Source organism: Rattus norvegicus, chromosome 3 (genome assembly GCF_036323735.1).
Source record: "Rattus norvegicus strain BN/NHsdMcwi chromosome 3, GRCr8, whole genome shotgun sequence".
Classification (NCBI taxonomy): Eukaryota; Metazoa; Chordata; class Mammalia; order Rodentia; family Muridae; genus Rattus; species Rattus norvegicus.
The window spans coordinates 164,809,940-164,927,976 of NC_086021.1; the positions used below are offsets into that span (position 1 = coordinate 164,809,940).

At 46.8% G+C, this 118,037-nt stretch overlaps 2 protein-coding genes and 1 long non-coding RNA gene across 6 annotated transcripts; 1 reads left to right on the forward strand and 2 right to left on the reverse strand.

The window, feature by feature from the left end:
* Positions 1-3,458: 3,458 nt before the first annotated feature.
* Uqcc1 (ubiquinol-cytochrome c reductase complex assembly factor 1) lies at positions 3,459-95,953 on the reverse strand. 4 transcript variants are annotated; one of them, XM_039105862.1, is made up of 10 exons: positions 95,768-95,850; positions 87,030-87,132; positions 77,154-77,249; positions 75,889-75,996; positions 70,226-70,298; positions 61,382-61,439; positions 45,906-46,014; positions 15,538-15,615; positions 7,971-8,084; positions 3,459-5,078 (listed from the first exon to the last, which is right to left on the reverse strand). In XM_039105862.1, exons 1-10 carry the CDS (start codon positions 95,848-95,850, stop codon positions 4,944-4,946), a joined length of 957 nt encoding a protein of 318 aa, XP_038961790.1. In that variant the 3' UTR covers positions 3,459-4,943. The 4 variants fall into 4 exon arrangements, with proteins under 4 accessions (XP_038961790.1, XP_038961789.1, NP_001102916.1 ...); NM_001109446.2 differs by having other exon boundaries at positions 4,484-5,078; positions 87,030-87,134; positions 95,811-95,839; XM_039105861.2 differs by lacking the exon at positions 95,768-95,850 and having other exon boundaries at positions 75,889-75,999; positions 87,030-87,074.
* Positions 22,818-24,890, forward strand: LOC134486190 (uncharacterized). The gene is made up of 2 exons (XR_010065003.1): positions 22,818-24,299; positions 24,352-24,890. It is a non-coding gene; the product is annotated as an uncharacterized LOC134486190 (long non-coding RNA).
* An 8,508-nt stretch (positions 95,954-104,461) lies between the features above and the next one.
* On the reverse strand, positions 104,462-108,654 carry Gdf5 (growth differentiation factor 5). The gene is made up of 2 exons (NM_001398661.1): positions 107,804-108,654; positions 104,462-105,855 (listed from the first exon to the last, which is right to left on the reverse strand). Exons 1-2 carry the CDS (start codon positions 108,414-108,416, stop codon positions 104,981-104,983), a joined length of 1,488 nt encoding a protein of 495 aa, NP_001385590.1. The 5' UTR covers positions 108,417-108,654; the 3' UTR covers positions 104,462-104,980.
* Positions 108,655-118,037: the final 9,383 nt, after the last annotated feature.

Consider the following 118,037-nt stretch of genomic DNA (forward strand, 5'->3'; position numbering starts at 1 on the left):
AGTGGTAGAGCGCTTACCTAGGAAGCGCAAGGCCCTGGGTTCGGTCCCCAGCTCCGAAAAAAAGAACCAAAAAAAAAAAAAATAAGTAAACAACCAAAACCCAGCCAATCAAAACCATGTGAGTGTTGGTGATTAGCAGGTTAGGCTAGTCTCTTTTGGTGGGAAATGTCCCAAATAGGGTTTCTTTTTAAAATTGGATTTCACATACATCTATAGTGTTTTGGCTCTCTCTCTCTCTCTCTCTCTCTCTCTCTCTCTCTCTCTCTCAAGTCCCCTTCTGTTTTCACGTCTTTGGTGTTTTGAGACCCAGTGAGTTGGATTAGTTAGTTGCATGAGCCTGGGTGTGGGCTTATTTACTGGGACATGGACAAGCAGTGTCTACCCTGCTGTCAGAAATGCTTCTCTTTTCCCCACAAACCAGTCTCTCAGGAAGGGACTGGGCCTGAAGAGCCCTATCTCCATCCATGATGGGGTCTTGCTGGGCCCCATCTTGTTCCGGTCGGTAGCATCGGATGCTGGGAGTCCCTGAGTGCAATGGCCAGGTCGTGTCGGCAGACAGCATTTCCTAGCATCCCAGCTCTTCTATTTCCTCTGCTCCCCTTCCGTGATACTCCCCAAGCCTTGGGAAAGAGAGTTGAAATAGCTGTCCTATTAAAAATTTTAATTTTATGTGCATGTGTGTTTTGCCTACATCTGAGTACTACGTACAAGCCTGGTGTCTGCAGAGGCCGGAGAGGAACTGGATCCCCTGGGAGTGGATTACTGATGGCTGTGAGCTGTCATGAGCGCTGGGAATCAAACCCAGGTCCAGTGGAAGAGCAGTCAGTGGCATCTTTCTGGCCCTTAGATGTTCCCTGAGTACTCTGTATTCTGACCACTTGTGAGCCTCGGCACTGACCTCTGCTCACTGCAGAGAGTAGCTTCCCTGACCAAGGCTGCGAGCAGTACTAATCAATGGGTGTAAACTAGGTATTCAGAGGACAGTTGACACCATGGTCACTTAGCAAACCAACATCAAGGTTCACCCTCAGGCCTATGACCTCAGCCACGGGCTTTCGACCAGACACAGACTGGTTAGAACCAGGCAGACTCACTCTCATGGGTCTCAAATCCAATCAGAAAGCAGTTGATTACCCTTGTGACAGCCATGCCACCGCTGCACAAGTGGGGACACCTTGCCTGGCATTGTAGCTTACAGGGTTCACAGCTGGGTAGGAACGCTGACTTCTCTCCCGGACCAGTCCGCCCGGCGGCACCTTCCACACAACGGACGCTCGCCTCCAGGAAGGATGCTGCCAGCTCAGCTCTAACTTGCTTTCTCTATGTCCTGTAACTGAAGTGTGCGCTGGCTTTAGCAGTGAGGTCTTCTGTCCAGTTCTAAAGGACAACCAAGAGCAAGAGCAATGGCAACCATGTATGGTCTTGGGGACACTGGGTAGGATTTCAAGTGCAATCATTTTCCCTCTTTCCTTGCAACATTTGCACTTTATATTTCAAATTTTGCTTCAGAATTTCCTTTCACTCACTTATTCACATTCAGTTGTGTGTGTGTGTTGTGTGTATGTGTGTGTTATGTGTGTGTTGTGTGTATGTGTGTGTTGTGTGTGTTGTGTGTATGTGTGTGTTGTGTGTGTATGTGTGTGTTGTGTGTATGTGTGTATTGTGTATGTGTGTATATGTGTGTATTGTGTGTATGTGTGTGTTGTGTGTCTGTTGTGTGTAGTGTGTGTGTTGTGTGTATGTGTGTGTTGTGTGTATGTGTGTGTGTTGTGTGTTGTGTGTATGTGTGTGTGTTGTGTGTATGTGTGTATGTGTGTGTTGTGTGTGTGTGGTGTGTGTGTGTATGCGTGTGTATGTGTTGTGTGTGGTATGTGTGTGCTGTGTATGTGTGTGTTGTATGTGTGTGTGTATGTGTTGTGTGTGTGTTGTGTATGTGTGTATGTGTTGTGTGTGTGTTGTGTATGTGTGTGTGTTGTGTGTGTGTTGTGTATGTGTGTGTGTTGTGTGTATGTGTGTGTATGTGTTGTGTGTGTTGTGTGTGTGTTGTGTATGTGTTTTGTGTATGTGTATTGTGTGTGTTGTGTGTGTATGTGTGTGTTGTGTATGTGTGTGTTGTGTGTGTGTGTGTATGTGTTGTGTGTATGTGTGTGTGTGGTGACCTATGCCATGGAGAGCGGAGGTCAGAAGTCAGTTTGCAGGGCTCAGTTCTCTCCTACCATGTGGGGTCCCAGCAATGTAAGCAGGGTCGTTGGGTTCAGCAGTTTTTACCCACTGGGCCGCCCCATGGCCCTTTCTTTTATTGAGATAGACAGGGTTTCACGCTGTGGCTCAGGACAACCGTGCCTCAGCCATGCCTGGCTTTTTAAATAATGGTGTGTTTTAACTTATTTTATCAAAAGGACAAAAATCATTCCCAAAGAGCAGTCTTCCAGGGAAGAGCGAGTCCCCTCCCTGCACTCATCTGTCTAACCCTTTTCTTTTTTTTTTTTTTTTAATTAAAAAAGTGTTTACATGGGGCCTTTAGGTTTGGAATTGCTTGATACTGTAGCATCACTGCTAAATAAGTGCAGCTGAGGCTAGCCCAGCGGGGCCCTTTTGGTTGGGCTAGCACTGACAGCCAGTGGCTCAGCTGTCCGTTCACTCTCAGTTATGAACCAGGTGCACACAGGCACTGCACGGCAGTGCACAGTGAGTGACCTCCCAACTCAGCAGCCACTCTGTGCAGCTGCAGCCAACATCATCGATCACAGTCCGGAAGGAGGGTGAGACAAAAACCACCTCAGTGTTTTTGAGAGGTGCCAAGTTTAGAGAGGACACCATCAAGAGCAACCTGGAAAGCCTGCAGGGGTCTGGGGGAGAGGGGCAGGGAGGCGATACTCGAGAGGGTTAAGATTCCTTTAGTCAGCACAAGAGGTCCAGGTACAGGAGAGAGTGGGGTCCCTTCAGATAACCCCAAGCGACTCAGGGTGCTCAGGGGAGAGATGGATGAGACCTGTAAAAGCAGGCCGGGATGAGTGGGAGTCAACCAAACAGCCTGTGGCCTATCGAGTACCTGAGTTTTATCTTGAAGATGAGAGGGCCCAGTGTGGCAACCGACACAGGTGTTGGTGAATGAGGAGCTTTGTGGAGAGTTGCTGGATCCTAGCACTGAATGCTGTGGATATAATCTATGCGCAGGGACTCAGCTAGGCTTTGTGTGAACTCAGAACCTAAGGAAGGTGGGCAAGGGTACCGGCACGGTCGCAAATGACCTTTAAAGTTGCGAGCAAACTTTGAGGTTCCAGGACAGGAAAGCAAGCCCAGTAGCTAAGCTGGTGCTGCGGGTTGGGATCTGTGGCTAGGGAGCTGCCCTGGGCAGCAAATGGGTTAACGCTCAAATAACTTTTATATATGAATTAATGTGCAGAGTTAGGAGCCAAAATCTGTTCCATTAATTTTTCCATCCATTCCAGGAGCAGTTAGGTACACACAGTAAAGTTTATTTTGGTGCATGGCATACCTCAGTCCATTAAAAATAAATTAATCAGCAAATCCCTGCCTGGCTCGCCTCTGGTTTATGTAAATAGTGCCCAGATGTAATGAGTTACAAGGTGCTATTATCTCATACCCACAGAGGACGCCTCACTCCAGAGCCCCGCTTGCAACAAAAGCATCTTAAATAAACTGAGAAGGCGGCTTGATTTGTAATGTTTTCACAGAAGTGGCGCATACCTCACAGTATAGGGTTTCTTCATATGACTCATTTTATAGCAAGTTCAATGAAGGAAGCTGGGAGGGGGAAGGGAGGGGCGAGACGGTCCCCACCCCCATTCCTCAATTTCAGAAAACCTTCCAAGAGATGAGCCAGACTCAGAGAAGAGAGACCAGGCCCCTCGAGTGCCCAGATCCAGCTCCCATTACAGCACATGCTTTAGAAGCTGGGGAGGCTTGCGATGGTACCAACATGCCAGGAGAATGTTCTCTTTATCACACTATCTCATGTGAGGGGGGCCACGTGAGGAAAGAGTGTGTGTTCCCTCTGCACTTCACCGTGGGTGACAAAGGGACTTTTGTTCTTTCTAAATGACTTAGGATGTGACAAGCCCCTTGGTCCTCAGAGACCTCCTGGATCCCAGAGAACATGCCTGGCAGACTGTGCCTTGCCTAGACAGTGGCTCCTCTTGTGACCTGCAGACAGGAGCAGCAGGGAGCCCCTGACCTCCTCTCTTCCTCTTGCTGCCTCTAGCTGAGCTGGAGTTATCTCCTGAGCTTGGAGAATCCACAGTCTCACCTACGCCTTTCTTTTCTCTTGGTTTTTCAAGATAAGGTTCCTCTCCGTAACTCTGGCTCCCCTGACATTCACTCTGTAGACCAGGCTGGCCTAGAACGCAGAGCATCACCTGCCTCTGCCTCCCGAGTGCTTGGATTAAATACATGGGCCACTACACTGGGCTTTACCTATGTTTCTAAGAGACCTTGGAACAAAGAAAAACCATGGCAGAAATAAATCTCTCTTTTTAATGGCTACTTCAACCCCATGGCTCACAGATGGGGAACAGTATATGGTTACCTGCATTGACTTAGGGACATTACAAACTGCTCCAGGCACAGGGGGCCCTGGGTGAAGGCACCCCCTTTTTAACCTACCCATCCCTTCCTCAGCCTTCAGATAAAGCTCTCAGTCACGTGTGCTGCTGAAGGGGCGTGGGAAGTGTGCTTGGGGCTTCTCTTGAGGGAGGGAAGGTATCAGAAGAGCAAGAGGATCTCCCAGCAGCACCCCCACCAGATCAGACTCCTGGGCTCAGGAAGGAGAAACTCAGCACGAATGGACCGAGTGTTCAACAGGTGCTGTTCAAAAGTCAGTCCAGGCTGCCTTCTTCAGGGTCCTGGGGCAAACAGGCACTTCTTCCATGGAGGTTCCTCAGAGCCAGCCAACCGGCTGGCTGTCCGAAGGGACCAGTCTGTCAAAGACCTTCATCATTGTAAGTAGGAGCATGGGGCTTCAAGATGCTTTGTGGATTTTTCTCCACCAGAGGGCGCCATCTCACTTCCCCTGTCAGCAGCAGATCCTCCCCGTTCATGGAGTCCAGGTATTGCATCTGCAAGTAGAGAGGGGACAGAACAGAGGATAGGTGCTCACTCGAGGGAGACACAGCCTCCACAAGGAGAAGAGAGGGACAGGAATGATGGTGGGGGTTATCTGACTGTCCAGATCCAAGGTTACTACATAAAAAAAACTTGGAGAAATAATTACCCAGGGCGGCGGTTCTCAACCTCTGGGCCACGATCCCTTTGGGATCAAATGATCCTTTTGCAGAGGTCGCATATCAGACATCCTACATATCAGCATGTCAGATATTTACACTATGATTCTTAACAGTAGCAAAATTACAGTGATGAAGTAACAAGGAAGCAATTTTATGGTTGGGGTCACCACAACATGAGGGACTCTGGTATTAAAGGGTCACAGCATTAGGAAGGTTGAGAACTACTGGCCTAGTGACTCGCACTGTCACACATCTCCGCTCCGCCCACTCCAGATGAGGGACATTAACCACTGCTACACCCCCATCACAAAGTTCTTGCAGGCCAGGAGTTTGAGCGAATGACTGTTACTCCCTGCCCTCCACTGGTGGCACTGCACCGAGAGCAGCTGGAAATGTGTGTCTCATGGGGACCGGGGGTGGGGTGGGGTGGGGACACAGCAAGGTGTATGCAAAACACCACACGCCAGCTGGTTTTCTAGTGTCTGTGACTCCACTGTCCTTTAGTAGCCCTGTGGCTGCCCAGTGGGCTGTTTGCCTGGCCCCATTGGGCAGGCTCCCTTACAGAAGAGGACGGAAGACTGGGGGCGTCATCTTAGGTCTTGGATTGTCCCCTCTTCAAAGAGCTCACTGCTCCAGTCGCGTCTTACGATGCCTCTTGAACTTAGCCCCAGCCTCACCCGAGAGGTCCAGGTTTGCCAGGGAAGCAGCTCAACTGAAACAGAGCCCCGCCTCTTTCTGGCTCCTCTGCTCCTCCCTCCAATGCCACCATTTTGCCTTCCTCCCAGGTGGGTAGCCTCGACATAACTGCAGACATAACTGCTTATCAAACAGTAGCAGGTGTGTAGCGCCAGAGACTGCTCAAGACTCAGCGTACTGGGCTGCCATGACACTCCTCTCCTTGGTCTTCCCCAGCACCCTCCTGAACCTGGGTCACACGACAGGCTGATTGGCTGCCTGTGACCTGTCTGGGTCCTGGAGGGGAGGACTGACACAGCAGGTCCTCAAGGCATGGCCGAACTGGGTCCCCATCAATAGCTCCTTGCTTTCTTAGGGCCACTACTGCCCACTTCTAATGGTTCCAAGTGAGACTATTCACAAAGACATTAGTTATGGCAAACTCTTCCTTCTGGGCCCCTGGGAAGGTCCTAGCTGTCATGGCCTTTGGCACAAGCCCACTAGGCCAAATGGGAAAATTGGGTGGGTCTCAAAAAAAAAAAAGTATTTACTTTGCCAATTTCAATCCCTGTCCGAGAGTGAGGCTCTCCAGCCGGAAGTGCCTTCTCCCTGGCTTTGGCAGATCTCAAGAACTGTCTAACGGCAGTCTTGACTTCAGGAGTTCCCTACCATCTGTCTGTCAACAGCTTCCGCATGTCTGCCTTTCTGCAGGCAACTAGCTGGTCCTATTTGCCCTGTCTGCTCTAGAGCTGGGGTCTAGCCTTCCCTTTCCTGGCTGTTGGAGGCTAGCAAGGCCATGGGGGTGAACTCGGGAGTTACTGTGGCACGATGCCCCTCCTACCCCACAGGCTGAGTCCACAGGCGTGGCTCACGAACAGCCCGATCCGGTGAGCTGTCTGCAGCAGCTGTGGCCTCTGGTGGTTAAATGATTCACCCAGCTTGGGGTCTGAGGCCAGTCATGCAGGCTGAACCAACTGCGAGACCCCGGAAAAGCCTCCACGGGCCACCTCAGGATGAGTGAGTTCATTCATTCAGCAGGCATTAGTTTCCTACCCAAGCAGGTCTGGGGCAAGAGATCAGGAGTTAATTCACATTATTAGCCGTGCTCAAGGAGTCCTTCCGAAAGAGCTCCCTGGAAGCTTTAGAATCAGGAGCCCTGAAAAGTCAGGAGTAAGGCCCTGACCGGGGGACCCCGATCGATAGTGAAGAGCGGCCAGTGGGGAGAGCTAGAGATGTCTGTTAGGTGTTGCCTGAAGCCTGGCTCTGCTACATGTTAGGAGCGGGGAAATCTACGAGTACACAATGGGCATGGTGGGTGTCACTATGCCTCCTGCCAGCTTCCAGGACTGAGGGCGTGGTATTTAGCACAGCCCCCAGCCCCCAGCCCCCAGCCCCAGCAGTAACGAAACAGCGAATGAATAGCCATGGCTTTCTGAAAGCAGATTGAGCTTTCTTTCCTCTCTGTCCCCATCCCTAGGATCCTTGGCCCCGTCACAGCTGGACACGGACACGCTCTTTCTTTGTTTTTTTCTCCCCAAGAAAGAAACAGTCTTGAAAAGACAAGAGAGTCCTGGAACTCTCTATGTAGGCCAGGCTGACTTTGAACTTAGAGATCTGTCTGCCTCTGCCTCCCAAGAGCTGGGATTAAAGGCATTGCCACTACGACTGAGCTGAAGACGTTCATTGACAAGCTAGGCCTGGTGGCTCACAGGTAAAGGCAGGAGGATCGGGAATCAGGGCCAGCCTGGGCTACAGGAGAGAAACCTTGTCTGAAAGAAAGAGAAAGAGAGCCGGAAGGAAGGAAGGAAGGAAGGAAGGAAGGAAGGAAGGAAGGAAGGAAGGAAGGAAGGGAAAGGAAAGGAAAGGAAGAAAAGGAGGGAGGGAGGAGCCCTGTTTTCGGCAGAGCGCTTGCTGCTTATGAGATTGGGTCAGAATCCCTTAAACTAGCTCCTGGTGTGTTCCTCTTATCACCTGCCAAGGTGCTAATGGCATACACTCAGGAGGATGCAGATGCCGCCATGTTTGCACAGGGAGAGAGATGGTGCTGACCTGTTTCCTCACATACTCCACCAGCAGTTCAAGCTGCCGAGGGTCTTCACATTTTTGATTGAAGAAAGTTCTCCAGAGAGCAGCAGCCAGGCCGTGATCATCTGAAAGGATCCCCTGAAACAGAACAGGAGGTATCTTGCAGAGCCACGATACAGAACTTGGATATTTCAATGGGAGACCAGAGAATAGATTCAGAAGGAGCGAGAGGGCATTGGGAGAGCTTCTGAAAACATCCGGCCAGGCGTTTGGGGGTTTGTTGAGACAGGGTTTAACTGGGTAGCTCTGGCTCGTCTGATGGAACGCACTATGTAGACCAGGCTGGAACTCACAAAGCTGCCTGTGCCTCCCGAGTGGTGCTTCTTTGTTTAAAAGTAAATCTTATTTTTAGTTTATGTGTATGAGGGTTTGGCCTGCATGTGCACCACATTCGTGCCTGGAATGAGCAGAGACCAGAAAAGTGTGTCCGATTCCCTGCAACTGGAGCTGAGGTAGTTGTGAAGCAGCACACGGGTGCTAGGAATAAAGCCCAGGTCCTCTGGAAAAGTAGCCAGTGCTCATAACCACTGAGGTCTCCCAGCCCCTCAACCATTCTTTTCATATAGAAGAACACGGGACTCTGAGGGTCATGGCACTGGCTAAGGTAACGCAGAGCTGGTGCCTGTGTTTGGCGGACCCTTCCAGGTAAGGTTCATCCAACCCTACCTTTCTGTGCCTGGCCTAGACAATGAACGCCTGCAAAGCCCAGGAAGGCTAGCACAGCAGCCATACTTGTGCTGCTGTTAACAAAGTGCGGGCTAGCAGCACTGCTAGTCTGTTTGCCTGGGCATGGGGATGGATGTGGCTTCTCACACTTGCGTGGTCCAAGGTCACACATCTGCAAGGTAGCAAGCTAGCTCTTTGGGAAAAGGGACTGGGTACCTTGCCTTCACTGTTACCCATGAGGAGAGGAGCAGGCTGCTTAGCTGGGTGGCCATGGGTGTCAGGGGGCTGCACCTGCTCCGAGCCTGGCTGTGTGCCTGATATTGCCTCTCCTGGCTCTGGGAAGTCTATTTGGAAGCCCAGATATTCTAGAGGCCAATTAAAGACATTTTCTAGCTCGGACCTCTAGTGCAGGGAGGATGAAGGCGACAGAGGGAGAGGCCCCAGAAGTGTTTTGTGCCTTTGTGCAAGGTAGGTCATGGAACTGAAGTGCTGCCTTGGACTCAGAAAACTGGACTGAGTCTGAGTTCTGCCACAGTCAGGTTTGATGGTAACAGTTAAACCCCAGTCTCGGGCTTCTTGGGGACTCAGAGCAATGAAAACATTTGCTCTAAAACGGGTGTGGTGGTGCATACCTCTAACCCCAGACCTGGAGCAGTGGAGGTAAAAGGAAACACTTGTTCTATCGATACCATCCTCAGATTACAGAGATGAGGTAATGTGCCCCGGGGGTGTGGCTCAGTAAGCACTCGCTTAGTATCTTCAAAGCCCTGGATTCAATTCCTAGTTCCACCACACAAAAAAAAGTAACGGGTTTTAAAAATAATTCCACTTACTGATTTTGCAGGCATGCGGGTTTGGGTGTACCCACGCCACAGGGTGCACGTGACGGTCAGGGGACAACCATCAAGGGTTGGTTCTCTCCTTTCCCCATGCGGGTCCCTGGGATCCAGCTTGGCCCATAGGCTTGGTGGTAACTTTCTTAACCAAGTGAGCTCGCGCTAGCACAGCTTTTTGATTTTTGCAACAGGGTCACCCAGGGCTGCCCTTAAATTCTCTACGTAGCCAAGGGAGGCCTTGAACTCCTGACTCATTGGCTACGCTGTGCCAGGTTGCAAAGCCATTTTAAAAGTGAAATATGTTGGGCACAATACATAAGAGCACGCTTTAGTTAGCAGCCGATACGGCTGAGACAGCCAGACCACCTAAGTTCAATACCAGCTCAGTCACTTGATGTAGCAGCCTTTGAGAAGCCCTTACTTACCCTGCTGGAGCCTTGGTTTCTCAAGAGTTAGCCAAGCCTGATCATTCCTACCCCACAGAGTTGCAAGCATTAAGAGACAAGGTCCATGAAATGTCTTCATGTAATGAAGACTACGGAGACTCAGGGGCATTTAGTTCTTGTTATACAGTGGTCCAGCCTCACGGGCCTCGAGGTGTCTGAAGCTGATGCCAGGTCAGCTATCAGAAAGGTTTTTAACAAATCGGTGGGGAGACATTTTACCTGCTTCTGTTAAATGACCCCCCCCCCAGGTCCACAGCTGAAGACCATCCTGGTGTGGTGGCTGAGCTAGGGAAATTCACTTCTAGTGATGGTAACGCGGCCAAGGACAAGCTCAGGCACACCATCTTCCCGCAAGCCATTTGCAAACACAACAGGCCGCCTGCATGTGAAGTGCTCTGGGCACAGGCAGGATGCTGTTGGCTGAGACCCACTTATGTGATATTGGAAGGAGTGGGTGGGCGTGTCACAGGGGCTTGGAGGATGAGCAGAGCCCGGAAAGAGAGAAGCAGGGAGTCAAGGCTTGCTGCACTCAGGGATGCCTGGAGCAGGGGGAGATGGCTGGGACAGGCCAAATCCATACACAGGGGTCCTGAGAAGTTAGAAGAAAAGGGGGACTCAGGAGGTGTTAGCCCTGCCAGCAACCTGTTCCAGACTACCAGGCTTCTTTGCCAGCTAACGACTACCTGTGTCACACAACACGGGTGTGATTACCCCCTCTTGACAGATAAGCTCTGAGGCTCAGAGGTTATCGAGGTAGCTGGTGTTGAAAGGGGACCGTCCCTGCACTGCTGAGGCCAGGAACGGTGTCTGCCTCGTCATCACACAGTACCAGTGTGCTGGAGATGGCAGACTCCAGCACCAAACCCAGCCTGTTAATAACTCAGCGAGAAGGGAGTCTCCTCAGGTCTGCAAACCAGCAGAAGAGGAGAGAGATACGCGGGAGCCAAGCGCTAAGGTGCAGGGCAATTTCCCACACTCTAACAGGTTGCCCACTGTTTACCTCGTGGCATAAAAGGCGTTCTTTAGGAAATTAGGGTGTCTAGGTCTAGAGTAAGAGAAGTCATGGCACTGTCCTGGGAACTAGCACCACGTGCTTAGTTAGCATAATGCCAAGAGTGCAATCACAGCGGCTACACTCAGCCCTCAGGGACCTTGTAATCCAGAAGCAGAGGGTAGCACAGAGCAAAGCCCTGGGCACTGAGCAGATGCTAAGGCCCTGGGTGAGACCGAGATCCATCCACTGCTGCATCTGCCCCTCACCCTCACCCTGTACTTGAGAATGCGTCCTGGGAGAGCTCCCCCTGGCCACACCGAACCCTCCACTGTCATCGTCCATCAGTGCACTCTCTTAGTACTGGGTCTTTATCCACTCGCTCAGTAGCTACTCCAGTGCCACCTGCCTCAGTGGCTGCGGTGGGAAGGAGATCAAGCCAACTGTGATTCACCAACATGCCCCTCATCCATCGCACACGATAAACACCAAACCCTCTGTTGCATGGATGGACGGTGAAACGCAGAGCCCACCACAGGGATCCAGAGAGCTTAGGGAAGTCTGTGCAAAGAAATGGCCTTTGAAAATAAGGAGGATCAGGCTGGAGAGATGGCTCAGCGGTTAAGAGCACTGACTGCTCTTCCTAGGGGTCCTGAGTTCAAATCCCAGCAACCACATGGTGGCTCACAACCACCTGCAATGGGATCTGATGCCCTCTTCTGGTGTCTGAAGATAGCTACAGGGTACTTATGTATAATAAACAAACAAACAAACCTTTAAAACAAAACAAAAAAGATTTTTTAAAAGTTTTAGCCAGGTGTACTGTGAATGCCTTTCTTTAATCCCAGCACTTGGGTGGCAGCACTAGCTGGGTCTCTGAGTTCAAGGCCAGCCTGATCTACAGAGTGAGTTCCAGGATAGCCAGGGCTACGCAGAGAAACCCTGGCTGAAAACAACAGACCAAAAAGGAAAAGGGAGAATTAGCTGGGCGTGGTAATTCCCAAGCACTGGGAGGTGGAGAAAGGAGGATGTCTGTGAGTTTGAAGCCAGCCTGGTCTACACAGCAAGCTCTGGGACACCCAGCATGTTTAAAAACAACTAAATAAACCAGGCTGCAGAGACAACTCAGTGGTCGTGAGCCCTGGTTTGGTTCCCAGCATCCACATGGTGCCTCACAGTCGTCTGTAACTCTAGTTACGGGGCATCTGACGCCTTCTCCTGGCCTCCACTGTCGCCAGGCATGCACTCGACACACAATATACATGCAGAGAGATATAAATAAATCAATCCATCTGGGAGTACGAGGAGAGCTTCAGGACACTCTAACAAGAGAGAGCAGTGCATGAAAGAACGAGTCCTTCAAGGTAACAAGCTGACCCTCAGGTCCAGGAGAGTTGATCAGGCTCAACATTATCTTCAAGGATGGAGGCCAAAAGACTCCCATGGAGGACAGGCAATGAGGCTAAACCACAACCAGGGAGTACACGGGAAGGACCCATGACTCCAGCCGCATACATAGCAGAGGATGGCATTGTCTGGTATCAACAGGGGGAGAGGCCCTTGGTCCTATGAAGGCTCAAACCCCAGTGTAGGGGAACGCCAGGGAGGTGAGGTAGGACTGGGTGGGGGGGGGGAGCATCCTCATAGAGGGGAAGGGAAAGGGGGGAACCCAGAAAGGGGATAACATTTGAAATGTAAATACTTAAAATATCCAATAAAAAAAGGGAAATAAATAAATGAGAGAGAGAGAGAGAGAGAGAGAGAGAGAGAGAGAGAGAGAGAACAACAGGTCACAGAAGGCCTGTGACACAGTAGAGCATCAGGAAGGGCACCAATGGGGCCTCTGGCACACGGTTGTTGAGAATCAATGGGGCCAACAAGATGAGGATGTGGAGAGATTCCTTTAGTTAGTCTTGAGCAGGCCTAGAACCTTGTGATTGCAGAGTGTTCTAAAGAATGCTGAACCCACATGGCTGCCCACCTATGCCAGTTAAATCAGAACCTGTGGGTGACGGGTTCCTCATACTGAAATTTTTCGACCATTTCCCAGATGAATAGTGCATTTTTCAAGCTTTTTCTGCTTGTCACCTGTGTGCTTGCCGAAGCACCAGGTGGCTCCTACTGAATGGAAGCCTTCACTGGGGACTAGGGGTGAGATTTAAAGCATCTCCTGGGTGAAGCCTTCACTGGGAACTAGGGGTGAGATTTAAAGCACCTCCTGGGTGTAGAACATGAGACTCCCCATGCTCCAAGCAGGTGGGACTAAACCACATAGACAGCAACAAGTAAACTCACCGGGAAAACAAGACAAAAAGACAGAGCTGATAAATTTGAAAGGGAAAAGTGGGTTGGGATGGGATGGGGAATGGGGGATATGATAGGATAACAGGAGCAAGAGGAACTTGTAGGAGAGGGAATGAGAGGTGGGTTTTAATCAAAACACAGTATATACATGCATGAAATTCTCAAATAATGAAAAAAGAGGAGACTAAAAAGCCTCCAATGGACTAGAGACATAGCTAATTTGGCAGGGCACTTACCTAGCATGCATAAAGCCCTGTGTTCAATCCCTAACACATATAAATCAGTGACAGACCATTGCAGCCGAGATTATAGGCATGTGCCGCCGTGGTTCAGGGAATCAAACCCCGGGCTTTGTGAATTCTGGGCAATAATGTACCAACTGATCTGCACCCCAGCCCTGCCCTGAATGTTTCTTCCCCTCCTCACTGTGTGCCTCCTCACTGTGTCGACACCAGAGACACACGGGGCACTGTCCCTTCCCAGAGAAAACCCAGTAGACCAGGCGACAGACTATTTGTGCTAGTGTGCGCTGTAAGCATTCCGGGCAGGTGGAAGGAGCTGAGCCTGGGGACGGTTAGGGGCCCTTTCCCAGGAGGGGAGTGGGAATGCACATCATTTATTAAGAATAGAACAAGCTGTGAGGAATGCCGTGAGCATGCACACGGGGGCTCGTTATACCGACTTAACTTTTCTACATGCTTCAAGTTTCCGTTATAAAGCTGGAGGGCTGGGAAAGATACAGAGACAACAGGTGAACCTGGAGACACCCTGCTAAGTGAAATAAGCAGTAACAGAAGAGCAGACACTAAGATTCCACTCCCATGAGTTCTAGTCAAATTCAGAGAGTGACATAAAACGGAGGTTTCCAGAGGCTGAGAGGAGGAGGGAGGGAGGAGGAGAGGGAGGAGGAGGAAGTAGGGAATTAGCATTTAATGGGATAGCGTATGAGATTGTGATCTCATACACACAGCTCTGTGCAGAAAGTACTCTGAAGAAAGGCGTGTAGGTGCAACTCATTTGCATAAAGCCGAGGAACTGCTGTGAACGCACAGATAACACTTGAAGGAGATCAACGCCCTGTGACTTCACCTCGGTGCTGGATAGAGAATGGGTCTTCGAGCTTCAAGCAGGAACATGCCTAGTTCTGTGAACTTTAAAGATGAGGTGATGGAACTAGGCGTGGTGTTGTATGACACTAAGCCAGTAATCTCAGCACTTGGGAGGCAGAGGCCGAGGCAGGTGGATCTCTGAGTTCCAGCCCAGCCTGGTCTACAGAGCGAGCTCCAGGATAACAAGGCTACGCAGAGAAACCCTGTCTGGACAAAAAGAAGTAAGATAAGCACTGGGGGGTGAGGGGATGGCTCAGAGGTCCAGAGCGTTTGTCACTTTTGCAGAGGAACTAGACTCAATCCCCAGCTTCCACAGGATGGCTCAAAGTCGTCATAACTCCACTTACAGGGGATCCACTGGCCCTTCTGACCTCCACAGCACCAGGCATCATGAGGCACACATGTAGGCAAAAAGTTCACACACATCAATGAGTTATGTGCTACTTTAAAAGGAAACTTGAAACAGCATACCTTAGTCCCACATCCCACAGACCGTGTTGACACACGGGTGTCTTGCTTTCTCTGGGAGGAGCTGGGGCAGTGGCAGTATCTGATTCGCCTTTGTGCCCCATCCCGCACCCATTGGGCACTCAATGCTAACTAACTGAATGTTGACCGATCTATATAGTGCGCATTTCCCCCAGCATTGGATGAAGAAGAAAGAGATACTAAGCAATAACAGCGAGTGGAGAATATGGTCCCCAGAGCTTCCCTCACATGTCCTCAGAGGCTCCATGAGGCTGGAGAGATGGCCCAGGGGCTACAAGCACTCGCTGCTCTTAAAGAGACTCACTTAGTGACTCACAACTGTAAACTTCAGCTCCAGAGGATCCAGTAGCCTCTTCTGGCCTCTGCATACACACACACACACACACACACACACACACACACACACACACACACACGCAGCCTTTGTTGGGGCAGAGTATGGTTGTGTACCTCTTTGGTTCCTAGCACCCATGCTGTGTGGCTCACAAGTGCAGCCCCCAGGGCCTGCCCTGGCCTGATCTCCACAGGCACTGACATGCAGCCTTACACACGTGGCAGACACTCGCACAGACACACATACATAAGTTAAAATTCTTTCTATGGAAGGAAGAGGAGTGGGAGGGAGGGAGGCTGACGGGCCTTTGCTGGGGAGGCCACGCACACAGCCTGATGCTCAGCCGATGATCTTACCTCATCGTATCCCAAGACTGCTGCGTAGAAATTGTTTGTCATGAGGGCCATGTTCTTCTTTAGGATGTAGGAATTAACCTATAAAAACAAAAACAGGAAAGTAAGGAGGAGCACGGTGCCACTTAGCTGTCATAGGCTAACACGGAAGGGAACTCAGTCTAGGCTGCTCTTGGATGTCGGGATTCCCCACGATGAAACTGCTGCTTCCTTCGGATTTTGATTCAAAGCTACATAAATTTTATTTTTTTTAAAGATTTATTTATTTATTTATTTATTTATTTATTTATTTATTTAATGTGTGTGAGTACACTGTAGCTGTCTTCGACACACCATAAGAGGGCATCAGATCCCATTACAGATGGTTGTGAGCCACCATGTGGTTGCTGGGATTGGAACTCAGGACCTCTGGAAGAGCAGTCAGTGCTCCTAACCACTGAGCCATCCCTCCAGCACCCGTTACATAAATTTTAATGAGTGGACCCTCAACTGCATGTCTGGTTGTGAGTTTGTGCTGGTGATCACACAGCGTCAGCACCCGGCCTGATTACAAGAGCTTACGGCCTAGCATAGGACAGCGGGCATTAAGGACCACTCTCAGGGCAGCAGCCCACTCCAGGAGTCCATAGCACCCAGGGGTCAGAGGATCAGAAGTTCAAGGTCATAATGAGTTTACCACACGTCAAAAACAAACAGAAGGGCCATCGAGGTGGCTTGGCAGGCAATGGTGCTCAATACCCAATCTGACAACCAGAGTTTGCTCCCCAGGACCCATACCACGGAAGGAGAGAAGTGACACCCGTAAGTTATTCTCTGATTTCCACACACACACACGTGAACAAATAAGTATAATTTAAATTATTATCTTACTACCCATGTGTGTGGGTGTGCATGTGTGCATGTATGTGTGTATGCCTGTGGAGGGCAGAACCGAGCATCGGATCCCCTGGAACTGTTGTCACAGCAGGTGTGAGCCACCATTTGGGTCTTAACCACTGAGTCACCTCTCCAGCTCCGGCAATTAAAACTTTATTTTATCTTACTTTTAGACAGGGTCTCTCTATGTAACACTGGCTTGCCCGGAACTTACTTTGTAGATGAGGCTGGCCTGGACTCGCTGTGATCTGCCTGGCTCTGCCTCCCAGGTGTTGGGACTAAACATGTGGCATTCCCACACCAGGCTTGAAAGTTTTTAATGAAACAAAGCTACCACTACCCAACGGCTCAAATCACAAATGAAGGACAAATGAATTTCAGTGCAAATGGCCTCATGTTGGAGACCTGAGAAAGTCTCCATTAGGAGGACGAATTTAAGTGGCCCTGAGAGAAGGGCTGCAAGAGCTATCCTGCAGACAAGAGTGAAGACCCAAGTTCAAATCCCGGAACCCTTACAGCTACCTGCAACTCCTGTTCTAGGGATGTTGACACCTCTGACCTCTGCAGACACTGTCCTTCATGTACACAGACATACACACACACATACACAGACACACACACAGGCACAGACACACACACACACACACACACACACACGTACATACACAAACACACACACACAGGCACACACACACTCTCTCTCACACTCACGGAGTTTAAAAAGTCCTTAAGCGGACTTGGGGAAAGGAGTTTAACAGGACAGAGAGAGACTGAGAAGAGGAGGCTCTTGAGACAGGAAATGAGGGGTGCAGAGGTGAGGGATGGGATATTTGGGAGCTACCAGACAGTGAATAGTAGAAGCACTGCCCCACTATGGTAGGGAATGTCTCAAGGGCTGCTCAGAAGAGCTTATGGTGAAAGGTAAGATGAGGGGACATCTGCGAGGTGCTGAGAAAGAAGGAGCCTCGGAGGCTGCAGGAGGAGGGGACACTGAGAGCTGTTGTTACCAGGAAGGGATTGTTGTAGAAACAGAACTCCTGTGAGACTCATGAGTTCAGACACCTGCGGTCTGCGGCCGTTCACCAAATGTCAAGGCTTAAAGGTCCACTGGAGGCAGGGGCCATGTGCTGTTCCTCTTTGGGATACAGGAGAAAAGCTTATCACTACACAACTCGGGCTACAAAGTGTTACTTGGCTTGACAGGCTCAAGAACTGCCAAGCATCCTTTAGAGCCTCAGGTAGAGACTAAGCGTCCTGCTTAACGGTCCTTACCAGAACCCAGATATAGATGTGTTATGGTCACCAATGGCTGACAGCCTGGGAGACTGGGGAATGAACATGATGTGCCCTGATGCTCATGACCCTCATGACTCGTGACTCATTACCCATTCAAAGCCAGTGTCCCTTGTTACTGCACAGGCCCCGTGCTTCCAGGATAATTCACTTTGGATCATGAAATAGTCACTTTTTCATCTCTGGGATAATATACCCGAAAGAAGTCACCTAAGGGGGGAAGGATTAATGTTGGCTCATCAATGGAAGATGTGGCTTTAGGCATTCGGCAGGGGAGTCAGGTTGCTGGTTCACAGCTTGGTGAATGGCTAAGCAGAAAACCTGGACCAGCCATGAGGACCCAGTCCCCTGCAATGTACTTTCTCCACGTAGCCCCACCTCCAAAAGGTCCCACGCCTTCCTAACATTCATCACCTAGAAACCCGTGTTCAAACACATGAGCCTACAGGAGGTCACTTTACATTCAAGCCACAATATAATTATTAAGTCAAAGACCAAGTGATTTTTTTTTAAAAGATTTATTTATTTATTATATATAAGTACACTGTAGCTGTCTTCAGATACACCAGAAGAGGGCATCGGATCTCTTTACAGATGGTTGTGAGCCACCATGTGGTTGCTGGGAATTGAACTCATGACCTCTGGAAGAGCAGTCAGGTGCTCTTAACCGCTGAGCCATCTCTCCAGCCCAAGACCAAGTGATTTTTATCCTGGGGTTCATACACTGGTCTCTGGAGGTCAGAAGAGGCAAAAGGATTTGGGTTTAGATTCAGAAAACCCAGATTCAAGTCATAGCCCTGGTATATCTTTTGGATGTGGTCTTGAGCAGGTAGACCTCTCTGAGGCTGTTTTGCCTTTCAAATACCCTGCACACAAGAACTGTTCTCAAGAGCATGTGAACTTGTTTACGTTCATTCATTGACAGCATACCCTGGAAGTCTTGGTGAACGGCATCAAACTCTGGGAGCACAAGGAGCTCTGAGTAAGACCTGGCTTGTTTGTACAAAACTAAAGCTGAAGCCAGCTCCAGTGCCTTACAGTCATGGACAATTTTCAAAAGTAAAGAGAGAATTGTGGAGTTCGTGGCTGGAAAATATGAGATTGGTGGTAGGTGGGAGTGTAAGCCATGACCTTTCCTACCTGCCTTCAAGCCAGGCCAGACAAACCACTGCTGCTTTGTGCTCTCAGAGTTCTGTGTGCGTTTCTCCCCCTAGGTACACACTATGGTTGGGGTTGCTTATAGACCTGTCTCTCCCACCAGACTGTGAGCCACTCAAGCTTGGGTCACAGGAAGCAGGACTGAATCATTTTGGCACCCGAACACCTGGCCCAGCACAGGGGCTAGGACGGACATGCTGATAATGAGTCCTTACAAGGTCGCCATCCAGGGCTGGGGCTGGAGCTTGGGTCCGGGTACTTGCCCAGCATTATGTAAAGCCTTGGATTCAGCACCACGAACAAAAGTGAGGGCCACTCACAGCATGCCCTGTCCTATACCACAAATTATTTTGTTTTGTGTTTTAGCTGAAGGGACACCTTGCATGCTTCTGTAATCCCACAAATAAATATGACTACATCTCTTTCTACTGCTTAATCTGACGTGCTTCGGTGAGAGAGTCAGGACAGACCAGAGTCGGAGCTCACTGCTCTGACTGGAGGATGTGATGTCGCCCAGCCCTCTGAATACCCACTTGTATTCTTCTTACTTATGTGCTGGTTGTTCTCCTAACTATGGGAGACGACCAGAGCCAGAAAAGCATGTCAGGGGTGTACAGTGTTAGTTAGGGCAAGGCACCACTTCTAGGAACATATTCACCAAACCTACTCAGTCGGCAGTCAGTGTGCAGACTGCATGATGCTAGCTTTGACGCTGAAGGGCCTTCGGGGGTCACTTGGCCTGGTGACCCCGAGGGAGGAAAGGAGTCAGTGTGGGGAAGCTCAAAGATGGAAAGAGGCAGATCCGGGGTAATATATCCGGTTGCCATCAGAGCAGAGCAAACAATGCTGTTCTGCAAAGATCCCCCAAATATTCCATAAAGCTTGGTTTGTGTTTTTCCTGTGCACTCCCCACCACCTCTGCCGAGAGACGGCCAGCTGCCACAGCTAAGAGCGGCTCTCGGGTCCCGTCGCTCAGGCTGGATTAGACATGAAAACGTCCATTTCTGAAGTTCCATCACTGCAACACAGGGCCTCCCGCGGCACATGAAGGAGCTTGTTCCTGAGCTACTGGACTCACCCCACTGGGCCTTCGTGGCCGGAGCTTCCCTCAGCTGAACCCCCTACCTGACTCCGCTCCCTCACTTTGTGCAGGATCCCGCATCCCCGTGCCAGGTCACCTGTATGGGGCATGTTGCCTGTGAACGTGCAGCTCCCCCAGCAGAAGATGGGATGGGGCTGTTTGCTTGTTCACGTCTTCTGCTGTCCATAATGCTTTGCTTTTTATAAAAACCCATACATACTGAGCCACCACATGGGAAGGAGCCCTTCATATGTTACTCATATTTTCCCATTTATTTAAGCTATTAAAATTCATGCAGATATTTTATAAGCCATCGGGATTCGATGGCTGCTATTACTGAATGTTTAATAATAAACTAAACAGAAGAAATCAGAGGGTTAAATGATGACTGCAATTCCTGTAATGACTTAATTAAATTTTTATTGAGTACATAAACTATGATGTCACTTCTAGCCAACCATGGCTCTGCTTTCGCAGCATGTCACAGGGCGGGAGCGCTCAATAGGAGGCTAAATGAGCAGCAGGTCTCTGCTGAGATGGGGGAGGGAGCAAGGCTCATGTAACACACTCAATAAATTATCCGTTCATTTTTAAACAAAGTCCATGAGTTATAATATATTTGCCATGCACTTTTTATGACATAATAAAAATGTTACCTTAAGGATTACTTAACACATACTACAAATGTTATAGCAGAGGCAGGCACAAGGGGCAAAGAAAACAAACACGAACGGGCCAGGGACGGGTCCTGGAGTTTATGTCCCGGGGGAATGGCACAGTATATTAAAGGGGAATGCAAAAAACAGGGGGTACAAGTGTTCAGGGTTACTAATCAGCAGATTAATGAATGAGACGGCCATCAGGGAGCACACGAGAGGGGATCTCGCAAGGCGCACATTTAATTAAGGGGCGCATTCTCAAGGAGGGACATGGGGTTGAAAGAGATGCTAGTTCATCTGAGGCCAATCTCCGGCCTGTCCCCTCAGTGCTGTAGCCTTTAAGGACATTTAGAGACTACTCAACAGAGGACTAGACTGTGGTGTAGCCTGAAGGAGATCGTGCTTTAACCTCTGTGAGTCCTGGAACGGCTTCACGACTTTTCTAGGTCATTTTTCTTAAATCTCATTCCCTTGTGACCCCCATGTTCATTTAGGCCTTGGTCAGAATCAACTCTGCCATTTCCCTGGCACAAGCCACATTAACAGGAGTCCTTCTTGTCTTTACTAATAGAAGGGATGCTGGTTCCTTCCCATCGTCAACGATCTAGCCTTCAAAACACTTTCTCCCTAAGCCTACAGGGGCCAACACCGATGTGAGGCTCGGAACCGGTCACAGAAGTAGCTGTCATCGATAGCTAAGTGTGCTAAGCGTTATGCTAGCTCAGTTGATCTTCCTGAGGAACTCTGAGAGGGTATCATTTTAGCAACATTCTTTTAAATTCCAGTTTGCTGGTTGAGATCTCGATTTAAAGGCTGACTGGCCTGATGATGCACCAAAGGGCAAGGACATGGTTGGCAGTAAGAGCTGCAGAACCAGCCACCTTAATTTTGAATGGTCACATAGCGTAACAGGCCATTCCTTAGGTTCGTTGAAAAGCAAATCAAGCAAGAAGAGGTGCCAGGCCTGGTGGCACATGTCTTGTAATCCCAGCACTTGGGAGGCAGACATATCAGAAGCTCAAGGTCAGCTTTAGTCTACAAAAGGAGTTTGGGGCTAGCCTGGGCTACGTCTTGAAACCAAACTAACAAATCTAAAAGATGGCTGTCCTTGGAAATCGCCATCACTTAGCCAGTTGACAGGCATTCAGATATAATGCTGAAAAGCAGCTGATGAGATCGTGAGGCAACCGAATGTCTGCTTAATATGCTCAAGGTCAGGACACACACACACACACACACACAAAAAACACACAAACACACACACACAAACACACAAACACACACACACAAACACACACACAAACACACACACACACACACACACACACACACACACACACACTTTGGAAGCTTTGGATTGTTATCTTGTTCGACAAGTTTCAGACGTAATCTGAACAGGGGTATTAACACCTGACTTGGAAAAGTCGTGGCTTTAACAGAGACGCTGCAGTGCAGAATTCAAAAGTGGCTGCGAGGCCTCTATTTAAAATCTGTATTGATGGTGATTGTGATGGGAAGAAAAATTTACATATTACATGGATACATGATGTGATACTGTGTTCATGTTTAGGCCTTCTTTATGCCTTGGAGTTAGAGCTTGTCCACTCGTGGCACATGCAGCTGAACCAGCCCACTGACATATGAAGAATCACACAGATAAATGAAAAAGTTGTTCACTTCTGTACTTTGGAAATAGGGATAAAATGGAAACAACTAAAAATCAGCAGAAAAACTGTCACAAGGACAAGATAAGATTTGACAAGGTCAAAGCAGAGTCATTTGCAAACATAAACAAGTAACAGATAGAAGGAAGGTTTGGCTAAGCAGAGAGCAGAGTCTAGAGCAAATCTCCAATCATAAAATAGGAAGCCGGACATGTGAGGAGGCTAGTGGTATGGGCTTGTGATGTAGGAAGCTGAGGCAGGAGGCTCACAAATTCAAGTGAGTTCAGGGCCAGCCTAAGCATCTTTACTGTCTGCAAATAAAACACAGGCTAGGGCTGTAGCTTACTGGGGCCCTGGGTTCAATACCCAGCACCACAAAAACAAAACCCCAAATAAACCCAAACCCCTTACCAAAAGGTGACCAACTGTCACTGTCACTTGCCTGGACGTGTAGTCACCTAGGAGTTTCTAGGTGAGTTAAACTAAAGAGAGAAGACCCTTCCTGGGCATGCATGTATGTATGGTGCATGCCTGCATGCTTGTATGGTGTGTGCATGGGTGTTACCATGGGCTGCAGTCCAGCACTGAATGAAGTGGACAAAGCAAGCTGAGCACTGTGGCCCGTCACCCCTCCTTCCTGACGGCAGACGCACACTCGTCAGCCATCTGGTTCCGGCCGCCAGGCCTTGCCCACTTTCTTTACTACGTTGCTTTTGTTGGGTGCCATCACAAAAGTAACTAACGTACTCCCAAAACCCAGAAATGTGACAAGATAACCATAATCAGATATATTTGTAAAAAGGACTTCATATAAAAGTTAAGAATGTACTAATAGAGGCCCGAGAGGTGGCGCAGTGGCTAAGAGCACTGGCTGCTCTTTCGGAGGACCTGAACTGGATTCCCAGCTCCCAACTGTGTAAGTCCAATCCCAGGGGATCCGACACTCCCCTTCGGCCTCCACAAGCACTCATACACATGCGGGCAAAATACCCACAAACATGAAATAATAGTAAAGTTGTTGTTGTTGTTGTTGTTGTTGTTATTATTATTATTATTTAGCTTACTATACTTAACAGTGAATTTTATAGAAAAAAGCAGAGAGACGTCACTGTAGAACCGATAGAGTTACAAAAGTTGAAGCTGACAACTGGCAAGGTCACTCACTAATACGTGACCAGAAGAATCATTCAGAGTTACCTTGCGGATTGGCTGGGATGCTTCCCTCATCAAACTCAAAGGACCCAACGATTCATTTCTTCCAGTCCTAACAATGACTTTTTCTCCTCCTCTCTTTGCATTTCCCGAGGTCAAGGATCAACTTGCTTTCAAAGTAAACTGAAACACTGCGGATCCTAAAACCCTGGCCTCTCCTCGGAGATGGGCACATAGTCCTCGCTGGTTCATTCGTCTCTCTCTAGGCTTTGTGTGTTTTTATAGGCAGGGTTTCTCTGTGTATCTCCGGCTGTCCAGGAATTCGCTCTGCAGATCTGGCAGGCCCCAAATTCACAGAGATCCCCCTGCCTCTGGGATTAAAGATGTGCATCTGCATCGTCACCGCTGTCAAATCCTTGTTTCTAACCACAGTGATAAAACTCTGCAGTTCAGGGACCCTGAGGTTATACGGAGCCTTTCCTTCCTGTGGCCTGTAGTTAAAGCTCCCTTCCCACCTTGTGAGCCTTAGTTACCTCCCAGGGTATTTGCTTAGATACAGACTGCTTATTATCAGTCCATGGTCCATCATTCATCATCACCACATTAAAACCAGATGTCCTCACCTTACAGAGCAGGTGTCCCCCACTGTCCTTATAGAAGTGCCCCCACTGTCCTTATAGAGGAGGTGTCCCTCACTGTCCTTTTTTTTCTTTTTCTTTTTTTTTCTTTTTTTCTAGAGCTGGGGTTCGAACCCAGGGCCTTGCGCTTGGTAGGCAAGCGCTCTACCACTGAGCTAAATCCCCAATCCCCCTCACTGTCCTTATAGAGGAGGTGTCCCTCACTGTCCTTATAGAGGAGGTGCCCCTCACTGTCCTTATAGAGGTGTCCCCCCACTATCCTTATAGAGGTGTCCCTCACTGTCCTTATAGAGGAGGTGTCCCCCACTGTCCTTACAGAGCAGGTGTCCCCCACTGTCCTTACAGAGCAGGTGTCCCCCACTGTCCTTATAGAGGTGCCCCCCACTGTCCTTATAGAGGAGGTGTCCCTCAGTGTCCTTTTTTTCTTTTTTCCTTTTTCTTTTTTTCTAGAGCTGGGGTTCGAACCCAGGGCCTTGCGCTTGGTAGGCAAGCGCTCTACCACTGAGCTAAATCCCCAACCCCCTTCACTGTCCTTATAGAGGAGGTGTCCCTCACTGTCCTTATAGAGGAGGTGTCCCCCATTGTCCTTATAGAGGTGCCCCTCACTGTTCTTACAAAGGTGTCCCCCCACTGTCCTTATAGAGGTGCCCCCCACTATCCTTATAGAGGAGGTGTCCCCCACTGTCCTTATAGAGGTGTCTCCACTGTCCTTATAGAGGAGGTGCCCCACTGTCCTCACAAGAAGATCATTGCAATTATTCCCATGGTCTGCAAACACAACTCCATTCTAGACAAGGAGACCCAGGGTCTGTCTTCACACAAGCTATGAAATCCCACGCCTCTCTCAAACAGCGTCTTCACTACAAGTCTCAAAGTCATCTCCCCTGTCACTAGCACTTGCTGGAGAAACAAGAGATCTCTACAGAAACCTGAGGTCCCGAGCAGAGTTTCTGAATGGGGAGAACCCTCACAACAGTCAGCCACTCACACAGGAGACTAGCCTGCTACTCCCCATGGTGCTATAAGGCACCTTTCAGCTCTGCTCTTCAACAGGAGAAATAACGCAAATCTTCCCCGGCAGTGCTCGCTCATTCTTCCGGGCTAAGAAGGGCCTGTGCCCTGCCTGCAGTCACCAGTGCATACGTGTCTTGGTCAGGCTTTTGGTGTTCTGCTGGGAAATACAACATCTGGAAACTGAAAACTTTACTGGGGATCACTACTCCCCCAGTAATCAAGGTCCTGATTACTTGGGCAAGACAATGACCTGAAGTACAAGCAAAAGATAATTCCACTCATCCTGTCAGGATGTCCAGAATCCAAAATACGAAGAAGAGAAAGTAAGCTGGGCCTGTCCTAGAAGAATGTAACCTGGTGCAGCCACCGTGGAGATTAATATTGAATTACAGTGCGACCCAGCGAGTAGACCCACAGACAGCGTGCAAGCACAGACTGGACACACTTCAAACCCACGTCAATTATGGCAATGGCATGGGGGCTTAAGGGCTTCAGAGAAGAGACACCATTCATACCATACTTCAGAATGTACACAGGTTTGTTCAGACAGAAAAGGTGGCTTCCCCAACCCACAGAGAGGAAAACAAGCATAGTGTTTTCAGAGCAAAATAGACCAGGCTAGCCTCGAGCTCAGTGGTCCTCTTGCTTCTGCATCTTGGCGTTTTAAAGGCCTGTGCTACCACACCCAGCATGCTTTTCAAAGCTGTAACAACAACAGCAACAATTTACAGTAGGGGGCTGGTAAGATGGCTCAGAGGGTAAAAGCACTTGCACCAAGTCCAGGAACCCTCACAATGGAAAGAGAGAACTGACTTTCATAAGTCATCTTTGACTTTCTTGCGTGCCATGATTCATGTGGTGTGTGTGTGTGTGTGTGTGTGTGTGTGTGTGTGTGTGTGTGTACACCAAACCTCAAGGTGCACAGAAGCAGAAAAGCAGTTGATCTTGCCTGTAAATGACCCTGAAATCACTGAGGGGCTGTGGAACAGTCCAGGCGAGAGTGAATAGGGGACTCAGTCTATGGAAGCTGAAACAGGAAAAAAAGGAGAACTGAGGAGAAAAAAGTATAGTGGGGTAAAGCGGCCCATGCCCATAATCTGAGCACTTGGGAGGCAGAGAAAGGAATATCTGAAATTCAGAGTTAGTCTCTGAGTTCAAGGCCAGCTTGGGCTACATGAGACCCTGCCTCAAAGTGGGAGGGCCTATGCTGTATCGTGCAGGACCAACAGTATCAAGCTATGATAGGGACAGGGTGAGACCATAATCTGCACATAATCAAACCCCACTGAGGGAAAGCAAAGGGAGAAGAAAGACAAAAGGCAGCCACCAGACAAAACCACACCAATGACTTTCCAACCCGGCAGCACTACGTGTAGACAACTAGTCCTGCAGGGTTTTAGCAATCACTGTGCCCTTAATGTCTTTTATGCTGTGGTAATGGAAAATCTTACTTGGATAAGATGTAATGTGAGCAAAATGTGTATTTAGCTTGAGCCCAGCAGGCGTCTCCAGGGGAGTAGGGGCACAGCATGTGGGTACTGTTTTAGGGGCCTGAACCTCCTTTTTGGTAATGTGCTCACCACAGGGCCATAGGTGCCAGTCATCTAGTCCTCTCTACCCTGCCTGTGGCCTTCAGACTTGACGACTATCAGTGAGAAGATGTGGACACACCTAGGTTTCTAGAGACATTCATAGACTCCTAATTGACTCGGGACTGGGCCTCATGACTGCATTTATGAGTTCAGAAAGCTATAGGCACAACTTAGCTTTCTTAATGAATTTTTTTTTTTTTTATTAAACATGGGCAGAAGAGCACAGTAGAAAACCACAAGATGTTTGTTCCCTATCTTGATTAGCCACATCAAATACGTAAGCCGGATCCTACAGATAAAAGCAGATAATGACTCAGGTCACTCTTAGCTAAGAAAGTCAAGGTAATGGGTGCTGGGGCCAAAACAACACGGAGGGCAAGAGGCCAAGCTGAGGTCATCAGCCCTAGCTGTGCTGACCAGTAGTGCTGCCTTCCTCTTCAGGTAGACAAGTGGGGCTTTCCCCAAGGAAGAGTGACACAATTTAACTGGTGACTCCACCTGGGCCCAGACTAAACAGTAGGACAGACATTTCCATCTGCCACAGGATGTTTCTCTCTCACCACTGTGGTGTCCTTACTGCTCACTGTTTGGAGTTAAATTTTTCCAAGTGACCAACCCAGTGGTAATCTGAGGAAGAGGTCATTCCGCAAAGCAGACGTGAGGAAACAAAAGCTTAGTCAGTACAGGTGACCTGTCCAACTATCATGGCCCAGCTTGTCTGTGAGTGACCAGGTCTCACTGTTCTGTTCAAGAACTCCTTCCTGGGCTCAGGTGATGGTCCTGCCTTCAGCTGCTTCAATTTCGGTACAGTGTTCTTTTAAGGCTCCGAGAGACTTGCCACCCAGATGATAGCGTATAGAACCCCATAGAAGTGTCCTGGGAAGGCTGAACTGAACTACGTGTTCGTGGAAGATCACTCCCGTGAAGAGTGACTGAGGATCATGCTTTGGATGTCCTTAAAATGGAGCTGCCCTGGTCCTGGGAACTGAGTGGCTCCTTAAAGAGTCTTTGTGTTCTCTCTCTTTCTTACTTTACTGTATGATTGCTTTGCCTGCATGTATGTCTGTTCACCAAGTGTGTGCCTGGTTCCCGTGGAGGTCAGAAGAGGCTATCAAATTCTCTGGAACAGGAGTTACTGTAACTGTGAGCCACTGTGTGGTTGCTGGGAATCGAACCCAGGTCTTCTGCAAGAGCAGCCAGTGCTCTTAACCTCTGAGCCATCTCTCCAGCACACTTTTTTATCAAAAAAAAAAAAAAAAAAAAAAAAAAAAAAAGGAAAAGTGTTCTTTAAACAGTATTTTATCCAAAGGAAAAAGAATACCTTGCCTGACCAGAATGCTGTGTCTGGTAGGGAAACCTTTTGCTGTTCCGTATTCAAGACAATGAAGAAATTGCACGTCCCAGCACTGCCTAAAGGGCCTCATCTGTGACGGGTACCTCACTGGACTCTGACAATACTACCATTATGCCAAGAGGCTGGCTACCATTGCTCTCCCCATCTTATGGGTGGAAAACTGAAGCACACGGATTGTGCACCTTGACCTAGGCCACATGGCTAGAGGCGGCATCGGAGCACAGTCTGACTCAGTCACAGCACTGCCAACCACTCTGTGACATGCCTTGGAAAGGAAGTTTCAAACTCAGCCTACCTGCTCACCTGGGGAGGAGGGCTTGCCCTCCCTCCTCGGCCCCACCCTCCCTTCATTCACATTCTGCCTTCCCTAGGGCAGCTTCTCTAGGGAGCTTCCCGCAAAAGCAAAACAGAACAGCAGGTGAGCTCCTATCTTTCTGGTTTTTCTATTTAGTTTGGAACTGGACCCAGGAAGAGATCCATTTATCTTCCTGGCATTACACAGCTTGTAAGCCCTGTAAGGTCACTTTTCCCTGAAATACTTTTAACTAACAGGATTTTGGGGTTAGCACATGGTAAGGAATGAACAAGGGTGCTCCTTCAATAAATGAACGAAACAACTTGGTGTGGGGGGGTTGAGACAGGGTCTCATAAACAGACTGTTCTGAACTTCAATATACAGTGGAGAATGACTTGGAATTCCTGTCCCTCTATCCTCCCTCTCCCAAGTGATGGAGTTAGAGGCTTGCCCAGCTGCAAGGGAGAATCCTCAGTCAGGTCACATGAATAATGGACGCAGCCTGGCGGGGCGGCAGCAAGCAGGGAGCCTTGGCTCTTCCAGAGGGCAGTGACAGGCGTCTCCCAAGTGCTCTCCACCTTATTTTCAGGTCTGCTTTCTTGTTTGGTCTCATCTTGTCTCGTCTCGTCTTGTGTTGGGGGTGGGGTCTCTTGCTTACTGACTGGCTACACCAGCAGCCAGCAGACCTCAGAGAGCCTCTGCCTCTTCCTTCCTGCCATCAGGATTGCAGAGACTTAATGATGTTTCTGGCTTTTTATGTGGATGCTGGGGCTAGAAATTTGTGTGACAAGCCCTTTACTGACTGACCCATCCTCCCAGACCAATGAATGCTTCACAGTGGGACAGGCATCTGGAACCGAGAGGGAAGAAGTGTGAGACGCCAAAGCCTCACACGCACCACAGGCCCCTACATGTACCCAGCTGGGTGAGACAGCCAGGCCAGCCCTCCTTTCTCTAGAGAGAGGCTCCTTTTGGCAAACCACTCGCTTTGGGACCTAAAGCGAGGAAGACAACAGAAAACTCCTGTCCCTAAAAGAGAAAGCAGAAAGCTATGCCAAAGACAATGGCTCGCCTGAAATCCAAAGGACCTTACTTAGCAGAGGGTACAGGAGAGCCTTGAACAGGAGAGGAGTGGGCACACATGGAAAGCCACCCAACACTCAGGGGGAATCATCTTTTATCCCCTGCCCCAGCCACTCACAAGTACACGGCCCAGAAAATGAGCAACTGATAGTTTACCCCTTTTTATTTTTCTGATAGAAGTGTCTCTCCTTGGAGCAGGCAGGGGTCAAAAGTCCAACACCAAAACTATATATCTTTATAAGTCATGAGCAAAAAAGGCATTACAGCAGACAGTTATTAAAAAAAAAAGAAAGCCACAGTGACCAGCCGAGTAGGAGGTGTTAGAAAACTCACTCCAAATAATTTATTCACCGAGAACCACAAAGGGCTTTCCCAAGAACAGCAAAAACACCATTAATTTCCCTAGGACCCTCCCTTTCAAAGGGCTCCAAACACCACACATTTCATATTAAATTGTCCTTAAAGGCCTCAAAATAAGGGCCTATGCTTTCCCTAAGTACAAACGTAGAAACTAAAGCACATGTACCCACCATGGTTGGCCCAACCAATGCTAAGGGACTGAGCTGAGTGCCGGCTGTGCCTGATTCAGGCCTCCTGGTAGAGGGCCACAAACACCAAAAACACCACCTCCATCCCTCACAAGGATGAAAAACAGGATCTCTATTCTCCAGAGCATTGGACTCAGCAGTGCACCTAAGTTTATGTTTAGGTGAAATGCTTTTGAAAAGAAAGGCCTTACACAGCCTCAAGAGTTCCCATTCACCAGTGCCTCAAATCCTGAAGCACTGAACCTGTACTAAGTGGTACTGTTCAGTCACCCAACACCGTGCGACTAACAGAAGAAGGGGTGAAGGCAAGAAGAAGTAAAGAGATTTGCCAAGGGTCCTAAAGCCAGATGGGGCAGTGACATAGTTAGGTCCTTCTGGCTGCAAGTCAAGGAGCTTCAAGGTGACTGCCTTGGGAGCTGGAAGCTGGTCTCCCACACACACACTCCTGCTGGGGAAGGGCCCTCTGTCGGGGACCCCTAAGAAGGGCACTGCATAGTAACAGCACCCAGAACTTGCCTCACAGCTGTATACTCTATTTTGCAAACTGTAGAAACCAAGAAAGAAAATGCTGGGCTTAGAGGGAAGAGAGTGGCAGGCCACAGTCCCCAGGCCAGAGAGACTACTGAAAACCAAGGTCAGTCATGGGGACTGCCTGAACCCTAATAAAAGCCAGGGAGACAGTTGGAGGAAGGAGAAAGGCTCCCATATTGTAAGAGCAAAGTTGAACCTTGAGCTAAGGAAGCCTAGGTGCCTAGCCTCCAGATTGGCACCTTCTTCTTCAATTCAACCACAAATGTCCTTCTGTAACTGTTTTAAAATACTGATCTCAACCAAACAGAATAGGAACTTTGGTGGAACCAGCCCCTATGTACACCAGCAGCTGGTTATGTGATCTTAGGATGGATTATTCATGTTGCCGTCCACACACACGATTCATTTACTTACTTTATAGTATTAGTACCTAGATTGTACCTACTTCCAAAAGAGGTTCAACGTAACCTAAAAATATATACGATGTCTACAAGGACAGAGGTTTTGAACTGCTCAGAACTGGCCAGTGTCTCTAGAGTGGGCACAGGCAGATGCTCTGCTCTTCTGCCTTAGCTCTCGCATCGGATGCAAATCATGGTGCCTTCAAGGCTCCCTGCACTCAGCTGTAGGGATAAATGAGGTGACAAGGTCTGCAAGCCATCGGCAAACCATCTGGCTCCTACATAGTATACCTCTAACTAAAACAAAAGCCAAAGAGGCGAGAAAGAGCGTGGGTGAGAGCAGGGGCCAGTGACCAGTCCTGCCAAAGCGTCTAAATAAGGGAAGCTCGGTGCTGACTGGGGTCACAGCGCAAGGGAGGCTGGGCTGTCCCAGCGACTGTCACAGCGACTGTCACAGCGTTCTCATGTTAGTGAAGGAAGCCGGTAAGGTCCTGTAAGCAGGGCTTCCTTCCAGGTACTGTACCCTCGAGTAAATGCAAATGTGTATTTTTACACACACACACACAAACACACACACAAACACACACACACACACACACACACACACACACACACACACACACACACACGCCATTTCTCTCGCCAGCAGGAAGAGGGTGAATGGTTCTCCAGGGCCCGGCTGCCCCTCAGACACCACACAGCTGTAGCCTCCAGTGAGGTACTGCAAGAGTTAAAACATTTTTGTGCCAATATTTTAAGAGTGCAGAAGGTTCCAAATTACATGTAAAATAAACAATGCCAGACTGTGAAAACTCTTGGCTGCAACGTTCTCTGATGTTAACAAGAGTTTCTTTATTACTGTAACCTTTCAGAAGTGAATAAAAATTATTTCTCTGCCCTAGTTTTGCCCTCCAGTAAAAGTGAAGCGAACAGTGAACGTGGAAAGAGCTGCACAATGACCTCTCCTGAAGGCTGGGGGCTGGGAAGGCGCCGCCGAAAACAAAGCCTTCCACATATATCCCTTTCTTAAAGAATAAAAAAAAAAAAAGGCATTTATTTATTTATTTATTTTTTTTTTTTGGTTCTTTTTTTCGGAGCTGGGGACCGAACCCAGGGCCTTGCGCTTCCTAGGCAAACGCTCTACCACTGAGCTAAATCCCCAACTCCAAGGCATTTATTTTTTGAGGGTGTGCATGCATGTGTGGAGGTCAGATGTGAGCTTACAGGAGTGGGTTCTCTCCTTCCACCATGTGGGGCCTGGGATAGAGTTCAGGTCATTAAGCCTGGTGGCTAGTGCCTTAAAAATGCTCTAAGTCTGAGGCCAACCTGGTCTACATAGAGAGTTCTAGGTCAACCAGGGCTACAGAAAGAGACAAACAAAAGAACCCAAAACAAGGAAGAGGGTTTGTGTGTGGCCAGTTTCCAGGACGAAATTTAGCCTTTTGCTGACTCTAATACATCTGTAGTGATCGGGCATGCAGAGGGACAGAGGATCAAAGTGGAACCTTACAGGGAACCTGCTGTCACCAGCACGGGAAAAGGAACAAGGCCCGCAAAGGAAGTCCCTGCCCTTGCACGTCACTCTGTAACACTTACCCAGAAAGCCATCTCAAATGTCATCTGCCCTGAGCTCTTCTCCTCTGGGATTCAGTCATTTAAACACTGGCATTTCTCAATATTATAATTTTGTTTATGTTTGCCCTCTGCTAGACTAAGAAGTCTTAGTCATCCTTGTATCTCTAGTGTTTAACATAGTAGCTGGAAGCTAGCAGGTCATGATAAAATAGACAGATAGACAGATAGCTAGCTAGACAGACAGACAGATACAGATAAACAGACAGATAAAATTTTGTGCCCGATGAACTGCTTCTATTAGAAAAAAGCAAGAATACAAGCAGCTCTGGAGCTTAATACAAGGCCAGCTTTTTAGTCCTCTCGCTGCAGAATGTTGAGTCTGGAAACGTATGTGAAGAGTCTCTAACTCGCTTCTCAGAGACTTGGCTTCATCGAGCTGCACCCAGACAGTGACCAGTCTGCCTAAGACTTCGTCCTTTACACCACCCCCAAACCACCCTTTCATTAGCCTGAAATGGTAGTAATAGTTCATTTGCTGGTAGGATGAGGAATGTGATTAGACTGCATATTGTAAGAATGTTATTTCAAGACAAACAAGCGAGGGTTGTGTGGCTCAAAAGTCAGAAATGTGTGTGTACCGCTCTCGAAGAGGACCCAAGTTTGAGTCTCAGAACCCAGGTTTAGCGGCTGACACCCATCTGTAACTCCAGCTCCGGGGGTGGGGGTGGGGTGATCTGGCGCACTCTTCTGTCCTCTTTTTGGTACTGCACTCAAGTGCACATACGCACAGACACATAATTAAAAACAAAAAATGGGGTTGGGGATTTAGCTCAGTGGTAGAGCGCTTGCCTAGCAAGCACAAGGCCCTGGGTTCGGTCCCCAGCTCCGAAAAAAAAAAAAAGGAAAAAAAAGAAAAAAAAGAAAAACAAAAAAATAATCTATAAACAAACTATGGACATAATGCTAGGAATTAGAACCACCTGAGATAACAACATTGTTTCCCATTAAAGCTAGAAGACAGTCATCACTGACCCAGTGAATCCCAAGAGAACAGAAACATGTTCAGACAAAAACTTGAGCCAATTGTCCAGTGTATAATACAATGTGATCAGACTATTCATAAAGAGAAATACTGTAGCAAAGCAAGCTACAACACAAGCAGACCTCAAAGAGTCAAACACCCAAGGCTGCATATGACATTACTTTGCTGATTCTGAGATGAAAGGTTAGGAACAGGCAATCCCATAGAGACGGCAAGAGGGCTAGGGAAATGGAGAAGGGAATGAGGGTTATGAGCACAGGGCTTCTTTCTGAGGTGATGGGGGAGTGACTTGTGAGAGTCAGTTCTCTTCCACCATGTATGTTCCTGGGGTCAAACCTCAAGTCATCAGGCTTAGTGGCTGAGCCATTTCATCAGCCCCAAAACACATTTAAAATGTTGAATGAAAGAAAAATTATGTATCCACTTTTGTTTGAGGGAAAAAACGGAATTTTTCCTTGTAGGAACTAACAGTCTAATGGGAGGAGCCAGGAGCAATGAACCGAGATGTTCAGGACTAGTGCTTCAGTGCCACGAGACATGAGTTCTAGAAGTCAGAGGAAGAAGTTAAGTGATAGCAGTTGTCTTGATGCCAACACTTGAACTGTGGCTTTCAACATTGACCTTATTCAGCAGGACAGAACAGTGATCAGGGCAGGGCTGGTGTGAAGGTGGGGGTGGGGGTGGGGGTGGAGGTGGGTGGGTAGCACCTCGGAGGCTGAGGGGGACCTTGGAGACTGAGTGTGGTAAGTTTTGGGGTTTCTGTGCATACTTGGTTAAGTTACCTACACTGAAGGGATGATCTCTTTTATACTGTGTGGAACCGTCCCTGTCAATCAAAAGCTGATGGCCTATAAAAAGGCAGGAAATAGAAGGTGGGAGTTCCAGTAGAGAGACTAGAACTCTGGGGGATAGTCAAGCACGGGAAGATTCCCTGCCCATACTCAGAGGAAGTCAGACGTATGAAAATGAAGAGAGGGAACTAGCCCTATGGCAGACATAGAATAGTATAAATGGGTTAATATAAGTTACAAGCTAGTTGGGAAACCAACCTAACTTATGGTCTCGCCATTTATTAAATGAATAAGCCTCCCAGACGTTATTTGGGAACCAGGGCACAGGAAGAGCCCACAGTTACGCTACATGAAAAAGTCTTCTGGAAGACGCCTGCATCCTTACTCCTGGAAATGGCCTTCATATGAAAACAGATAAATGTATAGACATGATCAAGACTTTTAAGATATGGAAATCAATCTGGAAGGGCCCTAAGTGCATCCCATACATCCTAAAAGAGAGGCTGAGGGAGATTGAATCAGAGAGGAGAGGAGACGCAGCCAGAAGTCTAGGTATGCTGGCAGCCACCAGAGGCTAGCAGGGTAAGGAGTAGACTCTTCCCTAGAGTCACCAGAGGACACCTGCATCCAGAGAAATTAATTCTTTTTTTGGCCTCTAGGTCCCAGAGTCTAGGACTATGGGAGGATACATTTCTGTTGTTTCAGGCTACCAAGTGTGTGATAGTAAAAGCTATAACTGCTACTGGAAACGAATATACTGGTCTCCCTGGTTTCTGGCTTCCTCATCTGTAATGTGAGAGTAGAGTGTAGTCTCACAGATAGACAGTTATAAGATAGTAAAAGCCACAGTTCTCGTAAAGTACACAGTAAAGAGAAAGCAGTGAGTGAATGTAGCTGTCACCACTGCACCCAACCCATTCGTGCATGCCCACACCCTATCCCAGCAAGCAAGGAGAGCACTGAGAACTGACGCCCAGACAGCCTGGGTTCCCCAGTCAGTTTCTGGTTGTACTTATTTCTCTGTCTCTCCGTTAGGTAAAGGGTCAGACTAGAAACAGTGGTTCTGAAACAGACGAGTTTGTTTTAAAATTTGTTTTATGTTGTTTTTCTATTATTGTGACAAAACAGCGATAGGTATAGGATTTGGGCTTATGGTTCCAGAGGAAGAGAGTCCATGATGGGGGTGGGGTGGCAGGAGGCAGTCATAGGCTGGAGTAACAAACAAGCTGAGGACTCACATCCTGAACTGCAAAGAGGAAGCAGAGGGAGCAAACCTAGGAGGGCAGGAGGCTTCCTCCAACAAGGCCACACCTCCTAAACCTACCCAAAAAGTGCCACCAACCAGGGACCAAGTGTTCAAGCATCTGAAGTTCCCACGGAGGACACTCTCATAGTTTCCCATCCAGCTGATGCTTAGCAAATCCCCAAGTGATGCCGAGGCTTCAGGTATGCGAACAAAAATCTGGGACTCCGACCAGTCAGCTCACGACTCCTTTTTAGGTCAGAGTTTAAGATTCCCAGCAACATCTGGTGGGAGTGTAGCACCCAAACACAGGCCTTGGGACAATCTTCTTTTCCTGAGGCAGGGTCTGAAGGGGTGAGCATGAGGTATGTGGTACAGACTGGTTTTTAACTTTTCAACTGCGCAGGACAAGAAATCTGACACACAGTTGGGAACAGGAGGAGGTGGTCCTCTTATCCGGCAAGCTGGCCCCATTTTAATTTATCTCAATTCCGCCTTTCTGCCTCTCCACCAGACCCCTCCCCCTCGTGCCCTCCTCTAGAAACACATCTAGGTGTCTCCTGAATTCATTTATTGGCTTTGCCATGGGCAGCATAATACTGCCTTTGTTGGTCTCCTGGCCCAGCCTCTCGAGCCCGTGTTCAGCCTTCCTGTTCTGTTCCTCTTAAAAAAACATAACCGAGAAGTCTCTGAAAAATAATTGTAAGATCAACTGAGGCAAATTCCCACGACGTGGAGACATCGAGCTCTAACTGCTGGGAGACAACAAAGGCACAGCTCGAGGAGCTGGGCCACGTGCACCTGTCTCTTCTCCCTCAACCTCTGGTAGTTCTGGGTAGGAACGCCCTGCCTACTGGATTCGACATTCCTCATCAACCGGGATTCAGGCATTTCCAGATTTGAGGACAGCCACCCTCTTGGTGTTTGGTAACAAGACAGATGAGGGGGTGGGATCTCAGGGATGCTATGGGAACAGTGGGCAGAGGAATGTCACTGCCGTGGTCCCCATGCTAGCTGTATGATCCAGGGTAAGACACTGATTGTTGAACCTTCGTTTCCTTGACACAGAACTGGGAAGGGCCTGATCCTCGTCAGTGGTATTTAAACAGCAATGTGCACAATCTTGGTGGATTGAAAAATCAAAGTTAAAAAAAACCTCCCAGGCCTTCCCTCCCCAGGCTAACAGTCTGAGGCTCATTTTCCTTATAAAGCAGATTGGAAGCATAACCACAGAAAGCCATGAGGCAGGGCGGGGAGAGAATAATGAGCCTTTTGTTGTGATGAGGGCATTAAGGAGACGAGCCCCAGAAAGCAAATCCAGGAGTGATCAGAGAAGACTGTCAGTCAGAAGATAATGATACAACCCAGTACCTATGCTCCCGAACAAGAGTGTGCACTGAGGACCGGGACACCCTGCTGCCCAGAACACCAGGGACACCAGGATCCTTAGTTTGTGTAATTTGAGTTAAATCAATTGTATAAATCAATTATGGCTCAAAAATTTATTACAGAGGCGCTAGAGAGATGGCTTAGCAGATTAAGACCACTGGCTGCTCTTGCAGAGGACTTGGGTTCAATTCCCAACACCACGCAAAGGCTCACCACCATCTGCAACTCCAAGTCCAGGTCTTCTGGCCTACTGAGGCACACATATGGTGTATGGCCATATGTACAGGTAAAATACATGCAAAATAAAAAACTTTAAATCTAATTTTTTCTTTTTAAAAAGACTTATTTATTTTTATTTATATGAATACCTTGTAGCTGTCTTCAGACATCAGAAGAGTGCAAGGGATCCTGCTACAGATGGTTGTGAGCCACCATGCAGTTGCTGGGAACTGAACTCGAGACCTCTGACGGAGCAGCCAGCGATCTCAAGTGCTGAACCAGCACTCCAGCCCCCTAAATCTAATTTTTAAAAAATCTGTACAGAGGCCAGGAGATGGCTCAGTCAGTAAAAAGCTTGACTTCAAGCAAAAGGAACTGAGTTCAAATCCCCAGGACCTATATTTAACATTTTAGGTTTAAACACCTGCCCCCCTATTTTTTTTGGTTAAAATATTTGATAAACCGCAGATAACAAAACATTCTAGGGGGTCTAGGAGGGGGAAATGATGTAATTGTATTTTCATTTTTAAAAACTGCAAATAAAATATTAAAAGATTTTAATATTTTAGAAACATCTAAACAGTTCAATGTCTTATTTAAAAAGGAAAAAAAAAAGATAGCAGTCAGAAGCAGAGGCAGGAGACTCTCCATGAGTTTGAAGCTGGCCTGGTCTACATAGCAAGTTCCAAGACAGCCTAGGCTACATAGTGAGAGTCTGGAGAGAGAGGGTGGGGGGAGAGGGCAGAGACAGAGACACAGAGAGACAGAGACAGACAGAGAGAGAGAAAGAAGGAGGAGGAAGAGGAGGAAGAGGAAGAGGAAGAAGAGGAAGAGAAGGAGGATGAGGAGGACCACGTTGGTTTATGAACCTACCAAAGGTTCTATGCACACTTGCAATGTTGTCCCCTATGTAGTAAAAGCACTTAGATCTCTGGCATGAGAGGGACATGATCAGATGCAGGAAGAAGACTGAGGAAGAAGGCCTCACATGGCAGGGGGCTGCCAGGATTGTGAATAGCCAAGAATTCCTTCAGAAGTGACTTGCAATAAAGCAAGATGATGCAGGCCCGACGTGAGGCAATGGGGCCACTGAGAATCCAGTGGAGACAGGTGAAGCACGCACCGGCAAGGCGAGCAGAGGCAGAGGAGGCAGGACTCAAGGATGACTAAGAATTCAGCTTAGGAGGCTCAACTAACGGTGGTGACATCAGAAGGGAGACAGGAAGGATGTCTCATGGGGCTGTTTGTCCTTTGACTCCTGACTGTGAGACTTATTTGGAAGAAGCATTGGCAACCCCTGAAAGGTGAGCTGGAAAATGACTCTGGCTGGCTATATCTGTCACTCCCACATCCCTGCACTCACCTCTCACCCTGTTATGACTATGAACAGGGGACAACAAATGAAACCAGGCAAAGGAAACAAGGACTGGAGGGGAAGCCTGGTCCCTTGAAAGGAGAGCTGAGCTAGGAGCAGTCAGTGTAGGAGTACTAAAGGAGAGTTGTTTGTGGGGTGTGAGCTTGTGGCGTACACACGCACACATGCATCATGTCCTCGATGTGGAAGTAAGAACCACTGTGGGAGATGCATTTCTCCATCCACCTTGTGGGCCCTGGGGTTAGAACTCCAATTGTCTGCCTTGGCACAAAGCACCCTTACTTGCTAAGCCACCTAACTTCTTGCTGGCCTCTAGCAAGGGCTCTGAAAAATAGAATGAGGTCACTGTTCCTTTATAGAAATACTATCAAGTAGGGCATCCAACTAAAGAAATGCAGTTTGAAAGAAACTTATTGCTATGAATTGAAAATAACAAAAAGATCAAGTTCATTTTTTTACCCACTTGGTAGAGCTCAGGAACCCCACAGTCTGTAACTGAAGGTTGGAATGGCACTACAGATAAATGACCAAGTGTACTGGGAATTCCATGCTGAAATTCATTTTCAACAAGGAAAGACTTATCAATCTTCTCTCAAGGTCTTCTGGCAAAATGAAGTGGATCCAGGAGAGCCTGGTAGCACAAGCTCCCCAAGAGGCTGAGGCATGAGGATCAAAGTTCAAGGTCTAACTGAGCTGTAGAAGTTCAAGGCCAACCTGGGTAACTTAGTAAGACCCTGTTCTAAAAACAAAGAGCAAAAAGGAAGGCTGAGGCCCTAGACCAATGACAGACTCCCCAAGCATGCCCAGTGAGGCCCTAGACCAATGACAGACTCCTTGAGCATGCTCAGTGAGGCCCTAGACCAATGACAGACTTCCTGAGCATGCTCAGTGAGGCCCTAGACCAATGACAGACTCCTTGAGCATGCTCAGTGAGGCCCTAGATCAATGACAGACTCCCTGAGCATGCTCAGTGAGGCCCTAGATCAATGACAGACTCCCCGAGCATGCCCAGTGAGGCCCTAGATCAATGACAGACTCCTTGAGCATGCTCAAGGTACTAGATTGGATCCCTAGTATTGTGGGAGGCTGGGGGTAGGGGGTGTGAACCAGAGAGCCACTCAGAAGGACAAGTGATTGAGCCATCAGACTAGTGATGTTATGGGTCCTGGGCACAGGTGCCAAATTGGTTGGCAAAGTAACTACTTGCTTGAATGCTCCCTTATGAGGTTTTTGGAAACTTACATGGACAAAGAGTGTACCTCCAGGGGTAGGTACCCTCTCTGTGAACTCAGCTCAAATTCATAAGCCAGTCCCCAATGAAAAAGTATGTTGCCTTCTAAGAATTTAGCTTTGGGGCTAGAGAGGGGGCTCAGCAGTTTAAAAGTGACCCCGCTATTCCAAAGGACCTGAGTTAGGTTCCCAGCACCATCAGGGCTCACAGCCACCTGTTACTGTAGCTTCTGGGGATCTAACACTTTCTTCTGGCCTCTGTGGACACACCTAGAGCACACACACACACACACACAACACACACACACACACACACACACACACACACACACACTTTTAAGATCTAAAAATTTCTCTTTCTTCCAATATTTATTCTAATAACTGAGTGTCCAATTCCAATAGCTTAGGTCACTTAAAAACCTTCCAGGGAGCTAATCTATTTCCGTGGCATCCAGCTCAAAGGGTTATTTGCACACACCATTTATAGTCATGATCATAAAATCCATCTTTAAAGCAGTTCTTATATCTCGACGCCTTTGACACTGAGTTTTAATCCTGACCTTGGGATGCAAAGCACAGTACAGTAAAGAGGAATTTAAGATTTTCCCCTTTATTTTAAGTGCTAGGGATTACACTCAAGTTCCCATGAATGCTAGGTAAGCATTCTACCACTGAGCTCTGTCCCCTGGCCCTCTTCGGAAATCTTTATGGGGAGGAAGAACACGGGGAGAAGGGCTATTTGAAACTTGGAAGACTGGAAGGAGATTTTTCAGAAACTCTAAAGTCTTTGTTAATGTCCAAATCCCACCTTTGAAACATAAAATACCCTATTATAAGCTCAGGTTTAAAAAAACACAAAAACAATCATAGAAAAGCAAATAGAAAAGCACAGAGAATAGAAACATACAAGTTGAAGGTAGGGGGCCGGTAGGATGGCTCAGCAGTGTGTGCCTGCTGCAGAGTCTGACAAAGAAGGCTATGCAAATCATTACTGCACTTGCGGGGAGGGAGAACCAGATTGGTCTCAATCTGGCTCAGGTACTGGGGAGGAAGTGAGGGCCATCTAGATGTACACCCTGACTGAGGAAAAGACACAAGACAGGGACAGCAAGGCACCTGGCTTGGCTGGCAGGGTGGGTGTGTGAATCTCAGAGAGTGCCTAGTCAGTGCCAGGCGTCGTGCAAGAAGCTGCATGTGCTTAAGGTGTGAGAGGCACTGTGGGAAGTGAGTTAGGCATTAGCATAGATCACAGAGTATGACCAGGGAGGAGCATGCAGAACAGCAGATTTGATATGCAAGGCGAATCTTTATGGGGAGGAAGAATAAGTGAGTTAGGCATTAGCATAGATCACAGAGTATGACCAGGGAGGAGCATGCAGAACAGCAGGTTTGATATGCAAGGCGAATCTTTATGGGGAGGAAGAACATGGGGGATGGGCTATTTGAAACTTGGAAGATTGGCAGGAGATTTTCAGAAAATCTAAAGCCTATGTTAATATCCAAATTTGGCAAATCCGAAGGTCCGAAGAGACCAGTTTGTGCCAGGGTTCGCTACCAACTCTTCCCTCTCTATGCTACCCCATCAAGCAGCTCTGCTACAGGATAGGGGGCCCAAAAGCGACAGGAGATTTATTCTTATTCTGGAATTACCCCTGGCAAGAAGTCATCTATCTGAAGTCTTACTGAGGCGACCTGGCTGTAAGGAACCACGATGAGAAGAAATTGTAAGTCCTTAACTATTGCCCGTCCCCACCCCTTCCCCCTTGGCTTGGAAAGCTCAAACCTGCCCATTGTGAGCCGCAAGGTGGAGATGTCTGGCAGAGCGGACCTGACAGGAAGCCGTTTCGCCAGCCTACGGTTACCATTAACACTCTGAGCCACTGCCTTGAGCTAATTCGTGTTTGTTTTTGAAGTTTGGTTGAAATGTCACAAATGGAAAAATGAAGTAAAGCTCCCAGTTAGCCCCAAGACTGGACACACCTGGTGCAAGCCCAGCAAAAGACACTTACTTCATTAGCAGGAGAGGCTGGGTGAAATTTACATCTGAAATCTGCCTGCAGCAAGAGAAAGTGCTGAGGCCAAAGGGCTGTCTGTTTTTACAGCTGTGTCAAGTCCTGGTTCTTACTCCTACCACCACTCAGGAGCGCGGCAAGGGCCCAAGGAAAAATGGTCTCCAACCTCTTCAGCTGCAACTCGGCTCACAAAGGTTTTTAAGAACCAGTTAATGAAATAAAACAAGACCAGATGAGGTGATATAATGAACTTTATTTCCACAGCTAATTTATATGTTTAAATCCCGAATATTGGGTTTTTTTTCCTTTTAAAAAGTCAGAACACTAAATTATTGATGTGATTTTTGTAACCTCAAATTTAGCAGTTGCTTTTTGTACTGGCTTCACCAGTGACATGTGAGTCTGAGCCATGGGCTGTAACAGTTGCGCTTCTTAGAAGCTGATGAAAAGCAAAAATTCCCTCTTGCGTGAAACCAGAACTTGAATACCAAATGAGTTCTTGATAGGAATTCTAGTTTCAAAGGAATTCTTGATGAAAATTTCTGATTCGTCATCAGTTTGCAAGAGGCAATTTTGGCCCTTAAGCTCTGCCACACCCATCCACTAAAAGTAATGGCTTCTAAGAATTCTTTGGCATGAGAAAAACCACCACAACACTGACTGGCTTTATAAGTTTTACTTTTTCTATGGCTTTTCTTACAGAAGTATACCTGGAATGCCAAATGACACAGAAAGATTTGCAAATTACCACCTTTAAATCTGCGTTTTCACAAAGCTGAGAAGAAACTCTGCAGCTGCATAGTTAGTTAGCACTCTGCGCCTGCCTCTGTGTCTGCTGAGCACAGGGAATGCTGTCCGTCGGGGGAGCCCCGGGCCAGACTCTTTTTGTTCCACCTACTGCTTTTCTCAAGTCACAAGTCCCACTGCTGCAGGCTGTGCCCTAACAGACTGACGCCCCTATACCTGCCTTTCTAAAGAAAAGGTACCTGTTTATACCACCAAGGTAGAGGGGAGGGGTCGTGTCAAGTACACTGAAGAGCAGTACTCACCCAAGTCCTCTACATGTCTAGTTTGAAACACTACCTTTCATTTACAGTTTTTGCCAGAGCTTGGGCATTTCTCATCATGACAGTGATGTAGGATCCTATACTAGGGAAATCCCTAACATCTTGCCATCTGAAGTGTGGTTGCCACCTCTCACACCCCTATTAACACAGGCATCACCTGAAAGTTTGTTTTAAAAAAGGAGACACTCTAAACTGGTTGTGATGGTGGATGCCTGCAATTCTAGAACGTGGAAGGTGGAAGCAAAAAGCCCAGACATCCAAGGTCATCCTTGACCATGTAGTGAGTTCAAGGTCAGTCTGGGTTACATGAGATCCTGTGAAAGAACAAGGCAAAGTAGAGGGAAAAGCTCAGACTGGGGATAAGGCTCAGTGGTGTCTAGCATGCTGGGTTCATTTCCAGCACAACATAAACACAAGGCATGACGGGGCACACCTACACTCGCCACATTTGGGAGGTGGAGGTCAGAGGACCCAAAGTTTAAGGCCATCCTGAGGTACACACTAAGTTCAAGGCTAGTCTGGAACATTCTGGAAAAGAAAGACAGAGAGAGGAAGGGAGGAAGAAAGGAAGTGGGGTTGGGGGAGGGAAAGTAGATTCTCTGGCCCTGGTCAGAAACTTTCCAAACCACATTGGTTCTTTATCAAGACCCCAGATAGATTGAGGGGCACTTTACCACCCTGTAGGATGGCACATTCTCTAGAACAGTCCAAATGGGCAAGATAGAGGAAAAAATTAAAGACTCTTGTAGGACAGTATCAGAAAGGAGTGAGTCAAATAACATTTATCTAATAAGGTATCTTAAAATAGAATATATTAACATGGTGGACACTAATCCCAGTAATTGGGAGGCAGATGAAGGTGGATCTCTGTGAATACAAGTCCAACCTGGTCTACATAGCAAGTTCTAGACCAGCCAGGGCTATATAATGAGACCCTGTCTCAAGCAAACAGACCCAACTGAACATACCAAAGGCTGAGGTTTAATTTATGCACTCCTTCAACTCAACTCATCCTATTTATCCATTTGATGTTACCACATAGGCATAAAATAGGTCAGTTCCCTGCTTTCATAAAGTTCACAGTGAGGTAGGAGGGAGATCACACACAAAGCACCACAGGGAAGGCTCCTAGTGTCAACTGCTGTTATATATGGAAGAGAAAATCTGTGGCAGAGGGTGTAATTAAAAGAAATTCCTGTGGTCTAGAAGTCAGCAATTTCTGGATTATTAGGCTATTTGGGATAGGACAGCTGTGGCTCACATGGCCCTGCTGGTCCCACTGCCAGCAGAGTTCAGTCAACAGAGATAAGCAAAACAGGTTCATCTAATGGAAGAGCCTCTAACGCAACGCCTGGCAGTCAGCACGGGCTTTGGCTGGCTGGAGGGTACGACTAGTCATCGTTAGTTGGGTGATCTGAAATGCCAACACTGCCCCAAGTCCAGTGTGCTGCCACAGAAGAGAGCAGTGAGCACCTGAGGACACAGGAAGTCCGGCTGTGTGACCTGCTTGGTCTGCTGACCTCTGTCTGGATGGCAAAGAGCGCCGGCAAGCAGGACAGGGGAGAAAGGAAACAAGGACCAAAGGGAACAGTTATAAAAAGAGCTCAGCAGGGGCCAGAGGCATGGCTCAGTGGTTCTTGAAGAGTATCTGGGTTCGGTTCCCAGCACCCACATGGTGGCTAATAACTATCTGGGTAAGGGGATTAGAGGGACCTAACACCTTCTTCTGACCAGCTTGAGCTCCTGCATACATGTCGGAACACACACACACACACACACACACACACACACACACACACACACTAACAGATCTCATCGAGACTCCAAGGCAGATGATGATGACTGCAGGTTCAACTGATGTTGCCCTTTCTTAGAATGAACAGAAAGGCCATTGCCACGCTGTCTCCCCAGAGTGTCATGCTAATGTCCATAAAGATACTTAAAGGCAAACCTAGGTCTCCTGTGCTCCTACACTGCAGTTCCTTCAAAGACACGAGAAAATCCTCAACCCAGAAGAACCTAGAGGTTTTCCAGGAGGAAACCCATACCTACACGCATGGTATAAGTCCCAAAGGTTGCAATTTTATACGAAGAAAACTGTATGTGGTGCTAACAGACAAAGCAGAGGAGCGTGTGAAAACGGGGCACTGAAAGTCAGCCACGACTGAACAGCCACTCAGCACAGACAGCCTGTGAACAATGATATAACTGAAAAGAGAGCTGTGTGGGCGTACACGAGAATGAGGTCATGCAGATAAAACAAACAAACATGCATGAGACTCAGTACCACGTATGTCCTATAGTGATCAGTTATTTTACACACATATGCACATGCACTTGTACACGTGTGCACTCGAGTACACACAACACACACACACACACACACACACACACACACACACACACACACACACGAGCACGGGTGTGCACACTTGCATGCTCCATATTCCTTTTTCTCGGACTAACCACTAAATTTACTAAGGTCTTTATTTTCAATGGATACTTAGGCAGAATATTCTAGGTTGCTAGTGACCAGGGTTTTCCTCAATCCCTGAGGACTGCTGGCCTTCATACCAGGATCTTCTCGTAAGGACAAACCTAGAGGGTCAGGTATGAGGGTGTGTGCCTACAACGCTAGCACTTAGATGGAGGCAGGAGAATCAGGAGTTTATAAGGTACACGAATCCATGTCTCAAGAAAATCAAAACCAACCAACCGATCAAAGAACTAAGGTAAAAGGGGAACTAATTCAAATACTGAAGTAATGTCAAGGGCAGTGTCCCTAAGTTAGATTACTATTTGTTTCCCCATTCTATCCTCTGCATCACCAGAACTCTCTCTACTTCTGTACACAAGATGTCCTCATACCAACAAACCACAATACTGTGCACAAACCCATAAATATCCGTGGTATGTCAGGCTCCCAAGGGGCAAGAAAAGTGACGCTAACTGAGCTGCCTCTCTGACATTCAGCAACACTTCACAGAAACCCAAAAGCAAATCCCCTCTAAAGCAGAAAGAACCCCAAACTCGGGTCAACCATTCCTTCATGGCGGTTGTCCAGGGTCGGCATCTGGGGAAGCACTCACCCCCATGACTCGGCCTCGCTGCTCCACATCTTCCCACATGAAATGAACGATGATCCGGCACATGTATTTCCCGGTGCGGCCTTCCTGCTTCATTCGGACCAGACACATCCTGAGGGAAAGCAAAACAGTCGCTGGATAACTGCATTTTCTATGCATTCACACAGAAGAGTGATTTTTAGCGTGGCGCATTGAATCAGAGCCCAAGGAGTAAGCTTCTTGCCATTAATATCCGTGCTATGTGAAAGCCATAGCTTTAAGACAGGGATACTACAGGCACTGTACGGAAGCCCATCCCAAGTGTGCACATTACATGTGACGATGCAAGCAGCACGCAGATGAGGATTCCTCAGAAGCTTCCCTCACACATGGAAAGAATCGCATGCGGTTGTTAGAGCATAATCAACCTGAATTCTCCACTCAGCTGGGGAAGATATCTGTTCACCACTAAAGGATTTTTAAATGTCGGCAAAAAATGTTCCTGTTCAGTGAAGTAGCCACCAGCTACTTGTGGCTACTGAGCACTTTAAATATGGCTACTCCAAGGATTGCAAAGATACAGTAAGAAAAAATTACATTTTTATACTGCTCATTGAAATATTATTCCATATAAGTTTAAATATAATCTATCACTGAATCAGTTTCAGGGGTGAGGACCTGGCTCAGTAGTTAAGAGCACTGGCTCGCTCTGTAGACATGAAGAATGGAGTTAGAGTCCCAGCGCCCACGTAAAAGGCTCGTGTGGCTGGGCATGCCTGTGACTGTGATGTCGGGGCGGGAGAGCTCCCTGCTCAGCTGGCTTTGCCCAAACCATGAGCTTCTGCAGAAGGGCAATCGAGGGAGGAAGGTAACGCCTCCCTCCGGCCTCACATGTGGATGTGTGCACACTCAAATGCACGCGCCGCTCGCCCCACTCCACCCCCACAGCAAAAACCTAACATTCTTTTCAAAATCACTTTTATTTCCTTTTCCTTTAAAAATGTAATTAGCAATGTAGAAATGCTTCCATTGTATCTGTGGCTTCCATTCTACTTGTCTTGGCTAATATCTGTTCGACATACAGACACGGAGAATATCACAATTACATTTCTATAATTATCAGACCGTTCCCCCACTCGATGCGACTTCCACTGAAGGAAAGATCAGGTTTTTGTTTCTTTGTTGCTTTGTTTTGAAACAGGGGGGCCTCAGTCTGCAGTCCTGGGTGTCCTGGAACTCTCTGTGTAGACCAGGCTGGCCTCAACCTCAAACTAAAGAGATCCTCCTGCCTCTGCACCCTGAGTGCTAGGACTAACAGTATGCATCGCTGCCCAGCAAGAATTTTGTCATTTTTATTAATTTAAATATATATTCAGGAGTGGGAGAGATGGCTCAGTAGTTAAAAGCACGTGCTACTCTTCCAAAGGACCAATAATCAGAGTTCGGTTCCCAGCACACACATTGGAAGACTCCCAACCACCTGTAAGTCAGACTCCAGGGGGATCTGAGGCTTCTGGCCTCACTCAACACTCAAGTGCACCAGCCCACCCACAGGTGCACACGTGCATGATTAAAAATAATAAAAAAGAATATATTCAAGGTTGCTAACTTTCCAAAGTATCCCTAATGTTATTCTTACAACCAAACGGAATTCTAGTGCTTTGAACTAGACATCAAGTGACTGCAACAGACCGAAGGACAATTCCTGCTACGATTATAGAATATCGCATCTGAATTGACAAGCCTATCTCCACACAGCCTTGCCCGACTGCAAGGGGCTGGAGAGATGGCTGAGCAGCTAAGTGTATGTGAGTGAGGCTCCGAGGAAGTCACGAGTGCGGAGGTCCACAGTGAATGTGTAGTTTGACCTGGGAATGGCCCTAGCTTGAGGATGCCCAATGCCTCAGATCCACTGGGAAAATCGCAGGAGCCGTAGTTAGCCATTCGACCCAGGGCAAGAGGAATGGCAAAGCTTTTCTTGGGAGTCAAAGTTTGGATGATTATTGCTATGCACAAAGACAAAGACTAGCAACTACAGCTTCCTTCTCCCGAAATGTCTGAGACTGCAGGACTGTAGAGCTCCTACTGAGACCAGCAAGCTTCTCCCCCTGGACTGAGGTTCCAGATCGTGGAGGTAGCAACACATTAGCTCCACTGTACCAGTGTCTGTCTGTCCACTCTTCACTCACCCACTGCCCCAGCAGCCTGCATGTACCGGAGTTCAGTTCCCAGCACTTACCCTGTAGCTCACAGTGGCCTGTAACTGTAGCTTTAAGGAAACTAGTACCCTCTTCTTCTGGCCTCCTAAGGTGCCCATACACATATACATAAACAAAACAAATCCTTAAAAGAAAATCAGCCAGGAGTAGAGGCATCTGCCTTTAGTTCCAGCAAAGGTGGAGGAAATCTCTGTAAGTTCGAAGCCAACCTGGTATACATAGAGTGATTCTGTCTCAAAGAGGGGGGGGGGGGGGAGGAAAAATGAAGGAAGGAGGGAAGGAAGGAAGGAAAAGGAAAAATGGAGGGAAGGAAGGAAGGAAGAAGAGAAAAGAAAATCAACTAGCAGGTTCCTATTAGAACAGGCTCTGAGGACACACACATGCAAATCCCAGTAGACAGGAGGTAGAGGCAAGAGGATTGGAAGTTCAAGACCAGCATGAGCTACAGAGCAAGACTCTGTCTCACTACTCTTCGTTGTAAAAGAAAAGTCTACACGCAACATTGGAATGATTAAAATCTACACGCAACATTGGAATGATTCCCATGCAACCTGTCTCAGCATCCCCATGACTAAATCGGGGGAAAACATACTTATCAAATGGGCAGATGACGAGATCATCACAAGAACAATGTGTTACATGACCCAACGTGAATGAAAGATAGCACCACAGTCTGTCTCCACGGACTGCACCACACAGAATCTGAGCAGGGAAAACACAAGGTCCTATACTTGGGTCTAGGAGCTAAAACTCCAGAGGTCCAGGATACATGAGTCACAACTACCTATGTAAAAGAGCCTTAAAAAGGGAGGGAGGGGAGAGGAGAGAGAGAGCGCTAGAACACACTCGATGCAAGACAATAGGGATGCCAACCCCAAATTAATGTGCTTTAGATACTGAAGTATGCTCCCAATGTGCAAAGCGAGACTCCAAAGCTGCTTGGTACTGATTCTAATTTTGAACATTATATCTCAAGAGACAAGCAGTTCCAATCATATTAAGGAGTAAGTTCTGTCCTCCTGCACCGTACTGAGACTATAGCTAACAATAGTGTAGTATATCTGAAGATGGCTAGAAGGGGCATTTTATATATTCTCACTCTACAGAAATAACACATGAGGCGGTAGGCACATTGATGACTCTGGTTTGATTATAACACAATGCACATGTGTCAAAATATTATATAATCTATAAATATGTACGATGGGCCAATTAAAAATAAAATTAAAACTAATAGAAGAGGAGGAGAAAAAAAGACAGAGAGCAGACTGGCAAGGAGGTTCAGCAGATAACGGCACTCGCCAGCCTGCCCTGACAAACACACATGCACACGAATAGTGGATAAATAGATGTTGAAAGACCAAAGAACATCTACCTCAGAGAAAGCAGGCGAGGGGCCTTAAATTTGTCTACTCAAGTATTAAAATCAAAACCAGAGGTTGGGTCAAAGAGAAAGTTTACTGAACAAAGTAAAAACTGTCCAGAGGGGAAGTAAAGATTTAAGTAACAGAATGGACAGCTTCGAAATTGGGAAAACAAGTTTGTTCATGAAAGAATAAATTTCTGGTGAGCATCAAACATTTTATTTAAGATTTACTTTTTTTTTTCCTTTTCTTTTCTTTTTTTTTCGGAGCTGGGGACCAAACCCAGGGCCTTGCGCTTGCTAGGCAAGTGCTCTACCACTGAGCTAAATCCCCAGCCCCAAGATTTACTTTTAAGAGAGAGTGTGCGTGTGTGCGTGTGTGTGCATGTGTTTGTGTATGTGTGTGTGTGTCTGAGTTCACATGCCCTCAGAGATCAAAGGCACTGGATCCCTGGAGCTGAGTTAGAGGCGGTTGTGAGCAGCCCAAGTTGAATGCTGGGAACCAAATTCAGAACCTCTGTAAAGCAGTATCTGCTGTTAACTGCAGCGCCATCTCTCCAGACCACAGCCTATGGCTTCCCCATCAAAGGTTCACTATAGACCTCAAGTGGATCTGTTGGCAATTTCATTCTAACTCTTAACCTCTGAACCCAGTTAGTACCTAAGATACGAGACCTAGGGACCATTGTGGGATGATATCACAGGTGAGGCAGTTACAAGATAGAATGAGGCCTGTCATTGGATGAGAAGGAAGAATGGGCGGGAGAAAAGTGTGAAGGAAACAGGAACGGAAGAGGAGGGAGAGAAGCTCCAGCAGAGAGAACATGGAGGCTGACGTTAAGATTCCACGCTGCACCTCTACAGGTTGTTATGAATGTTCTTAAGGGATGGATGTGTACAGGGCTTTGTATGTTTAGGTGGGCAATTATATCTTATCAATTGGGTCAAAGGTTATTGTGTTGTGTGTTCTTTCATGTAGTGATTTAAGGGTGAGAAAGTGTGGGGCGGCTGGTCTGGGGCACCGCAGAGTTGGGAATGTGTGTTTCTGGCATGGAGGCAATCTGCCTTGGGAACTAGGTAGGTAGAGAGATGGCTGCCAGGCTCAGAGAGAGGCCTTCGGCAGTGTGATATGGGATGGAGCAAAGCGGGTGAGAGGCTTTGCTGACTGAGACTTAAGAAATCCAGCAGATATCTTGGGGGACTGCAGTGCCGGGCCAAGTGGGGGTAAAAGACAGCATTTTATTTTTTATATTTCTACAACAACAGACCATAACAAAACAGGCTGTGAAAAGGTGACAGCACATGACAGAGAGCACCCTGCATAGCAAAAATGCACTGGACAAGGCTCAATAGAACTTTTTTAATAAATTAATCAGTTTGTTCTCGTCAGCCTCTCTCCTGAAAAGACGCAGTGTATTTTGATGCTTACCTGTCACAGGAGCCAGTTCACACCAGCAACGGCGAGGTAACGGAATTCTTCATTTATGTGAAAATTCTGTCGTCTGTTAATACACCTGCCCACCGAGGTTTAAAAGGCACAGTTCTTTTTCAGACCATACACTTTCTTCCCCCCCCCCCCCCCCCCGGAGCTGGGGACCGAACCCAGGGCCTTGCGATTGCTAGGCAAGCGCTCTACCACTGAGCTAAATCCCCAACCCCGACCATACACTTTCTTAACTATATCAACATGAGGTGAGGTTTTTGGGGTTTCCCAGAACAGCTTGTTCTAATGTCATTATAAGACAACTGGCAGCTCAGCTAAAAAGGTCATATAAAATAAAGGAACTCTCAGGGCTGAAGAGATGGCTCAGTAATTAAGGGTATTGATTGCTCTTCTAGAGTTCAATTCCCAGCACCCAAATGGTGGCTTATGACTATCTATATAATGGGATCTTATTTCCTCTTCTGGTGTGTCTGAAGACAGAGCGCTCACACAGAGAAGGAGGAGGGGGAAGGAGAAGGAAGAAAAGGAGGAGAAGGAGAAAGAAGAAGAGGAAGAGGAAGAAGGAGGAAGAGGAGGAGGAGGAGAAGGAGAAGGAGAAGAAGCAGCAGAAGCAGCAGCAGCAGCAGGAACTCTCAGCTGATTGACAATTTACCCAATGAACATAAATTGAGCTCCTACTATGTGTAGGAACATGGCTGAATGACTAAGGAGTACACGGATGGCAAAGACATGAGTCCAAATTTCAAGCCATGTGTCTCCTAAGAGAAACAAAGCACACAGAAGCAACAGAAAGGGGCTGGTAAGATTCCTCCATGGGTAAGGGCACTTGCTGCCACGCCTGACTCCCTGGAACCCACATAGTAGAAAGAGAACTGACTCCCAAGAGCTGACCTCTGACCAACACATGCAGCACACCATGACACATATTCACACATGTGCGCATAAACACACACACAAAATAAATACATGTAAAATTAAAGAAGGCAGTGTCTTAAGACAAAAACTGTACAATGGAGTCTGAAAGGTTACCTTAGGATCAATGGGATCTGAGAAAGCTTGAGGGGAAAGGAAACATTATACGTGGGCCTTGGAAAGATGAGCTGAAGTGAAGATAGGACAAATGGTAAAGGCTTCTGAACAGACAGAACTTGGAGAACAAAGGTAGGGCCAAGGGAAAAGTCAGCGTGTGTCAAAGGAACAGTGATGGCCTCCATTTGTGGCTAGGGAGAGTACAAGCAGCAGGAAGGTGATGCCAGAGGAGTCCTGGGTGGCTTTGAAAGATCATGCTAAGAAAGTGGCTTTCTGTGGGCTAAGAGACTGCTGGGCCGCTCGGAGGAGAAGCCCAGGGAGAAGGACCTGCCGGCATTCAACAGCTGAGTCACTGAGAAGCGAACTCTCCCTCCCAGCCGCAGCACTTCAACTAAATATCAACATCGCCAAGGCTGGAGAGGGACAACTTGGAGGAATTCTTTCATTGTCTGGACCTGGAAATACAAGACTGCACTGCCTCTTGAGAGAAATATAAACAGTGACGTTTGCTTTAAACTTCCATCGTTAAAACGTTGGCGCTCATAATAGTTTAGAAAACGGGGATTGAAGGCTGTCAACAAGAGAAGTTCAAATTACTCCTAAAGCACTACACCAAACTCGTCCATGGATATGTGACCAACGCAAGCACCAATCAGTATAAACTCTACAGCAAATCTCTCCTTACAAAACCGAGGCAAGAATCGCTTTTCCTATCAGAACGTACGTACAGGAAGCTCCAGTGTCCTGTCAGGAAAATGTAAGTTCTGAGCCACAGGCTCTCGGCCACCCGCACTAACTAAAAGCTCATTGATTTCCCCTATGTTAATCAAACTCTATAAGAAGTTAGAGACAAAGGCCCATTGTGAAGAACTTTTGTAGTTACTCTCCCAAGAAAAGAAAAGGCAGAGCTGAAGGCCAGGCACATGGGGTGACACAGGCAGCTTCCTGGGATATCCTGCAGGGTGAACAGCTCCTTGAACATCCTACCTTAAAGCTCATGGCATTCTGTTCTTCCCCTGCTTAGCTCTGAACCAACTGTACAAGGAATGAAAAGGAAGACCCCTCCCTACGCCTTCCCAAGCAGACTCTCCCTGCAGCAGGAGCCTTCTGTACAGTCCAGACACACACAAGCTCCAGTGGCTAAGTCTGCCTTTCCACGAAGGCTGGCAGCTTTTCCTTTCTTCCCCCCACGGTACCACCTACACACTCTATTCTGACATGAGACGTGAAGAGGTGAATCCCTGGGGACTCACTGGCCCTCTAGCCAAGCCCAGGCAGCACAACACCAGGAGACTCCACCTTAAACAAGATAAAAGGTGAGGACAACACTCAAGGTTCTCCTTTGGCCTCTACCCAGGTGTAAAGACATCAAAACCAACCAATCAACCAAACAACCACACAATAACCCCAGCAGTTAGACTAATATCTGGTCTAGGCTGAAATCAGCTTATCCAGCAATTTTTAATATTCTAAAAACGACTAGAAAAAAGCTTAAGGAGCAAAAGAACAAACGCTGCTAAGTGTTATAGATGCTTCTTTCCTTCTCTCAGAGCTTTGATACACACACACACATACACACACACACACTCACAATACACATACACACTCACACATACACACACTCACAATACACATACACACTCACACATACACACACTCACACACACACTCACAATACACATACACACTCACACATACCCACACACTCACAATACACATACACACTCACACATACACACACACTCACACATACACACACACTCACAATATGCATACACACACATACACACACAATACACATACACACACACTCACAAAACACATACACACTCACACACATACACACACAATACACATACACACATACACACACACTCACACACACTCACAATACACATACACATTCACACATACACACTCACATATACACACATTCACACATACACTCACACACACATACTCACACATACACACACACATATACACACACACTCACACATATGCACATACTCACACACACTCATACACACACACACACACACACACACACACACACACACACACGGCCAATATGCACATGATGCACAGACATGCATGTAAGCAAAACATACATACACTTAAAAGGAAAATAATTTTTAAAAGATTTTTAAGAAGAAAAAACCCCAGGTCTAGAGCATAATCCCCCCCCCCCAAAGTTACAAATCTAGTGTCAACACTGAAACCTGCACCTAGAATTATACTTAAATTTGCTTGCCTCACTCAGTGACCAGAACAAACCTCCAGAATCTATTGGCTCTGTTTTCTTTTTAATCCGCACAGGGCATAGTTTTAAAACTGGCATCACACTAGAAAAAGCATATTGGAGGATTGGTGAGATTGCTCAATGGTTAGTAACACGGGCTGCTCTTGCAGAGGACTGGAGTTCAATTCTCAGAACTTACTTGGTGGCTCACAATCATCTATAACTCCAGTTCCCGGGATCCAATGCCCTCTTTGACCTCTGAGGGCACCGGGTACACATTTGATGATATATACATATACAGATGTGCTTACGCTGATACAAGCTTACCTGTAAGATAAAAGCCACTCCTAGAAAGGAAGAAACCAAATCCTACTAAAGATAAATACAGAGCCAGGCATAATGTTGCAAGTCTGTGACTCCAGCACTGGAGAGGCTGAGGCGAGAACACCCTAAATTCTAGGGCAGCCTAGGATACACAGAGACACCCTGACTCAAAAAAACACAAAGGTAGATAATCTTTGGTAATCGCCACCAAAAAAACGTTAGGGTTAGGGATTAGGATTAGGGGTTAGGGGTTAGGACAGAACAGATTAAAACTCCCAGGTAAGACCCAAAGACGAGACACCAGTCGGAAAGTGAAAGTGAAATTAATGAAACCCATTCACAACTTCTCATCTAAAGACTCGATGACCTAAGGCCTAAGACCAAGCTAACTCAGGCCACAGGCTGACTGTACCGCAAGAGTTAGCATGAGTCAGTCAGCTTGGAAAATGCTGAATACTACGTTTACTACATTTACTCAACTGAACCAAACAGCTCAATCCAATACTGGGTTGACACTGTGAATGTGCTCCTTATACTAAAGGCTCGTGTTAAATTGTTTGGGCTGGGGCGGTGGGGAGGGATTGAGGCTCAGACTAGTCTTGAACTCCTTGATCCTGTTCGTTCAGCCCCGTACTGCCACACCCGGTCCTTTGTTAAATGCTAAAAAGGGCTCTTTGGGGGAGGGAAGGTTTACAGACTAAAACAAATGACCCTTAAGAATGCAAAGTAAACATGAAAAAGAAAGTAATGATAAAATTCTTGCATTAACCACTTGTTTAACAAGTCTCTGTGAGCACCCACTCCAAACGCAGGCTGATTGGTGAGCTGTGCTGCAAGTCTCCATGCTCCTCCCACAGTTGCTGATGGTCTTAAACCTGCAATTTATTACTGAGGTTTTAAGCCTCTTTAAGCCTCAGCCCTGTCCCTGTCTCTCAGTGATCCCAGTGGCTCATAAATAATCCCCATCTCCTTTACATATAAGGAAGGCGAAGAACCCTGCTAGCAAAGTAAAGGGAAACAGGAGTGTTCAAGCCTTCCTCTGATGGCTCCCCAGGCTCTGTATAAGGCCAGCCCGGAGACCGGCTCTACACTAGAAGGCCTGATGCGTCTGTGCCTATCTCCTCCCTCTGCTTACACAACTATTTATCTAGTACAGCTCTCTGCCTTTCGAGTGCTTAAGTCACACAGCGGAGAGATGAGCTGAAACGCAGCTCAGGCTCCCCCCAAGCCGTGTCACACACACAGTTCCTTCGACTCAGTGAGGCCCAGCACAGCAGCCTCTTCCTGAGAGATCGTCCCTGTCTGCATGGTCAAAACAAGAGTCTCTCCTCTCTTCCAGCCAAGAAGAAAGGCCATGGGGTTGGGGATTTAGCTCAGTGGTAGAGCGCTTGCCTAACAAGCACAAGGCCCTGGGTTCGGTCCCCAGCTCCGGAAAAAAAAAGGAAAAAAAAAAAAAAAAAAAAAAAAAGAAAGGCCATGACTCTTCCCAGCATCAACTGAGAGGGCAGAATCCTTGTGGTTCCTAATGCTGATCTCCTGCCACATTTTTGTCAGCTCTGAACACCCTGTCTCACACAACCATGTTTGGAATTTGGACTTGCTCAACCAAATCTGCTGTTGAGAGGATCTGATTCTGAATTCTGTGACCAGTGGGCAAGTGAGCAGGTCTGCCACACTGACAGCTATAAAGGAATCTCCAGTGGGATTTTTATAGAGTTTCTTTGTCTTACTTGATCTTCTACTGAGGCCTGGAGAGAGAAGCCAGCATGGCCACACTCAGGCCTCTTAGTTGACTAAGGAGTGGTTTGTTTATAGGTGAGCTGGCCCACTGACCCTTTCCTGGGGCTATGTACACGGCTATCTCTAGTGAGTTTCCTAAACTTCCTCTCTAAGCTTTCTAGGGGGAGTTATGGTAACCACCAGACTTCTCTGTGGCATAAGAAATAAAGCAAAACCCATCTCACCTGACATGAACTACCATAAGCTACACAGGGCTTGCAACCAGATCCATAAGATCCAGGTCTTGGCTGGCGGGTACCAGGGTACTAAAGGTCATGTGCTGAATAAAACGGTTCTGTGAGGGCCTTTGTTTGAACAAAAACAAAGGAACTCAACAACTTACGTGTGTGGATGAGAGAAGAGCCTCTGCTAGGAGAAGGAGGAAGAAGCTGTGCACATGGCCCGGCACACCATATATAGCAGGCCTGAACTGCTGGAGTCCAGCAGGAGCCTGGATGCCCTACAGCTACATCAAAACTGCCAGCGTGGTGTTAAAGATGCTGCCGATGCTTGCCGGGCAGTTCTCTGGCTGGACTGTGACGGGGACAGTATGTTTTCCAAGCCCGTTCCCGGCCATACCTTACTTCCTTTTCTTCTTTGCAGGAGTCTCACCTGGCTCCCCTAATGCTCACCCTCCATCTTTCTTTGGCCCTTGAAACTTCTTTACAAGTTACTTCTGGGGGCCGGAGAGATGGCTCAGCGGTTAAGAGCACTGACTGCTCTTCCAAAGGTCCTGAGTTCAATTCCCAGCAACCACATGGTGACTCACAACCATCTATAATGAGATCTGGGGTCATCTTCTGGCCTGCAGGCGCACATGCAGACAAAAAGCTGTATGATGTATACATAATAAATAAATTAAAAAAAAGTTACTTCTGACTCTAACAGTTCAGGCTGTCCTCTGGCTCTGGACCCCTGAAGGTCAGGGATGGCAGTCCTGACACATCTACTACTCCCAGGGCTTTCTAGGACACAGACAGTGAATGCCAAGAAAGGCCACGCTCGCTTCAGAGCTGGTAGTCTTTTCTGTCATTATTTGCACTAAGAAAAAAAGACCCCTGTCCCTTTGGCCACCAAGAAGGCACACCAGGGCATTAACAGTTCACAGAGTCAGCTTTGGGCTTGTCTCAGAGTCTCCACTGCTATATGGGACATAAAGTGACTTGTGACAAATGTCATCAGATCACCAGAAGCATCCCTGCTTGTGTAAAACAAGGGAACTGAATTAGAGACATGGCTTTGAAAACTGCCTTCTGGGTTTCCAGGAAGCTGCTTCAGGGCCCTTTTGTGCAGGTATGCCACGCGTGTAAGAAGTGGCCACATCATTTCCACACCCTTCACCCCAAGCAGCAACCTTCTCATCCACTTACACAGTGTGGCTGACACGAGAGTTACTGACTTCCGGAACTTCAAAAACTTTCACAGTGAAAGAACAAATAAGGGCATTTATAACTTGAATTTAAACATTACAAAATGATGGTGGGCAGGCAGAGAGACTGAGACTTAAAATGATGGCTCATATATTAATAATAATAATAATAGTTATTATTATTGCTTATTTTTTGCTTTGTTTTTTAAGACAGGGTTTATCTGAATAACAGCCCTGGCTGTCCTGGAACTCACACTGTAGACCAGGCAGAGATCTGCCTGTCTCTGCCTGAGTGCTGGGATCAGAGGCCACCGCTGTCCAGCTGCATTGTTCTTTATTAAGGAGAGAGGAATAAAGCACAGTGGCAGACACCCTCCTTTGGGCTCTGCACACAAAACACACATGCAGACATATACACATGCGCAAACACAAATCATGTAATACAGATATGGATGTATCAAAATATTACACAGTTCATTTATAACTTTTATGGTTTTATATATCAGATTTTTAAACTTAAAAATTGTTTACAATGAGAAGAACTACCAAAGAATCTCAGAAGAACTGCCGTCAGAGGGAAGGGAAGGCTTTACAACGAACAGAATGCCTTAACTATATATTGAGGAAAGAACCAGAGTGTGCCCAGCCTAAGAAGGGATATACTAATACTAAGTCACCACAGAGTGGGAGAGACAGAGCAGTCGAGGTACACACTGCATCTTCTAGGACATGAATGGTATGCTCAGCTCACACGCGGGAGCAGAGGTGGCTATCAGGGACTGGGGTTGCACCTTCATGAAAGCAGTTTGGTGGGTTAAACCTGCAACTTCTGGGTAAAATTAGTCCAAACAGACTAGGAAGTACCAGACACTTCCTGATGTTGAGAAGACAAGCTTTGCATGTCCGCATCCCACGGGAGCATGCATACTGGTTACAAAGTAAATTCATTACTGGTAGCTCAGGGTCAGAAGAGTTTGCCGGAGGAAACTAATGACTGACTGACTGACAGGGCAAGGCGAGCTCCCGGGTCTCTGGCACAGGCACCTGACTGGACACACAGTGGCTGGCTGGGACAAGAAGCCTCGCAGGAAGGCTGTTCTATCAAGGCCACGTAGGGATGCTCAGTAACAACGGCATCTCCTTCAGCAGCTGGAGTCAATACTGACCTTGCTCAGCAGAGACAACGGACACACGGTCAGCAGCGCTGCAAGCTCACTGAATGGACAACTAACAAAGGTACAGAAGCGAGTCTGCAGCCTTTAATTTCAACCCACAGAAAAAGTATGGGACCAGAAAGAGTGGACAGGAGAAGTGTAACGTCATCGGGTTACAGGACTGCTAGCATCCGTCCCTATCTCACCTGCCAGTAAGGGCCCAGCATCTGTGGGTGACGATCACCATGGGACCAGGGGATCCCATTTTGGAAAGCCTCCCATCAGGGTACTTTCCTTTACCAGGAGTCTGTCTGCTGTGGTTTTGCTCGGTGGGGATTTGTCCTTACGACTGTTTCCCAAGCCTCCAGACCTCCGAGTTTCCTCGCCTCCTCCCTCACAGGTACCACGATTCGTGTTCCTCTGGTGTCCCTGCTCACTGCACTCTTAATTACAGTTTATACTCTGGGATCTCAGAGTTGCGGGAACAGGATTAGGAAAGTACCCAACTTTCCTACAGACTTGTTGGACAGATCCATCCCTCTTCTAACTGTTTTTATTCCTTAGGAAAAGGAGCGCCCACAGTTCTCAGAAAATCACTGCACTACTGGGCCGAAGACCACTTTTCTGGTGACCCTTTGACTACATTCTTCCACAAACCTACCCCAAATACTTCAGCCAATTGGCTGCCTTCAAATACTCCGAGTTCTGTAGGTCCCGGACTTCCCTCCTGCCACTGAATCAGATGAAGGTCTACCTTCGTGCTTCTATAGCTTTTCTTTGGGCTTTTCTTCAGACATTTTATTACCATCTATTATAGACAACAGCCCTCCAGGCCCGCCTTCCACCACAGTTTCCTGAATGTGTGAACTGTAGCACAGCCTTCTCTCCAGCACCTTATGGTCCCGAACACACAGTAGGTCTCTGACAAGGATTTGCTGATTCAAATAAAAAAGGCTGCTGAGACATTCTACCAAAACCTACATAGACAGTAAGAAGTAAGAGCAAGGAAGGGGTCGGAGAAAGACAGAGAACAGATGCCCCCCTTCTACTTAACTGGTGGTGGGACACCCCACTCCTCTAAAAGGGTTACCTTCAGCAAGAAGAGCTGAGTAGACACAGTTTGGAAAGTTTAAAGAAATCCAAGTAATTTTAAGGCTCTCTCAGCCATTAGTCAGGTGTTGACCTTGGGATGTGGTCACAGGGATTATATATTTTATTTTGCCATCCACTCCCTCTCCCACTCAGATACCTCTAGCTATATGGGCAATAAAGAGTCTTTCATACAGGCTCTGAATATTATCATTGAGCTCCTCTGGGGACAGCTTAGCCTTCTCGCAACCCTCCCGCTTTCCAATGAGTAATTCTACCATCCAGTCCTCAGCTCTTAAAAAAAGTAGTTTTCTTCTCAATGTATCCAGTATCCCTCCCTGCACCCTGGGCTCAACCCTCACCATGGACACCAAAGGCAGACAGTGTGCCTTCTCAGCCGCCTGACAAGCGGTACAGTATCTACCTGAGGACTAACAGTGCTAGGACCGGTTCCAACAGTCGGAGCGCACCCTTCTCTCCTATAAGCACCACTTATATACATTGTCCAACTTAGCAATACAGTTTATACCTGGCCTATCTCCCTCACTGGGCTGGCCTTCTTGAGGGCCAACCCTAGGACCCAGCAAAGTGCCCAGGGCACAGTGTCCCTTTTATAAACTACTGGTTTAGAAGGTTCAAAAAAAAAAAAAATCATGAAATAAACTGCCCCTTCAGGCTCCTCAGCCAAACTCAGGGAAGATGTGAGTTTGGAAAGAGGAGCTCCGCAGAGACTATCAGGACTGAGCACCGTTATACAGTAGCCAGCCTGTGGTGCAAGGCTCAGCTAAAGGCAGGCTCGGACAAGGGTCCTTTGACAGGCAGCCATCCCCACACTCCAGAGTACTCGCTACGGTCCATGTAGTAACCAATTCTCCAGAGTTTACTCCCCCAAGACCTGGCAGCTCCCCCAGCCCCCACCTCAACGACTCCTATATACCCCTTTGACCTTTAATGCTGTGTAACCGTAGATGAAAAATGGATTTGGTGGGGGGAGGCTACTTGACAGCTGAAAAAAAAATACTGTTTAAGGTGTTAAATATTTTCACATGCAAAAAATCTGGCTTGACTCTAACCTGCATGCACACTCAGAGGCACAGGCGTAAATGTCAGTGGTATAATTTGTTATAGGTTTCTGATGACCAGAGATGAAAATGACCACGGATTCTCACAATTCAAACCACTTTTACGTAAATGTGAACTTTCCTAAAACAGCCGAGGGAGGGAACTTTTCCATCCAGCCTCAGAGAGTCTCTTAGAGGCACTGATAGCAGTATTCATGTTGTTAGGTGCTCTTTGAAAAAAAAAATATTACAAATATTAGCTTCTTTCTGGGTTTATGCTTTGACCTTTAATAAAAATGGGCTTCAAGGCGCCAGTTATGAAAATGAGAGGACAGGTTTTCACGCCTGAACAAGTGCCATTCATATAATCAGACCCGAGGAGAGTTGCATCTCAAAGCACACACATGCATATGATGACCTCACTTACCAGACGTGAAGCAGGGTTATAAGAAACCAGGAGTTGAATGTGTCGGGCATCTGACACCCTAGAAAATAACAGTATAGTGTAAATAGGTGAGGCTCGGAGGAGGCAGGCTGACTTGTTTTAACCACTGTGGGAGTCTGTTCAGCCAAACATAGGGCAGGATGTTGTTTCTGATTATGCTATTGTGAGACCGTGGGATGGGGCACTGGATGCAGACAACCAGCCTTCTAGCTCCAGCCGTGCTACCTACCCCCTGGCAGCCTTGGGCAGACTGCTTCTTCCCTCTGACTTCCTCGTTTTACACTCAACATGGCGGACACGACTTCTTAACGTTCCTTCCAACTTCATCGAGTTCTGTGCTAGTCTCCCTTTCTTGGCTTGAGGTCTGAAATGCTAAGCAAACACCACCTCTCCTGCTCCCCTTAACCATCAGCTACTGTAATCACTTGAGCCCTGCTGAAAAGGGTAAGCCTCTGGTCTCCATTTCCAAGTTTTTAAAGACAATGTGGTATGGCCATGAATGTGCCGAGTGAATTTACCCAAGTAACCGGGAGGAGAAAAGCGGAACTCTTAGGACCTAGGGCCGAACAGGGAAACGGACGGCAGCCACTCAAAGGCCAGACTTTAGCCCCCCCAGGGACGACACGAGGCTCTTTGTTTCAGTCCCTGTGAGCCAGGTCTCAGTTCAGACATCCATGCCTCTCAAGTCTCACACATCTAAGCAAGCCCTCTGGTCAGCTAAGTGATCCCCACTACAATCCCCCTCCTCACACGACAAGGACGAGTGAATGGGAGAAAATTAGTGGGCATGTGAGCCCTCGTGTCAGAATCTGTCTTTTGAAGTGACAACTCACAAAAAGGAGGAGTAAGGCATGACAGTGCCGGCCTAGAATCCCAGCACACATCCTGCAGTCCTGTGAGGCAGGGCAGCGCTGCAAATTCAAAGCCAGCCTGGGCTACATAGTCTGTATACAGTCTGGATACCCACCAACCCCCCACCCCCCAAAGTATCCTCTGCCAGTCAGCGTTCAGTGAGGTGATGTTTAACCAGGGTCACTAAGAGTGGACACGCAGGGCAGGACCCTAGGAAGGAGAACCATAATCAGCACTTATCGGGAGTCCTTGGTCACTGTGGCTGGGCGGATGATATGCCAGATGTAATAAGTGCTTCACAGCCTGTGGCTCAACAAATCTGTCCAATACCCCCAGCACGTGGGTATTTATGTTACCCCCACCCCCAACCCCACCCCGCCCCCGACAGGTGGAATTAAGACAACTGCTCAGTACAACACAAACCGTGAAGTGAGGAACCTGGGATTAAATTCACACTTCCTTGATTCTATCTGCAGCGTGTGGACTGCTACTCAAGGATGTGGAAAAAGGGCCATACTCCACGCCCAGTGCAATGCTAATCATCTTTTACAGTATTTCTCTTAATCTTTACCTCTGCGCAGGAAAGAAATACCATGATCCTGCTTTAAGGGAAGGAAACAGATCAGAAGGCCAAGTAGCACTGGGCAGCTACCTCGTTAAGCTGGTGGCAAGGCTGGGCTTTGAATCCAGGTCTGTCACAGAAGGACACCAAAAATCTCGGGTGAGCTTACTGGGTGGTGCCCAGCAGCTGTCAAGTGGACTTCCTCTCTGAGCCCAGCAGGAGGGAGCTGGAGGCCGGCCTGACCAGCCATCCAGCGATTAAGACCCATGCCATCTGAGTGCCGGCCAGCCGCCCTCCGCCTAGAACAAGAATAGCCCCGAGAAACTCTCAAGCCCGGATTTCAAGTTGGGTCTTTTTTTTGGATGTTAGAACAAAACATTAAAAAGAAAGGTTTTCTTGGAAGTCTGTCTTTCAATCTGGAGAGTGAAGTCTGGCTGCTTGTACGGGACAGTCTGTCCAAGGGCTACCTCTATACCACAGCTTCCCAGCAGCCTCCAGGAGCCTGTCCAATTTCCTCAGATGGGGAATCAGTTCTTGGGCTGGAAAGCACAGACAGACAGACAGGTCAGCAGCTGGCCCCGGGTCACAGTTTTCCCTTCTGGGGGTCAGCTCAGGGCTGATGAGGAGAGCTGCCACGTGAGTAAGGCCCTGTGCCCATGAAGGTCAGAACAGACAGCCACAGAGTAAACCTCAGAAATATCAAACCAACGAGTGAATGTTGACTATGAGCAACACAAAGTGTTTACACACGTCAGGGCTAAACCCTGAGACACTGGCATGACCACACTCCTGCTCCAATACACCAAAAAAAGGACAAAGTTCAGTAAAATTAAATAAATCCATTACTGTCACCAGAGTGTGATTGTGCCACTTTTGAATATGTGATCAGAGTACTTAATTCAAAATCTAGACCTTGTTACTTTTAAGCAGGTCTAGGTGATGTTTCTGGGCTTCTCTGGGGGTCCACTTTCCTTCTTGCTGTAAATCAGTGGGCAGAACAAGAGGGCCTGCCTCAGAGCTATGATGACATACAAGACGTAAAAGGCCTACACAGTGCTTAGTTAGCAAAGTCAGAGGTCGTGACACAAGCCTCTAGTCCCAGCACCAGCCCCAGCACTAGGGAGGCAGAAGAGATCTGAGGTAGAAGCCATGCTACTCTATGTATCAAGTTCAAAGCCAGTCAGGGATATATAGTGAGACCATCTCAAAAAAAAAAAAAAAATAGGTATTCAATACCCATCGATGCCATTTCACAGTGAACTAAAAAAGTACAGTTCAAATTGTCTTTGAAAAGCCTCATCAGGTACTTGAAACTGTGTCACAAAGTGGATTGGAACCTCAACTAATGGCCCCGAATTTCTTCATTAGATCCTCTTCCCTACGGTGATCAGTTTCTTAGAGGCAAAGGGAGCCACAGACAGGAATTCGAGAATTCAGAATTAAGCTCGAGCTTCGATCACTGACCACCTCTGCTCCAAAGCACCAGGAGCAAACTACATCACGCAGCAGGCATGTTCATGTGACGGGCAAGGCCACAGAGCATCCCAGAAACAACAGCCGCAAAGTATCGGGCTGCTCAGATGCAGGGAGCGCTCTAGATCTCAGCCTTCACACGCTCTGCCTCTGACACGCTGGTCTCTGGAATCTGAGGGAGAACTGTCCAAGAAGCTGACAGGCACAGCACATCATGACCCAACCTGCTCACACACGGTCTTCAAGAAACGGCCTCAGCCTCTCGTTAGTCAGGGAGAATGACACTTGCCAGATACCCAAGGCTCTCTGTCCTCAGGACTTGTAATCAAGTCCTACATCAAACACCTAAGTGGGCCTAGCCACTTGAAAGGTATCATCTGAGGAAGCAATACATGAATCTCCGTATTTTATTCCAACTCCCATTAACGTCCTTAGAATCCAAACCACAAGAAAATCACTCTCATTATTTTGCAGATTTTTTCTTTTAAATCTTTTGCCTCCAGATGGTACTTTCCAAACCTGTTCTTCCTTCACTAGCCACACTTTGGAATTCCTTTGGTTTGATTTTAAAATGTAAATCGAGCAAAAAAAAAAAAAAAAAAAAAAAAAAGGCCACAGCAAATAAACAGGCTAGCCCGGAACTCAGTAAGTAGAATGGGCTAACCTCAAGTTTACGGCAATGCCCAAGCCTCTCTCTTCTGAGTACTAAAAGGACAAGTTAGGACAGCAATGCCTACTTATGCTACAGGTTTTCGTGGCTGTTTTGTTTTGAGACAGGATCTCTCTATTCAGTACTAGCTGGCCTGAACTCACAGAGACCTGCCTCACAAGCACCACCATGCCCAGCCTGTACCATATAATTTAATAGGCAGATGCCTACTTTAAGTCTTAGAAAACCTGCAAGGAGAGTGTGATCGGCGGAAAACTCACTGCCACTTGCCCTGAAGGACAAAGTCAGGCCACACTCACCAAGGTACACACCATGGTGTGCATACACTCGAGTGCCCAGCACTAACACAACGTCTCACGGACCGAGCTCTCGCCAAAATAAAGCAAACCCCGAATTTCTAAGCCACACTACAACTTCTAGTGTGTGGTTACACTAGAAGTCAGCGTGCTCCAGCAGGAAAATCCCTGAGGTGCAAGCCAGACAACACAGCTGCAAGGCTTGGCTGGGCACTCTTGGGCAAGGCACTGAGGCTCTTTAAGCCTCAACTGCTTTTAAACACAAAACAAAAACAATACAACAAGCACTTACTATCCCTCAAGACTGTGAAACCCCTAAAGGGACAAACATGAATGCAAATAAGTGTGAGCTATAAATATGTAGCTGTAACAACATTCAGAAACGTTTCTTAGGTTGGTAGTCGCAAGCTATGAACTGAAATATGAACACTAACTACTTATGGAGTAACTGTCTTCTATTTGAAACTATAATATTAATCCAAACTCCAGAATGTTCTGCAGGGAGCTGGACAGATGTGTCGTTGGCTAAGAGCACTAGCAGAAGACCCCGGTTTGGTTTCCAGCGTTCACAGCACCTCACAAGTGTCTGTAACTGTAGTTCAGGTTTTCCAGCGCCCTCTTCTGGGCTCTGTGCAGCACCACATGCATGTGGTGCATAGACACACATGCAGACAACACATTCACACATGTAAAAAGGAGCCTTTAATAACAGGGGATGGAAACAAACATTCGTCTAAAATAATTATAATAAATATGAATAATTAATTGAACTAGTACTGAATATCTGATGATAAACTTTTGCCTTTTCTTCTCTGTGTGCACAGTGTGTATGTGGGGTCCATGCATATGAACCTCTGTGTGCATCCATGCATGTGCATGCAGAGTGCAGAGGGGAGTATCAGATGTGCTCTCTATGGCTCTTCACCTCGCTCCTTTGAGACAGGGAGAGCTCACCATTTTGGCTGACCAGCAAGCTCCCAGGACCCACCGGCTGTCGCCTCCCTCCCACAATGCTCAGGTTACAGGCATGTCTGGCTGCTGTGTTCTTGGTTGGCTCAAGGAACTCGAATGGGGGTAGTGAGGTAATGAAGAAAAGACAAACAGACACATGGACACAGACAGAAATGCAGGTTCAGGTGGCCCAAGGTCTTAGATGGAGAAACCATAACTAACAGCTCAGAAGCTGAGTGTTTATTACAGAGATTTGAACAGAGAGGGAGTTGTGGACCCTGCTGAACAAGGTGGCCAAGGTTAAGGCACACAGATAATCGAGCAGACAAGGTTAGCCAATCCCAGTAGACACAGTCTGTGCACTGCAGTCATCCTGCTGTACATTTCTGGAGGGAGAAAGCTACAGAGGACATTTTCTACACACGGTGCCAGCTCTCACACCCGGACACCAGAGGAGAGCTCTGCATCCCAGAGCCTCAGGAGAGAAGCTCTGCCGTATGGGTCTGAGGCTATGGGGTCCTAACATGGCCATGCCCAGGTTGACAACACACATTCACACATTCACTCAAGCAAACTCAGGTCCTTATGCTTGACTCTGTGAATTTTCTTGTAAGCAAGTGATCTTCCTCCCCGAGGTATCTAACCTTGAGGATGTTTCTTTGAAAAAAGATGCCGGAGGAGGCTAGAGGCAGACCTTAGCCAAGCTCTCATGGGTACAATCCCCAGAGCAGCAAACAAACATAGACAACCAACACTAGGTGGATATGTTAGGCTTGTTGGGTTTTTTCTTTTTTTTTTTTTTTTCTTTTTTTGGTTCTTTTTTTCAGAGCTGGGGTTCGAACCCAGGGCCTTGCGCTTCCTAGGCAAGCGCTCTACCACTGAGCTAAATCCCCAACCGGGCTTGTTGGGTTTTTAAAGATTAATTATTTTTACTTTATATGTATGGGTGTTTTGCCTGCATGTATGTATGTGTATGACACGCATGCTGTGCCCACAGAGGCCAGAAGAGGGCATCAAAGTCTCTAGAACTGGAGTTAACAGTTGTGCCCTGAGGTGTGAATGCTGGGAACCAAACTCAGGGTTTTGGAAGAGCAGCAGGTGCTCTTAATTTCTGGGCCATCTCTCCCGCTCCAGATATGATTCTTGTTTTTGTTTTTGGTTTTTTTAATGTTACTTTCTAAATTAAAAAAAAAAAAGTCAAGAAAAGTATTCCTACTGCTATCCGGCTATACTCATGACCTTGGCCTAGCGCAACTGTCATCAGAGAGGCTTCACCCAGCAACTGATGGAAACTGATGCAGGGACCCACAGCCAAACATTAGGCAGAGCTCAGGGAATCCTTCGGAAGAGGGAAAGAAAGGATTGTAGGACACCACAAGAAAACTCACAGAATCAACTAACCTGGGCCTCACAGAATCAACTAACCAACCAGACAGCCTGCCCTCTACATATTACAGCTGTGTAGTTTGGCCTTCTTTGGGACTCCTAGCAGCAGGAGCAGGGGCCGTCTCTGACTCTGCTGCCTGCTTTTAGGACCCTTTCCTCCTACTGGGCTGCCTCGTCCAGCCTTAACAGGAAAGGAGGCACCTAGTCTTACTGGAACTTGATATGGCCATGGCTGGTTGCTGTCCATGGGAGGCCTGAACTTTTCTGAAGAGAAATGGAGGGAGAGAGATTGGGATAGAGGGGGCTGGGAGGAGAGGGTGGAGAGGAAACTGTAGTTGGAATGTAAAAAACAAACACACAAACAGATGAATAAAAATTATGCTAAAAAAAAATCAAGTAAACTAAATTAAATTTAAAAGGTCAGGGGAACGCACATGGACTTAAGAAACTAATTCAATATTTTTTTTTTATCATTTGAAGACAGTATATTTTCTCATTTTGGACAAATTTCTTGTATAGTAAAAAACAGTTCAGGACTGGCAAGATGGCTCAGGAGGTAAGTGCTTGCTGCCAGGCCTCACAGCTGAGTGTGGCACCCCAGAATCACGTGGTGGAGAGAAATAACCTTTATAAGTTGTCCTCTGACCTCTACATGGGTCTGTGGCATGTATGCTGTTATACATGTGTGTGCATGCATTGGTGTGCACACATACTCACGTGTACACACACATATGCACACTGTATAATTTTTTTTTCTTTTTTTCAGAGCTGGGGACCGAACCCAGGGCCTTGCGCTTGCTAGGCAAGCGCTCTACCACTGAGCTAAATCCCCACTGTGTAATTTTTTTAATAATAAAAAAGACTGGGCTGGAGAGATGGCTCAGTGGTTAAGATCACCGACTGCTCTTCCAGAGGTCCTGAGTTCAAAACCCAGCAACCACATGGTGGCTCACAACCATCTGTAATGGGATCTGATGTCCCCTTCTGGTGTGTCTGAAGACAGCTACAGTGTACTCATATACAAAATAAATAAATAAATAAATAAAAAATAATTTAAAAAAACTGCTTGTTTATGAAGAAGCAGGAAAGCTGTCTTTCCTGATAAACAAGAAAATAGATTTTTTTTTTACTGCTTTAGATCATTACTAGCAGTTGATTATATCAATATAGGATTAATTTGATGCTATAAACTGTAATTTTTAGCACAGTTAGAAAACCAGTAAACAAAATTAAAATTATAACCTCAGTATAGTATTGTAATTCCCTAACTAATATTTATCTGTTGAAATAGTGAAGTAACCAATTTGAGCTTTTAAACAACCAATGTAGTTATCAAGCAGTCAAGCTGCATCAGGCACTCCTCGTCCATCATGTGCAGACACCGGCTGCAGAGTAAGTGCCAGCTGTGTGAACACAGAACACAGGTTTCTCTCTGAAGCAGTGTCTCTCAACCTGCGGGATCGAGGTCCTGCTAGAGTAGACTAACCCTTTCGCAGGGGTCACCTAAGGCCATTGGAAAACACAGATGTTTACATTATGATTCATAACAGTAGCAAAATTACAGTTATGAAGTAGCTATGAAAATAATGTCATGGTTAGGGTCACCACCACACGAGGAACTGTATTAAAGTCATGGCATTGGGAAGGTTGGGAACCACTGCTCTAAAGTCTGTGGACACAGAAGTGCCTTACATTTTCCAATGTCCTTACAAATGGCTATTTTAGTTAGCTGTGCTAATAATTACAGTTTATAGCATTAAATTAACCCAGTATTGATATAATCAACTGTTAGTAGTCATCTAAACCAGTAAAATCCTCTGGTAAACAATTTATCAATTGGATGTAAGTTATAAAATTAAATAAGCCTTTGGGGTCAATAGCCTTTGAATAGAAAGAAGAATCAGGATCAACTAAAACAATTAAAAACTAGAAACAAAAAGAGAAATTACTGACAAAAAGTCCTCGTCAAATGCTAAGAGTGGGAGTGGTGGCACAGGCCTGTAAACCGAGCACTTGGGAGGCAGAGACTATAGGATCGCAAGTTCAAGGTCACCTTAGCTGCACATCCAGAAACTATGACAAAAAAAAAAGAGGAAGAAGAGGAGGAGGAGGAGGGGTTGGGGATTTGGCTCAGTGGTAGAGCGCTTGCCTAGGAAGCGCAAGGTCCTGGGTTCGATCCCCAGCCCCGGAAAAAAAAAAAAAAAAGAGGAGGAGGAGGAGGGGTGGAGCGGGGAGGTGACTCAGTCCACAAAGTGCTTACTTACCATGCAGGCATGACCACCTCAACCTGAGGTGAAGTATTAGGCATAGTGGCCTATGCTTGGGACCCCAGTGATGGGCCGGCAGGGACAAGAGGATCTCTGGGGCTCCCTAGCCATCAAGCACAGCCTACCTGGTAAGCGCCAGGCCAATGAAAGACCATGTCTCAAAGGACATAGACAGTCTTTCTGAGATAACACCGAGGTAGTCCGCTGGTTGATACATGAGTATCATGTATTTACATGAGTATCATGTGTTCACATGAGTAAACACGTTCAACATACACACACAAAGCAAATGTTTAAAAACAAACTTCAAACCCACACCACAGAAATCGACGGTAGATAGTGCCTTCCAGAACAATCAGGGTCACTTACTCAGAAAGAATTCCTCGAAGTCCGTTTTCTCCACACAGCTTGTGTACATGCGGAGGGCCGCGATCTTGATCTTCTAGATAAAGAACGAAAGCAAACTCAAGTCATGTCTACAGAAGCTCTAATGTCCCTAAATGTTATCAGACTGCAGATCTCATGTTCCCTCAGCTAAGCGGGGCATGAGCCTACCTTCCAGCACTGTATTTTGTTTTGTTTTAGATTTTTCTTTGGGGGGGAGGGACAGTTGTTTTGTTTTGTTTTTGAGACAAGACCTCATGTAGCCCATGTTGACTGGGAAATGGTTTGTAGCTCAACTGGCCTCACACTCTCCATTTTATCTTCACCTTTAAAAATAAATAGGAGCTGGAGAGATGGCTCAGTGGTTAAGAGCACTGACTGCTCTTCTAAAGGTCCTGAGTTCAAATCCCAGCAACCACATGGTGGCTCATAACCATCTGTAATGGAATCCTTCTTCTGGTGTGTCTGAAGACAGCAACAGTGTACTCACATAAAATAAATAAAATCTCTAAAATACATACATACATACATACATACATACATACATACATACATACATACGTTAAAACAAACTTAAACCCCTGAAATTCCCTCAGAGCCTCTATTAATTAGTATATGATGGGGGTGGGGGGTAGCATGTCTTCTCTTCAGACTCATAAAACAAACAAAATCCCCTAATAAACATGAAATACTTTTCACAATGTATACAGTATTAAATTTTCTAGGGGACTGGAAACAACTCAGCAGTTAAGAATGCTCCCAACTTTTTTTTTTTTTTTTTTTTGGTTCTTTTTTTCAGAGCTGGGGACCGAACCCAGGGCCTTGCGCTTCCTAGGCAAGCGCTCTACCACTGAGCTAAATTCCCAACCCCAAGAATGCTCCCAACTCTTACAAAGGACCAGACCTCTCATGGAGGGAGAGTCACGATCCTCTGTAATTCCAGCCGCAGGAGATATGACATCCTCTTCTGGACTGCAGAGCAACAGGACCTCATGCAGCGTACATACACACACACACACATGCACACACGCACACACATGCACTCACACAAGCAAAAAATTCATACACATAAAAAATCAATTTGTGGGGTTGGGGATTTAGCTCAGTGGTAGAGCGCTTGCCTAGGAAGCTCAAGGCCCTGGGTTCGGTCCCCAGCTCCGAAAAAAAGAACCAAAAAAAAAAAAAAAAAATCAATCTGTAGGGCCTTAATGATAGGTGTTTTCACTAAACTTTGCACTAACACATTGTAGTGTGTGTGTGTGTGTGTGTGTGTGTGTGTGTGTGTGTGTGCAAACCTAAAACCCAAAACTCAATTTTTGAAGAGTTGTGTTGGTCTTTAGAACAAGTCAGTAATCCATGATCAGCGCTTCAGTGAGTAAATAAAACTAAATAAACCAGTGTACTGACAAAAGACATGTACAGGTTTCCTTTCCTTTCTGAAGTGACAGGGCAAGCTGAATGCAGTAGCCCATGCCTATCATCCTAGGACTTGAAGAGTTCAAGGTCTACCCTACATAACAGGTTCCAGGTCAGCCTGGACTACAGTTCAAGAGACTGTCTCAAAAACAAAGACAGACAAACAGACAAACAAAATGAAAAAAAAAAAAAAAAACTTTAAAAGGGCTGGAGGGATGGCTCAGCAATTAAAAGTCGAGGCTGCTCTTGCAGAAGACCCAGGTTCAGTTCCCAGTACCTACACAGAGGCTCACAATCGCCTGTAACTCCAGTTCCATGGGTTTCAATGCACTCCTATCCTCCACAGGCACCAGGCACGCAAGTGGTGCACAGACACACAGGCACACATATGTGCAGGGAAACACTATGTGATGCTTTGTATATGCTTGGCCAGGGAGTGGAACTATTAGGAAGTGCAGCCTGTTGGATTGGAGTAGGTGTGTCACTGTGGGCGTGGGCTTTAAGGCCCTCATCCTAGCTGCCTGGAAGCCAGTCTTCTCCTAGAGGCCTTCAGATGAAGATGTAGAACTCTCAGCTTCCCCTGCACCATGCCTGCCTGGACACTGCCATGCTCCTGCCTTGATGATAATGGACTGAACCTGTGAACCTGTAAGCCAGCCCACATGCTGTCCTTATAAGAGTTGCCTTGGTCATGGTATCTCTTCACAGCAATGAAAACCCTAAGAGGGCAGTAATGGGGGGAGGATGGGGAGGGGAACACCCACATAGAATGGGAGGGGGAGGAGTTAGGGGGATATTGGCCTGGAAACCGGGAAAGGTAATAACATTTGAAATATAAATAAGAAATACCCAATTTAATAAAGATGGAGAAAAAATAAGAATGGGACAGCAAAAATACTTATTACACTACAGCCCTGTGTTATTAGGCCTTGTCAATAAAAGATATTCCAATGGATTTTCAAGTCAAAAAAAAAAAAGAAAGAAAGAAAGAAAGAAAGAAAGAAAGAAAGAAAGAAAGAAAGAAAACCCTAACTAAGAGAACTTATGTTTATAAAAAAAAAAAAAATGGGGCTGGGGATTTAGCTCAGTGGTTAGAGTGCTTACCTAGGAAGCGCAAGGCCCTGGGTTCGGTCCCCAGCTCCGAAAAAAAAGAACCAAAAAAAAATAATAATAATAATAACTGAAACAAAAGCAAAACAAAAAGAAAAATTAAGGAAGCTGGTGTGGTTGCTCAGGCCTTTAAACCCAGAACTTGGGGGCTGAGACGGATCCAAAGTTCAAGCCTCAACTACATGAAATCCCATCTCCGAAATAAATGTATAAAAACAAATAAATTGAACCCATCAAGAGTTAAGAAATATAACATCACAGTCAAAAAGATTTATGCAGGAATGCAAGGTTGAACCCAATGTTGGCCAAAAATTCCTGTGATTCATGGGAGGAGGGAGGAGGCAGGGAGAGCTACCTGTCTGTCCATCTTCATCAAGAACTGCCTCTGGCAAGCAAGATGGCTCACGCCTTTAATTCCAGTGCTTCGGGGGCAGAAGCAGGCAGATCTCTGAGTCTGAGGCCAGCCTTGTCTACAAAATGAGACCAGGACAGGCAGGACTTTTTTTCAAAAACCAAACAAACTAGGTTTGAATACGTTAAACCATGGAACATGGCGGGCTTCAGAAAGCACTGATCTACACCATCACCAGCCTAACAGCAGCCTTACCCTGATACCCCTGACTTCATTAGGCCGTCTCCTCTCCTGAAGATGGGACTTGAGGGTCACTCAACACTGAGTACCAAACTGAGGTCTGCCACAGATGTAAATGCTACGGTTGAGGGATAAACAAACTAAAACTCCTGCTCGGGTTGCGTGTATGGCTCTGGCTACCTAAACAGATCTATAATTTTAACTACAATTCTTGACATCCTCCCGCCCACCTCAATGCTTGTTTCCTTCAGGTTCCTCTATATAAACTCCTTTGACTCACAACTAATCACTCTGACCCATGAAAGGCAGACTAGTCTCCAAGGCCCAGAGCTTCCATCCATGGAAATACATGGATGGAAATACATCCATGGAAAAGCATTCGTTACGAATAAGGACTAGTTGACCAGAAAAGAACTAGTTGACTCATGAAAACGTATTCACTGCAAATTATGACCAGATGACCAGACTGCCAGCATCTGTACACAGCGCTCACTCCATGGCAATCGGTTCAGTTTGTAGCTCTTCACTTTTCCTGTAGTGAAGCCAAGTCTTTAGTCTTGAGTGAGCCATTTTCTTGGACAAAGCTCTAAGACAAGTCTCTGAGGACCACCACACAGAGACTGGAAGTAACAACCGGGAAGAGCCTCTGAGAATCATGAATTAATGTGAGGAAGTAAGGAGGCAGACCAAACTTCCACCCAATCAACTCGAGTTCTTCCGGTCCTTGGATGACCTCGTGTTTACTTGACCGTCAATTTAGGAGGCTTCCCCATGCCACTTGTCTGTGACAGGAACACCAAGGCCTGCTCTCCCTCCTCTCGGATGTGTGTACCCTCCTACAAGATGGGAGTGAGTGGACTGCCCGATGTACCAATGTGAGGAGGGAATGAGCTGAGTGGACTGTACTAATGGCCGTGTGAGGACTGCATAAGCACGTTTTGATTGGTTTGTTTGTTTGTTTGTTTGTTTGGTTTGGTTTTTGAATTTTTGGTCTTGTCACTTCCTATTCTTTGCTGGAATTTAAAAACATTCTTGTCTCAAAAAACAAAAACAAACACAAAAATGAAAACAAAAACAAAAACCAAACCCAACAACAACAAAACAAAACAAAACAAACAAATGAAAAAAACCAAGAAGAACCCAACATTCTCATCTCATGGTCAACAATCTGGGCCCTGTTCTAACAAGAACAACCCTGTTAGGCTTCCTGTCCTCCTGCAGGGCTTTTACCATTCACTGCGCTGGGTACCTCAGATAACATCTACTCAATTATGTGGTGTTCATCTGTCCCTCCATACTAAGAAGACTCATACTGCCTTCTCTTTTCTATACGAGACATTGCTTTTCTTTCAATTATTCTTTTTCTTTCATTTTTTTTTTTTGGAGGGGAAGAGCTAAAGTATGTCCTCTGGCTGGCTTCAAACTCAGAGATCTGCTTTTCTCTGCCACCCAAGTACTAGGACGAAGGGCCTAGGCCACCATGCATGGCTCTCTTCAACCATTCTTTAGCTCTTATGTGATAGTGCTATGTAAACAGTGGGTCCAGGCATGCCAGTAGACACCTATAATGACTCCCAACACTTGAGAAACAGAGGTAGACAGAGCTTTGTGAATTTGCATCCAGCCTGATCTGCATTAGCTAGTTCCAGGCCAGCCAGGTCGACATATGCAGACAAAACACCAATGCACATAAAATAAAAAGGAATAAATGATTTTTAAAAATCTTAAATATAGGCTAGGGACATTGTTCCATGGTAGGCTGATTAACTGACATAAGATGTCAAGTTAGATCCTAGCAGCAATAAAGTCTAAATGTGAGTCTATAGGAATCTATACATGAAAACATTAAAGAAAGAAAGGTAGGTCATAAGTATCAATACATAAACAAAAGCTGTCCCACAGGCTGTCTTAGGACCTCCACACATTCTCCACTGCATGCATGCGCCACACACACACACACACACACACACGAGTGCGTGCATGCACAAATAAATGTAACTTTAAAAATTATAAATGGGACAGGGGTGGTAGTGTACATCTTTAATCCCAGCACTCAGGAGGAAGAAGCAGATGGATCTCTAAATTCAAGGCCAGCCTGGTCTACAGGGTGAGTTCCAGGACAACCAGGGCTACACAGAGAAAACTTTGTCTCAAAACAAAACAAAGTAAATAAAAGGAAAGAAAGCAAAACAAAAGCATATGTAGGAAAATCTAGGCATGACAGTTTATACCTACAATCCCAACACTGGGGAGGCTGAGACAGGGTTACTATGAGTTCTAGGACAGCCTATAAGAGTTGGGAATTGGGGTTGGGAATTTAGCTCAGTGGTAGAGCGCTTGCCTAGGAAGCGCAAGGCCCTGGGTTCGGTCCCCAGCTCCGGAAAAAAAAAAAAAAAAAAAAAAGAACCAAAAAAAAAAAAAAAAAAAAAAGAGTTGGGAATTTCGTAAGAATTTCCCAGGCCAGAAGCTTTAAAACAAACCTATGAGCCACAGAAAGGGCACAGACCAAAAGGAACGTAAAAGACTTTACCCATTTGCTGTATTTCAAAGGTCCAGTGAACCCCATGGCTTCGATTATCTTCGTGAAGGGACCAACCTTCTCCTCAACAGGCTGTGGGGAATCTCGGGCAGTGGACAGCTACTTAAGCAAAGAGAAAGAAGTGAAAATTAGTTACAGAAAATTTTCTACACAGAATGCTTTGGTCTGATGGCTCTAAGGACGGGTTTATTGCCCAGGTTTCTTTTACTTTGATTTTTTTTTTTTCTTCTGCCCAAGCTCTTGATTTCTTTTTAATGATTTGGGGACTTTGTTGTTTGCTCCGAGCATTCTGTTCTGTTTGACTGTGGTGCTGGTGATCAAACCCAGGGCTCCGAATGAGAGACAAGTATACTGTCACGGAGCCAGACTCAGAGCCCTCGATAAGTGTGCAAACACATCTGAAGCGGTATCTAACAGGTATCCTGCAAGTTACAGAGCAAGACACGCCCACGTCAACAAATACATGCCTGTGATCCCATGATTAGGAAAGAACAGACTTGAGATAACATGAGAGAGAGAGAGAGAGAGAGAGAGATCGACCGCTCAGTGGCTAACAGCACTGGTTGCTCTTCCAGAGGACTCGTCTCAATTCCCAGCACCCACGTGGCAGCTGACACACGTCTATAACGCTAGATCCAGGGGATCTGATGCTGTCTTCTGGCCTCACAGGGTTACAGGCTCCCAAAATAAAAAGGAGGGGGAGGAAGGGAAATGTAAGGAAAGGGCAAAGGGGTGGGGAGAAGGGCGAGAGTGGAAGGGACGGGGAAAGAGCAAGGAAGAGAAGAAAGGGAGGAGGAAGAGGAAAGGGGCATAGGGAAAAAAAAATCCCAGGAGAACCTGTCCTGAGAAACCCATCCTCTACAAAGAAAGGGAGATTATTCACCTAATTAAGAAAGGCTTGCAAAGGGGTTGGGGATTTAGCTCAGTGGTAGAGCGCTTGCCTAGGAAGCACAAGGCCCTGGGTTCGGTCCCCAGCTCCGAAAAAAAGAACCAAAAAAAAAAAAAAAAAAAAGAAAGAAAGGCTTGCAAGGTTACATATGACCATTTTTAACTTGTACAAAATCCATAAAAAATTGTTTTCCTCTACAGTATTTTCTAGACAAGAGTCTACAGTGGGAAAAACTCAGGCTATAAGCTCAGAAGACAGAGGCTCACATATTCAGTTTGTCTCTTACCATCCACTCTAACCTTGGCTAAAGCCCTGAGCTCACCAACCACATTCACTGAACACGGTCTACAGCAGAGAACAGACTCACCTTACTTGTGTTGTGGTATTTCCTACTGTGCGGTGTGTCCATTCCAACAATCTGTTCTGATCCCACACACATTCCAGACGGATTCTTCTGGAGCCACTGGAGGATGAACAGGCAGATGTAAGCAACACTGATAACTTCTTAGTGAAGTTAACCTAGTTGGAGTTGCTCTGGCTGGTTCTACCCAACCTTGCTTAGCCCAGCTTCCAGTGAGGGATCATCAAAAGGACCCATGATCAGTACCTGGAACAAGACAGGTGCTCAATGCACATCTATTAAATATGCTGGGTTGGATGCGATGGATTGCACCTGCAGTCTCTGGAAGGCTAAGGCAGGAGGATTGCTGTGAGTTCAGGACCATCCTAGAGCATAGTGTGAGACTGACCCAAAGAACAAAATAAAACCAGAAAATTAGGGGCTGGGGATTTAGCTCAGTGGTAGAGCGCTTGCCTAGCAAACGCAAGGCCCTGGGTTCGGTCCCCAGCTCCAAAAAAAAAAAAAAAAAAAAAAAAAAAAAAAAAAAAAAAACCAGAAAATTAATTATTTCTTGAAGAAATAAAAGGATTCAGTCCTAGAAATACAGACTGAATCTGAGTCAAATTAGAGAAATAAGATTGTATTGGGAAGAGAACTCTGCCAACAGTCGGGTCTCTCTGAGTTCCAGGTCAGCCTCGTCTACAGAGTGAATTCCAGGACAGCCAGAATGACACAGAGAAACAATCCCTGTCTCAAAAAAAAAAAAAAAAAAAAAAAAAACAAAACAAAACAAACAAAGAAACAAAACAAACAATCAAACTTGGGGCTAGAGAAATGGCTCAGCTGTTAAGAACACTGGCTGCTCTTCCAGAGGACCCAGGTTCAATTCCCAGCACCCACATGGCAGCTCACGACTGTCTGAACTCCAGTTCCAGAAGATCCAACATACAGACATACATCAAGATAAAACACCAATGACCATAAGCTAAAATTAATTTAAAAATAAAACAAAACCAAAAAAGAAAAAGAAAAATCCTGCTTCTGCCACTTAAAAGCTCAGTGTCATTGACAGCTCTCTGTGCTTCTGTCACAGTGAGGCCTGAATGGGAAAAGTACAGAGTGCATCTCCCCAAACAGATACCCAATGATAAACGAAGTGGCAGCCACCACCAGGTCACAACCTCCTTCCTTCCACAGTCACGCTGCCTCTGACAACAATGTGGGAATACACATCAACTATGGTCATGGCCAGACCACGCTACACACTTCACAGATTCTTTAATCCATCCTACAATTCTACTTGGTTAGTATTGCTATAATCAAGAATACAGTTTGGAAAATAAATTTCTGTATGTAAGCTCTCCAACAGTGAAATCAGAAATACCCAGTAAGAGAAAGTCAAGGCACACTCACTCACAGAAATAGATGATCAAGAATTGAACCCAGGGCATTGTACTTGTAGGGTGTACTTGTCCTGGATTAAATTTTCAAAATCTGACTTTATTTAACTTTATTATGTATGTATTTATTTATTTATTTATTTATTTATTTATTTATTTATTTATTTTTAGAAAGGGTCTTGTGTGAGCCAGACTAGCCTCAAACTCACTGTGTAGCTGAGGCTGGCCTCTTTGTGCCTCTGCTTCCCAAGGGCTGAGATTACAGCACGGTGTTGTTGGCCTCTGGTTGTCCTGGGCTTGAAATCACTGAGTGCTGGGATTAGAGGCATGGGGCACCACAGCTGGCTACAGTGCTATTTTTAATATGGCTTTAGGTTCATAGCAAAACTGAGCAGAAAGCACAGGGTGCCCATATACAATCGCCTGCTTTCCCGCACATCTCTCCTACTGTCAGCATCCCATCCCAGAGGAGAACTTTATTACGATGAGTCTGCTTTAACTATCACTGTTCACTCAAAGTCCATAGTTTATACTAACAATTAATATGAAAAACGTAATTCTTAAATTTTAAAAACATAGATAAAATTATAAACGAAATCATGAATGCCTGTGGGTAAATCTAAGAAGTACCACACAGGAATGAAAGGGTTACTTGGTCACATTGGAACTGTGGGTAGCAGATTAGGAATGTAAGTCAGTAGAACACTTTGCCTAACATGGGCAAGGCCTTGGATTTGATCTCCTGAACCACAAAAGAAAGAGGGGGGAGAAGGAAGGAAAAAGAAAGAAGGAGTTATGGGTAAGCTTAGGAATTCAGGGTCCTAATTCTCAGTAATATTTTAATTGCCTTTACAATTAAAGAGGCTGGGGGCGGGAGCTGGGCGTGGTGGCATGTCTTTAATCCCGGCACTCAGGATGCACAGGCAGGAGTTTGAGGTCAGCCTGGTCCATATACATAGAAAGCTTCAGACAGGACACTGTCTCAAGAAGAAAAAAAAAAAAAAAGATGGGAGGGAGAGAGGGTTAATCCTTCAATTCTGCTTTATTCCAAAAAGGGATAAATAAAATTAATAATGATTTTCCTGTTTCATCTTTTTTTTTTTTTTTTTTTTTTGGTTCTTTTTTTCGGAGCTGGGGACCGAACCCAGGGCCTTGTGCTTCCTAGGCAAGCGCTCTACCACTGAGCTAAATCCCCAGCCCCTTCCTGTTTCATCTCAATAAAGGAAAAATAGTTTCTCATTGTGGAATAGTACTATTTGAATTTCTTTCCAAACAAGGATATTAAAAGATTAGTCAGACTTATGCTTTAATTCTCAAGTACCAAGCAGGCTTTGTGAAATACAGACTAAACACAGCACCCTCCCATGACATCACATACATCAGTGTAATGGCCCATCTAGAACGCAAAGCACTTAGACTGCCTCCGAGAGCGGGGTGGGTGTGGCCGGAGTTGGGCTTCTCCCCAGTTAGTGTCAGGTCAGGCATCTTTCTTCAGCCCCACGGTTCCACAGTGGCCAATGGATTCCTTCTCCCTACCTCACTGAACTGCTGGAAATCTGGGCCATGCCAGGACAACGCCTTCCACTGCCCCGCTCATCCACAAACACACACGTACCTTTTGGACCACCCTTCCTGCCTCTGCTTCCTTCAAAAACGACCTTGAGACGTCTCAATTGTTTTATCTTGCAGAATAACTAACGGGAACATTAATTTTAAAGAGGTGCCCCTCTCTCTTCTTTGGGTTGGTCTCTTGTTGTTTGGGGGGTTTTGTTTTCTTTTTTGAGGCAGGGTCTCATGTAGCCTAGTGTATCTCTGAACTCTCTGTGGAGCTGAAGGTAATCCTGATTCTCCAGCTTCTACCCACCGACCGCTGAATGACAGGCATGGCCTGCAGTGCCCAACTTTATGTGGTGCTGGGGATCCAACCCAGGGCTTGGCACATGCTAGGCAAGCACCAATGGGGCATACCCCAATCCTCTGAATGCCTTCCCTAACCATTTTACCAAACAGCAGGGGGCATTATCCTCCACAAAACAGTAGCCTAGTCACTTCCTCCATGGTCCTCAAAGACACTTGATCGTAAGAACTGCCTCTCTCCTTAGAATCAAGTCCAACTCAAGGCACATGGGAGACACATAAACATTTGTTAATGAAACAAATCCTGCCATTTGCACAATAGTTATTTGACCACCCACCTCCACCATCTTTGACCACGCATACACCATAGATACAGTGTCATGTTCAAGGCATGCCAGCCCTTGTACAGGTTTGGGGATAGAAATAAACCTCTGTCCTCAGATAGCTCATACTCTTACAAAGAAAGGAGAAAAAAGAAAGAAGGAAAGAAAGAAAGAAAGAGAGAGAGAGAGAGAGAGAGAGAGAGAGAAAGTAGCATAGAGACACAGAACCAAGTGTCACACTGAAACTGTCACTGGACAGAAAGAAGTAAGATGCCCCAGTGTCCTCCCGGTGTGAGGACAAAGTGCAAACACCACTTGGAAATATCTGTGGTAGAATCTAGGTAAGATCAACGCCTGTCACATAAGGCTCTGGAATTCTACGTTCTTTCCTCAACAGAAGTGTCAGCATGCACTCACAGTAGCAGTGGTCAGGTAAGGCCCCAAGCAGAAACAACGCACAAAGGCCGTCAGCAGAGGAGCGCAACGCATCATGCTACACCATATAATAAAATACTATGCAACCAATTCCCCAGGGCCGGAAAGTACCTACTACGTGAGAATCAATCAACTATTGCTACAAAGAACAGACTTTTTAGATCTCTCACACGAGGCTGAATGACAGCAAACACGAGAGACTGCAGAACAGATGTCCAGCGGCAAATAAACGTACGGAATACACAGGAAAGTTCTGTTAACCGTGGACTGGGCAGTGGCCAACAGGGAATCAAAGAGGCTTCTGCAATCTCGGTGATGTGTTTTGGGTTTTTTTTTTGTTTAGTTTTTGTTTTGTTTTGTGACAGTCTCATGTAGCCCAGGCTGGCTTCGAATGCACTGTGTAGCTGGACAACCTTCTGAACACCCTACTTCTACTTCCCAAGTGCCAGGACTACTGGCATGTGGTTTATGTGCTGCTGTGACCGCAGCCCGGAGTTTGATAAATGGTAGGCAAGCATGCTACCAGTCTCAGTTCATGTTCTCCTCTTGACCTGGATGCTGGGTATGTTTACTTTGTGGGTATGTTTACAAAAGTTGTTCCGCTGTGTACCTGTGATTTGTGCCTTTTCCCACATTTCTCACGTATCCCAATAAGAACATAAAGATTCGAACTGGAAAGATGGCTCAGTGGTTAAGAGCACTGGCTGCTCTTCCAGAGGCCCTGAGTTCAATTCCCAGTTACCACATGGTGGCTCACAACCATCTGTAATGGGACCAAATGTATGTCTACAGTGCGCTCATATACAATAAATAAATAAATCTTTAAAAAAGAAAAAAGAACATAAAGATTCATTGAGATTTGGAATAGGCAGTAGGAACAACAGAACCAGATACAAAATACAAAGACCTGGAATCATTAGAAAATGCCTCCTGTAAGTGGGCAGAGCAGAAAAGTCAGAATCAGATTAGGAACCATCCATGATGGAGCGAAAAAGGCTTCCAGTTCTCTCATAAGTGTTCTGAGAACCAAAAACAAATCCTATGCAAGAGAGATGTCCATACGACAATGTGCAAAATACAAATGTATAGGTCTGCTCCAGACAACTGCAGCCATAAACTCTTGCACATGGCTCCAAGTTAGGAAGAGTGTGAGATATTGAAGCTGAATGTGGTGAAGCACCTTTAATCCCAGCACTCAGGAGGCAGGAGCAGGCAGATCTCTGTGAGTTCTAGGATAGCCTGGTCTATACAATGAGTTCCAGGACAGCCAGGGCTACATAGTGAGACCCTGCCAGATAGATGGATGGATGGGTGGATGGATGGGTGGATGGGTGGATGGATGGGTGGATGGATGGATGGATGGATAGAAGGATGGATGAATGGATGGACAGAAGGAAGGAAGGAAGGAAAGATAGAAGGATGGATGGATGGATGGATGGAAGGAAGGAAGGATGGATGGATAGAAGGAAGGAAGGAAGGAAGGAAGGAAGGAAGGAAGGAAGGAAAGATAGAAGGATGGATGGATGGATGGATGGATGGATGGATGGATGGATGGAAGGAAGGAAGGATGGATGGATAGAAGGATGGATGAATGGATGGACAGAAGGAAGGAAGGAAGGAAAGATAGAAGGATGGATGGATGGATGGATGGATGGATGGATGGATGGAAGGAAGGAAGGATGGATGGATAGAAGGATGGATGAATGGATGGACAGAAGGAAGGAAGGAAGGAAAGATAGAAGGATGGATGGATGGATGGATGGATGGATGGATGGTTGGATGGATAGAAGGAAGGAAGAAAGGAAGGAAGGAAAGATAGAAGGATGGATGGATGGATGGACGGAAGGAAGGAAGGAAGGATAGAAGGATGGATAGATGGATGAACAGAAGGAAGGGAGGAAGGAAGGATAGAAGGATGGATGAATGGAAGGAAGGAAGGAAGGATAGGAGGACGGATGGATGGATAGAAAGACCTCACACAACAGGAGAGCAGGAAGGCTCAGCAGGCAGAGGCACACAAGCCTGACAACCTGAGTTCAATCCAGATCCCGCAAGGTGGCAAGAGTGAAGCCTTAAACAGAAAGGGAGATATGAGTGGAAACTTCTAGTTCTTTGGAAAGTTAGTTATGTCAAATGATGTTTTGCTAGGGCACCCAAGTGAAAGGATGCCTTGCTAAAGCAGACACAGGAAAGACTGTTTTCCTGAAGCAGACACAGGGGAAAGGATGTTTGGATATAGCGAACACATGAAAGGACACGTGATGAAGGAGTATAAACCTGACCCCACAGACAGTGGGAGACGAGCACTGAGCCTTGATTTGGTTTGCTCCGCCTCACTATTCTTTGATAAGGACACGTGTGTATTGGTTCGTCTTACATAGCGTTGTTGAGCTCAACATGTGATTGACAATGCCACCATTGAGAGAAGAAACTCCCCCAAGAACTGTTCATGAGGTTCCTCCAGCAGCTTGCCGCTCCTGCGGCCACAGGCCGGTTGGTGAGCCTGGTAGTTTCTTCAGGACTGGACTGTAGCTGCTGGTTTGTGCCTGGTGTCTGTCTGCCTAGAGGTCTGGTCTGCAGCTGCTAAGTCATATTTGGTGTTTGCTATGGGACTGCACTGCTGTCAAAGAAGATCAAGCTCGCCCCCAAAGAACGATTGCTGAACAGGTCCACTCCCCACCCCCATCCTAGTAACTTTTCACTACCTGTGCTGGGTGGTGGGCTAGAAGCCTTATTAAGAGTAGGGTGCAAGGGCTGGAGAGGTGGCTCAGTGGTTAAGAGCACTGACTGCTCTTCCAGAGGTCCTGAGTTCAAATCCCAGCAACCTCATGGTGGCTCACAACCATCTGTAATGAGATCTGATGCCCTCTTCTGGTGTGTCTGAAGACAGCTACAGTGTACTTACATATAATACATAAATAAATCTTTAAAAAAAAAAAAAAGAGTAGGGTGCAAAAACTTTATGCCTACAGTGAAGTCCTGAGAGCTGTCTTCTGACTGTCCCATGAGTTCTGAGGCACACGTACATCTGCACTCACACAGAGAGTAAAAGAAACAAAATCTGAAAAACAACCTCACACTTCTATGTGGCAAGTTCAAGACCAGCCTGGACATGTAAGTTGACAAATAAATAATGAATAAATAAATAAGGAAAACACGACAACCTAAAGGTCCTGGCAGTGAAGGGCCCCCAAGCTTGAGGTGGGGTGCAGTGGGGCAGAGACAGGCTCAGGCAGGTCTTGAATGCTGTGGGTACGTGTCTCACAGTTCAGCAAAGCTGTGAGCTCCACCAGGGCACAGCCCACTTACACTCCTTTTATTCTCTGCCCCAGTACTCAACGCCATTCTGGGCATGGAATCAGTACTCAATAAAAACTAGGTAGTTCTTTTTTTTCTTCTACTTTGTTCAAAGAGAAGGACAACCTGGAGACGGTCCAGAAAAGAACCACAGAATGATCAAAGGGAGGAATAACAGGTCCTAGTGGAAAGGTTAAAATGAGCTGAAGTTGTTTAGCTTGGAGAAACAGCAACTGAAGAATTAAGGAGTAACTTAGAATAACATTGGGGTGGAGGGCAGAGAGCTCTCCCCGTCCAGCTTTTTCACTTCAGAGATGAGGAAACTAAAACCAAGGAAGACGTTGCAACTTGGTGAAGGCAGGTTAGGCAATTTTTGAAAATTTTTCACTTTGTAGTGAGAATAAAATTTACTCAAACAGCCTGAGCTTAAGTAGTAATAAAAATAGCAGTTACAGGCTGGGTGTGGCCCACGCCTCTGGTCCCAGCACTGTGGAGGCAGAGGCAGGCGGAGCTCTGAGTTGACTAGGCCTGGTCTATAACGTTAGAGAGCCATAAGCCGTGTCTCCATAAGTAAATTCCCAGTCAGTAAATGCAGGACTGACAGAGGAGGTCAACACCAGGTCCTGCCACTGCAATGACTCCTAGAGTCAAGAACCACCAAGAGCATTGCCATTCCATCTAGCCATACAATTTGGACACACCTCCGAGAGCAGCGTCCCGCAGAGATCTGTGCACACCCAAGCCCACTGCAGCACTATTCTCAACAAGATGGGGAAGCATCCAATGTATCCCATGAATAAAGAAAATATGATACGCAACAAGACAGGAGCCCCGCCCACACGAGGAGAATCCTGTTGCGTCTATGGTATGGATGAACCTAGACAACCTTAAGTTAAGTAAAATGGGTACTACACTTACATGTGATGATTAGTGCGCTCAAAATCCCTACTAAAAATAAGGAGAAAGTATGCTGGGCGTGGCAGTGCACCCTTTGATGCCAGTACTGGGCCAGCCTTGTCTTCAGAGCTAGATCTGGGACAGCCAGGGCTATACAAAGAAAGGTCATCTCAAAAAGAAAGAAAGAAAGAAAGAAAGGAAGGAAGGAAGGAAGGAAGGAAGGAAGGAAGGAAGGAAGGAAAACAGAAAAGAAAAAAATGCTAAGAAAATTAATTTATAATGCCAAAAAATAAAACAATTTACATTTTCAATAACAAATTAAGGTTATCTAAACAACATGAATAACATCTGTTCTAGTGAGTAAAAAGGCACCAGAATATACAATTCTATGTATATTTGATATTTGTTTAGGGTACTTAACTATTTCTTCTTCTTTTTTTTTTTTTTTTTCAGTGCTAGAGACTGCACCCAGTCCTTCTTGCATGCAAGAACCTGAGCTATACCACAGGGTCAGAGTCAGTCCTGCCAGGTACCTCAGGGTCAGAATCAGCTCTGTCAGGGTACCTAAGGGTCAGAGTCAGTCCTGACAGGGCACCTAAGGGAAAACTTAATATGTACACATTTCCATAAATGGAAGAGACCCAGCAGAGATGAAAATAATGACATTTTCAGAGTTCAAGTAACAGATGATTTTTATTTCCTTTATTACTAAACCAGGTGGTGGTGTTGCATGTCTTTAAATCCCAGCATTCAGGAGGCAGAGACAGGAGGATCCCTGAGTTTGAGGCCATCCTGGTCTTCAGAGTAAGTTCCAGGACAGCCAGGACTATACAGAGAAATCCTGCCTTAAAAACAAAAACAAGGGCTGGAGAGATGGCTCAGAGGTTAAGAGCACTGACTGCTCTTCCAGAGGTCCTGAGTTCAATTCCCACAACCACATGGTGGCTCACAACTATCTGTAATGAGATCTGATGCCTTTTTCTGATATGTCTGAAGATAGCTACAGTATACTTATGTATAATAAATAAATACATCTTTTAAAAAATCCGCAAACAAACACACAAACAAAAAGTATTATATGGCCGACAAAAAAATTAGGAAACTAAAACCCTTTAAGAGCTCAAGGTTCAAGACATCACAATGTAACTAAGGCCTTAATGATCGTGTCTTGGATTTTATGTTCATAAAGAAAAGGAAATATTTCGTCACCCAAAGAAAAGTTGCACATAGTAATTTCAAAAAGAAAACTGGAAAGTTAACTCTAAGATGACTCTCTGGAAAAATCCCCAGCAGTAAAAACCGCCAGACTGTGACGTGCTATCCTCAGCTAAGTCCCGAGGCTGGAGGGTCTAAAAGTAACAGCCTGGACACCACACTGAAAGAACCCGTCTTGAATCAGCACCACAGAGACTCAGAGTGGTCTCCTGGGGCTTTTCTATCCCACAGTGTGGTTCGCACGTAAATACGATTTCATACCAACCAAAATAACAAACTTTATGGAGCTGGAGAGATGGCTTAGTGGTTAAGAGCTCTTCCAGAAAACTTGGGTTCAGTTCCTAGCACCCATGCCACAGCTCACAATTGTCTATAACTCCAAGATCTAACACCCTCATGCAGACACACCTGCAGGCAAAACACCAATGCACATAAGATAAAAGGAAATAAATTATTCTTAAAAACAAAACGGGCTTTACCTGGGAAGTGCTGGACAGAGTCTTGCTCCGCTGGCTTTGAGTAGAAGACACTGACATCAGTTGGCTGCATATTGGAACCCACTGGGAGATGCTAGTTTGCTTCCTCTAGAAAAAGAAAACAGTGTCAGGAATCTGTATCAGAGTAGAGCGGACTGGTGACATTGAGAAAGAGTAAGAATTACATACTTGGACTGGGTAGTGGCCCAAGCCATTAATTCCTGCCCCTGGGGGCTGGAGAGATGGCTCAGCGGTTAAGAGCACCCGACTACTCTTCCAGAGGTCCTGAGTTCAATTCCCAGCAACCACATGGTGGCTCACAACCATCTGTAAAGAAATCCGATGCCCTCTTCTGGTGTATCTGAAGACAGCTACAGTGTACTTATATATAATAAATGAATAAATCTTTAAAAAAAAAAAAATTCCTGCCCCTGGGAGGCAGAAGTGATGGGTCTCTGTGAGTTCAAGGCCAGCCCCGGCTACATAATGAGACCTTGTTTCAAAGGGGATTGAGGGAGAAGGAATACATATTTAGCCTTCAAGTCTGGCTCCTAAACCTCCTGGAATTCACACCTGAGTGTTCTGTCCTTTATAACAACCACTTTCAAACTGATGAGTTGATGCCAATGACTTGACTCTGGAGACAGCACTGGTTGGGTAAAGGAATCAGCCACTTCGACCTCACAATCGCCAGAGTGACACTGAGTAACCTAGGTGTGCAGTTACCACCCTATTCATACTAAAGAATACACATGTATCAACAGCTTCCCAATGTCACAAAGTTAATAAGTGTCAGCTTTTTGATTAATACTAGAACCCAGGTAGCCACTTCAGATCCCATGCACATTTAAGAGAGCAGAAAAGAACAGGTTACCTTGAAGGTCTTTTTAGTTCTAATACTGGAAGTAGAACCATTAGGAGAGTTTTGAACCTCTGGCTGCTCTCCAGAGGACCCAGGTTCAATTCCCAGCACACATACACGGTAGCTGACAACAGTCTGCAACTCCAGTTCCAGAGGACTCAATGCCTTCTTCCAGTCTCTGCTGACACTGTACTCTCCCATGTACATACATATGAGGATTTCGAAAGAAAAGTCTTAAATACACATATACGCTATATTTGAGGAAGGCACAGTGACTTGCTGCCATGCCTCCTGAGTTTGACTCCCTGAACACACATGGCAGAAGCAGCGCCAACTCCTGGAGGTCATCCTTTGACCTCCATATCACGGTGCACATGAGCACTGTATGTATACAAATACCAAGATAGATAGATAGATAGATAGATAGATAGATAGATAGATAGACAGATAGATAGACAGATAGGCAGACAGACAAGATAGATAGGCAGACCAGATAGATGAGGGCTAGAATCATCTGTTTAAAAAGCAAACAAAAATAAAATATAAATTAACAACTTATTGTGGGCTGGCAAGATGGCTCAATGGGTAGAGAGATGACCAGAGTTTGATCCACAGATCCCACAAGGTGGCAGGAGAGAACCAAGTCCCAAGCCCAGACATACGAACGATGCTATACCACGTGTCTGCACTCACACACACAGATACATACAAAACAATAAAAAATAGCACAGCATTTATCTGAACCACATATTCAGAGTCAGAAAGTACTAAGTCTACTCTTGGCTCCTCTAGTCATAAAAAGCCCGTGAAACAGCAAGCTCTTTGAGGTTTGGTCGCCTCTTCTGTGGATTAAAGATGGCCTCCAGTGCCACAGCTGCACCTTGTGGTTACGCTGCACCCAATCCCTGTTTCCTTGAGGGTAGGAGAGTCAGGGTTGTGCTGGAGGAAGGCATTTGAATGTTAAATCTTGAGACACTTTTGTGAATTGTCTCATAGCTCACGGGTTAGGTATGTTTCTATCAGGCCATCCACAGAACCATATTTCCAGATGAACAGAGGATGCCAACTGGGCAATGGCAATGCACACCTCTGACCACGTCTCTAACACGACAACTGAGACGTGCACATGGATGAGTTCCGGGCCTGCCTGAGCTACACAGAGAGACTCCATTTCAAACAGCGCTAAAAATATTTTATTTCAGCTAAGGCTTGATCTGTTGAAATGGCTTCCAAACGAGAGATGGCTACTGGTGTTTTCTATTATTAAAACTGATAAACTTGGGGCTGGAGAGACGGTTCATCAGTGAAGGGCGCCAGCTGCTCTTGCTGAGGACCAGGGTTTGATTCCCAGCACCCACCTTATGACTCGTGAGCATCCAGAACCTTAGTTCCAGAGGATCCAATGTTCCCTTCTGGCCTCTGTGAGCACTAGGCACACAAATGGTGTACATACATACATACATACATACATACATACATACATACATACACACACACACATATATACATATAGGCAAAGACCCATTTACACAACAAATAAATCTTTTAAAGAAACCAAAACTGACAGATTAACGAGAGTCATTCAGCATCAGGTATCGTTTCCTAGAGACGTAAGTACAGATCAAGATAAAATTCTCTGCGCCAGGGTCTGAAGAGGTGTGGGAAAACAGGAGGAAGTTACGAGAGGAAGCAAGGCAAATTTAGACTGGAACTACAGCTTGCTGGTACTGTACCATGCATGAAGCCCTGAGTGCCATCCCAGCACCACATGAACCTGGCATGCGGTTGTAGCCAGTAATCCTAGGTGGTGGAGGCTGGGGATGAGGTCATTCTCAGTACTGTAGGGAGGCTGAGACCCTGTTATTATTGATAGAAGGAAAGAAGGAAGGAAGAAAAAGAGAGAAAGAAAACCCACTGACAAGTAGAATATGGTCTCACCAAACAGAGTTTAATTTCAACAAAGAAATGGATTTTTTTAAATGGGACTGGGGCTAGGGAGATGATTCACTCTGTAAAGATCTGAGTTCAGGGGCTGGGGATTTAGCTCAGTGGTAGAGCGCTTACCTAGGAAGCACAAGGCCCTGGGTTCGGTCCCCAGCTCCGAAAAAAAGAACCAAAAAAAAAAAACAAAACAAAACAAAACAAAAAAAAAAAAAACAAAACAAAACAAAACAAAAAAAAATCTTTAAAAAAAAAAAAAAAGATCTGAGTTCAGTTCCTTAGTTAAAGCTGGCAGGGCAGCCCCGGGGAGGAGGATCTCCCTCTGAGGGACCATTGGCCAGCCAATATAGCCAATTAGCAAATTCCAGGTTCAGTGAAAACTCGTGTTTCAAGAAGGTAGAGCACGGGGCTGGGGATTTAGCTCAGTGGTAGAGCGCTTACCTAGGAAGCGCAAGGCCCTGGGTTCGGTCCCCAGCTCCGAAAAAAAGAACCAAAAAAAAAAAAAAGAAGGTAGAGCACACAAAATCAACGTATGTGCCTCCATATGTGCACACATATCTGCACACAATCAGACATGTATAAACACACACACACACACGCACGCACGCACGCATGTGCGCGCGCAAGTACTAAAGTTCTTGTGTAAGGGTTCAATCCCCAGCTCCACAACAAACAAAACACAAAAACAAAAAACAAAAACCAAACAAACAAAAGAGCCCACAGGGGTTACGCTCAGTTGGAAGCATGTCCATCCAGTGCATAAAGCCTAGGGTTTGATCCCACAAACACCCATGGGAGACTGGGCACAGGGATACACATCTGTAATCCTATCACTTGGGAAGCAGAAGCAGGAGATTCAGAAGTTCAAGGTCATCCTTGTTTACATAGTGGGTGTGAGGCCTCTCCCGGTGGCCAAAAGAGGCTGTCTGAGGACTCCTGGGGGAAAGGAAATAAGGGGACAGGAAAAACAAACCAAAGACAGCAGGAGCAGGAGAGATGGCTCAGCCGTGAAGAGCACAGGTTGCTTTCCCGAGGATCTGGGTTTGATTCCCAGGACCCACATGACAGCTCAGAACCATCTGTAATTACAGTTCTAAGGGATCTGATGCTCTTTTCTGGCCTCCACGGGCCCTGCACATGATGCATCATGTGTTGGCATACAATCCAGCAAACACTCACATACATAAAATAAAATCTGCAATACATATACACAAAGATGACAGAAAATGTCCCACCATTCCTTTACAATTAAAATTCAACTAGCTTCAAACAGGAAAAACATAAAAGATACAACATAATCAGACTGCCAAAAGACAGGGGGGCGGGGGGACGAGACAGGAGGACAGCAGCGAAAAGAAGTCACTTGTCATACACAAGGGGCCTCAGTAATGCAGGACTGATTTGTCCTCAGAAACTGTAGCAGCCAAAAAGCTCTGGGAAGAAATCCTGAAAGTGTTAAATGAGAAAGACTGTCATACCCTGAGCATGTTCAGACATAACTGTACTGCCAGCACCCAGGTCCCCCAGGAAGAAGAACCATAGCAAGTCTGAGGCTAGTCTAAGTTACACCATGGAACCCTGTCTGAAAAAAAAAAAAAAAAAAAAAAAAAACCATGGGCAGGGGTGGGGGTGGGGAGAGAACCAATAAGTAAAACTTCTATATCCAGCAAAACTATAAATCGAAAATAAAATGGATGGTAAAAAACTTCCCAGATAAAAACTGAGAGAAGGGCTGGGGATTTAGCTCAGTGGTAGAGCGCTTACTTAGGAAGCGCAAGGTCCCGGGTTCGGTCCCCAGCTCCGAAAAAAAAGAACCAAAAAAAAAAAAAACAAAAAACTGAGAGAATATGTAGACAGCAAACATAGTCTACAAAAAAAAATACTCCTTCCAGGGACTAGAGAGATGGCTCAGTGGTTAAGAGCACTGACTGCTCTTCCAGAGGTCCTGAGTTCAAATCCCAGCAACCACATGGTGGCTCACATCCGTCTGTAATGAGATCTGATATCCTCTTCTGGTGTGTCTGAAGACAGCTACAGTATATAATCTTTTAAAAAAAAATACTCCTTACAAACAAACAAACAAACATCAGGATGGCGGATTGGCTCGGTTAGTTCAGTTCTATCACCCTCATGGTGACTCGTAACTGGCTATAATTCTGGTCTCAGGGGATCCAACACCTTCATCTGAGCTCAGTGGGCACCAGCACGCATGTGCTGCACATACATACATACATGCAGGCAAAATACTCACATACCTAAAATCATAGAATACAAAAGGGATGCTGAACAGTAATTCACATCGCCATGAGGAAATAAAATACACTGGTAAAGTTAATTTTTTGATTTTTTTTTAGGTCTCTAGGGTTTTTTTTTTGGGGGGGGGGGAGTTTCAAGATAGCGTTTCTTTGTATAGTCTTGGTTGTCCTGGAACTTGCACTGTAGACCAGGTTGGCCTCGAACTCAGAGATCCCCCTGCCCCTGCTGGGATTAAAGGCACAAACACCACTACTCTCAATTTTTTAATTTAGAAGATAATAATAAAAGACAATTATAAACCTGTTCATATACATGTAGAAAGCTGTCTGAAAACAAGACATAAATACAGCTATATAAACACATAGTTCTTTTTTTTTTTTTTTTTTTCGGAGCTGGGGACCGAACCCAGGCCATGTGCTTGCTAGGCAAACGCTCTACCACTGAGCTAAATCCCCAACCCCTAAACACATAGTTCTTATATCTCTAAAATCAAGTTGGTATCGACTCAAACTAAATTGTAAGAAATTAGGATGCTAATTATATCTCCAGTATAATCAGAAAAACAGTCCCCCTCCACCCCTCCCTCCCAAAAAATACTGTAAAAACTTTTACCATGGGCTAGGTCTTATAAATAATATATCTGCCTATCATGGTGAGGCACTTAAGGCCAGCCTCAGCTACACAGAAAGCTCAAGGAAGACCTACTTGAGACTGTTTTAAAAAAACCAAACAAGTCAGGCATTGTGATCTTCAATCTCAGCAACTAGAGGCAGAGGGAGGCAGATCCCTGTAACTTTGAGGCTAATCTGGTCTACGTAGTGAGTCCCAGGAAGGCCAGGGCTATGCCGAGACCCCCCTTCCCCCAAAAGAAGACAGACAGGAAGAACAACGTAGGTTCAAGGCCAGTCAGAGTTACAAAGACCTCACCCCACACGCAAAGAAAAGCAGACAGCTTGGACATTTCTCCAGAGATATACAAATGACTGATATAGAAGCTCGACATCACTAGTCACGAAGGAAATGCAAATTAAAGGCACACACTGTTTCACTCCCATTAGAATGACTATTATCCAAAAGCTAAGCTTAGAGAAACTGAATGCTTTGTGTACTGGAGCTGTAAAGCCGCATACCAGCGGCCCAGTTCCCAACATCTGCATCTGTAACTCCAGCTCCAGAGGATTCCACGGGTCATGCATTCATTGGTGGTGTGCTCACACGCAGTATTAAAAATAAATTTTAAGGGGCTGGGGATTTAGCTCAGTGGTTGAGCGCTTACCTAGGAAGCACAAGGCCCTGGGTTCGGTCCCCAGCTCCGAAAAAAAAGAACCAAAATAAATAAATAAATAGCTCAGTGGTTGAGCGCTTACCTAGGAAGCACAAGGCCCTGGGTTCGGTCCCCAGCTCCGAAAAAAAAGAACCAAAATAAATAAATAAATAAATAAATAAATAAATAAATAAATTTTAAAAATCCTTAAATAAAGGGATCTAATTCTGTTGGTAGAGTACTTGCATGCACGAAGCCTTGGGGGTTCCCTTCCTGCCACTGTATGAACCGGGCATAGTGGTGCACAGCTGTAATCTTGGTACTGAGGAGGTGAGGGGGGATCGGAAGTTCAGGGCCATACCCAAGCTCAAGTCCAGCTGGGATATTTGACACGCTATCTCAAAAGAAAAAACAATCATCATAGAAACATAGTTTACATTACTGAGTCTCTGATCAAACCAAACAACAGTCGCTGACTTAAAAAACTCCGGAGTCACTGGGTGGTGGTGGCACATGCCTTTAATCCCAGCACTTGGGGGTGAAGGCAGGTGGATCTCTATAAATTCGAAGCCAGCCTGATGTACAGAGTAAGTTCCAGGACAGCCAAGGCTACAAAGAGAAACCCTGTTCACACACACACACACACACACACACACACACTCTCACACACACAGTGAAACTCTGGTGTGTCAGTGAGAGAGCTCACTGGGGAAAGGCAGCCCCATGACCTGGATTTTATCCCTGGGACCCAAAAGTTGTCATTTAACCTCCATATTCAGTGTGGCATGTGTGCCCAGGCATGTGTGCATCCACACACATGAAGAAATAACTCCAGTCTCTGAGTTCAAGGTTAGCCTGATCTACAGGGCAATTTTCAGGACAGCCAAAGCTATAAAGAGAAACCCTGTTTCAAAAAACTAAGAAAGAAAGACAGAGAGGTGAATGGGGGGAGGAAGGAAGAAACCTGAGGTTCAGAAAAGTCAGATACTTAGGATTCTGTCTACAGCAAGTGGTGGAGCCAAGATTTCCACCAAGACTTTCCAAGTCTAGAGGGGATCACTTGAGTGTAGTACACAGCCTTGCAGTGCCCAGCCCAAATCCTCCTTCCAAGCAGGTGAGCAATGAACTACTTCGTACTGATTTCCACTGTGAACAACCCAGGGAGAGTTTTCATAGCTTCATCACGTTCTGTTACAATGTATAAGACGACCTCTGGGAGTAAGCATGTAAAAGAGATTTTCCTTATTTAACTGTGCATTTTTGTACCAAAAAAAAAAGGTTTTCTAGTTCACCCAAGTATCTGTCTTTAAAAAATAATTTAGGGCACAGCAGGAAATTCCTTATCTAGCAGAAAGGAGGTTTACCCGTTGCTGCACACACTCGCTCGCACACACAAGCCGTTGCACCTGTGCACACATGAATAACTTAGGACAGGTCAGTTGCCGTGTCCCCTGCCATCCTCAAGTCTCAATTCCACTTCTGCCTTAGTTAGCACCCGTAATGACTTCAGCAAGTGAACCACTCACTGGGTAACAGAAACATGTCTCTCTACCAAAAACCTCCAGAGGAGCGACTGAGGCAGCAACAGAAGCAGCAGTTAGAATCTAAGTAGAGGGTGTTGTGTGGAATGGCGTAGAACAACAATGAAAAAGAATGCATCGCAATAGTGTCTGCTAAATAAAACTGTCCTTGACCAAGTTCTGTAAATACCTGACTTAGATGACAAACTGCCCGTCTCTACATGACTAGGAACCGGTTCCTGCTGTCATTTTCTTAACTCGTCCTACAAGTTAGTAGTGACTCTAAAGAGGATTTAAGGCCAAATCTCAGTAGGGACGTGGACAGGGCAAGAGGATTAGAACCAGTCTAGACGTCTTTCCTTCTTCATTCATCCAACAATGTGGTGTTAGGTTGTGCCAAACAGTGTGCTGGGCAAAGAGAAAGCCACGGGGCTGTCTCTCCTGCAGCTTTTGCTCTAATAACTTATGCATGCCACTGACCTATACAAGTAACAACTCATTTAAAAACTCTCCACAACAAACTCGAAGAACCTCAGAATCCAAAGGGGACTGCAAGAGATAAATGTCCTTATTTTTAACATGGACCCGGGACCATCCAGTAACTTACTCAAGGTCACACTGCACACTGTGACAGACACCGACTGGATCCACCTCACCCCCTAAACCCCGACTCTAATCGGTGCCCCACGTGTTCTTATCCCAGAGAACGATCCTCATCACAGAAAGATCCGAGGTCACTACCTTCTAAAAGGTGGAGAAGCCAAGGCCAAAGCAGGGGTAAGGAGAAGTGGGAAGCTGCTTCAGTTTCCCTGGGGAAAGGCGACCACGCTACGGAGCTACAGCACAGGCTCCCCCGTTTCTCCCCTGCTCCTCCCGCCCCGCCCTCTTCAAGCCCAACCTGAGACGCGCCTGCGTCTCTAGAAAAGTACTCCTGCACTCACAAGGACTCGCACCAGCAACGCCATGTTCCTCCACAATCATTTCCGGGTGAAGGGTGGGCTTCCGGAATCCCGATTGTCACCACCCACTCAGCCTCTGTCCCCATGCTAAAGGTAGTCGAGCTCTGGCGCCGGCGCAGGCGTAGATGTCACTCTGCGCACCCGCGATTTTCCAGCGGTGGCTCTGAATGAGGTTCCAGGACGCGAGACACCTCGCCCGGCTTAAGTGCCTGCTGCGGGTCACAAGGGCTCACGTTCTTCCTCTACACAACCCCGGACCTGGCCTCACAGGTCCTTCTCACCCTTCGGTTAACCCCTTACAGCCATTCCTGACTCCACCCCCAGGAGACCACAAGGCTAAAGGGACCTCGGATGTTCCAGTAATTAAAAAGGGACGGGGAGTCTGAGAACCTAAGAGCACACAGTCCTGGAAAGGAGGTTGTCAGGTGCTGACCTGACGCTTAGCAGAAGAGAAAGAAGCTTGAGGCTTGTGTTTGGCTGGCTAACGCACCTTTGAATTGAGAGGAAAGAATTAGTAAAGGAATAGCCAAGCGTTGTGGCACACGCCTTTAATACCAGCAGATTAAAGAGGCAGAGAGACAGGCTGATCTCTGAGTTCGAAGCCAGCCTTGTCTACAGAGTTTCACAACAACCAGGAGAAACCCTTGTCGCCAAAAACAAACAAAACATAGTAATTGAGAAAGAAGGATGAGAGGAATTGCCTGTGGGAACGGGCAAGTGTATCATCATGGATCCCATGAAAAGCAGAAAAGAGAAAACATTGCTGCTTCTGTGACTGACCAGGAGCCAGAGCCTAGCACTTCCAGTCCACCAGACAATAAAGACCTACCGAGTATTCAGTATGCATTCACCGTGCACTGGATACCAGACAGGGTGTGGGTAACTCTGTGGAGCTTGTGAGCTGGTGGGGCAAGTATGGATAGGGTAGGTCTGGGTAGACAACTGGTAAAAATTAATTAATTAATTAATTAATTAATTTAAAAAACACCCTGACATGAAGGAAACAATAAATAGCTCATAAAAACAATATGGGCAATATAGTCTTAGTTGGATAACGCCTATAGGTGGAACTGACAAGTAAGATGAGGTTCAGGGTGATCCTTTCCCCCCTTTCTCCCTTTTAAATAAAATTTGGTGTAGCCCAGGCTGACCTCAGGCTCTATGTAGCTGAGGCTGGCCTTGAAGTCCAGATCCTCCTGTGCCTTCATCTCCTCACTGAGAGCCAACTGACTCTGCCTCCCCGACGGCCACTCCACCTAGCAAAATTCTGTGTATTTACCCAGTTTCTGGTTTCTAAATGTTTGCGTGTGAAATGACTAAGCTTGTGACAGAGCAAGACAGCAGAGAGATTCCGCCATCCTGTATTCCTGCTGAGGCCATTTCAGGTTTAATTAGAATTTGATCTCCTTGATGGAGAATCCTGTGGAAAATTACCCAGATCTATTCTAGGAACCCAAGGTCAAGATGCTCTAGTTAACCGACTTGGCCCCTGCTTGTGCAAACCTCCCCCTCCAGCTAACTGCTTACCTCAGCTTCTGCTAAACTGCTTGCTTATGTGAAGACCCCTGTAGCTGCCAAGAAAGATACCAGGAAGTGGTTTCTGCCTTTAAAAAAACCCATGCTCTGGGCTAGAGAGATGGCTAGGTAGTTAGGAGCACTGACAGCAAATACTGCTTTTCTGGAAGACCAAGTTCTTTTCCCAATACCCACAGAGGGTCTTACAACCACTTGCAATTCCAGATCCAATGGAGATTTGATGCCTGTGGCTTCCATGGGCACCTGCTTACAAGTGTAAGCATATATATATATATTGGAGCCAGGAATGTTTGGAACTCACTTGTAATCCTAGAACTCAGAAGGAAGAGGCAGGTGGATCTTTGTAAGTTTGAGGCCAGCCTGGTCTACAAAGTCAGACCCTGTCTCAAAACCACAAAGGAACTATGGGGTCAGAGCAAAGGCTCTGTGGGTAAAACTGCAGAAGCCTGATGATGAGGGTGTGACGATCCTCAGAATATACATGAGAATCTTGGTGGGCGGTGCATGTCTGTATTTCCAGCACTCCTACTGTGAGGTAGGAGGCGGAGACAAAAGAATCAGCAAGAAGTTCCTGTGGGATTCACAGTGTTTGCCCTCTGACCTCCAGGAGTTCACCAGGGCGCATGCGTACCCTCACTCACACACACTCGAAACAAAATGTTACCCAGACCAATGTCCGGGAGCTTCAGGCCTAACGTTTAAGTCTTCAATAAACTTTGCTTTTGTTTTGAAACAGGTTTCACACTGTGTGGATAAGGCTGGTTTCAAACTCACCACAGATCTACCTGTCCCTGCTTCCTGAATGCTGAAGTCATCAATAAATCTTGAGTTGATTTTCGTCTGTAGTATAAAGTAAGGATCTAATTACGTTCTTTTCCATGTTGGTATACAGTTGTCCTAACATGTTCTTCCACCATTTTGTGGAGTGTGTGTGTGTGTGTGTGTGTGTGTGTGTGTGTGTGTGTACAGTGTTCATCAGACTAAGAAATAATGATTCTCAGTTTGATGAGTTTGTTGATGTGTGCATGTGCCTGTGTGTGCCCATGTATATGGAAACCACAGGTGGACATCACATGTCTTCCTCAATCCCTCTCCATGTCGTTTTGCAATTATTAATTTATTATCACGTGTGTGTGTGCCAGTGTATGTAGGCATGTGTTCCACAGAAAATACACAGAGGTTAGAGGCCCTTACCTCAGTTATCTTTAGTCTTAAAAGTTCTTGGGCTGGAGAGATGGCTCGGCGGTTAAGAGCACTGACTGCTCTCCCAGAGGTCCTGAGTTCAAATCCCAGCAACCACATGGTGGCTCACAACCACCTGTAATGGGATCTGATGTCCTCTTCTGGTGTGTCTAAGACAGCGACATACATAAAATAAATAAATAAATTTTTTTTAAGATTTATTCATTTATTATATATAAGTACACTGTAGCTGTCTTCAGACACACCAGAAGAGGGCATCAGATCTCTTAACAGATGGTTGTGAGCCACCATGTGGTTGCTGGGAATTGAACTCATGACCTCTGGAAGAGCAGTCGGGTGCTCTTAATCGCTGAGCCATCTCTCCAGCCCAAATAAATCTTAAAAAAAAAAAAAAAAAAAAAAAAAAAAACTTCTTTAAGGCAGGTATAGTAGAAGCACGTGTTCAAAATCCCAGCCCGAAGAATGCTGATGCAGGAGGCGTGCTGTGAGTTCAAGGCCAGTCTGGACTTGTATAGTGTGAAATCTTGTCTGTCTCAAAAACAAAACAAAACAAACACCAAGTGATAGACTAATCTCAGAGTACATCATATACTTTTATAAAAACGTCTTTATAAAACCCAATATCATGTATGATAAACATACACCAATACAGTTTTTTCAGAAATTAAAAAATGCATAAACCTTAAAAAAGAAAAACAGCCAGGAGGTGGTGGCCCATGTCTTTAATCCCAGTACTTGGGAGGCAGAGACAGGTGGACCTCTGAGTTCGAGGCCAGCCTGATCTACAGAGTGAGTTCTAAGACAGCCAGGGATCTACAGAGAAACCCTGTGTCAGGGAGAGAAAAGCATTCTGAAATCTGCACAGAAGGAAATGTAGCACAGTAATTCATCGATAGAATGAAGGTTATAGCAGCTATGTCATAGGGTTAGCTATGAGAATCAAGGATAATAATAACAAGGTTTAGCACCGTGCTTGGTCCCATCCCTCAGCAATTGGATTTGCATCTCTTAGTGCATTGCTCTGGCCTCTGGGACTGCATGTTTTGATTGCAATGCTCTCTTCACACAGCTCTGCTCCTCCTCCTTCCTCACCTTTATAGCTCCAGTCTCATCAGCTCAGTCCCTTAAGCCATTATTTCTAGGCCTCTCACTACCATTGTCCTTTGTGCATCTTGAAATGGCTTAGGTCAAGAAGTCAGAAAACCAGTCGGGCATAATGGCATGTATAATGGCAGCACTCAGGAGGCAGAGGAAGACACAGACAGAGCTCTGTGAGTTCGAGGCCAGCCTGCTCTATATAATGAGTTCCAGGACAGCCTGACCTACAGTAAGACCCTGACTCTGTGTGTGTGTATGTACGCATGTCGAAGCCTGGTGTGCTGACGTATTCATATAATGAGCACTGCTTTTGTTTTTCTTTTTTCTTTTCCTTTTTGCAGTGTTGGGGTCCAATCCCAGAGCCATGCACATGCCTGCCAAGCCATTCTACCTCTGAACTTTGAACTATTGTCCCAGTCCTGAAGCTCATGCTTGTAATAGGGCAGCCATGTTATATTCCATTAACTCCACAGGCTTCACAGCCACCTACAGTGCTGTCTCCCTTCAGTCTGAAGTTAGTGAAATTACACTCGCTCATCTCCTACATTCACTTATGGAGTCGGTGTATGGGTTTAAATGGATAGGTGGGTTTTTTGTTTTGTTTTGTTTTGTTTCCTGTTCTATTTTATCTACTCTCACCCAGCATCCCTTATCCCAATCCCCTATGGGTTCTTTGCTCTCTTTTCCATTTATGAATGAACCTTAAGAACATTGTAAGGATGAACCTTCCCATAAAGTGCTAAGTACAAGAAGCTGGCATATGACCAAGCCCTTGGTAAACATCTTCAGTGCTTCTGACTTTGTTATGCTAACACTCAGTACAGTGTCTGTGCCTCACTGGACCTTCGATAACTATTCACTAATCAATGAATGAACGACCAAGATGGGTGAAATGAATGAATACCCTCGTATTCTGAATCTAAGGGCTTGCAAATTTTCAAGAGTCGTGTATATTTATTTCACGTGCATGAGTGTTTCCCTGTGTGTATATATGTACACTACTTAATATGTGTACCACATGTATGGATGGTGCCCAGAGAGACTAGAGAAGGGTGCTGCTTCCTCTGGAACTGGAGTCACAGATGGTTGTGAGCTGCTATGTGGGTGCTGGGAGACAAACACAATCCTTCCACAAGAGCAGCAAGTCCTTTTACCAGCCAAGCCATCTCTCAAGCCCCAAATTTACAACTTTTATACTATCCCTTTTTTACAGGCGGGGAAACTGAGGCTTGGACAGGTTAACTAATGTGGTCTGGGCCACTTAGATGGACAGTGGTAGAACCAGGGCTGGGACTCCCTGACTCTCAGTCACGTGACTAGCCCTACTGTGCTCCCACACATATGTACTCACATTAGGAGAGCCAGCTGAGACGGAATGAAGGCTGTAAGGCTTCCCGAGGTTGTATGTCCTAGCCCCAGGGAAGCTGTTTCTCCTGTTGTGACCCTGGGACACAGGATGTGGAAAGGGCCCAGTGACAAGGAGCACAGTGCTGGAAGCCTCCCTCCTTTCCTCCCCTCTGGGCCTCTCATGTTTCCTGCCCTAAACTCTGCTCTGCTATTTTCCCAAGGAATTCACAGCACGGTGTGTCCCCGAGGAGTCACTTTTGGGGACAAGCCAGGGAGGTGACTCCATTGCTGGCCAAGACAGGGGTCAGTGGACTCAGGGGCCCAGAAGAATGGGTGTAAGAATGGGGAGGCCTGCAGGAGAGATGTGGCTGCCACTCTGCCATTCCTGTAGATATCAGCTTCCTATCTGCAAACAACACACCAAGTCAATGGTACTCTTAGGAGCTGGGTACAGACCTTATCCTAGAACTAGGAAAGCAGAGTCAGGCAGATCTCCATGAGATCAAGGCCAACCTGGTCTACATAGTGAGTTCCAGGATAGCCAGAGCTAACATAGGTACCACACACAAACACTCGCACATACACACATAATTCTTATACTTTCTACTTAAGATAATCTATGGCACTAATGTGACAATAATTAACACTCACCAAATGCCATCTTTGTGCCACTTACTCTATGATGTCGAGTGTCTTTTATATCCTTACAGCTAGCTTTATGAAATAGGTAATAAATGTATTGTTTGGCCCCGTTTTTCTTTTGTATTTTCATTCCTTTCTTTCTTTCCTTCCTTCCTTTCTTACGTGAGTAGCCAAGCTGGACATGCAATTTCCAAAGGCTGGGGACCGGCCTCAGATACACAGTCAGCTGTAGGGTAACTGCCTGCATGGTAGTATCTATTTCTTTTCCAAGGCCTATAACTTCTTTTTTAGGATTTATTTTTAATTATATGTATTGTGTGTGCATGCACACTCATGTGTATGTATTCACACGTGTGTTCAGGTACCCACAGAGGCCAGGAGTGGAATCACGTTACCACCTAATCTGGGTGCTGGGAACTGAACTCATGGCCTCTGGAAGGGCAGCCAGTGCTCTAAGCTGCTGAGCCATTTCTGCAGCTCGCCCCGCCCCCTAGGCCTATAACTGACAGAAGACAAAAACTGAAGTTTGAGGCTACACAACCTTTTGAACTCTTCAGAGCTGCAGGACTATGGTTAGGAGAGTGTGAACTACGCAGTCGAATAGAAACCCTGTATTGTTCTGTGTGTGAGAGAGAGAGGGAGGGGTGTGTGTGTGTGTGTGTGTGTGTGTACAGGAGAATCCTAAGTGCACGTGTACATGTGTGTGTGCACATATGTGTTTGTGTCTATTCATGTAGAGGCCACAGGTTGATGGTGTCTGGTATCTTCCTTGGTCACTCTCCATCGTATGTTTTGAGATAGGGTTTCTCACTAAACCCGGGGCTCAGGGATTCATCTAGGCAGACCAGCCAGCAAGCCTCAGGGTTCTAACTGCCAACTCTACAGCCCCAAGACTGGAATTACAGACAGGTGCTGCTGTACTCTGTTTTATATGTGGCTGCTGGGGACCAAAACTGGGGGGTCTTCATGCTTGTGTGGTAAGTGCTTTACCAACGGAGACATCTCCAGAGCCCCTGGAAGCTCTCTGAGCAGTAAGTACGCAGCTTCTTGTGACTGTATCCAGAGATGGTGCTGAGGGAGAGAGTTCTCCACGGGGGCCATTGCCCTGATCTGAAGGTTGGAATGGAAGGGCTCTAACCACTCAAAATGATCAGATTGCTTCTCTAGAGTTGGGTGAAGGGGGCTGGAAGATCTGAGTTCCTTCGAGGTCCGTGGCAGTTTGGGGTGGGAGAAAAGTTCTTGGGGTGTTCAGATAGAGCTATGACCTCACTCAAAGCCTGTCCCTTCAGGGTGTGAAGAGCTCTGTGACTCAGGGGATGCTCTGCTGGTGCTAAGGTGAGGAGAACTTTCCAAGAGACACACAGCCAAAGAAATAAGTACTTGGGGCAGCCAATACCACCTGTGACCCTTTCCTGCTGTCTCTCGGCCCGTGGGCTTCTAGCCACCTCGCTCCTTCACTGCTCTCTCTGTAACCATAGTCGTCTCCTTGTCCTCGCCAGCACCTTCCTCGGGGCTCCTTCTCCTCTCGCACACGCCAGGCCTCTGTCTGAGGTGGCAACTTCTTTGTTTACCCTCAGAGCTCTCAGGCGCACACTACCAGCCAAACAACGAAGCCCGGCCAGAGAGAACTCAGTTCCAGACTCAGTCTGGCTCCTCTGGGACAGGTAATGGCCTCCAAATCAAGGGGACAGCTCAAAAGAAAGCTGCCTGCTGCACTGAGCTCTTGCTTCAGGTCCTGACAACCCAAAGGAAAAGGACACAAGATCTGCCCATTGTTGGGCAGGAATCCCTACTCCTGAGACGGCTTTGGCTGGGGGCCCTGGGAATCAAAGCCTCAGCTGGAGAGAGGTGGGGAAAATTTTGAGGCCCTGTGGGTGAGAACCAGAGACTTGGACTTCTGATCCTTGTGTCTCTCTTTAGCCAGGTAGAATCTGGCCTCAAGCCCTCCACTCTGAGATCCAGGTGCCTACATCTCCCTACCAGAGAGAACCGTGCTCTCCAAAAGTTCGTGGCCCGCAACTCCCCAAAGATTCTAGCTAAGAAAAGGAAGTGAGCATTTACGGTGGGCCAAGTTCCAGGCAGGAAGCATTGTGAGGATGCGCCTGGCATTTTCTGTCTGTCTGAGGTCAGCAGGGGAGATCAATGACCTGTGTGTAACTATGCACTTCCATAATGTGCAGTGTGAAGAGAGAGGCCCCGCTTCTGACCCTGCGCTTTGTGAACAGTGAGGTGCTGTGGTCACACAGCCCCCAAAGCGCAGTGGGGTCCTAGACCAGATCATGTGAGAAACAGTGGTCAGTGGTAGAGATGTGATGCTGCCACAGGGAGGTAGAGGCCCTTGGCAGGCCAGACTCCTCCAGAGAAAAAAGTAAAGGGCCCTTTAAACAGGGCTCAGGCAAGTCGGTGGTTGTGGTAGAGCGGGGCCACTGGGCAGACGCTGCCGAATGAAGTGGAGATGGTATTAAAGAAAATCACATCTCCCCATTCCCCCACCCCCTTAAGGCTTCATTGCAGAGACAGTGAGTTTGATTAAGGAATGTAAAACTCTAGCTTTTTGCTAGGCCCCAATGGAACAGAAGGAGCTGGGGACCAATAGGCCTTTGGAAGGATCAGGAATGGGGTTAGAGGTGACCACTGGCCCTGACCAGCTGTACTCTCTGCCCCATTCTGCTTCAGTTCCCAGAAGTGGGGGTGGAGTCCAAGCCTGGGAAACAGTTTATACCTGAGGCACCCTACTTTCCCTCTCAGGAGCTGGCAATTCTTTAGGAGATCTGGGTCCCCGGTAGTAAACAAGAAATCTGCCACAGTTTTAGCCATGAAGATTCAGCTTTTTATCTCATCGATGTACATTTTAATCTAACAGTCTAATTAGGTTCATACTCCTCACCCCTGCCCAAGTCCTTTCCCCTTCTTGCCCAGCCCCTGCAATGAACATCTCGTGACAGAAAGTCACCAGGCACAAAGGTGATTCAAGGAAGGGATGGCACTCGTAGCTCTCGTACGATGTGCTCAGGACATAGCCCCAGCTTCTCTGGAGAGTCTGGAGTGAGGAGGCCTGGGCAGGAGAGACGGTGAACTGAGTCTCATAGAAGAACACCTTCCCGGGGCCTCAGGCCCACTCAGAGTCTGTTCCTTAGGCAGAACTCTTCAGACGGGGGTCTCTTGAACCCAGAACACATCCAGAGAGTAAGCCTGCTGAAAACTCTTTCCTGCAGGCTTCCGGGATACTTCCGGCCGTAGCTTCACAACCTCTCTGTGATTCCAGGAGCCTGCGGAAGGGGTTCTCTCTGGATGTGCCACCCTGGAAGACAAGAGGACTAGCACTGCTACCTACAGCCACAAGATTCCACGACCATGTCCTCGTACTGTTTATATACCACGTTGTTGGCAGAGTCAATGAACAGGATGCTAATGGGACTCAGCCGCGTAGGCACGCAACAGGTAGGCGGTGTGGATTCAGGGTCCATAGAGTTCATCAGGGTCTGAATGACTGCATGGTTTGTGGGCTCCAAGTGGGAGCGCAAGGGGAACTCACACAGTCCTTCGCAGTGGAAGGCCTCATACTCTAGGGGTGCGATGATCCAGTCGTCCCAGCCCATGTCCTTAAAGTTAACATGTAAGGCCTTGCGACTGCAGCGAGCCTTGAGGTTCTTGCTGGGTCGCTTGCCCTGGCGATTGGCCAATGGTGCCCGCCGTTTCCGCCTCTGGCTGAACAAATATTCATACACAGTCTTGTCATCCTGGCCAGAGCGGGCCTTAATCTCATTAAAGAACAGGTCCCGTTTCTTAGTACGCCCAAACACCAGGAACAGGGCTTTCTCGTGGACCTGTCGGGCAGCACGTTCAAAGCCCAGGCCACGGAGGTCCACGGCCCGGCCCCGTTCCCAGGCCTCCAGCTCCAGGCACAGCTGCGCTGAGTTCTTAAAATTTCGGAAGAGTTTCCAGATGTCGAACACCTCCCAGCCAGATCCATCCAGGCCTGGCACGGAGCGCACATCCAGCAAGGCTGCCGGCTGCCGGCCGCTGGGGCAGCTGGACAGCTTCAGCTGGGCAACCCGCCCGCTACTGGGGACCGCTGGCTTGGCCACGTCCAAGGGCTTCTTCCGTAAGATCCGCAGTTCAGCCCCCAACAGCCCATCCTTCTCCAAGGCACTGATGTCAAACACGTACCTCTGCTTCCTGACCACAGGGCCTCGGTCATCTAGAGAAAACAGTCAGAAGTCAATTCTGTCACTTCACCAAGAGAGCCCGCCACCTCTGGGTCTCCAGAGAGGACCTAGCTCTCTCCCAATCAAAAGAGGTTTCTCTAACCTCTTCCCCACTATGGCTGAAGCCAACACACAAACCACCAAGAGCCCTTTTCCCAATGAAGGTAGGTATGAGGCTGCGTATTATCTGAGTGCCCCTGATGTTTGTGCCCATGTGTATTAGAGTCATTGGCCTTATAACTGTCTTCTACCAGTGTCCGCCCCATCCATGATCCAGCATGATTATCTCCTGTAAATAAGACAGGAGGTGTGTACCTGTCTTACCCACTTTTCCAGAGGAGAAAACTGAAGCGCAGAGTAAATTAGGGGCTTATTCAATGTCATCTAGCTAGGGGAAAAATAGAGAAGTAAAACTGTAGCCTAGAATTTGAATAGTCCATTCTGAGCTTCTCATACCTTAATGATGTTAGCGTTCTTGCTATGGGCAAGACACAGAGTTGGGGAGGAAACTGACGTGGGTAACACAGCAAATCAGTAACAAAGCCGATCTGCAAACTCAACTTCCCAAGTTCCCAATTTCATGATTTTTTTGGTATATGAGTGTTCCAGGTGTGGGTGTGTGTGTGTGTGTGTGTGTGTGTGTGTGTGTGTGCAATTGGGTTCATGAGTAAGTATAAGGATGGATATATATATATGTGTATATATATATATATGCTACTGGCATATGTAAGTAGAGTTGGGATTGTATGAATACTTGAAAATGATGCTATATATGTATGTGTGTATGTATATGATTCATTTACTGAGTGTATAAAATATAAGGGTGTATGTGTGTGTGTGTGTGTGTGTGTGTGTGTGTGTGTGTGTGTGTGTAATCTCTGAATCAGCATGCCCTCCTTCCTAAATGCCAATATGCCATTAGGGAACATTCAAATATTGCTCTAGAAGGTAACTAATTAGGCCTTTAAACTCCCCATCTCCCCCTCCCCTCTCTCCCTTAGTGCTGGGGGGGGACACAAGGACTTATTTTATGAGCCCTCGAGGGGTCACAGCTTTCCCTGGCTGGGCAGGCAGCCAGGCCACCTCCCCCACCTCTGCCAGACCTGCTGCCTCTGTACCTCCCCCACCCCCTTGTCATTCCCCTACAGACCAACTCTAATGAGAAGCCTCTCCCACTCTCTGGCCCCTCCCCCACCCTGCCAGCCAAAGTCCCGAGACTCAGCACCAGAGCCTGTGAACCCGCAAGAAACCTCACCAACTGCCAGCCACCGGCCCAACTATCTCCACACTGTGGAGAACCTGAGACTCAGAAGGGAAGAGATTTGCTGAGAACACACAGCAAGTTGAGAGGAAGAGCCTGAAACACTAGGTGGGCAGACCTCCGGCGACGCAAGAAAGACAAGTACTCTCCCAGGTTACTGATTCCCACTCAGAATGCTCAGCTGTCACCCCGTCCAATGCCCGTGTAGTATACCTATAAGAAGAGACCCCAGGGAAGAAGGGACTCCGTGTGCCCTCAGCCAGCTGCCTCTCTCTGTGACTCCAAGATGACAAGTTTTCTGTCCTCACATAGCCTGCTCCCTCTACCCCTATCTGAGGGTAAAGTTGAAGAACCATGGGGACCTAAAGTTTCCTTCTCTCTGCTCTCTGAGAAAAACCGAAGCTTAGAGACTTTACCAACCCACGGGGGTACAGAGTACCTCTCAGTAATCAAGAATGGGTCTTGGAGTCTAGTGTCCAAGTAGCAGATCTTAGCTCCTCTCTGCATTTTAGAGTCCATTCTGCACCTTGCAGAAGTTGAACTCCAAGGTCCCTAGGTACGATAAGTTCCAGATTCCCACCCTAGGCTGGGTACACACACTGTCCCCCACCTGCATACTCCAAGACTTTGGAACTTCTAGGTCTGTGCAAATGCCCCTCCCTGCCACCCCACCCCCTCACCTTGCCCTTTGTCAATAAAGCTGGTGATGGTGTTGGCCAGGCCAGCCTCCAGCTTCACGCTGCTGTTGCCTCCCTTTCTGTCAGCATCGGACAGCGTCCTGTACAGCGAGAGCATATATTCGTGGGGTGTGATGGGGGGCGGGCGGAATGGCTCCTTAGGCTCTCGAGGGGTCCCAGGCTCTCTGGTCTTCTTCAGCAAGAAGGAGCTGGGGGCAGATCCTGCTTTTGCAGATGCTTTGCCCCCAGAAAGCTGTCCTTTTGGGGTTACAGTCCGGGCTGCAGCCTGCCTAGTCTGGGGAGAGGGTCCTGGCTTGGTTTCAGAGCCACTGGCTCTGGGGGGCACCTTTCTGGGTTCATCCTTCTTGGCCTGTGTCTGCCCAGAGCTTCCCTTTGCCCTGGCACTGGTGGCCCCCACACCATAGCTGTGACCCCCTGGCCTAAAGATATTCCGAGTCAGAGGTGGCCTCTCCTTGGCCTCCGCCTTGGCCAACCCTGGCCTGGCCCCTGGGGGTCTCTGGCCTAAGTCAGGGGCACCCAACACAGTGCAGACGAGTCCCAGGTCCAGCCACGCCAGGTGCCAAAGCAACAAAGTGAGGAGTTTGGGGAGTCTCATCCTCTGGCCAGCCGCTGAATGACACCACAGAGAAAGGCAGCAGCAGCAGCGAAGGTGTCTCTGGCTTGGCAGGAAAAACCATGAAAGGAGTGGGTCTTCAGAGGCAGCGGTGGCAGCAGTAGCAGCAGCGGCAGGCAGGGCTTTCTCCTCAGAGTGAGCGTCTTGAAGTCCGCCGGGCGTGTGTCTGTATCCAGTCCCATAGTGGAAATGCTCCCGTGTCCAGACGTGCACCGTCTCCAGTCAGCAGCTGAAAATAACTCGTTCTTGAAAGGAGAAAGCCGACCGCCCCCTTTCTCCCGCACAACTGACTGAGGGCTTGAAGGAGGCTTGTATAAGGCTGAGGGATTTTTCCAAGAAGGAAGAATGGCGTAATGCTGCCTGTGCGCTCCAGTTTTTTTTCCCTCTAATTTTGAATCCTTTCCAGTGAAAATACTTACACACACACACACACACACACACACACACACACACACAAACCTGCAGGTGCTCAGAAAAATCTTTTACAAACCTGAACTCAGGAATTGGAAACGGAATTCCAACCCAAACCAATTTAATTACTCTCTGATGTCATGCTGTCTAAATTCATTTAAGTGCGATATATTTATGTGAAAAAAATCACCGCTGCCCTTTGGAGGCCATGGCTCATGGGGGCTCTTGGCTCAGAGCCCCATAGCAGGACTCAGGCTTAGGGGGCCTCCCCATCCCAGAGTAGACTCAGGGGTCTTCACCTCCACCTCCTGGAGCAGCTCACCCCACCATCCTGAGTGGAGAGATTGAAGAGCGAGTGCAGAGACCTGCAGGGACTAAACATGCGAGGTAGGTTTTCAGTGAAGTCCTTGGAGTGTCTGTAAAGCAATTTCAATCTCTCTGTCTCATCTGGGACCTCGGGTGTGTGTGTGTGTGTGTGTGTGTGTGTGTGTGTGGTGTAGAGTGTGGGGTGTGTGTGGGGTGTGTGTGTGTGTGTGGTGTGGAGTGTGGTGTGTAGGGTGTGTGTGTGTGTATATATGTGTGTGTGCACATGTGTGTGCGTGTGTTGAGGACAGCACAGATGGCAGCGTTTACCCACACTTTCTTTTATTTTGATAAACTTGTGACCCAAAAAACAGGAAAAAAAAAGTCATTGCCCACTATACCACCCCCACCAAATGCCATTGGCTGAGCACTGCCATCCTGTAGCCCCCTTGGCTGGAAACAGGTCCAGGGTGTGCGTACCTCAGCCACTACCCAAGCAAAGACCGCCAGTTTTCTTAGAAATTGGCTGAGGCCCGAGGTGGCAGCCCCAGCCTAAGGCAGCAGCGACCCCTGCAGGAAGTTGGAAAAACAAGTTCTCCGGGGGTTGTTTTTCTAGGAGCTGGTGAAGAATTGAATACCTGCTTAACTGAAGAGAGTCCCCTCTCCCTCTCTTCCTTTTCTTCTTTAGATAATGTCTCAGGTAACTCACGATGGCCTCAGATTCACTATATATACAAGGCTGGCCTTGAACTCCTGATCTTCTACCTCCACCTGCTTGGCTACAGAGTAGGATTATAGAACTGCACCACCTAGTCTAGCTTTCCTTATTAATCCTCTGCTCTTAGAGCTGACCTAACAGATTCATTCATATGCTAAGTCGGTTTCTAGAGACTCTCTGCTGGAGGCTAGGCATGTCACTCAGTAGTCCAGTGCAGGGTTAGCGTGCACAAAGTCCTCACCAAGACAACACCAAACAAAGTCCTCACTCTGCAGATCTAGGCGCTCTCTCTCTCTCTCTCTCTCTCTCTCTCTCTCTCTCTCTCTCTCTCGTATTTGTTTTGTTTATTTGTATGTATGGAAAGAGGGTGCCAGAGGAGACCAGAAAGGGGCATCATGTCATGTCCCCTGGGGCTGGAGTTGCAGGCAGCTGTGAGACATCCTGATGTGGTGCTAGGAGCAGAATTCTGTCTTTCCTAAGAGCAGCAAGTACTCTTCTCCCCCACCCCAACCCCCACCCCTCATAATTTTGCTCCTAGCTCCATTCAAGTCTTCACTGATAGCTCCTAAGTCTGAAGAGGAGCTCACTTCAGACCAAGGCGCCACCCACCCTCTTTAAGGAGTTCTGAGGACAGTTTGAACTTATTACAGTCCCTCTGGTCATCCAGGTCATCACTCTGGTCTTCGCTTGTGACTGACTTTCACAGTCCTCTCTGGCATCTTTTTCCTGAGGTCTCCGTCACTGCCCTACCCTCCTGGCCCTTTAATCTACTACAATTCCCTCATTACTGCCTTCCAGGACCTTCCCATCTCAACCCTCCTTCTTTTTTTTTTTTTTTGGTTCTTTTTTTCGGAGCTGGGGACCGAACCTCAACCCTCCTTCTAACTGAAGCCTACCCAACGGACAAGAGCTGACCCATGTACTAGCGACCGCACAAAGGTAGCCCTTACACCTCAGAGAAGTCATGAAGCTTCCAAACAGCCACTGCACACTTTCTGTGCTTCTTTCTGCTCTCAGAGTTCAAATCCATCCAGCCTCAGTCTCTGCCCCTACTTCCAATGCAGGTCAGTTTTTAAAGTCTGTGTGCTTTTTTTTTCTCAAAGTTTTATTATAACTGAATTCCTTATGCCTATCATAATTTATGTACATATCTGTCTATCCCATTAGATTATAACTACACTGTACCATATCTGTCTTTCAATTATTCCCAGGGCTTGGCACAGAGCCCAGCACATAGCAGATTCTCGGAGTGTGTTGTATGAATGGCCCTCAAACTGGCCCTTTTAAAGAAACACCATCGTTTTCCTTTGTATCATTTCTGTTTTAAGAGTAAAGAGCTGGTTTCATTGTGATGTTTCCAAACGTGCACATCACTATCCTTTGGTCACATTCACTCCCTTACCACCCCCTTCCCACACTCCTTTCTCCACCGAAGTACCCTTCCTACTTCCTGTTATACCTCTATATATTTAAACACACAACTTCTGCATGTGAAAGAAAACAATCCCCTGTCCCTGCCCCGCCCTTTGTTAGCTTCCTGCTCCCACATGTCCCCCACATCAGTCCCTTTACCCTCCCAGTACTCACTAGTCCCCCTTCTGCTTCCAGACCACGTATGTGGGTCCAGATGTTACATACGTGAGAAAGCACATGCTATCCATGTGGCTGAGTCTGGGACGCCATCATTTTTAACATACCCTGCCTTTTCTGCTGGACTTTGAGTTCCTAAAAGGGAAAGATGTTGTCTTGCTACTGGCTAAGTATTTCATGAGCTCTATCCACTGAATAAACAAAGTTATGGATGAGTCAACGCAGACATCCAGTGCATGGTCTCATAACTCGGACCTGGGTTTGAATCTTGGTGTTTCTGCTGTTTCTACATCATGTGATCTTGGAGAGCCATTGAGCCATTCTGAGACTCTGAACAGGGATAGCTACGGTACTGACACACAAAGGGCTTTTGTGGGTATTCTGTGGAGTGGATTATTATTTTTTTTATTAACTTGAGTATTTCTTATATACATTTCGAGTGTTATTCCCTTTCCCGGTTTCCGGGCAAACATCCCCCTCCCGCTCCCCTTCTTTATGGGCGTTTCCCTCCCCATCCTCCCCCCCTTGCCGCCCTCCCCCCAACAATCTAGTTCACTGGGGGTTCAGTCTTAGCAGGACCTAGGGCTTTGTGGAGTGGATTATTAAACACCTCAACAGAGAGCCAGTGAGATGGCTCAGTAAGTAAAGATGTTTGCCATCAAGCCTGACAAGCTGACTCTGATTTCCACATCCCACAGAGTCGGAGAGAACAGAAGCAGCTCCCACAAGATGTCCTCCAATCTCCTTACTTCCCAGTCTCCCACCTATCTGATGCACGCACACACACACACAAAATAAATAAGATGTAATTTTAATTTTATTTATTATTTATTTTACTTTTTTTTTCCAATAGAGGGTTTCTCTGTGTAGCCCTGGCTGTCCCGGACCTCACTCTGTAGACTGAGCTGGCCTTGAACTTGGGGATCTGTGTGCCTCTGCCTCCCAAGTGCTGGGAGTGAAGGTGTGTGCCACCACCACTGAGGAAGCTTGAACCCTTGATTTTCCTGCCACTATTCCACGAATGCTGGAATTGCAGGTGTGCACTAACATGCTCACTCCTTTTCCAGGATTTCCAATAAAATTACATTTAAGAACTTTATTTTCTTTCTTCTTTTTAAAAGTTCTCTCTCTCTCTCTCTCTCCCTCTCCTCCCCGTCTCTGTCTGTCTGTCTGTCTCTGTCTCTGTCTCTCTCTCCCCCCTGTCTCTGTCTGTCTCTGTCTCTGTCTGTCTCTGTCTCTGTCTCTGTCTCTCTCTCTCTCTAGACTCACTTTGTAGCCCTTGCTGTCCTGGAACTCACTGTTTTGGTCAAGCAGACCTGTGCCTCCTGAGCACCAGGATCAAAGGTGTGTATGGATCACTATGCCTGGCTCAAATTTTTATTTCTATTTGTATGTAGTGGTACACAGAGGTCAGAGGACAACCTGGAGGGGCTGGTTCTCTCCTTCCACCATGTGGGGCTACAGGATCAAATTCAGATCACCCGGTTGGCAGCAGGTCCTTTTCCCATTGGGCCATCCTAATGGCCCCTTTCAACACAGTATACCAAGGATCCTGCTCTCAATGGGATCCACAGTGATAAGGTGGTGTGGTAGGAACTTTAGGGAATTCTAACTTTCAAAGACTCACCCAGTGGTCTGGAACTTTGAGGACATGGAGGAATCTCAGACAAGGGCTATTGTCTGAGGACCAGGAGACTCCCAGGAATTGGGAAGTCTCCAATGAAAAAAAGGAAAAAGACTCCGAATTTGGATGGAAGGCCCTCTCCAGGGAGCAGCCCAGAGTTCCTGCCTGGCTCTTACTATAAAGGTGACTAATCACTTTGGTCCCCTCTGGTAATTGCAACCAGATGCTGCTGCTGGCTGTGCTTCAGTCCCGACATGTTTAATTACTGGGACACAGAGTCTCTGGGTCCCCTGTGGCTCCTTCCCTCCCCCATTCCTGTCAGCAATATTAATGTCAAACCTAAGGTAGGGGATGGGAGCCTTGGGAAGCCACTGGCATGGAAATAATCATCCCAGGCCCTTCCACTATGCAAAGCCTCTAACTTCTTTAAATGTTTCCCACCCATTATCTCATTGGTACCTCACAAAACATCCTTACAGAGTGAGCCAACGCGTTCCGAGCAGAGTGAACTGAAGAAGAATAATCCCTTGTTTTATTCAAGCTCTTAGGAAGTTTCAAGGACACTTCATATTCCTTGTGTTCTGTCAACCTCCTGAGATCCCAAGTCAGGCCAGCACAGCACAGTAGCTGAAGGGGACAGGTTGGAGAGGGGACGGCACAGTCTGTGTCCCAGCTCTACCGCTGACCAGCCGACGGGCCTTTGCATTCATTCATTCATTTGCTTAATTGTGAGCCCTGGCTATGTAGCAGGGTATGAGACGTCATAGTTCGTGTGACGTCACAGTTTGTGTTCAAATGCTGGTGAAAGAGACAGACAAATGCACACTTTGAGGGACTTCTGAGTGCTGTCTAGGAAAGAAAACAGTCAACAAAGTGTCTGTTCTGGCAAGGAGTGCCTTGCTGATTGCGTGGCATTTTAGAGACAGAGATACGGTGAGACACACCATGGTCTGGGAGAGCTGATCACTCCAGTTGGAGGGCCCAGCAAATGCAGAGGCCCCAGGGTAGAAATGTGCCGGGCTCAAGTGAGAAACCTAAGAAAGCTGCTCTGGTGAGGCAGAGGGAGACCGTGTGTCAGGGCCATACCTGTGGCTCTGTACACCACGAACACCAAGTTCAGTTTTATTTGTAGTGCACTGGAGAATCAAATGGAGGATTTTAGGCAGACGAGGTATCACATAATGAATAATATGAAACTGCTAGCCTTCAGATGAATCTCAGGGCCTTGATTCGCCAACCGGGTAATTGCGATTGAATTATTTAATCTCTCTGTGCCTTACTTTAGTAACAGTATATGCCAATAGCAACCATAATCCCTTGGGGGACTCAAGAAAGGGCTTGGCAGTACTTGAGTGCTGTTCTCTTAAAGGATCTGAGCTCAGTTCCCAGCAACTACATGGGGTAGTTCCCGAGTACCCATAACTGCAGCTCCAGAGGATCAAACATGCTCCTCTCGACTCCTCGGGTTCCTGCGTTTACACACCCACATCTACGCATAATTATAAATAAAATAAGCATTTTAAAAAATGAAGTGTGGCTAGACATGGAGGTAGATGCCTTTAATCTTAGCACTTGGGAGACAGGGTCAGAAAGATCTCGGAGTTCAAGGCCATCCTGGTCTACAGAGTGAGTTCCAGGACAGCAAGGCTACACAGAGAAACACTGTCTCGAAAAACAAAAACAAAACAAAACAAGAAACAAACAAAAAACAAAAAGGGAAAAAGGAGGAAGAGAGAAAGAAGTGTGATGTGTAGGAGGCAGAGTGTTCCGTCAGCACTTACGTTAGGAGTGGTCAGAATCTGGGCCACATGATTTTTGGTTCTTGACATTTATTTATTCGTTTATACTTTTGGAGAGAGGGTGTCTTTATGTAGCCTTGGGAGCTTGCTGTATAGACCAGGCTAGTCTCAAATTCACAGCGATTTGTCTGACTCTGCTTCCTGAGTGCTGGGATCAATGTTGTGTACTCCCACACCCTGGGGTTCTTAGCCTCTTGTTCAAGGAACTGAGGTAAAGGCTCGCACCAATTGCAAAAGTAGCGGGGTTGGGGATTTAGCTCAGTGGTAGAGCACTTGCCTAGCAAGCACAAGGTCCTGGGTTCGGTCCCCAGCTCTGGAAAAAAAAGAAAAAAACCCAAAAAAACAAAAAAAGCAAAAGTAGCAAGGAAGCTACTCCAAGCAAAGTAATAGAGTAGGTCAAAGACAGTGTCAAGGGTGACAGCCCGGCCACTGAGATGGTTCAGTGCTTGGTGAAAGCACTTGGTGGGACGGCTTGATGACTTGAATTTGATGTCCGTGGCCTGCATAAAAGCAGAAGGAGAAAATTGACTCCATAAAAATTGTCCCCTGTCCTTCATATGGGCAACGGAACACTTGAGCCCCCACCACAGACAATGCATGCATTGCCAGTGCCTAGTAAGCTATATAAAACTTTGTCTTGAAGAAGTAAAGAAACAGGGGCGGGGGAGATGGCTCAGTGGTTAAGAACACATACTGCTCTTCTAAATGATCTGAATTCTAGTCCTACCAAGGATAGCCAGGTGGTTACCAACTTCCTGTTAACTACTTTTCCAGGGGATCTGCTGCCCTCTTCTGGCTCCCAAGGGCACTGCATGCCAGTAGATCACGTACATAGAACACTAGAAGAGAGAGAGAGAGAGAGAGAGAGAGAGAGAGAGAGAGAGAGAGAGAGAGAGAGAGAGAGAGAGAGGTGAGAGAGAGAAGAAGGAAGGAAGAAAGGAAGGAAGGAAGGAAGGAAGGAAGGAAGGAAGGAAGGAAGGAAGGAAGGAAGGAAGGAAGGAAAGTCGTACTGTGTGAAGCAGGAGGATCCAAAGCTGGAGGCTCATCTGTATAGTAGATACAATGTTTTAAAAAGAAAGAGAAAATTCTCCTCTTCCCTCACACGTTGAGCTCTTACCCGGAAACCTTCAGGTGGTTTCGCAGTTCATCACGCTACCCCTTACTGCTGGGGTTGCACATGCTACCACCCTTAGCATCTTGTGGTTCTGGGGCTCAGAATCCTCACGTCCTTGCTGGCCCATCCCCTCCCAGCTTCCATCCCTCTCTTCCTCCTTCCCTTCTTACTCCATCTACGTTCAGAAAAGTCCTCAGTTTGGGATACCAGAGGACTCCTTAAGCAGATTGTCCTTTGGAGGTAAGAAATTTAATTGAAGAGTTCTCAACGACATGGACAACAGCAACAAAGCAGAGGCTCCAAGGACAGTTCAGGCCCACGAGGCAGATGGACGGTCCCTTCTTATGGATCTCAAAAGACGGGGAACAATTTCACAGCAGAAGCTGGTAGCTTAGCTGTCCATGACATCTAGAAGCTGGTAGCTTAGCTGTCCATGACATCTAGAAGCTGGTAGCTTAGCTGTCCATGACACCTAGGTGGCACGGGAGAGAAAGATTCACCACTCTGAGGAGGCAGGGATGTGAGGAAGAGGAGGATGTCTAGTTATAAGTCAGTGGTGTGTCTCCAACACTTGCCCTGACATTCTGTTCTATGAACTTCCCTGGGGAGTGAGAATGGTACCTGTCATATTTCTGGAATCAGGGCACCTGGTAAGTCTGTTTATAGACTCACAGACAGGCTCTCCTGCAGGGATCTCGGAATCAACCATAACAATGGAGACTGAGCACTGTCTGGGCTGGGAGTCCAGTGATTTGGTCTCTTGAGCCAGGCACGGTGATGCAAGCCTGTAATGCTAATACTCGGGAAGCTGAGGCCGAAGGATCCTGAGTTTAAGATCAGCTTGGACTATATACTTAGACTCTGTCTAAAAGATAAACGGGCTGGTGAGATGGTTCTTCACTTAGCATGATGACAAGTTCAGGTTCTGGACCCACAAAAAGCTGGAGGCAGTGGCTAGCATATGTAATCCCAACACTCCTGCAGGAAGATGGACACTGGACACAGGAGAATCACTGAGAAGCTCCCAGGCTAGCTACCCAGCAGAGCTGCAGAAACCAGAGAGACTGTCTCAGCAGGAAGGACGAGAGAATGTCTGGAAAAGTTGGGCTCTGACCTCCAAATGAGTGCCATGATACATGCATGTTTTCACCCCTGCACGTGCACGCGTGCGCGCGCACACACACACACACACACACACACACACACTCACAAACAAAATAACTTTAAAACATACAGGCAAATAAACTCTATCTTTGTATATGAGAACCCTAATAGAAATAAACAAACGGTGTTGAGGATTTAGCTCAGTGGTAGAGCACTTGCCTAGCAAGCGCAAGGCCCTGGGTTCGGTCCCCAGCTCCGACAAAAAAAGAAAAGAAAAAAAAAATAAACAAACAGGGCTGGAGAGATGGCTCAGCGGTTAAGAGCACCCGACTGCTCTTTCAGAGGTCATGAGTTCAATTCCCAGCAACCACATGGTGGCTCACAACCATCTGTTAAGAGATCCGATGCCCTCTTCTGGTGTGTCTGAAGATAGCTACAGTGTACTTATATATAATAAATGAATAAATCTTTAAAAAAAAAAGAAATAAACAAACAAAAACACCAAGAACTTTAGTAGATGGTTAACAAGATGGCCCAGTGGGTAAAGGCACTTGTTTCCAAGCTGAACAACCTGAGTTAAATCCATGGGACCTACATAAAAGGAGAGAACTAACTCCTGGAAATTGTCAATAAATAAATGTAACAACAACAAAAAACAAACTCCAAACTTCAAGAATTCTAGGAAGTATTTAACAGCTAAGAAGTTTAAGAACTTTATAACAGAGCACCTCACCTTGAAACTCCATGTGTATAACTTACAAAAGAGGGGGTGGATTATAGAACAATAAGCAAAGTTGGGGTGCAGACTCACTATTGGACCTACATTGAAGGTGCTTTCCCAGAGATTCAATTAAGGATGCAAAGGAAGAAGTGCAGTTTGCTGGGGAGTGGGGGTGGTCTTCTCTTCTTTCCTTCTTTCCTTCTTTCTTTCTTTCTTTCT

Bases quoted from the DNA above. Each gene is read 5' to 3' on its own strand.
- Uqcc1 (XM_039105862.1), bottom strand. From the start codon at position 95,850: ATGATTGTGGAGGAACATGGCGTTGCTGGTGCGAGTCCTTGTGAGTGC. The intron at 61,440-70,225 runs GTAAGTGACCCT...GTTATTTTCTAG, and splicing joins CTTCGAGGAATTCTTTCTGA to GGTGTCAGATGCCCGACACA. The intron at 46,015-61,381 runs GTAAGTGAGGTC...GCTTTCCCTCAG, and splicing joins ATAACCCTGCTTCACGTCTG to GATGTGTCTGGTCCGAATGA.
- Gdf5 (NM_001398661.1), bottom strand. From the start codon at position 108,416: ATGAGACTCCCCAAACTCCTCACTTTGTTGCTTTGGCACCTGGCGTGG. The intron at 105,856-107,803 runs GTGAGGGGGTGG...TGTTTTCTCTAG, and splicing joins CTTTATTGACAAAGGGCAAG to ATGACCGAGGCCCTGTGGTC.